The 144,179-nt window shown below is 45.6% G+C and overlaps 1 pseudogene; it reads right to left on the reverse strand.

Moving 5' to 3' along the window:
- Positions 1-23,094: 23,094 nt before the first annotated feature.
- Positions 23,095-93,640, reverse strand: LOC147698409 (2-aminoethanethiol dioxygenase-like; annotated as a pseudogene).
- Positions 93,641-144,179: the final 50,539 nt, after the last annotated feature.

A 144,179-nucleotide genomic window follows, 5' to 3' on the forward strand; every position in this document is an offset into this window, starting at 1 on the left:
CCTGGACAGGTAGCTTGAAGGGACCGTGACTTTTTCCAACTCTCAGTAGATTCATTTAGTGGGAGTGCCCCGTACCTCAACTTTAAAAAGAGCGATCTATCTCTTGGGATTTGAATAAAATCTAAAAAAGTTCAAGCTTCCTAACAGGTTTATGCTCAAGAATTTGATCAGTTAGAGTCCCCCACTTAGAGCCTTGTAAGTCCTCTGCCTGCACCCACTCCCAGTAAATGTTCTTAACAATTTGTTTGAGTGGGGGGATTGGGACATCCAAGATTCGCCCAGCCCCAGGTTTATGACCAACTGTCTCAATTTGGTCAGCCACACGATCTTCTTTGAGCTGTTTAAATTGATAAGTTCATCAAGCACTACTGCATAGTTTGCCAATTCGGGTGTCCTTCACAGGCGCACCCAATACAATAATGGGCGAAGGTGAACTATGTCTTTAATTGAACGTTTGCCCATGTCGTGGAAAAGGGGCTTTAAGGGGGTTGAAGGTGGGAGGGAAACTAGCTCTCTCAAGAACTTGTTCTCGGCTCTGACCAAGTCTGTGGTATTCTCGAACCCCCAAAGTTCTGAGCCATAAACTGCAGAGGCCAGTGTCTTCCCTTCATATACCGCAAGAGCCGGGGCTATTGGTCTACTAATAGAGGCCCGCTGGTCTCTTAAAACTGCTCCCGACACTCTTTTGTGGTTAAGAAGCATTTTGGCCACATGGGAGTCCCATTTCATTCTGTTGTTGACCCTGACTCCCAAGTAGTCGAATGCCTCCACCACCTCTAACAGGGACCCATTAAGGGTATTATTAATCCTCCTTGATTTTTTTGACCGTAACAGTACCATTCATTTTGTTTTGGAGGTATTGATGGTTAAACCCCGTTCTTCACAGAACAAACTAAACCTGTCCAGCAGTCTCTGAAGACCCGACGGGGATTTGGACATCAGGAGGGTATCATCTGCGAAGAGCAGGGTAGGTGTTTTCTCCCCTGCCAGGGCTGGGGCGTCGGCTGGGTCCTCTCTCAAATGGTCTACCACCCCATTAACAAAGAGAAAGAACAAAGTCGGGACCATCACAAAGCCCTGGCGGACCCCCCTATTCACAGGTACCCTCCCTGTCAGCAGTCCCTGACTCCCCCATCTGATAGTAGCATAACTACCCTCATGAAGTCTCTTAATAAACTCAAGGAGATATTGTGGAAAGCCCATATCCTGTAGCCAAATCTTGACGCGGGGCACCAGGTCGAAGGTAGTTTTCAAATCTATAAAGGCAAGATATAAGCTGCCTTTAATGATGGCCACAGATTTCCAGTATACCGCAAAGAATCTGAAGACCTGGTCCATCGTGCCCACCTTCTGCCTGAATACCGTCTAAAAATGTGTCAAAATATTCCAATCGTCCAACCAGGACCCTATTCTAGAGACAATGATCCTGCCCGCTACCTTCTCTACCACATCGATTAAACCAATCGGCCTGTAGTTGGCAGGGTCCTCTCTGGCGCCTTTCTTGTATATAGTTACAACTTCAGCTCCCTTCCAAGACTCAGGGACAGATTGACCCTGTGCAATCAGATTCATTAGAAGGGCAATAAAGTTGGCCCACAGCATAGGGTCGTGTAGGAGTAAATCTCCCGGCAAGCCATCCGGACCTGCGGCCTAGCCCGGGGCTATGTTCTTAATAGCCAGTTGTACCTCTTGGATTGTGAAGAGATATGCTGGTGCAGAATTCTCTAAAACTGTTTCTATTTGGGCACCTTGCGTTTCCTCACCGCAGTACAATTTTAAAAATTGGGAATGCCATTGCTGCTCAGTTATGTGATTTGGGGTGGGCTCTGCTCCCCTTCTGTTAAGTTTATTTATCAATTCCTAAAATAAGGTTGAATCCTTTGAATGGGCCGCGATTTTGAGCTGCTGCCAATGTTGTTCCTCCCAGTCCCGCTTTGCTAGTTCTAGGGTGTTATAATACTACTTTCTAGCCACCCTTACAGCTGCAGAATCTTTGTTACGGAGGGCTATGGTTATGGCCTTTCTCTTTTTTCTAAGCAAGGCCGTGTACCATAGATTACCACATTTAACTACTATTCTTTTGTGCCCTCTGGACTCCCTAGCAATAAAAAAGAACCCAACTTCGCTATTATGCTGCTGTAGAATTCGCTCAATTGGAAACCCTGCTTGTTACCCTGAGGAGTATTGATCGCTGAGAGTTCTTTACTCTTTAGTTCTACTATCTCACTAATATTAGTTAGTACGTCCTAATGATATGCAACCATATGCCATTTTAATCTGCAATTGCAGTTAGATGGGACTACCTCTTTTGATGTTAATAATGGGGCATTAGATGCTTTTCCAATACTTCCTCATCTGATTTTCATGCATAGAGGATTGTGATCACTATCCTGCGATTGTTTAACCTCCATGTCCACTAAATTCCCCCATAGGCGGGTGTCGAGCAGTATATAATCAATACGCGAGGGGCCACTAAGTCTGTTAAAGGTCATGGCCCCATTTGGGTCAGAGATTGTCCTGCCATTCAGTGCTCGTAGGTTGTATTCTAATGTTAGGGCGTTTATTGTAATCGCCCTAGCTGACCAATTCCTAATTGGCGCCAAACTCAGTGCAGGGATAGACTGTCTTACATCATCTTCATTGATTCCCAAGAGGTCTTCCTCACTTAAGGGTTCGTATGTACAATTTAATTCACCTCCCACAATAATGTTGGACAGGGGGGAAATACCGGCTGGTGCTGTTTCTAGCGATACTATGGTGGCTGAAGTTTGTGTCCCTGGGGTTCCTCTAGCATATACATTGAACAGCTCCACATTATTGCCATTGTGAGGACCTCTAAATGATAAGGGTAAGATGGCATCCGAGGGTGAATTGTGCAAGGTAATAACCCAGTTCAGAGCCACACTGACCCATATATGGAGGCCCCCCGATGGCCGACCCTTCCCCGGGCTTGTCGCCGGAATAAAGTAGGTGGTATACTCAGACTTGTATAAGGGGGTCATGCTCCAAGTCTCCTGGAACATGCAGACCTCGTACTTGTTGATGAAATCATTCCATTCAGGAATTGCCAGTTTCTTTTGGAGACCTGCTATGTTCCAGGAGAGGAGCTGGATCACACTTGGATTTTCTTCCTCTACCCTGAGTGAACCCTGATTATCCAGACCCGTCACTTCCATGCTAGGGGGACTTAGGGTTGCACTGATTGCACGACTCAAGTTCTCGAGCTCAAGTGGACCCTGATTATCCAGACTCGTCACTTCCATGCTAGGGAGACTTGGGGTTGCACTGATTGCGCAAATCAAGTTCTCGAGCTCACCCATATTGTATGTTTCTAACAGGAGATTCGTGTAATTATCCTTGGATAGTCATCTATTCTGTTTATTCCAGAATCATCCTGCTCCCTATCTATAGACCAAAGTGGAAAGCGTCTAATTTGGATATTGGAGTGCTTAGGGGTGCAGGTCCGATACTCTAGGGCCACTAAGTTCTCCGCAATTACTGCGTTGCATAGCTGCACTTCAATACAATCTGTGTGGGAGCTAAACAACGACAATCTTTTTACGCTAATCATGTCATCCCTGATAATTGGTCTGCACCCCCTCACATGTCGGAGCCAATGGATCGCTTTGTTGTGAATAGATTCACTGCTTTCATGACCAACGCCCCTGCTAAGCTTTGGGACCCTGGTCATGTAAACTGTTGCTGGTGAGTTTCTGGGGGCGATGTTGTTTGATGGAATACTCAGGGGATCACCAACACTCTTTCCTTTTTTGCCCAGGGTCGTGGAGCTGGTATCTATTTTACTAGGGTGGGAGTTCTTAATCTTGGCAGATACTCTCAGTGATTTCATAATTTCTGCATAAGAGCTAGGGCTGGGCTGCCCAACGGAGGTATTCCTGCCAAGTGGACTTTGAACCAGAGTTCCTTTCAATAGAGACCCCCCTCCTGACTTAAGGCTAATGAGTGGAGTTTCCCTTATATTGGTTGCTTTAGCCGGTGTAGGTAATATTAGGGATTGGGGGTCTTTTACCCTATGCACTTCCCCTTTCTGAGTTAGCTCCTTCAGCGTTTATTTTATGAAGTCCAATTCCCTCTCCAGATTTTCCATTTTATTCAAAAGTATCCTGTTAGAGTGCAGGCATTTAGAGCATGCCACAGGACCATCACAACTTAGCTCTAGTTCCCTGTTGCCTTGGGCTAAGACATCAATTAGATCCCCTGATTCCCCTTCTAGGACAGCAAATCTATTGGAACATTTAATACCTTTCTCACATGGTGCCTCATACGAGACCCCTTGGTTTAAGTTCTCTAATGTCTTGATAGGGGAGTTAGTCACATTTGGTAACTCTATGGGACCTGTCTCAGTGGGTCCTTCAAGGGAACTATGAACTTCACAGATAGGGGGGGTGGATGGAGGTTTCCTATTAAAAATTGTAGGGATCACTTTCCTTCGATGCTGCTTTGAAACCTCGGTGAGGGGGTCAGAATTTTCTGCGACATTATTCCTAGGGTTCCCCACTAAAACCTCCTCGTATTCACTAACAATGGCTTCAATTCTTGTGAGGACGCAGTTAGTGGCCACATGTGGAACCTTTTTTGCCGTTTCCCCTTTTTTTGCATATGCGGATAGTACTCCCACCTCCATAGACTTCCTTTTACCCAATTTTATCAGCAGAATTACAAAATCAGTCGCTCCTGTGCGACTTAGGACGCTGGGGGATACAGTTTATAAAAACAATCCAACACAAAGGGACAGTGGCCACGATTTTAGTGGCTGCAAACCCCTTCCAGATCCCCACAGTACCTTTACACCTTTAGTCCTTATATGTCGCTGCAGGAGGGCCGGGCCGACTTTAAAGGCCTCCGGCGCTCTCCTGATGACGTGCAGCACAAGCGCCTCACGCAGCCCCCTGGGAGATGTAGGCACTGGGGCTGCGGGCGCAGAGACACGGGACCCAATGCAGGGAGAAGCAAATGAGGGACCTCTTATAGCCGTTCCCATCAAGGCGGTAACTGGTGGCAGCAGGTAGAATCAAGCGCTGCTTGCAGAGCGCGTCCCGCGTTGCAGGAGGGCCGGGCCGACTTTAAAGGCCTCCGGCGCCCTCATGATGAAATGCAACACAAGCGCCTCTCGCAGCCCCCTGGGAGATGTAGGCACGGGGCTGTGGGCGCAGAGACACGGGACCCGATGCAGGGAGCAGGGAGAAGCAAATGAGGGACCTCTTGTAGCCGTTCCCCTCACGGCGGTAACTGGTGGCAGCAGGTAGAATCAAGCGCTGCTTGCAGAGCGCGTCCATAAGCAACTCAAGTTTGTGACTGCCCTGAGGAGAGCGCCTTCACCAAAATAGTGTACACCTTCCCAGTTTGCTCCCAGCTCGACTGTTTTAAGGTTGCTGTGGCACAAACAGGAAAAGTGTGCCCTTATCATAATATGTGCCCAGATAAGGTTTCAACCACCTTTAAAAACTCTAGCATTGCCTAGACTAAAGTAGTTCAATTTCCAGTGTGTCTTACATGGCTCAACTTGTGGAGCTTTTTGTGACTCAGCAATTGCAAATCTTTATGTTGAGCTGTGATCTTTTAAATCATTTCCAAGCAGGTTTCAGACTTGGCAGAAGCAAAAAACAGTTTTATGAGCTTAAACACTTGAATTGAACCTTGTAGTGGATGTAGGTGGTGTTCCTATTGTTATTTCTTAAGTATCTCAGTGTCCATTGACACCATGGATAACAGGATCCTGCTTAGCCTCCCAACTGTCGTAGGGTACGGAGGACAAACCGTCCTCCTTTCTGAGCCACACTTCCCGGCATGTGGTAGTTCATCCTTTCTGTTTAGACCATGGACCATTCCTTGTGGAGTCTCACAAACATCATTTCTTAGCACTCTCCAGTTTGACAGCCTGTTATCTGAGTTAAAATCTATCTATGTTTTGTATGCCAGTAAGATAGAGAAACCTATTTATGGTTAGTGGGGCTGGACATTTGTTCGACAGTTCCATGGACAAAAGAAAATTGGCACTTCCCCTGAACCTATTGCCGCACTGCTCCTATTCTCCACTTTTCCCAATCCTCTTTACCTTGTGTTTGGAAAATAACACTTTAGCCCACTCAGAGACAGCAGATATGCCCTGCTCAGATCATTCCAAATGCTGCACTGGCCATCATCTGTTTTTTAAGTAGAAGGTATGGGCGAGATTTAGATGTGGAGGAAGGGTTGCTCCATCACAACGGTGACGGATATCCCATCCGCCGAAATATAAATGCTAATATATCTAATGGGATTTATATTTCGGTGGCTGGGATATCCATCATCATTGTGACTGGGTAACCTGCAGGCGTAGGCGCCGCTTGATACACTGACAGCGAGGCCACTCCACCTGACTGCTACATACTCCACTAACCAGGCCGGCGACCGGCGAAATACCATGGCCCAAAGGAGCTGACCCACTCTAAGTCCGAGTACATTTGCGCATGCACACCTCTGATCTCCTGATGTACTGTAACAATATCGACAAATACCACATCGATTAGAGGTGTCTCCCACTAACACCGTGCAAGTGGGACAGACTTTAAGTGGTGAAGTTGCGATAGGAACATTGGGACATACTGATACGAAATGTTTTGTTTAGTTTGCCGATTTCATGGCTCAGTTCTAGCAAAAATGAAAAAATAAGACGTCATTTCTGGACCTTTTCTTTTTCTGATTCGAAGAAATGTGACTATATTATCTGTGTCCTAGTGCACCAGGGACACAAGGGGCGCAATGACACACCCTCTTATGCTGACCTGCACCCTCACGATTCACCGTTCATTTGCAGCCGGCCCGCAGGGTTGTAGGCTTTGCTATATGTACTGCACCCTTGAACTTTAATAAACGTCTTCAAAAAAAAAAAAAAATCATTGTGACTGGGTAACCCATCCGCCAACATCTAAATCAGGCCCTATGTCTCCTATTTTAGAAAATGTGGTGGCTTGATTTGAACAGATATTTGCTTTAAATTCTTTGGGCATGTAGCATAATTTCCTTTTCACATTTCTTTTTTTTTTTAATTGTTTTTATTTAAATTTTCAATCAAAACAAAAATGTCAGTCATTGACTGGGAGGAGAATAATTGTATAGAGACCATTCTATTTCCATATACATTAGCATTATCTAGGAGACAAGGGTGCAAAAACACATTCAATAAATCACATCTCCTCCTATATCCCCTCCCCGCCCTTTGCGATGGCTGTTTCCTGTGTCCTTTTCACATTTTTATACAAATCTAAGTTTTGATAGGATGAGTATGAAGATACGTTTGCTTGTCAATTTTTTGTAAGATTCTGAATTTCTGAATAACCTGTTGGTAGTCCCAACTGCGAGGGTAAAGAGTAACAAGCATTTACAATGCAACGGTTTCGCCTTTGGAAAAATTAGAGCTATTGGCAATGTAAATGACAATGCCATTTATTTATCTGTTTTCAAAACCAACACATAAATACAAATTTTGTCATTTACAATGCCAATAGGTCAAACTTTTCCAAAGGCGAAACCGTTGCATTGTAAATGCTTGTTCAATTAGGCGGCTTGTACTGTCTGGTGGGCTCGGTGTACACATAAGGTGCAAATCCCTCTAGATATTTGCAACCAGTCCAAAATATCCCTCCTGCTCGTGGTGTCCAGAACCTCTGGGGACACATAAGCAAACGTTTGGGCATTGAAAGCACAAATAAAACAGCAGCACCACTAAAAAACCCATCTCCGGGCCAAGGAGCCTGGAATTCTGAGAGCACGAGAGGCTGTGTGACTCCCAACTCTTTAATTGCAGAAGTTGCTGCAGAGAGTGCCTGCACACAGCGCCTCAATGCGCACTAAGGCACAGCACGCTGGGCAGTGGAGACTCATGCATTAAGGTTGATTTCAATAATACAGCGGCAACAGGCAGGTCTTGTTTTATAAGGTCCTCCTTACTGACTTGTAGTTTCACAATGCTGTAAATATCAGATATTAATAGTTAATTAAGTTATACACCTACTTACAGCAATCCTTTTGGATTTGTGATAGATTAGGTTTGCTCTTCACAGGAATAAAACTGGCTAGCTGTAGCTTGCACACAGAATTCCACCTGTGTACTATGCAGGCAGCCGTGGAGTCTACATTCTGCCAGTATACCGTATAGATCTGCAATATCCATAGCTTCAGATCCCTGTGTCTTACAGGCGGTCGCGGGGTACACCCTTCCACCAGCACACTGTGAAGTTGTGTTGTATACACAGCGTCAGCTCCATGTCGTGTGCAGGCAGCCCTGGGTATACCACCCATCAGTGTACTGCATAGTTGTGCAGTATGCCCAATGCCAGCTCAGGTAGCCGTGCGGTGTACCACACACCAGTATCCTGGATAGTTGCACAGGATACACAGCATCACCTTCCCGCCACTTGCATGCAGTCGAGGAGTATACCGCCCACCAGTATATTGTACATTTGTGCAGCATACACAGCACCAGCTCCCCGCCACCTGCAGGCAGCCGTGGAGTATACCTTCCGCCAGTATACTGTATAGTTGTGCAGTATGGATAGTGTCTGCTCCCTGCCACTTGCAGGCAGCCGTGGAGTATACCTTCCGCCAGTATACTGTATAGTTGTGCAGTATGGATAGTGTCTGCTCCCTGCCACCTGCAGGAAGCCGTGAAGTATACCTTCTGCCAGTATACTGTATAGTTGTGCAGTATGCATAGTGTCTGCTCCCTGCAGGCCGCTGTGGAGTCACATAATCCCAAAAAGATGTATTTGTGCCTTGTCAAGCTGCAGGAATTACAGAGCCGAGGTTTTTGATCCGTGTTTTTCTTTTTTAACCAAAGAAACACTAGATAATGTTTTTGTTTCTATAACAGCCATCACAGGTTCGGTCTCTGCTCTTTGGCACAGCTAATGCGGCTTTCCAGCATATGTAAACAAAAAGTGCTATATCTCATACGTTTATGCGAGATAGGGCGGCCACTGGAACCCACAGGCCGGAAATGCTAAATATCAATGTATGATTTAAAATCATCAGTAATGTATCAATCATCATTCGGAATCGTGTGAAGGAGCTTGGCCCAGTGCAAACCATCGTCCCCAAAACTCACACTGAGTATATTAATGCTGCGCCTTGCAAAAATGAAATATTGAATGTTTGTGTCGATGGATGATGGTGTTAAAAGACATCGGCTCCTAAACTGAGGTATGTGTACATTTAAACTCACTTTTCCTGTGAGTCCACACCCAACATTGTTACGGTGTACAAAAATGTTAAAATGCAATACATTCTGGTACAAGATATTGAACTGTTTTGCTCAAATGTTAAAAAAGTGGCGTAGCTCTCTCCCCTCCCAGTTGAACGACTCGGTATAAATGCTCTCGTAAACACTGCGTCGAACTTCACATGGGTATTTTGCATGCACCGTCAATACCAAACAATGTTATGTTACCTACACCTGGGGGACTCAGGCTTAAAATAGACAGAGAGACCCACTTAGAGCGCCGGGTGGACAATGCAGAGAGCAGTTCCTGCGGTAGAGAGAGCCTCACACCGTTCAGGGGATCCGTGCCGCTGCAGCAGCCGTGTGCACCCTGCGTGCGGAGCCACGCAACACCCGAGCAACACAGCACTCACCGTGGGCGGAGGCGCGGGGCTGCAGCTGTCCTACTCGGCAACACCTGCCCGGCAACGTCCTCCGCTTCTTCCGGGGCTCCCTCCAGGCAGGCCACGGGAGCCCCGCGTGGGCCGCCATACTTCTTGTGGGCCGCCGTCTTCCTTCTTCCCCTGGGCGGCGGGGGGGCGGGCACTTCCGGACGGCCGGCCGCGCTAGGATTGGCCGGCCGGCCGGCTGGCTGAAGAAACCTCGGAGAGGACGAGGGGGGCGGGCGGGAGAGGACGAGGGGGGCGGGAAAGGTCACGGACGTCGGGAGGGGGGCGGGAGAGGACTAGGGAGGCGGGAGAGGGGCAGCTAGGAACAAATAAGGAGACCCGAGCAGCAAGGGAGGTGCCGGCAATGCCGGAACAGACTCGGGGGCGTTCCGGGCGTCGCGTGACGTCGGCAAAAGCCAAAGAATCTCGGGAACGCCCCCGTGTCTGGTCCGGCATTGACGGACGCCTCTCTGTTCCAATGGCTAGCCTCCATTTATGGAGCTAGCCAATGAAGCAGAGAGGCGTGTTCAAGTCACCCATACTAGAAACTACAGATTTCTCTGGAGGAGGAGCCTACGGCTCCGCCCCCCAGCGAAACCTAAAAACGGGTTGTGAATTCATTTTAACCTCGTGAGCAGACAGTGCACTCTGTTAGGAGGTGTGAGAAGATATTTAATCTTCTCAGGTGAACTCCTACATTTGTAGTGGGAAAGTTACAACACCACTCTACAAAGCTGCCATAGTTTGAACGGGATGGAGACCTTCTTCTCAGCATCACCTCTATACATCAAAGCAAACAGTGCCAACCCTTTCTATCAGGACAACGTTCCTTATAATGGAGCAGTGTGAGCTCTAATAATTGACTCACGTAGTATCCAAACTGCTCAATGTGACTGAGAAGCTTTTTATCAGATAATGTCAGACCAATTTAGATGAGATTATTAATTAATGGAAGAGTTCTAGAACTTTAACTATTGTATTATCCTTTTAATTCTGCAATATTTGAACTTCTTAGCAAGGGTGCTATGCGTACAAGAGTGATATAGTGATACAATTTGCAGTCCTGGCAGAGTCCAATATCTGAATGAGTGTGGTGAGTTGACTTATCTTGTGCTCTCCAGAGAAGGTACAGACAATGCAGAGGCAGCTTTAGTACACATTTTCTCACACTTCAAATATTTATAGTACTGGTACAATCTGGCCAAGCTTTTCTCACTAAAAGGGCAGGTACAGTACAGAGAGCGGCAGTGCTTCATTTAGAAATTGCAAGTACAACACAAGCATCAACATAATGAATTTTACTCAAAGATTGATGTACACAGTTCATCATGGCCTGCTCCTTTCTATAAACTTGCCTTGTAAATGTGACTTAATGCTTTATAATTGAAAAACGAGAAATACTAGAATTCTCAGGCATGAGCTGCCTTGAGAAGTATGTAGCATTTGCAAGCCATAGTGCAGGCAACAGTTACACTAATGGAATATGTCAAATATCTTCTTTCTCCCTGTCAGAGGAGGTTATTTCATCCTGTCTCATGTCTTTGCATTGTAGTGCCTGCAGTTTTATTTTTCCATTAAACTGTAAGTGTGCAAGTGTCATAAAGCAAAGAAAGACTACAATACAAATACGACTTGTGTGGCATGACTAAACATATGGGTGCATTCAGAACTTATATATGCAGGGTGTTCCTTCTCATAAACAGACTAAATCAAATTATAGCTTTCATAAAATATAAAATGTGAAAAAACAGCATTACTTTGAGGTCAGTTTATTTGTCTCTCTGGATAGAGTCGCTTATTACCAGCGATCCGAGGTGTGAGAACCTTGTGATAGTAGATTACTCACAGCCAGTCTCATTAACTCAAACAGTAACCTAAGTAACTAGTAACTGCTGCCCCAGCCTTGGATTCCCAAGCACAACTCCCACATGCACCACACGAAATAAAGAAAGCTCATAAAAATGTTGATCACTTGTCAAACTTCAAGTAAAAGTGTTTCGCCTGCCACCCACCTTGCAACAGACTGCAAGACCACATTGGTTTGAGGGTCGATTTGTCTTGAGAAAATGTGAGGCCAACTAGAAGGGTAATCAATCGCTTACATTTCAAAGGGAAACAAAAACTCTTATGGGTGGTATCTTAAATAGTAGCGATTTTTGTACCTGCAGCTTTGTGTGGTGCCTTTCTGTGCCAGGCGCCCTTGGTCAGCCACCATGTACACCTGTGTGCAAACTCCAGATGTCAGATCTAAAACAGTCCTCAACTGTGTCCAGTAATAAGGCATTTGGGCGTCTGACTTGATGAAGATCTCTCCTCCAGCCCAAAAATTCCACTGCCATCTCCACATTCTAAAAGGCATGCTGTCTTTTCTACTGGAAGAAAAACATTGTTTGGTATCAAAAGCAACGGCGGTGCCCAGGTTAGACTATTCTAACAGCCTTTACTTTCAACTCTGCAAGTCCACACTGCACAACGTTCAGAGACTAGTGAAAGCAGCTAAAGGCTATTTATTTATATTGATAATTTTGGTCACATATTACTGGTACTTACTTTCTTGATCTAAACGTTATTTCTTTTCTGTAGTGCCCAAGAATGCCTAGGTATGGATCTAGATTTCCTGAGTAATATATTTTGAATCTGTTTTAAATATTGTAGCCAGAATACAGAATATTGAATACTAAAAAATACTAAAATATTATGAAAATCAGTGTGAATATATATATGTATGTATATATATATATATATATATATATATGCAGTTCCACTTCCTTCGCGTTTGCCGGGACACCAGAACAGCGGTGCAATCCAGGGGCAAAGGTTACCCTGTAACAGATTCGGGCTCACAGCGCGTAGTCAGCACGGCTACGCAAATGCACTCTCCCCGACAGAGAAAAGATCACTCCCAATCCTTTGTGTGCAGTTTCAAATTTTCTTTTAACCATCATGTGCAGCATCGTTCATATTCACGATGCTGCACATGATGGATTAAAAGAAAATTTGAAACTGCACAGAAAGGATTGGGAGTGATCTTTTCTCTGTCGGGGAGAGTGCATTTGCGTAGCCGTGCTGACTACGCGCTGTGAGCCCGAATATATATATATATATATATATATATATATATATATATATATATATATATATATATATATATATATATATATATATATATATATATATATATATATATATATATATATAAAAAACCTACTGGCGGTCGCCGGTTGAGGAATGTGCCTGAAAATTTCCGAAAATTTCCCTCGCGGCGCCGCGGTCCCTCCCTGAAAGTTTGGGGGGGATTTGTCAAGCGGGGGCAGAGATAAAAGGGGGGTCCCAAAACGTGTTTTCCCATGTTAATTTCCATAGGGCGGTCGACCTCACTTTTAGCCCGAACGGCTGAATGGATTTCCACAAAACCTGGCAAAATTGTAGGGACTGGTAGCCCGATGTGCCTTTGCTATGTCTCAAGAAATGTGCTCCACTGTATTTTGAGTATTTTAGGATAAAAAAATATATATATCTATGGCCGCGCTCCGGTACGCGCACCGGGGCGCTAACCAGCGCGCTACGCGAGTTCGCGCGCGGAAAGCTGATTGGCTCTCGGGTGTCTGTCAACATTCCAAACAGTCCGCAGCAGCCGCCATCTTGTGTCTCGGTAGGATAGAGACACAAGAGGTGGCAAAAACAAAGGGGGAAATGACCATGAGGGGACAGAGTAGACCCCCCTTGACCCCCTAGGTTTGATGTGGGGGCTATGAAAGGGCCCCACGGGTCAAAAAACATTTTTTAATGTTTTTTTTATTTGCGCGGGGGAGCGCCCGGTACGCGCACCGCGGAGCGTACCGGGAAGCGTCCCATGGGAAAAAAAGAATGATAGAGTTTTTAAAAAATTTAGCCTTTTTTTAAAAATTGGAGGTAGTTCTAAAAAGAACTGTTTTTTTCTTCTTTTTGTTGTATTTTTTTTAATGTTTTTTGAACATTTTGTACTTTTTTTGGCTTTTATGAACTATTTTATATTTTTTTGTTATTTTTATGGGGAGAAACAAAAAACAGGGAATTGAAAATGGCTCAACTGGAGCAAAAAAAAATTAGGAAAAAATTAGGGTTTTTCGGGGCAATTGTGGTTGTCACCAGCAAGGAGGATGAGCTTTATGCTCTGTTCACCATAGGAGATGGTCTTACCACAAAAAATGCATGTGATTCTGAATTCCCCAAACCGTGGTTGGATGCAAGGGATCGTCTCCCTTGTCTCTGGTCCCGATGGAGTGGGTTGCTTTCTTTTGGAGGTGGTGGTTGAAGATTGGGGAGGGTTACTGGCCAGTTCTCTCACCTTTGCGGCAGCATAGTTGTTCGGATGCTTGCGCTGCATGTGTCTAATCATGGTATTATTGCCAAATGAATATTTTTTGTTTGGGTTCCCCCTTGAAAGTTCCATGCCACAGATTTGGCAAGTCACCTTGGGCGTATTGACTTTCTTCTTGCCCTCTGGGATAGAAAAAAACTCCCATACAATGTGCTGCCTTGGCTTGTATGGGGTATTGTCTTCTGGCAGCCACCTTCTCCCCTCCTCCTCCTCCTTCTCCTCCTCCTCCTCTTCTTGACCACCAATGTAATGTTGTGGTGGTCCTCTTGGTGGTGGTGGTGGTGGTGGTGGTGCAGATGCTCCAGCTGCTGCTGCTACTGTAGCCATTTTAAAGTACAAAATATTTCTGTTAGATCTCCAAACAGGTCTTCCTCAGTCAAAGGACAAAGTCAGAATAAGGAAAAAAGATGGGGTCTTTCATCATTTGGAAAAAAAACTGTCCTGAACCAATGAAAAGTGTTATTTTCAGGTCACATGACCTGGGCTTTCATCATTTAGAAACCAAAACTGTTCTGCACCAATAAAAAGTGTTTTTTTTAGGTCACATGACCCGACGCGCTTACGCTACGCGGGGGCGCGCCACGGGGCACGTCGCGTAAGCGCGTCAGATGATTACGTTGCGCGATCGTATTCGCTCGAGTATTTCCGGGTGCGCTTACGCCGTGCGTATCACGCGGACGCGGCTACGCGATACGTCATGATGTTTTCGTTTGTGGCAATAGCGCTAACAGGACGCTCACCGGTGCGCGACCCGGGGCGCTCCGAAAAAATGCGCTTTCCAGTGCGCACACCTGGGCGCGCACCGGGAGCGCATCAGGGCAAAATTTTTTTACAAAAATAGTATTATAGAAATATACAATATAGGATTCATTATAAAAAATATTACATTTCATAGGTTTGAGGCCCTATATATAGTTAGGAATTTGCTATTAAAAAACCTATGAAATTCACTGAAAAAAACCTATGTTTCACACCAGTTATAGTTAGGAATTAGCATTTAAAAAAACGATTAAATTCAATGAAAAAACCATAGGTTTCACACCAGTTATAGTTAGCTGGAAATTTTACTGACATAAAACCATAGAAATTTCAACGTTATAGTTAGTTGGACTCACTATAACAAGCGTGCCTGCAATGCACTGCTGATGACGTCACATATTACATCACTCATGACATCATAAATCGCAGAATACGCGTATGGAACGCGTACCCTGCTGATCCCTCCCGGGGCTTGAGGTGATTTGTGTGCAAACATGCCCTGTTAAGTTGGGGAATTAATTCCTCTTCAATCCAGCGGTCCCCTAGGGGCCAACTAGTCCAACAGATACCTCCGGTAAGCGCCACAGAGCTGCGTTACAGAGTGTTGTAAAAAGGGGGCATGCCCTCTGAACACCTCTCTGCAACCTAAAACGCGCCACAGGGCGTGTTTGCACACATGTCAACTCAGGCCCCACCCCCTTCCTTCACTATTGAGCACAATATTCCTCTAAAATCAGTGGAATTACGAATTCTGATTTACTCACCTGTTATCAGGAGAGACCTCAGTGCTGCATCTTTCAGCCCACTACTGATCCTGAAAAGTAATTCTAATCGTAGTTACTGTAACTTGAATTTCCTTCCATAGGCTAACATTGACTGGTTTCACTTGGAAATTCTTCTAAGTATGGAGTTTTGGAACGTTAGAAAATTCTTCTAAAATCAGCCGAACTACGAATTTTAATTTACTCACCTGTTATCAGGAGAGACCTCAGTGCTGCATCTTTCAGCTCACTACTGATCCTGAAAAGTAATTCTTACCATACTTACAGTAACTTGAATTTCCTTCTATAGGCTAACATTGACTCGTTTCACTTGGAAATTCTTGTGTGTGTGTAGTTTTGGAACTTTAAAAAAATCCTCTAAAATCAGCCGAACTACAAATTCCGATTTACTCACCTGTTATCAGAAGAGACCTCTCTGCTGCATCTTTCAGCCCACTACTGATCCTGAAAAGTAATTCTAATCGTAGTTACTGTAACTTGAATTTCCTTCCGTAGGCTAATATTGACTGGTTTCACTTGGAAATTCTTCTAAGTGTTGAGTTTTGGAACTTAAAAAAATTTCTCTAAAATCAGCCGAACTACGTATTCTGATTTACTCACCTGTTATCAGGAGAGACCTCAGTGCTGCATCTTTCAGCTCACTACTGATCCTGAAAAGTAATTCTTACCATACTTACAGTAACTTGAATTTCCTTCCATAGGCTAACATTGACTCGTTTCACTTGGAAATTCTTGTGTGCGTGTAGTTTTGGAACTTTAAAAAAATCCTCTAAAATCAGCCGAACTACGAATTCCGATTTACTCACCTGTTATCAGGAGAGACCTCAGTGCTGCATCTTTCAGCCCACTACTGATCCTGAAAAGTAATTCTAATCGTAGTTACAGTAAATTGAATTTCCTTCGATAGTCTAACATTGACTGGTTTCACTTGGAAATTCTTCTAAGTGTGGAATTTTGGAACTTTAAAAAATTCCTCTAAAATCAGCCGAACTACGAATTCCGATGTACTCACCTGATATCAGGAGATACCTCAGTGCTGCATCTTTCAGCTCACTAGTGATCCTGAAAAGTAATACTTACAGTAACTTGAATTTCCTTCCGTAGGCTAACATTGACTGCTTTCACTAGGAAATTCTTCTAAGTGTGGAGTTTTGGAACTTTAAAAAATTCCTTTAAAATCAGATGAACTACGAATTCCGATTTACTCACCTGTTATCAGGAGAGACCTCAGTGCTGCATCTTTCAGCTCACTACTGTCCCTGATAAGTAATTTTAACTATACTTACCAGTAACTTGAATTTCCTTCCATAGGATATCATTGCCTGCTATATAAAATATATATAAAATAAAAAAATATAAAATAAAAAAATATTACAATTTCAATATTTTTAAAAACTTTTTTCATTTACAATACAAATATGTAATGTAATTTAAAAAATTAAATATATAAAAATAAATACTTTAAAACAATGTAGTAAATCAGTATAGAAAAAGATAACAATTAATACATTTAAAAATTATCATTTACAAAACCTTTGAAATTCACAGAAAAAACCATAGGTTTTAGCCACGTTATAGTTAGGAATTAGCATTTAAAAGACCTTAGAAATTCACTGAAAAAAACATAGGTTTCAGCCACGTTATAGTTAGGAATTAGCATTTAAAAAACCTTAGAAATTCACTGAAAAAACCATAGGTTTCACACGTGTTATAGTTAGCTGGACATTTCACTCATACAAAACCATTCCCCCGTTATAGTTAGTTCAGCTAACTATAACTCGCGCGCCCGCAATGCACTGCTGATGATGTCACATATTACATCACTCATGACATGGTCAGTGACATCACTGATGACATCACTGATTACATCTCAAATGACATCACTGATGACATCACTGATGACATCATCCTTGTGAAAGAGTGGCAGACCTCCTCTCAGCGTAATATAACCTTTGATACACACATTAAAAAATAGAAGCAAAAATTTCAAAAAAATTGAGATACCAATACCAGTTACAACAACCTATTCAGTAATTCCACCATCTACATACACATACACTCATTCACCAACAGTTGTATATAGTCACTCATACATGTACTCACTCATCATACGTACGTATATATACACACAAACACACACCAGGTATATATGTGCATGTATATGTGATATGGAGTCCCTATGGGATACTAGCCATAAACGTTGAGGCCGCTATTTTTGTCTCAAGAGTGCACATTATTTGTTTCCAGCCTCAAATTATATTCAGCAGTCTCATGTTGCATTCTCCCCATAATGATCATCATGTATATATGTGTTAGCATAATCGGGCAGTGAACAGGTTATATTTCCTGGCATGTATAAAAGGGAAAAGGTTACGGATTTAACCTGAAAGTTATTTCAAGCCACATTATTTCAATTTCAATGAATGTTGTCTCTCTCAACGGTACAAGTGTTACACGCAGCACGTTTTACATTATTGCATTTTATTTGTTTTGCATTTCCCGAGGGGGTTTGCTCCATACAGTGGATTTTATTTTTCCTAGTATCTCAGTTTTTAAAATATAAGTAGGCAATACTCTCCTTATGCATTATAGAGGCTTGGACATATCATGAAGAACTATGTGGTCAATATTGCACTATGCATTCAATTAGCATTTATGCTTAAGTGACTGCATTGTTCACTTATTATTCATAGTGCTTTGTATGTTATGGTATCTTCCTAATGTTCCAATTTCGATTGAGATGTGTTTTAGGTGTATTATTGCACATCGAATTAACCTCTTCTATATCCATGAAATTTATTTTATGTCTATTACTGGCATGGGATATATATTTCGCAATGTTAATGGCGCTTGCCAGATCGAGAAAGGCCGCTGTGACAGCCGAAATGCGTCTCTTCAGTCGTGGGGTCAAGGGAGGCCCGATGAAATAAAAGAAGCTTTTACCTTCCAGCCCTTGTGTGCATGCCTTCTTCAAGTGTGGAGTAGGAGTTGGTTTGGATATATATATATATAATAATAATAATAATAGGGAAGCTTGTAAAGTGCATGGTTACGCTGAAAGCGTGTCCCCGCGCTAAGACTGAAAATACCTCCAAACAGAAGTAAGGAGAGAGCTCTATTATCTTGCAAACAGGTAAGTTTTTAGGTTCTTCCTTAAAAAATGTAATGTATATAGATACATTACATTTTTTTCAGTGAAAAAAACAAAGGTTACAGGGAAGTTATAGCGAGGTCAAATTTCACATGCACAAAACTATAAAAATTCAGTAGTTATAGCTACCTGAGTTAACTATAACTTAAACCCCGCAATGCACTGCTTATGACCTCACATATTACATCACTGATAAGATGGTCAGTGAAATGACATCACTTGCCACATCATTTTGCAAAGTAAACGTACATTTACTATAAGTAAGAAGAAGACACAGGTGAGAGACGTACAGCACAGAGCTTAATGTTACTTTATCAACTACTACATTCACTTATCACCTAAGAGACAGTTCTCAGTCGATAGTCCTGTCTTTTCTGAATTGCTACTCTAAACATTATTGACCAAAGTAATATGTCTAATCATATAGGCTAGTCTATTGCAAACTACAACAACACAATTTATTAACTTGGAAAGAAGTTTTACTGCAAAATTTCAGATTTACACAAGCCACTACAACATACAACCAGTAGAGAGGTCTTAACGACAGGCCACTGTGTCACAAACCACAAGTCAAGTTATTCTTCATCCTGGACAAAAGTGTGAGCAGAGAAGTGAGTTTATTGTAAATGTATACTACACTGAGCCATCAGCCTAGAGAAAGGTCTTAGTGAACAGATGAATGTATTGCAATCAACTACTACAATACTTCATCACAAGAAGAGAGGTCTAAGGAAACTGGTCAGTATGTCATAAAACAGAACTATGCTGAGCCATCACTATGGAGTGAAGTCTATATGAACAGCTTAGACTGTCGTAAAGCACTACCGTAAACATACATTAGCATGGGACATATATCAATGTAGAGGCTAGTTTACTGATAAATAGTATACCCATATTAAAAACAGGATAATAGATCAGATAACATATGTTAGCCATTGTATGGATGTCGGCCAAGTGTTACAAATCTGCGGCCCATAAAATTTGATATAGTAAACATTGAATGTTAATTAACCCAATATAGGTTATTTAGCCTAAAGTCTAATGAACAGAATTTGGCTACCCAGATGTTTTGTGTGGCATGTTGAAATGAGGATTAATGTACAAGGCCCTGGAACTTTTGCAATATTTTTTAATCAATAGGCCAGGGGCTCGTTGCTGTGTAGTGACTTGTAATGTACCCTTCTTCAAGACCTTATTTATGAATATTCTTCCCATTAGCATCACAGGCCTATAATGAATTATGAAGAGGGCAGTTCCTGTCTTTGCAAAGCTAGGCAGGGTGGCCACTGAACAGCAGAAGACTGCATACATGCCAATAGACCGAATTCAGGCGGGAGACTTCTGATTTTTTAAGTCAAACATGGCTTTATTTTGACTGTCCCCTACCTGAAATGGCTGCTGCTTCAATGGAAGCCATCTAGGGAAATACATTCCCCCAATATTATTTTTAAATACTCCACTTTGCTCTTTTAGTGAGGCAGGGAAGTGTTCTAATAACACAGCCTCAGAAGGCAACAGCTGCCTATTCCACTGTTTAACAGGGTTCCCCCAATCACAAATCTGGGATAACTTTAATGTATAATGAGGCACTGGTTTCTGCTGGAAAACAAAGCATGTACTGGGCACCAGCAATAACATCTGGACTTAATTTAGCGCTAACATATATATTATACACCTGCTAATTGCTGTGCCATCTTTGTATTCCTTACTTAGTATGAGTGGTTAGCCTTATTTTAATTTTGTGGTCCGTGCCTGCTGCCATAAGATGCACTATAAATAAACAATGGTCCGTGGACAATTTCTTCTCAATACCACAATTAGTTAGTACTTAGTTACCAAGTAAGCATTTTTTGAGTATCAACGTCTACTCCAAATCAATGAATGCACCAATCCAAAATAAGCAACAGCATACATATAAATCGAGGGCAATTTATTCATTCATTGCCACTAGAAATTTCAATTGACTGACAATACATAGAAGTCATAATAGTTGCCCACAAGAGGAGCGTGCAAAAATAAAAAGGAGTTAATTAGGTGGTGTTGAGTGATGAAGAAAAGAAAAGAAATTCAAGGAAAAATGACATAAAAGTAATTTCATAAACATTTGAAACAAGACAGTGCGGATCTGCAATTATCCGTCCTGCTCTACCTGGCCATGAATACAATTTATTCTATAATGATCATAGTTTTTCAATAAAAGCAAGATTTATATGTTTAAGGATGATGTTGCACATGAACATAAAGCAGAGAACATGTAGGTCCAGGTTTTTTATCAAGGGCGTCAACGTTTCAACTTGACTTAGGGTCTAACGGTAATTTATGCCTGGGCCATGCGAGTCTTCTTCAGGACTATAAACCAAAGGGCAACCAAATCTTTGTAGATGACCCCTCAAGAAGGAGGTGGTACATATATTATGAATCCATGTTCCCATCAATGATATTGCCTCCTTGCCTTCATCATGGTGATCATACTCATAGGATTTTTGGTGACTAGAAGTCCTCAGTCCTTTCTAGTGGATAGTGTCTGATTAAATTAATGGCATGGTTAGCGGGGGTTTCTCACATCCAAAAATGGTGACGTTTTAAGATTTAATAGCGCGGTGGTCCTATCAGTATCAGGCCACGTGTTACAAATCATTCCGGCCGGTAAGCTGGGTTTCTGAGAGTTCGTCCCTGTTTGTAACACCATATTGTATTTTACCCAGGTCCAGGACCAATTGGGTCACCCCATTGTATTAATGGTTGCCATAAGATGCACAGCAGAACTCCTCTTAAAAAGGAAACACAAACCTATAGAGTAGCAGTCTTACCTTTTGTTATCATTTAATGAAACACGCATTAGAAATGGAATAGGTCTAGCATTTTTTTGAATTAGAGCTATTGGCATAGCTCAACAGCTACCAGACAGAAATTGCCACTTTGCAGGTACCGAACAGATCATTTCTCTGTTAAACTGCCAGAAAGCCAAAAACAATGTTGATAGCGTACAAAATAAAAAGGCAGATCAGGATGACCAGGAGAAACGGAGCATGTATTGGGATGGCTAACGCAAGGAAACAATTGATGAAATCACCTGGGCGTGACCCAAGCACCCAAAGGTGAGAGAATCAGACCCAATGTACCAATAATAAACCTGTATTTCCAAATTGCACAACAACGAACAAATGGCAATTCATGGGCATGCCAAAAGCCAATAGAAGATAACAGGTCTTGCAGCAGCACATGTGTGCTGCCTAGGCTTGACATAAAAAGGTAGATGCAGTAGCTGTGAACAGCTGGGATTGCAAATCTTCCCACCACCCTCCAACCCCCACGCTGGGTTAAAAAAACGGTGACAGAATTGGCATATTTATTAGTGCTCCTCAAGTTCTTTCCTCGCCACTCCCCCTCTTGTGAAATAAACTCACCTCTCATGGCAGCACCACTTCCGAGGTCAAGCTTCAGGATCCGCTCTTGATAATTTGGGTGTCGTGTTTACTTGTTTTATGCTCAGTTTATGACTTTTTCTCTTTTTTTGCATTTTTATATAGCGCAAACTCGACCCAAAGGACTTGGAGTGCTTTACATGAGCATCAGTTACCTTGTGCAAGGGCATATTCATTGTGGTGTAGGCTCGGGGAGATTAACTGATTTTCCCAGAATCACAGGATGTTGAAGCAATGCCACGACTCAAACTGTATTCCCCATTTTTAAAGTCGGCAACTCTGGCGTTACGGCACATCCTCCCCCAAGTTCATATGCCAGCCACAGATCTCCGATGTTTGACAGCTATTCATGCTTTCGTTTTCACACTAAGTGCTGCTATTAAACATGAGCCACATATTTGCAACATAAAGCAAAGTATCTTATTTGAGGAATGTTTCTATAAATTGCTCTGGATGAGAGGCATGGGAGCTTTATGAGCACTGCTGCAAGGCTGGTGCAATGGGTGCAGTTGTTAATTTTGAAACCCTGATTGCTGCTTGTGAATGTTTTATTATTAACATCAAAAATCAAGTGCATTAATAAAGCAAATTAAAGACACAGCTGAGGCAGCTGCAGAGTTAAAACTTTACTATTTTGGGGACATCTAAGTCATGGAACAGACCTTTTTACTACATTAACTGGTGACTTTCTTGTAAGAGCAATAATTCATAAACAAGTCAGTTCTGGGTCACACATCCGGCTTCGAAGAGTAATGAGGAGCTACATCCTCCATTCTAACTTTCTAAATCTAAGTTGGTCTATGGTGGGTGGATGGGGCCCTCCGATGGTTCAGTGTATTTGTGCAGTGAGGTCTTGGTGCACAGATCTGTCAATGTACAAGATATCCCAGTCATGCAGGGCTGCACCCCATTGCACTCCTGGGTGGCTGACACGGTTCTGACTATGGTGCTCATGGCTCACCAATTATCTCAGAGCATCACACTCGGCCCCGGGTAAGGTTCTCAACCACACCAGAAGTCAGCCGTCTGGGGGACCTCCAGGGGCCACACCTGACTATTCTCACCCTCCTCGTCCTTCCCATTTTGGGCGTGGGGCTCAGTGGAAGCTCGCTGCAGCAGCTGGTTGTAGTGACAGTCGCGTCGGTCTTTCGGGTTGTAAGGTGGCGCTAGAATGTCAAGTAAAGCAGCAAGCCGGTCCACCGTGCTGATCTGGTGCAGGTTGTCCCAATTCGGGCTGAGCTGGCAGGGAGAGCTGGTGGGGCCAAATTGGTGGAATGATCCGCACAGGACTCGGTGCAGCGCATCCCTCTGGAAGGACTGCAGGGGCAGTTTGAATGGTGGGGACATTGTGGTCATGAGTACCTCCTACAGCTGGTCAAAGCTAAGGATGGTGAATGTGGCATAGAGCACCTTGATCATGCTGTGCATGCTCGATGGTCATTCCAGCGGGATGCACCCCTGACCGCTGTGCAACAGGAAGACACCCATGCTGAAGCTCTCTGTGTCGCAGGTGTGAATGTAGGTGACGGCAGGCTTCGCAGCACGGCCTTTGGTGTACCACCATTGTGTGATCTGCAGGTCCTCAACCCGCAACTGGCTCACCAGGTTTTTGAGCTGGTTCAGGTTGTTGTAGAAGGTCTTGCTTCAAACACAATGAGATGATGGACGGAGCGCTGAACTTTTCAGACACTTCAAGCCCAGTCACAGACCTGAGTTGAATCCATTATCGTTCTTTAGCTCACTTCGCCATCCCAGTTCAGACCCATCCCTATGCAAATCTGTCTAGACCCTGTTCCTCATGGGATCAGTCCAGTCCGCAGGTCTTCCCTGGACCAGAAACAAGCATCCTGGCACCGGTTTCAGGGTAACGCCCCTCATAAGCCAGGCCAGCTTGAATCCAGTGGCTAAGTGAGCAAGGGACCCATGTCTGGGCATACCCTGCCAACTTAGGGCGAACAAAGCACACACAATGAGATGATGGACGGAGCGCTGAACTTTTCAGACACACACCCCCAGTCACAGATCTGGGTTGAATCTATCATCGTTCTTTTGCTGACTTCGCCACCACAGTTCAGATCCAGCCTGTGAGGGTGAGGCTCAGGCACCAGAGAAGGAGAGCTGGGCCTGTTGTGCAATCTTCTGGATGAGGGAGAACATGTTATCCCATGGCATCTTCCTCGATCCCCTATGAGTTAGCACAGACCTGAACTTGCACAGCCTTACAATTGAGTATGCCGAGGTTAAGCTAAGACATTGCAGGCACAGTCTAAATTCCGCACCTAATTTTTTCATCAAAAATCATTTACATTTTTTGGGCTCTGACTAGAAACAAATCTATATTAAATATGTGGCACAGTAAATGTTTCTCTACTCACAGTGCACGGCAGACTGGTGTGAGCAGCAGGGGCAGCCAGGGTCGGGACGGGCGGGCGGGGCACGGGCTGCTGGGGAATGTCAGGACAGGCAGGGGTAGGGGAAGCCAGCATTTCAGGTTTGCGTGCTCTCCCGCCCCGGCCCCCGCCCGCCACAACATTGTCCGGGACACAGACAATGTCGTGGCGGGCGGGGGCCGGGTCGGGAGTGCACGCAAACCTGAAATGCAGCCCCCAGCCCCCTTCTACCCCAGGCAACGCTGGGGCGGGCTGCTAGTTCTACATATATTTATAGTAAACTGAAAAGGTCTTGACTAATGCCAAGCCTAGAAAGTTTTCTCTTAAACACTCCTGTAAACCATCAAATGTTTTATATATATACCTCGTTTGAATGGAGCAACAGCAAGGATGCAAATGTTCATGCAAATATATAATTTCCAGTAAAATTGCATTCTTGGATTCTGCCCTAAGTGTAAATGTTTCTGTGAACCCTTCATGCCATTTAGATATTCCTCTTTCGAGTTAATAGATGCCCCTTATCAAGCTGAAAACATCTGTTAGTACGCAACGAGCTGCAAGCCTCATGCAGCAGGTAAACAGTGAGAGTATGTTGTTTATCAGTCCACAAAATAAATATGTACTATTCTGTATAATTGCACCAGAATAGACCAGTGGCAATGTTCTGCTCTAGATGAGTTAATTAGAATTCCAAGAAACGTTCCATAGGCACATAAATACTGGGAGATATTTAGCGTTTCCTTGAGCTGATAGTTCTGAGTAGGGCGAAGTCCCAGTAGGCACTTGTTTTGTCTATCACTTAGGTAGGAAATATTGAAACCCTCTGCTCAAAGCCTTAAGTAGAATGAAAAAGGTGGGGGAATGTGGGTCTCTAAAACGTAAGTCGTAGAAAGGAAATGTAAGAAAGTGAATTATTAATTGGGGTGGATGAAAGTCTCCCACAGGTAATACAGTCACTAACCTGTTACATCGAAGAATTTAAGAATTCAAACCTGAGTAGCTCAACCCCTAGTAGCTGTAGCACTGAGCAGACATGTTTGTTAAGGAAATTGAGAGGGACCCCTTATAACCCAGGGGATTGGAGTACTTTAACCAGTATGACAAAAAATATCCCTTGGATGTCGTACTAATATTCACATACTCATGTACATGCCTTCAAATATAAACATTAGACTGTATGGGTTCCAAAACTATCAACACTCATATTACGAAATTACAAAAAGCTATTTTTATTTTCTTAAAAAAGAGAGAAGCAGATATTTATGCACAAATACACATTTGATTAAAACATATGGAACTGGTAAATCATGGTCCCAAAACACATTCACATAAATGACATAATTGCAATACAACTAAAAAACAATTCATTGGCACAAGAAAATGAGTTAAAAAAACTAGGTAAAAAAGCAATTGTAAACTTTTTACACAAAATTCCATTCAATTATAGACAGAATAAAAATTCACATTGGGGGAGAGACAGACAAGAGACATCAACTTTTAGTCATTACAGTTACACATCAGAGAGCCTGCTTATCTTTCATCTAAACCTAGGCCCAATGTCTTCTAGACTTCCAGGTCAGATGGGTTCTCTCGATTGTGTATTATCATGCGTCGACGCGTTTCGATGGCTATTTAATGGTATGCTGCCATCTTTCTCAAGACTTCATAATTAGTCTCTCCTATATTCTAGGCACTGGATGGTTACCACTGTTAAAATTGATACCTTATTTTGATAAACGGGGTTCTTCGAATCCGTCTTTCTTTATACTTCGTTTGTTGTAGAGACTGCTGTTCCTACAGGCTGCTTATCCACTCATATTGGTATAATCCTCCTAGAGAAAAACTTCTCTGGCGGACTCTAGTTCTGTTGGGCTCGGTAGCTCCAGTTAGTTGGCGACCTCCCTGTTTATTTCTTGTGGACAGGAGGTAGACCTCACGGTGGGTAGTGGTAATAATATCCGGTTTCTTACAAGTAAAATCGGTGCGCTTTAGTTTGCCTTTATCTTGCCCGGCTATTTGCGGTACAGCAGCGTTCCACTCCCTTCTCTTGCTAGCGGTTCCACTCAGGCGGCTCGGCGTCGGTAAAAAAATGTTGAATCTACTGAGCAGACAGGCTTAAGAAAATGTGTAAAGCATTAAGAAGTACCAGAATAGTTAAAAAGACAAAGACAGAACAGAATAAAAAATACTGCTCCAATTTATATAGCTAAGGATGTATGTAGTAAGACAAATGAAAAAATACAATAGGGGAAGTAGATTTATAGATTTTTAAAGATTTGAGTGAAAATAGTGCTGAAATGCACAAGGCACCAAAAACAGTCAATGGTCGCAGTAGAGCAGGACCTAGGGGTGATTTGAGGCCGACCACAATGGAGCATGGTTCATCTACATCAAGTATAAATTGATAAAATATTTGTAAACACCTACAGTGTTCTACCCATTTAGGATTTTTACAATTCTCCAGACTGGCAGACCTCAGCTCTGCATGATGATATTCAACCAACCGCAAATCAATCAGCAACTAAAGTGGGAAGATGAGCTATGTGAACAGCTTTCAGGTGCCAAATGGTTGATAGCACATATATCTATTTAATCACTGTCACGTGAAAATAGGTTTAAACTCTGCTATTACATACAACTCTCAGAATTGTTCATGCTATGGAACCACCATATAATCTGGAACCCATCAGATATGGTTTGTCTAATGCAGATTTCTAGCACATGTGGTGATATGGTACGGAGATGACACATTTTTGGTAGAAAGTGGTGGCACATGTGGCAGAATTCTTTTAATTATGGTTGCTGAAAATCATACAATTTTGCCTACTGGGATTACTACCAAGAATAAGAAGCTTCTCAACAAATTAAATTCTTGATGTTAAGACTTGTGCCGGCTTTAGGTTTTATAGCTATGATGTGGAACAGCTGACTAAACATTGCTTAAAGGATGCACAAATGTGGGGCAAGGTACACAAAGTTTGTTACTTTGCCTTTCTCAGAGTTGACGTCTGTCCATCAAACTATGACAACGTTTTTTTAAAAACCATCTTGTTAAAGTGCAAGTTTGTTATTTGAAAACAAAAAACTAATGACCCCCTGACTGGGGGAGTAATTTCCTGGGCGGGAGGCGCATTATACGTTAGCTTCTATACCTCACCACCAAGTTTTGCCTGGTGGTGACAGATAGGAAATAATGAGATATCACCGTCCTCCCCAATTAGGGGCTAGTGTAATGTCCATCCTCCAACGGCCATTCCCTTGGGTTGTCAGCGGAAGCTGTCCATTGACAGAGGCAATGGTGGCTCTGTTGACTGAAAGCTTTCAGTCTTCCCTACCCTAATAGGGCAGGCAGACAGTCACTTTAGCAGACAGTGTACACCATGGCGTTTGTGTTTGTAATTATGGCAAACTGCATAAGATTATGTGGAATTACAAGAGGAGCGTAACCCTGCATTTACCGCTATTTTCCTAGAGTAACATGTACCCTAACAGTCAAAGTGAATCTTACACTAAGACAACATCGCTAAATACAACAGAACAGAAACAGCAGCAGCCGTTCGCGTTCTGCTCCTGTGCTCTTGGATAGGCATTGTAACCCCAAATGACTCCAAATTATGCGAATGGGTGTAATCACTCAATTTTCTGTATTTTTGCATCACAAGAGTAACCTAAAATTCCAGAATTTACTCTGGTGAAATAAAAAATTTACCAGGCCTACTGATACCCAAGCAAAGTGGTAAAGGTCCAGAGAACATTCGAAGATTTTTCGCTGTCTGACATGTTTGAGATGCACAGCAAGGTACCATGAGGAAACCTCGATTAAGGCTGTTGTTAGATGTAAAATCTTTCGAGCAATGACATTATGGTCCAGAGGCACTCAAGAGTTTGTATCTAAGGCAATGTATGAGGAAGGTAATCAGGGCCTGCGAAACTGGCATTTACACTATAAATTGGTATGATTACCAGAATCAAACTCATGCTGAAACAGACATGCATACTAATTGCCCCTTTCTGCAGAGAGTTGACTCTCTAGAAAAAATGCAAAGACAGGACACTAGGGATAGAATTAAACCAGACATGAAAAACGACTCCTACCAGAATTTTTTTATCTTCAACCAGAAGCTGGAAGAATACTTCAAATGGATAGATTTGGAAAAAAAGCTGCAATGGGGCAGCTGCAGTTTTTTTTAACAACTTAGGGGTATATTATCAAGGGCATTATCGCCGCTTTAGCAGGACTTTTTCCTGCTAGAGCGGCGATAGTTTTATCGCCCTATTAGCTAACTGTCACTAACAGCAGTTAGCGACAGCTTTTAGGCGATAGGGACGGGTTTGGGGCCCGCTTTGCATGTAAGCGATATTTATCGCTAATGACATGCAAAGTGGCGTACCCAACCTGTTAGCGACTGAAAGCAGTCGCTAACATCGCTATCGCCTATTATCAACGCAGGCGAAGGGATAAAAAAAATTGAGCTAAGCGCAAATATCGCCAAAACCTAACACCTGCTCAGACCACTCTTAACCTGTATATCCAATGGGAAGTGGATATTCAGGTTAAGATCCTATTGGCGATGATGCATGAATATCGCTGGATTTCCAGCGATATTCACGCATGGAGCCGCTATTACCGGATATTTTATCGCATTTGAGATAAACGTAGCTAATAGCAAGTTATCTCGGCAATAAAATCTGGCGATGCGCAGCGATAAATAAATAATCGCTAAGCTCATTTAGCGATAATTATCGCTATTTGTTGCTAATGTGCCCCTAAATCTCTTAGCACCACTCCCTTTCGAAAGACCACCTAAGAACGGTCTTTATATCTGTCAATTCCATGGCTGAATCTGAAGTCATCTGGTCATCCGTGTAAGATCAACACAACTTGTCAAACGATCCATTCAGAATAAAGAAAAGATGCCATGTATACATTAAACAGACTGGAGGACAGAAGAGAAACTTATGAGACCCCAAAGAGTAAGCTGACCGCGGATCGCTATGCGTTAATTTTACAGTATCCATAAAGATCTGAATTAGTATTGCATTGAATACCTAATATCCATCAATTGGTGTTGGACAGGCCACATGAAGGGCCGCTCTTCCCGGCTCAACCAGGCCCGAGCCCGGTCACGCAAGTACCACACACCACCATTGCACGTCCTCCGTCCCCTCAGGGACCCCTGCCCTCGAGCATGTCAACCTCGTGGGTCCGATCCACTGCCAGCCTACGCGCCCATCCTGGGGCGCCATCTTGGACACTCCACCACGTGGCCACCTGGCCCCCGGCCGAACTCAACCACGGGCCTGGCCAGGCCTCAGACATCCCGGCACCACCATCCACCCAGGAGGCGAGCGGGCTACTTGGCAAGTCAATAGGAGAAAGAGGTGTCAATGGCTCTCCCCCGCCAAGTGCCGCTCGCCCATCGCCTCCCCGGGCACCGGCTCCACCCCCCTGCTGGGTGTCTGGGCCCCCTCATCCCGGACCTCCCGACCTCCAAGTGCGAAGGTCCGGACATCAAAGCACTCCAGCCCTATAACTGGGGCAGCTCCGGAGCAGGAAGGCAGTTGTATCTTGGAGTCGAGAGACGTAAAGAGGAACTCATCCTGGACGGACTACTGGCGCTGCCGTAGCTCTGTCCTGTGCACCATCGTCCTGCCTGTTGGCGCTGCCACAGCCGTCGTAACCTTCATCCTTCATCGTCGTCGGGATCTGCTGGCGTGGCCGCGGACCGTTGTAACCATCATCTTTCACCGGGACCTGCAGGCTCCGCCGCGGACCGTCATCCTTCCTTCGTCCATCTCGGGACCTGCTTGGCTCCTCCACGGCCCGATCATCTAGAACGCCGAGCTCGAGGATTGAGAGCTATTTTGTACTCATTGGTAACTAAAGACTGTCCCGCTACCCCTTTCCTCAACCAAAGACTAGACTCGAGGGGACCCCTGAGTCCAGACCTCCTTGTATCATACCATCGTAACCTAAGAATTGCATATAAAGTCTCGTTAACCTTCAGTCTTGTGTGGTGTCCGTCTGTGGGGGGGAAGTTACTTGTCTGTACAGTCGTTGGAGACGGCTCTCCCTGGAGACCTCTCCCCGTAATCTCGGCCGACCCTCCCGGTCCGTCTAACATTGGTGGCCAGCGGCGCGATCCGAATCACCGCATAACGTACAGAGAGTAGCTCACCCCACAACGAACCACAATGACAACTAAAGAAAGCGGATCAACTGAAAAGTTCCAAATGGAAAAACTAGAGGAGTACAGCCATCGTGAACTAAAGCAGTTCTGCATCGAACTAGGTATCGCTACCACCGGACTAAGCACCAAGGACGATTTTAAGCATGCCCTAGAATCTTGGGCAGAGACCAGGGATGCCGAAGCCCCTGAGCAAAGCACCGCGAAAAAAACCAACACGGCCCCTGAAGAGCAAAGAACCGGTCTCTCGCAAGACGAGATCCAAGAAAGAGAAAAAACCCGACTACACGAGCTAGAAATGGCCCGACTCAAAATGGACATAGAACTCAAGTTAGCCGAACAAAAAATCAACTTAGAGCACCTACGTCTCCGAGAAGAGAGAGAGGAGAAACAGAGACAAAGGGAGCTCGAGGAAAAGAAACTGGCGTACGAGCACGAACGGAACCTAGCCGAGATCAACCTGCGCAAGCAAAATAAAGAGTTAGGGGTGCCCGAGAGACCACACACCCCAGGGACCACGGAGAAAAAAGTACACATCCCCAAGGATGTTGTCCGAGAATATTTCCGAGAGGACGACATCCAGCAATGGTTTAAGGCCTATGAAATCGCTATGACTGCGCACCGGATCGATAGGAACGATTGGGGAGCCGGCCTATGGGGCAGATTCCTCAATGAGGGCCGCGATACCCTGTTACAGCTCCCGGACCACCAGATGACCTCCTACGACCATATGAAAGCGGCCCTCCTCACCCGCTATGGCCTCACGCCCGAGATGTACCGTCAGAGGTTCCGAGACTGCACACGCATCCCGGGCACCACTTGGGTGGACTATGTAACGTACTTTAGCCGAGCTTTCGAAGGCTGGATCAGAGGAAACAACGTCACGACCTACGAGCAGCTGTTCAATCTGATGGTATGGGAGCATCTGTCCAACAATTGCTTCATTGAACTACGCCAACACCTCCTCGACAGCAAGTTAACCGATCCCCGGCAGCTCGCAGCCGAAGCTGACCGGTGGGAGATCACCAGAGTGGGCCGGAATGGGTCCTACGAGCAGAACAGGAACAACAATGGTCACCACCGACCCAGAGGAGGAGGAGGGGGCCAAGGACGAGGAAGAGACAACACCCCGGCCGCCCCCGCTACCAGCACCACCCCCCCGGCCAACCGGGGCAGCACCCCGGCGCGACCAGGGTACAGAGCCAATGTCACGTGTCACCGATGCCAACGGGTCGGCCACTATGCAAACGACCCAAGCTGCCCGCAGTATCAGAGTCCAAAACCCCGCCAAGTGGCCGCCGTGGCCCTAGGGGAAGAACAGATCTCCGAGGAACAAGAAACAGACGAGCAAGAGTATCAAGAGTGGGAGCCAGCCGCCATGACTCTCGCGTGCTTAGGGGGAAGAGACATGGTCCCGCGGGTCCCCCTACCCGCTAACACCCAGAAGTACAGCCAATGGGTGAGCATCAATGGACAACGGGCCGAAGCCCTTCGTGACACCGGGGCCAGTGTGACAGCCGTCCGCTGTCACCTGGTGACCCCAGAACAATATCTACCGAACATTCTCTGCCCTGTGCGATCAGCCGACAACTCGGAAAGTCTGTGTCGGATGGCCTGCGTCCCCTTTGAGTGGGGAGGGGTCTCCGGCATGTTGAAGGTGACGGTCCGAGACGACGCCCCCGTGGACTGCCTCCTCGGAAATGACCTGGAGAGCTCCCCGTGGGCAGCCGTGGAGCGAAAAGAGCACTTGGGGATGTTGGGCGTCCCGGACTGGGCGTGCGTCACCACCCGGTCCATGGCCGCCCGTGCCAACCATCCCCCGGAAGAACCAGAATGGCCGGCGCCACCGCCTCCGGTCGCCCCAGCCGAGACCACCGACCATGACACCCCCCTCGAACCTGCTCAACCTTCCGACCTCGCTAACCTTGACCAGTGGGCCCAAGAGGGGGGGCCCACACAAGAACAATTTCGCCAGGAACAGAAGACCTGTCCCTCCCTCGAGGGACTCCGCCAGCAAGCGCTCGCCCAAAGCGCAGGGGATACCTCCGGAACTCATTGGGTCTACTGGGACAATGATCTGTTGTACAGCGAGCAAAGAATCGCCGAGCTGGGGGCCAACCGAGTACTAGTAGTGCCCCTCCGCTTTAGAGACTTCCTGCTAAACCTGGCCCACGATGTCCCCCTGGCAGGGCACCTGGGACAAGATAAAACCTACAGTCGCCTAGTGACCCACTTCTTCTGGCCCAAAATGAGAAACGATGTGCACCAGCATTGCCGATCTTGCCCCACGTGCCAAGCCAGTGGGAAGAGCGGCCGCAAACTAAAGGCCCCCTTGCAACCTTTTCCAGTAGTCACGATCCCATTTGAGAGGGTCGGAATAGACATTGTGGGACCCCTGGACCCGCGTACAAAACAAGGCCATCGCTTCATTCTGGTGCTAGTGGACCACGCCACCCGCTACCCTGAGGCTGTTCCTCTCCGGACCGTGACAGCCCCAGTGGTCGGCCGGGCCCTGATGGGGATCTTCTCCCGTGTGGGGTTCCCCCGAGAGGTCGTCAGCGACCGAGGCACGAACTTTATCTCTAAATACATGAAATCCCTCTGGCAACAGTGTGGGGTCACCTACCGATTCACGACCCCTTATCACCCCCAAGGGAACGGACTTGTTGAGCGGTTCAACCGCACGCTAAAAGGGATGATCGGGGGATTGGAAGAGCCCCTCCGTCGCCAGTGGGATGTGCTGCTGCCGTGCCTCCTCTTCGCTTACCGAGAGGTCCCACAGAAATCCCTAGGCTTCAGCCCATTTGAACTGCTATACGGGCACCCAGTGCGGGGGCCGCTCAGCCTGATCAAAGAAGGCTGGGAGATGCCTCCGGCCAAGAACCCTCCAGATGTCTTCCGGTACCTCCTCACCCTCCGAAACCAGTCCCGGCGGTTCAGAGACCTAGCAAAAGCCAACCTAGAGGCCAGTCAAGAGGACATGAAAAAATGGTATGACCAGAACGCCTCATCCATCGAATTCGAACCAGGGCAACAAGTATGGGTAATGTCCCCCACGGAGCCATGCGCTCTCCAAGACAAATGGACAGGGCCCTTCAAGGTAATCGAGCGCAAGGGACCTGCCACCTATCTGATCGATATGGAGTCCTCCCGGAACCCACTCCGAGTCCTCCACACCAACAGACTGAAACCCCACTTTGCACGAACAGAGCTCAGCCTACTGATGGCCACAGACAATGGGGTTGAAGACGACTCCGAGCCTCTCCCTGACCTCCTGCGGACCCAGGAGCAAGACGGCTCCGTAGATGGGGTCCGACTCTCGGAGACCCTCACCAGAGAACAACGCAAAGAGTGCCAAGCCCTCCTGTCACAGTTCGCCAGTCTGTTCTCCCTCACCCCAGGTGTCACTTCCTGGTGTGTGCACGATGTGGACACCGGAGACAGCCCTCCCATCCGCCACCGGGCCTACCGCGTACCTGATCGGGTACGGGCCTGCATCCAGGCGGAGGTGGCCAAGATGCTCACGCTCGGGGTCATCGAGCCCTCAGACAGTCCATGGGCCAGCCCGGTCGTACTGGTCCCCAAAGCAGCCGCCCCCGGAACCACACCAGAACTCCGGTTCTGCGTCGACTACCGGGGCCTGAATGAAGTCACCAGAACAGACGCACATCCCATCCCCCGGGCAGATGAACTGGTCGACCGAATGGGAGCTGCCCGCTACCTCAGCATCTTCGACCTGACAGCAGGTTATTGGCAGATCAGCCTCACACCCCGAGCACAAGAACGTTCTGCCTTCTCCACCCCCGATGGCCACTACCATTTTACGGTCATGCCCTTCGGCATGAAGAATGCCCCAGCGACTTTCCAACGGCTCGTCAATCAGGTCCTGGCAGGGCTCGAAGGATTCAGCGCCGCCTACCTAGACGACATCGCTGTGTACAGCCACCATTGGACCGAGCACCTCCACCACCTCCGAGCAGTGCTGCAAGCCCTTCAGCGAGCTGGCCTCACGGTCAAGGCCAGCAAGTGTCAAATTGGACAAGGGTCTGTGACCTACCTCGGACACCAGGTGGGAAGCGGTCTAGTGGCCCCTTTACAGTTGAAAATTGCCGCCATCCAGAACTGGCAGCCCCCTATCACCCAAACCGAAGTACGAGCCTTCCTGGGCCTCACGGGCTATTACCGAAGGTTCGTGAAAGACTATGGTACCATAGTGGGGCCTCTCACAGAACTCACGTCAAAGAATCAGCCCAAGAAAGTGAACTGGACCCCAGAGTGTCAAACGGCATTCGAACAGTTGAAGGCCGCCATGTGTTCCGCTCCTGTGCTCCAGGCCCCAGACTACAGCCGGGAGTTCGTCGTACAGACGGACGCCTCCGACCAGGGCATTGGGGCGGTCCTGTCTCAAGTGAACACCGAAGGCCTTGATCAACCGGTGGCCTTCATCAGCCGGAGACTCCTACCACGGGAGCAACGCTGGAGCACCATAGAGAGGGAAGCCTTCGCTGTGGTATGGGCCCTCAAGAAGCTCCGGCCCTACCTTTTTGGCACCCACTTTCGGGTGCAGACCGACCACCGACCCCTGCAGTGGCTGATGCATATGCGGGGGGAAAACCCAAAGTTGCTACGCTGGTCCATCTCCTTGCAAGGTATGGACTTCACAGTCGAACACCGACCTGGGCCAGATCACGCCAACGCGGATGGCCTGTCCCGGTTTTTCCGCCTCGACGAGGAGAGTCCCCAAGAGGATGGGTAACTCTCCCCGCCTTCAGCTGGGGGGGACGCATGTTGGACAGGCCACATGAAGGGCCGCTCTTCCCGGCTCAACCAGGCCCGAGCCCGGTCACGCAAGTACCACACACCACCATTGCACGTCCTCCGTCCCCTCAGGGACCCCTGCCCTCGAGCATGTCAACCTCGTGGGTCCGATCCACTGCCAGCCTACGCGCCCATCCTGGGGCGCCATCTTGGACACTCCACCACGTGGCCACCTGGCCCCCGGCCGAACTCAACCACGGGCCTGGCCAGGCCTCAGACATCCCGGCACCACCATCCACCCAGGAGGCGAGCGGGCTACTTGGCAAGTCAATAGGAGAAAGAGGTGTCAATGGCTCTCCCCCGCCAAGTGCCGCTCGCCCATCGCCTCCCCGGGCACCGGCTCCACCCCCCTGCTGGGTGTCTGGGCCCCCTCATCCCGGACCTCCCGACCTCCAAGTGCGAAGGTCCGGACATCAAAGCACTCCAGCCCTATAACTGGGGCAGCTCCGGAGCAGGAAGGCAGTTGTATCTTGGAGTCGAGAGACGTAAAGAGGAACTCATCCTGGACGGACTACTGGCGCTGCCGTAGCTCTGTCCTGTGCACCATCGTCCTGCCTGTTGGCGCTGCCACAGCCGTCGTAACCTTCATCCTTCATCGTCGTCGGGATCTGCTGGCGTGGCCGCGGACCGTTGTAACCATCATCTTTCACCGGGACCTGCAGGCTCCGCCGCGGACCGTCATCCTTCCTTCGTCCATCTCGGGACCTGCTTGGCTCCTCCACGGCCCGATCATCTAGAACGCCGAGCTCGAGGATTGAGAGCTATTTTGTACTCATTGGTAACTAAAGACTGTCCCGCTACCCCTTTCCTCAACCAAAGACTAGACTCGAGGGGACCCCTGAGTCCAGACCTCCTTGTATCATACCATCGTAACCTAAGAATTGCATATAAAGTCTCGTTAACCTTCAGTCTTGTGTGGTGTCCGTCTGTGGGGGGGAAGTTACTTGTCTGTACAGTCGTTGGAGACGGCTCTCCCTGGAGACCTCTCCCCGTAATCTCGGCCGACCCTCCCGGTCCGTCTAACATTGGTGGCAGCGGTGGGATTCGAACCCACGCCTCCTTATCATAGGCTTCTGCGAGATCTTGCGTCATTAACATACACAGGTTCCTCAGATTTTCCATTTGCAGCACCTCCTCTGAGGCCACACCAAAGTGGTCTCTTTCCCATTAAAAGGTTTAGAGTAAGGCCTAAGTGGGCCTGCATTTCGAACATCAATGTTTTCCCAAAAAGTATAAAGAGAAACATGGTACAAATAAATATTCCAAAAGTTCAAGAGACAGATGGATCAAGAAATTAATATTTATCAAAAGCTTTCACGTTCCAAATGCACAGAATAATGTTTTACAACCTTATTTGGAAGAGTCCTTGTAGCTGTATGTTATAGGATGGGCCAGCTCCTCTGTATAGTTTCTAGCCCTTCGCTCTTTATGTACTCACTTGGATCTGAGTTAGGTTAAGCTGTCTTAAAAATTCCGGCTTTCCTGTCTTTCTATTGACCTTTTACCTCCAATAACATTGATTCTTCTACTACTTTACATCTGCCTTACACATTATCATGACCTCCCAAACAATCCGTCCTAGGCTTGACCATACTTTAGCTCTAATTTGTTCTCACTTTCTCTCTTCTTTGCGCCCATTCCCCATCCTGCCCCTTTCTCAGCTTATTGCCTCATCATCATTAGCCCTGCTCCCAACTACACCGCAGTGGGTGGCCAAGCTCCACTGCATAACTTCCAATCACTACTGTGAACAGTCTCTGTCTGTTTGGCTCCTGGACCTGGCAGCAGGCCAGCCCCTGCACTCTTTCCCCAAGCAAGACCCGACCCCCACTGCTAACAGCTTGTGTAGCCGGGGTTCACTGCAAGGCCTGTTCTGCATTCAGACTCTGCACCCAACTCTCTGTATGTTGTCAATGTGGGCAGCCGTCGCCTACTACACATGCATTATTTGGCTGTGCACATCCTTTCTTTCCTAGTTTATTTTTAATGGGGAAAAATGTAATTCATATGTTTTATTTTTGTAGTGGAAATTCATAATGTTAGTCAAAATCGCTATTTTCAAAACAAATGGAACCCTTTTCTACTCACAAAATGGTGGCCACCTCCATGGGTATGGAAAATGTTTTCGCCGGCGCAAAATTCACAATATTGATTTTCATTTAAAAAAATTCAAGATGGCTGAAAAAAATAAATCAACTTAGTCAGCCAATCACTTTTGATAAAAACTGCACAATTATATATAAGCTATAAAAAAAAATTACCTATCGCCACCGCATCTCTCCAGTCTCTCCTCCGCATCAGGACTCGGCTGGAACAGGAACCAGCAAGCACCCAGGCTCTCCTGACCAATCACAACGCTGCAATTCAACATTGTGATTGGTCTGACCATCATGGCTTGGCACTCAGCCAGGTAATGGGTGCCTGGCCATGTTCTCCACGCAGGCTGTAATGCAGCCTGCATGGAGAACAATTAAAGTGCGCATGAATGTTTGGCCGACCGGAGAGGGCCAGCCAAGCATTCATGAGCATTTGGAGTGGACAAACCACTCCTACTCTGCCCTGCTCTGAGAGCAGAGCAGCCCCACCCGCCATGGCCAAAAAGCAGCTGGAACAAATAAAATGATAATAACATTCAGTTATCATTTTAATTTTCCTTTAGTTACACTGCTTAAAAGCAGTGGGGCGACGGTTTCTAGGTCCATCCCTTTGACCAGGCAGCCAAGGTGTGCGCACTCCGCCCCCTTATTTGGCTTTTTAGGTCTTGCCTACGCAGCACGCATGCGCTGCATAGGAAAAATACCTATAGAAATCGCTTCAGCTTTTCAGCCAAAAACGTGCTTGCATTGCATTGCTTTCAATGGCAATGCGTGCACGTTTGGCGATTCTCTTGTGGGAGCGAGCTTGGCAACATATGATCGCTCACTCCCGCAAGGGAATCACTGTTTGTTCTCTCGCACTTCTCCCACCCCTCCCAGTTGTAAGCCCAGTACTGTTTCACTTTCGCAGCCGCGGGCCGTGTTTGTGTTTCAGCGCTTGTTCGAAGTGCAGTCGTTTAAGCTTTACAGGGATGTCATTCATGTGCGTGCCGAAGGAGCGAACCACGAGTAAGTGCGAGGTTTCCCGAGTCTTCCGGCCCTTGACTGCCCGGGGCTCAGACTCCTGAGTTGCCCTGAGACCCGATTAGGCAAATAGGTCTTGATGTCCCGGATCACTGGCAGCTTCACCACTGAGTGCTCGGAGTGCCCACTCTACGTAGCTGCTGGAACATGACAACTTGTGTCTCTTTCCGCCTTTGACAGCAGCAGGCCTGCAGCACCATTTCCCATTTACACGCCGAGGATGAGTTATAGTGGGTGAGTACATATATGTGAGTACAGAGCTGTATATGAGCGTGGGGGTCCAGATTGTGAAATGTGACTTTGGATGTATGGGCGTTCAAAGAGCTTATCTGCTCTACCAGTGAGGGCTGTGCTGTCTGCGGGCCGCCTAGAAGCAGTACGGTACTTTACTTTTCTGAAATCTGAGATTTTTAGAATGACGTCATAATTACAGCAGTATTCTAAATCAAGCCGAGTGCACTCAGAAAGGGTTGCGGGTATATTCAATCTTGTAAAAAGTCTATCAATGTTTTGTTGAAAAATGATTGTTGATACTACATACAACACACTGATACTGAAAACATGTTTTTGTCTTACATGTGCATAGTGTGTGTACAGCATACAATTGAAAGAGACACCAAATACTGTAGAAGAACAGATAGTACATACAAGCGAGAGGAGAGGTACTTGGCATTTTTACTGCTGTTTTAAACAAGCATTAGCCTAGCCAATAGGTCTTGCCTTTGGGACCCTATAAGTGCTTAGCCATGCAACAGTTAATGTTGTTGCATCAAGGATATTGTGCTGCATAACTAAACACGTATAAAGTCCCAAAGGAAAGACCTATTGGCTATGCCAATGCTTGCTTTCTTTTTGATCTAATGCTGTGACCTAGCCCTGCATTATGAAATGGTTGCAGCAAAATAAATATTTATCTTACAGTAGCCAATATTAGGGCCACTGCACATGTCGGGAACTTTTGATCCATTAGGGAAGACAAGAGAAAAGGCTCCTTTGTCTAATGGGATTCCTTTATTATTTTGAATTTCTAGTATAGCAGAGGAGCTCCGGATCTCAGAAGCCTAAAATAACAAAAGTGTTAACCGTTTAAATACTGCTCAGCAATGTTTCTAAATGCTTCTATCACAAAGCATTTTACATTAAAAATTAAATTCACAGTAGTAAAGGCAGCCTTACACTGCATTTAGATTATGAATAACAAGGTAAGTCATATGGTCTGCATCGTGCACTAAAACACCCCAGTACACAATGTGTGTGCCATTATTGATGAAAAGTAAAGACTATCTGATTACAGGGGGTACTGTAAAATGATGTGACCTTCAATGCTGTATGTGTGCTTGCATGCCATTAATCTATGAATACCTCTAGCGAGTATGTGACGTTGCAATACGATCAAAATGATCGCGCGACGTTACATCACAGTTTTTACAACGCAAGTCGTTACAACGACTTGCGGTGGAGGGCGCTGAACTTAGGAATAGTATGATTTACTATTCCAACACCAGTCTACGTACAGTAGGGAAGGTGTTGGAATAGTAAATCATACTATTCCTTAGGTTAGAGCACCATCCAGCGCAAGTCATTGTAACGACTTGCATTGTCATACCCGCAATGTAAAGGCATTGCAATGCAATGCCCGCGTGATAATGAATGTCTCCCCCTCTAGCTGACCTTGTTTTCGCTTTCCCAATTGTTTTCCCAGTATCAGTGATAGTAGTGTGACCCCTTCAAGTCACCCTTTCAAGTGGTCCCATGAGGCAGCTGTCTACGGTGGCCTAAATGTAGTACAGGCCCTGGAAGAACAAATAATGCCTCTGATCATCATGAAATTGTGTTCAGCCTCTTGCAGGTCATGTCAGTGTTTCTCAGTACACGGCTCAAGGTGGCGCGACTGGTGCCACCGCACAGGGTGCTGACTTCAGGAGACGCCTAGTTTGCAAGTTTATTTTGGTATTAAAAGTACCTGCTGCTGCATTCCTTGCCTCCAGCAAAATGCAGGAAACAATAAAACTTTCTAGATAATTCTGGTGATTAATGTTCTTCCTGAAGAGAGCTTGGAGTTTTGTCTAGTTGAGGTTTTCACTGATTATAAAATAGCACAGAAGGTTCATATGCCTGCTGCAATGAACGTGTACAATGCTGATCACAAAGTACATATATTGTAAATATGTCAGTGGGTTGCTACTTTTCTAAAATACATCCTTTAGAAACCTGAAGTTTATAAAATAAAATCCTAATTTAGAATAGTGGATTATTAACTGTCATCAAAGAACTGTATGCACGCTGCTTAGTATAGATTAGAGCATAGATTAATATTGCAAAAGGGGTTCATTTGGGTAGAAATTGATTCTCATTATTAAAGAGAACCCCCAACTACAGTGTTCCTTCTTCAATTCTGAGTTTTTGATTCTCCAGACCTAGCACTCAAACTATACTGCATACCAGTAAGGATGAAATGTCACTCCTACACCTTGTAGCCCTCTGGCATGTGTAACATTCCCTATATGCTGATATACACACTTATGATTGATTGTCTCTGTGTAATGTGTGCTCTGACACCTTACACGAGATAAAAATGACGCTATATAACTAATTAAATGCGACTGAAAGAGAGAGAGAGTGGTTTTTGAGACTTGAGGGCAGTAACGGTCGGTGGTGGGAGTGCTGCCAGGCGGTGACGTGGTGTGGGGGCGGGGCAGGGTGGGGGGGGGGGGTAGTAAACTACAGAATGCGGCCAAATGCAGGTAAGTAAACATATAAATAAATAAAACATTTTTTTTGCGTGCACTACATCGAAATTGGCGATGCAGTGGGCGCACCAAAATTCGTTTTATTTATTTATATGTTTACTTACCTGCATTTGGCCGTATTCCGTAGTTTACTACCCCCACCCCAAGTCACCGCCCGGCAGCACTTCCACCACCGACCGCTACTGCTTGAGAGGCACTGTTAAAAGGTGGTGGTTAGGGAGTCCGTGGTGGAGGTAGCACCAGCTCCGCATGGATGGACTAGTGTCAACTGTCAACAAACACTGTTGCAATGGGCACCATCAGTGCTAAAGCTGGACCTAAGTTTACAGAATGGATGTTATTATGTGTGATTTAAGGAATATTAAAGAAGCAGTCCTAAAATAGCTGAGATTGCCTGTGGAACATGCAAAAGCTTTAAAAACTGATTTCTGCAGGAGCCGTCGGCATGGTGCCAGGAGCTTGACAAGCCTAAATGTTGTAACATTCAGCTGAGCCAGAAACCATTGTCAGAGATCGAGGAACCGAGGGATTATTTTACCTAGTAATTTCGCCTTGGGTGTGATTATCTCTTAACACCCTCCTCCCTCCTGATTATAAAGTCTGGATCTCCAGAGGATGAAAACTAGGTGGTGAATTAGAATGATAGTTTGTTCTAGGTTTTGCACAGCTGCCTAAATTGATCATACAAAACTGCACTTGAGCAGATGCCAGCAGGCTTCACTAGTTACATCTTTTGTTTAATTAAATAAGAGGTTTGTTGTGTGTCTTTTTCTTTGAGGCCACTGAAGGCTAGTCACATCATGTGTGTCTAACCTTTCTATGGTAAGGCAGCTCTTTGTAAATCAGACAGAAGCAGCAGTCAGTAGTGTAGGCAAGGGTGCTGTGGGCCTGAGTGCGAGCAAGGACACAGGCCTCTCTCTCACCACTGGTTGGGCAGTACATTATTGTGCTATTCAGGGTTCAGTGGACCTCTCAAGCTTCTGGGCCCTAGTGCATCTGCAGCACCATTTATACTACACCCCTGGCAGCTAAACTTGGTCCGCTCCGACTCTTGGTTCTGATTCTGAGTTTGTCAGAATTTTCCGATCCATGCACACTCCCGGTTTGCTCAGAGGGCGGAACTCTGAGTTTGGTAGTATTTGCCACACCTGTTATTTATGGGGTACCTCACCCAGAAACCTGTGGAAATATAACTGGAAAACCATAAAGAATTTACCTAAATTTGCAGATTTTGGTGCCCTAAGCACACATGAGCATAACTTCAGTGGGAGTGTTAGGGGTGTAGCACCCCCTGATACATGTTTTATATAGTAATTAGTTGGATACAGGTGCTTTCGGTTGGGTATGGTGAGGTGGGTATTGGATTTCACTTGGGATTTGTACATGCACACACAGGCCATTACATATGCACATACTCGTCTCTATTTTGAAGATTCTTTAAACTGTTGGTTATTTTACAACATATTGTCCTTGAAGTAACACTAAGAATTCACATTGCTAACTCCACCCACTGCCCCTTAAGCCCCCTCATGCTCTGCTTTTCAAAAAAGTGCATTTTATCTAGGGCCAGCTTTAGTGCTGGTGGCGAATCTTTTTGGCCCCCGCCCCAGACCTCCTTGGATTCCTGAACTACCCAGGGCTTAATTTGAGCTCAGCACCGGCACCTAATTATTAGGGCCGGGTCTACAGTGAGTCACGCTCTTTAAGTGCACCGTCAGTAATTACCACCCAGCAAATGTGCCCCATCTCTCCATAGCCTGTCTGTCACATACATTTTATTTATTCTAAAGCGTTGGTAAAGGCTGGTTTTCCTTATCCACTTAGCTATCCACATAAAATACGTTTTTTTTTCTTTTCAGCAGGCCTATTAACCCCTCTGTGCTACTTTATGGCGAGTCAAAACTGCCACTAGACAAAACATTGGTCTTCGCGCCCCCTAGTCATACAGGCCAAGCTACAGCCCCTCGAAAAAGCACGAACGCCTACATGTTCATCCAAAAAGACATTTAGATGGTATTTTCTTCTCCAGATATTTTCCAAAACTAAGGGTATCAAAATAAATGGGTGCAAAAAACAGCCCCCTCCGTGCATCAAACTCTGAATCGGGCCCTTCTTCCGTTCTTTATTGCCATAACCGGCAGGCAGCGGAAACCAGCTCCCTCCGAAGAGCAATCTATGAATTATGGTAAACAAACGAAACCGCAGCATTCATGCCTTTGTGATATGTCTATTTGTGACATGCGTAATGAGAGTTCTTGAAGCAACTGGCGCTGGCTTGCCTCGAAGACTGAACAGCGCTTCTGTGTTCCTGAGTGTAAAAGAAATAGACGAGCGGACGTGATGAAATGTGAATCCCACCGGCGCCGTCTCTGTGTCTTCCGTCTGCGCGTTTGTTTTTAAGGGCTCCCCTCAGACTCTTCTTTTTGCTCATTCTGTGGTGTTTCCATTTGTCACTGTCTTTCCCTGAACTGTCAGGGCAAACATTAGGCTCGACTGAAAGACCTTCAGTGTACTAGTATAGCAGCAAAGCGCATTACCTTTTGGAAGTTTCTTGATCATGTTCTGTACTATCGATCACTTTGTGCCCCAGATTGCTTTACTCGCAGTCCAGCAATCTACAGGGTTAGTGTAGGCCCCAATGCAAGGTTTGGGAATGACCCCCCTGGCTGCTGTTTGCATTGTAAAATACAGCAACAATCAGGGGTCGGTGGGCCCCCCCAGGCCCTGGACCCCGGTGCCACTGCACCTGCTGCATCAATGGAAACTATGGCCCTAAACAGGGTTTCCTGAAGTTTCTTCCATAGCGCGCAACCTCTAAAACCACTAAGTGCTGTCTGCAGGCACTGTAAAACTTTTGTGGGGCCTCAGTGAAAACCTTCCCAGGGCTCATAATGTCCTGAGCATCGGTTTTGAAGTAAAACATTACCCGTAGGGAAAAAGTAAACATCATCTGGCACCATCTAAATGTTTTAGCTGTCAGCTGCTTCACCACTAATAAACTGCCTGCTCTGAAATCTATAACTGGATTTTGCGGCACCTGTGCATGGATCAGAGAAGTGTGGGCTGGTGATACTGACTGCCAACTCTGTCAATAAGTGTGGTGTAGAGGACTGATAGATTGCCTTTCATATGTGTAGAAATGTATTTTTTATTGTATTTATTTATTAGATTTATATAGTGCGGACTTTGCTCAAAGGCATTGGAGCACTTCACCGGAGTGCAAGAAGTAAGTTCTGGTTAACAACAAACATCATAAAAACAATTGTTTCGCACCAAAAAAAACAGAGAACAAACAGTTTATTTCATCAGGGACATAAAAGGATAAAAATTGCTTAACTAACCATTACAGTGAGAGCAGAGAGACCAAATATTTTGCAACAGGCAGAACAGGTCAAGTCAGCATAGAAAATGCTCACTTAACCTCATTTTAATCAGTGTCTTTCCAATAGGAGTCCTTTGAGTTCCCCTTTGAATGTGAGCAGAAAGAGGCTGTGCGTACAAGTGATGGAAGGGAGTTCCAAAGCCTTGATACACTACAAGAGAATGTCTGTCTCTTGCAGCATTCTTGCCTAAAAGTTGAGGGTTCAAGTAGGAGGGGCTTCGGCCTTTCTTGTCCCTGATTGAGTTCCATAGACTTTCAATTTTCCAACTAGGTAGGAGGAAGTGGTGTTGTGGAGGGCTTTGTGAAAAAATGCATGTAGAGTTACATTTGAATCTTGCATTAATGGGGAGGCATTTAACAAAACATAAACAGGAGAGAAGAGGTACATTTTCTTGTGATCTGTCACATAGCAATATGGAGCTCTGCTTTCTGAGGAGCTAAATGCACTTTAAGGAGATCACAGAGGACCGAGTACCGTAATCTAGTCTGAAAAAACCTGCCTGGTGTCCCAGAGCAGTCTTAGCTGGTGGTGTGCTCTTTCAGCCAAGGCTGAGATCTGCCTCTGGAGGTCTGCAAAGTTGCCATGGGAAAAGACCAATGACTTCGCAATCTCCACAAAGGCCAGTAAGTACTTCAGGATGAGGTGAGTAGGGAATAGAACTGGGGCGGATAGGATAGGGCCGAGATTAGATTGGTGCAGTTTTATAAGGGGAGAAGATAGCATGGAAAGTTGTGGGATAATTGTTCAGGGGAGTATTAGTGGGAGAGTCAGGAAGAACACGTGCTGGAGGAATGAGTTAAAAACTTAAGGTGTAAACAATGAGGAGTATAGGTAAAAGTATGCAGTTGGCTGGGCAGGTATTAGGGTAGTTGTGAGGAGGAAGGGGACATTCTTAATGTGAGAGGGAGCCAAAGAGGGTCGAGTTAGTGTTGGGCAGATTGGGAACATGGAGGAGTGATCCATCGGGAGGATCAGCCAACACATCGCAAAGAAGCCTGCTCCGGACAGTTTCTGTGACCTTTCTGGTCTGCCCTTGTTACTTTCTCCACCAGTAGACTGGACAAACTGAAAGAGCATTTTGAGGTATTTTTTTGTTTTTGTGTCTAGCAGGAAAGCATAGAAATAAAGACAGATGTTCAAATAAGTAAATGCAATTTATTTAAAGCAATGATGAAGAAGCCAGCAAGTTCACTGACACCGAGGTGAACATGTGGCATGAACGAATAGTGTAACCACCTCGAGTAATAGTAAATAAAGACAATTAGAAAACGGTATGTCTTTAACGCAGCCATAAAGCCTGTTAATTGCAATGTTTTCCATAGTCCATTAGGAAATAACACAGGATCAAGTGGAGTATTTCCCAGCCTCCAACGTTTAACTGAAATAACTAATTCCTTGCATTTTGTCAGGATTAAGCAAGGTGCCCAGGATTAGAGGACTGATACCAGAAGATCAGTGTGCTGTACTCCTTTAACCCCTTCACTGCCGCGGCTATTCTGCCGCAGTGCTAAGGGGGCGGGGCGGTAATGCGGCGGGCGCATGCTGGTGACGGATCCGCTCCGTCACCAGCGTCAGTTGCGCTGTGCTTATGATGGAGCGGTTCCGTCATGGCCCCGCCCGCTCAATGGAACGCTCAGCGCAGGCGCGGAATGCGCGCCGCGCAGGAGCGTCGGGCGGGCCATGACGGAACCGCTCCGTCATTAGCACAGCGCTACCGCAGCTGATGACGGAGCAGTTCCGCCATCAGCAGGGTCGGGGTTAAGGTTGTGGCAGACGGAACTTTGGCAGCTTTGAATGCCGTGAGCATTAGGCAAGCCTGGGACTTAAGTTCTGGGTCATGACACTACAGCAGAACTATTTAAACAAAATGAAACCTTAAGGAGTGTGGGAGAGGATGTGGCCTAATCGCTGGGGCGGTGGACCTAAAATCTGGAGAAGAGGGCTCGAGTCTCAGCAACGACGCTCAGCATCGTGTGAATCTGGGCAAATCACGCAATCGCCTATTGCCTAGCAAAAATGAATGCGTCCTCATGTAACGCAACTGGTGCTCATGTAAAGCGCTCTGAAATCTTCGTCAAGTTCACGGTATATAAAAATCAGGGAAAAAACATGAAGGTGCGTTTCAACTCCCCATGTTGCAATGGTATTATGCTTGCCTTATATGTTGTTTACTGTTTTCATTCCACACCTTTTTATTTTTCCACTTGGTAGTTCGCCGATTACCTCAACTTCAGTCTGTTCTGCTGACCTTGTTGTTTGGTTGACTTTTTGGTGTTGTCCTATTGCTGTGTTTTTTCCTCTTCCCTTCTTTTCTCAGAAGAGTTCTGATCCATCACCTGGATCTCATACTTACTGGCTTCTTTCCTGTTTTGATTCAGTTCACTGTGGCCAGCCATTCCAAAGCCAGTGAGTATACTTATATATTATTCTATCATTCTATCATTGTGACTGTTTTGTGTCTTTCACCAGCACTAAAACCCTGTGTGTGCTCTCTCTTTTTAGTGACTCATTCTGTTGGAGAAGAGCGTTAGTGTATAACCATGCTGGGACTAGAGACATAACTCCTGAGAGAGCACTGCGAGAGAAGGCCTGGGCATGCTGTGTGTTCTTCTGTCTCTCTCAGTCCCATTTCCCTTTCCCTTCGGTGTCTGGCTTTGTCTAGTATGTGTCCTTTGCTACTGGTGACGCTGGGATTCCCACCTAGATTTTTTACCTTATCACTCCGAGGAATCCCCAGGTCCAAAGATCTCTTTAGTCTGCTTGGAAGTGTGAAGGAAGTTCTTAAATTTAATACTCATTTGCAAAATTTCCAAAATCAATACATTTTAGTCTGAAGGACCACTGACTCTAAGGAAAAATTTAAGAATTTATTACAAAGCCAAAAATAACTGGACATACAAGCACCTCAGCAAGAGGTTCAAGAAATAAACTGGCATATACAAACATAATCCAACGCAAGAGTCTCAGACGACTCAGAATAAAAAGCAAAGTCAATTCTAGAAGCATTAGACACTGCAATCACTGTGTCCACTGGAACTCTCGACTGCATCTGTTCCAATGAAAAGAAAAGATTAGTCTGTCCCTACACTAACTCTAAAATGACATCCCTACTTAACATACCTCCCAGGCAAGAGAAAAATGTGTCAGCTGTGAAGGCTCCCTAAGAAGCACATTCACTTTTTCCAAGTAAGTAGCCTAAACTACCGAGCTCGTTCTAAGATGCTCCTTAATTTCTCCTGCCTAGTCCAAACTAAGACCCATGTCCAACTGCACATCCAATTGGACTGCCTTAGACAGGACTCAGTCTAAACCCAACTGACCCTATCCCTAGCTTCACTAAGACCAAACTAACTCCCCACCCTCGGGGCACTTTCCCTAACACAAAATCCCCAAAACAAGGGGCACGCCCAGTGCACTCCTCCTTCAGCAGGTACAGCCTCTCGTACTTTTCCAGTGTTGAACCTTCTTCTTCCAAAAACCGTTGCTGTGTCCTTGGTTCCCAGGCACCTTCTCCGCCAAATGTTGCAAATGCACCTGCCAGCACATTCCCTTCGTCTTCACTCCTAACTTCTAAACAATGGCTCATTCGACCTAACAAGCTCAATGGCCTTGCACCTGCAAGAGAAATGCATGTGAACAATCCCTCTGCATGCTCTAAGTTACAATTCGAAATTCAACTGCAAACATAAGCTTTTCTCAAGATGCATTTCCCAGACCAACATTTCTAGTCATGCTAAGAAAACCACAATTAGGCCTTTGCTAGCGTTTCTTCTCTCAGGCCTTTACTCTTTTAAATGCATTTCTAATATGACAACATAAGCATTTCATTAATAAATCCTAACATTACTCTCTATGTTAACAAACATTATTCTCATGTTAAAACATTATATTTTGCATTGGGCAATCTATACGTGCAACTCTAATATGGCACGTTTAATCTCGAGGCATATTACATACACAGAGCAATTAATCCTAAAGCACTTAAACAATATTTCTCTTGGTTAAGCACTAAATTGAGCAATAAATGATATGAACATGATTCTATATACTGCAACACTCTCGATTAGTCCTACAATTCTAAAACCAAACATTAGTAGGGTCCTCTAAATATGCGGGTGCTGACTACGGGCGGTTATGATGCACCCCTACAATTTTTCAAACAACATGGTGCTCTATCACTACAGACAGAGCCACATTCAGGGCAGTGAGGTGAATTGTTGTCAGAACGTATTGGATAACACCTGCAAAAACCTGCCCCGTGTATCAGTGAAACTCTCTAGCATTCTAACCATAGCAGGCCAACAGTACAGTCCATATCTTTGTGGTGGAAGTACTTCTCAAATCCACTCTTGAGCTAAAGAAATAGTTTGGCTTCTTTTTGTCAGCTCTTGAAACTACACCACCATGCCTGTGTGGCTGTTAATGGCACCCAGTACGTATTTCAGAGCAAGCTAGAGCCTTGTCCTTGATAGTAGTGCAAAGTTTCTCTTGATCCACCAGTGTTCTGAAAGGAACATCTATTGAATTCCACTCCCATTCACACATTGACTCAGCACAATTCACAATCCCTCTGCACTAGCTCCCTCTGTAACAACACACTCATTCCAAGAATTTTTTTTTTAATGCAGGTGCTGTCCCTATCAGAATTTCACTGGAATTCAGGCCAGGAACTCTAATGCTGTCCCAACTCCTTCCCCTTTCAGTTAAATAGGATCCCTGATGAATTGCAGAGTCTGTAGTGACTGTATGTGGAAAATAGGGAACTGAGGAAGAGAGAAAGAAAGATTCCATACGTGTCTTTGGCCTACTGACCTTATGAGCACAGGCTGGTAGAAGGCATGCAACAAGGACCCTAGTTTAGCAATTTCCTGACTGGTAAACCTATAATCATGTAACCAAGGTACCATTATTCTAAATATATTGGTTCACAATAGACTATGGGTCTGATTCACAAAGCTAAACCTACACTTTTGTGTAATTTTACAATTTTTTGGTATTCACAAACTGCAAGTTTAACTTTACTGTTAAACCTGCCAGCCTTGGTGTCATTTCCCCCCTAACATTTTGGCTTCAACCCTCCTGTATTGATGACTTTGTTTTTGGTGGTTTTATGACTTGCAATTAATGGATCGCAGGGAATCATCTCAACATCTTCAAAGCCTTGAAAAACCCCTAGTGTGTTTTGTTATGGCTACTGTTTGATGGCCAGTATCGAAATGAAGGAAATAACTTAACTATATGGAAGGAGACAGGTTTTAGTAACATGAGGCTCTCTTTTTATACATGTATCCCTAGGTCATCAAATAGTTAAATGGTTCCAAACAATGTAATATAGGATTAGCCACACCCCTCTCTGGACCCTGAGTGTTTTAGGAGTTGAGATATTTTAATGGATTTTATATCAATTTTGAATGTATTATAAAGGGAATTTTGTGTGTATTTAAATATCTAGTATATTTTTAATTATGTATTATTAAAATGTTTAAGAATCTGGGAATTAGTGTATCTCTTTACACTATGGTGATATATGCTTCTCTTAAACTATGATGATATATGCACTTTTAAGCAACAGGTATATTGCGAATAATGTTTATATTGATCGATTCTGCAAGTAACCACTGCTAACCAGTGCTAATCTGCTTGTGCTCTCTACTTAAAACATGGTAAAATTTGCTTACATTCATTTGGCCCATTTACATTCTTGTAAGTCCTTATAAAGGGTTACTCCATGTACTCAGGACCTGTAAATTAAATTCTATTTAGTGGGCCTGCCGTACTGATTGTGCAACCCAACCAGTAGCCATTTAAACATGTCTAAAGTCTGCCCTTGCAGCCTGTGTGTGCAGTTTTAAACTGCAATTTCATCCAGACAATATAAACCTTCCTTTTTAATACATATAAGTAACCGGTAGGGTAGTCCCTGAACAGCCAGAGGGCAGGGTGTAGTGTATTTAAAAAGTTGGACATGTACTTTTAACTTTTACATGTCCTGCTAGTGAAAAGCTCTTACAATCGTTTTTTGCTATTACAAGGCCTACCTCGCCTATAGGATTACATTGGAGTTAGCTTATCACATCGAATAAGCTGTAACTTCCGATTGGAAGTAAGTAAACAGGTCGAGTTTGATTTCTAAAGAATTGCAATACAAAGCCCTCTTTAATTGTAAAGTCACACTTTTAATCCCAATTCTGAAAATGGCACTTTTAGAAAATTGGCATTGTCTTGTCCTAACCTTTTGGTGCCTGCAGGCCGATCCGGGATCACATGACCAGGTATAGCTGGTAATTGGTCTGTGCGTATTGCTCACCGACAGTGAGGCAAAGGGAAGATAGGTGTTGGTGGAATGGCCCATTCTGAGTTAACGAGTGGGAGAAGCTGTCACTTACCACACTTGCACATCACAAAGGCTCTGCCTGAGCACTTTTACAAAGGGGCTGTCACTAGTCTGTTTTGACCCCAGTTAAGCTGGGACCAGTGCAGAGATGAAGGGGATGCCTGACACCTAAGTGGGATAGAAACCTCTGGAAGCTTCTCTTTCTTCAAAGGAGGCAGCTAGTATAAATAATGGACCTCAGACACCATCTCTTCGCTACACTTCTGGACCTGTGAATACTCTGCCAAGAAGAAAGACTGCTGTACTGCTGAAAGGACTTCCACTCTGCTGGACTGATACCCTCTTGCCTTGTTAAAAAGGACTGGACCTGCCTCTTTTGAACCCAGGACCCTAGAGAGACTTCAAGGGCTAGATGACTGGCCTCCTGCCTAAAGCCTCAGGGACAGGAGGCTCCAACAACCTTGAGCCCAGCACCTGGACTTAAGGTTCAGTGAGTCCTCCACTGCCAAGTGGAGGTGCCACCTTGTCCTGGATCGATCCTTGGAAGTGGGCTGTAGGTGCTCTGCCAGCCCATCTATGGATCCAGTAATACCAATGCATCTCCTTTGCTGCATACCACAATCCTGAGCAGAACCGATGCATGGCCTCTGTTGCAAGGGTTCTCCCATCACAAGGACTCCTCATTGATCTCGCAGCCTGCATCGGAACTGCCGTTGTGTGAAGAGCTTTACCGATGCAGGCCCTCTTTTCCCAAATCTCTTGTCAATAGCAGCCTCAACGACGATGCATGGTCTTGCATCAGAGCCTTGTAGCTCTTCAGAACCAATGCATTTCCTTGACTAGGCAACGCATCCTCAACATTAGGCTTCGCATTATAAGCCCTCATCGACAGAATCCTCGACGATGATGCAGAATCTTGCATTGCAGCTCTGCAGCTCCTGGGAACTGACCCATCTTCGAGGCAGGACCTCGCAATGTTCCACAACCAGGATTTGATGTACACTTGTTCAGCGGACCTGAATAAGTTTCTCCTGTCGGTCTGCATTCCATCGCAGTCGGCCTGAAATTGTGATTTTTTCTCGTTCCGGCACAACCAGATATCTACAGTTGGCACCTTGTATTTTTTGGTGCGATATTTACTGACATCTTTAAACCTGCATATCTCCGGTTTTACCTATTGGGTTTTTTGTTGTTTTGGACTTCTAAATGTACACTACTTTTCTTAATTGATGTGGTATGTTTGTCTGTTGTGTTTACACTTTATTAAAGTTTGAATTGCTACATAAATACTTTACATATTGCTTCTAAATGAAGCCTGACTGCTCTGAGCTAAGCTGCCAGAGTGATGAGCACAGTTTAATTAGGGGTTTGCTTGTGCCTCACTATGATAAGGATTTTGCTGCCTGAGTATAGTTTCACCCCCCTAAAACTGTTATCCCAACTACTCACATTTACTACTAGTAATTTTATGACTGTGAAGAGTCCGCAATCGAGGCAGTTTTGAATAGCTAAGTGAACTGTGGGGGCGGAGTCTGGAATGTAAACACAGCAGGAGCTGCCGATCACCCGACATGCTCCTCCCCGATCAGCCAAGATAACGTCAAGAAACATCTGGTTCTGAAGAGAAACAAGCCTTGTAGCCTGAAGCTCTTCTGTAATATTTTTCATAATCTCAGTAGTGATATTTATGACATTTTCCACTATCCTGGACAATCGTCTTATTTCCCTACTATTGAATATTAGTCCCCAGAAAGGGACCAATCCCTTTGTAAAATCCGTAAACTGTTGTAAGGAAGTATCAGTTTGATCAACCTCAGTCATTCCGAGCTGTCTTCGCTGTCTATTGGAAACCATTTTTGTGTTATGAAGTTGATGAGTTTTGTGATAATCTAATGGCGCTATGTTTACCGGAGGGTACAGGAAAGATAGGTAACATTGTCCTGCCCATCCCCGTGGTAACCAGGTGTAAGCATTTTCCTCGCATACAAAATACACATTCGGTGGTGTCAACAGTGGTGGAAAGCTAAAAATGTTCATTCTACATGTATAATTACAAATACTATTCCCAACTTGCACATGCCCAATTCCCCGGACACAGAAAGCAGAGGAGGTATTCAAGATAGGGACTGGCATAATGCGTTCACTATTGACATTCCTGGTGACAAACTGCTGGAAATACTGAGAATGATTAAAATTAGCAAAATCATAAAGTTCATCTTTCAACCAAGTACTGTTTTCATTAGTAGTATACAAATTCATACAAGCATCTGGGTCCAATGATCCCTCTCCCCCATTTCCCGCTGGATCGAATCCCTGGTGTGTTTCAATGTAAGCTAGAATCATATTATAATCTTTTTCTGAATATTGTTTGGGGTTTTCCACATAATGGTTGTACATGGCAGAGAACATTTGGAACCATGCTTCACAGCTACCTAAGTATGAAAAGGGCAGGGAGAGAAATAAGTCGTGTTTATGCATAACTGATGGTAAAAGTCCACAAACCCAATAATCGGTCATATTAGTAGTACTATGGGTTTGGTGGAGCATTTCTACGAACACATTCTTAGCATAAGTCTGGCGATGTCTTTCCTTATGCGGTGCTAAGATGAACATCAAGGGCTCAGGCGGGGCAATGGTAGAGGGCATCATCGCTTGCATTGGATATCTATACTCCAAATATACGAATATACTCATAGAAATGGCTAATATAATTTATTACTAACACAAAGGCTAATTTTACACGCATAGTCCAGGCAGAAAATATCGGCTCATAAAATGGCAAATATTGTGGTGCAAAAGGACGTTCTTCTTCAGGTACAATGCGACCAAAAGGGTACATTCCTAACTAAAAGTCCAAAGCTAAACTCAGGCACAGCAGTCCCTCCTGCCAGTGGGGTTCTTCTCCCTGTGTCCGTCTAGAGCAGGGGTCTCCAAACCGGTCCTGGAGGGCCGGATCCATTCCAGATTTTTGGGATATCCCCATTGAAATACATGTAGTAATTTTAAAAATCTGGCATGGATCCGGCCCTCCAGGACCGGTTTGGAGACCCCTGGTCTAGAGTCTCACAGGCAGACTCCTATCGTTCATCTCGAGAAAGCAAAACGTTGTTGTCAAGGAAATCCAATGTACAACCTGGCCGTTTACACGTGACTCTCTTTCTTTCTGAACAGAGCACAAGACAAAAGTTCCAGCTCTCAACTAGTTCAGTCCACTGTCTCGCTCAGTACCTCAGACTCGAAATCTAGCAAACCAGGCTCATTCAAGTCTTTCCTTATCTCCTAGCCGTGGCGTCTGAGGTACCATGTTGTCTTCCTGGCCGTAGGTTCTAACGTACATGACCCGGAAGTGCATGATCAGAGAACAGCAAAGAAGGTACGTTTCCTTCATCGGAGCCCCTGCTTACTGGAATATCGGTGACAGGATGAAGGGCAATTGCGGATTCACCTGGGGCCGCTTCGCCCGATCCCGTCATTCCTTCTTCTTGCCTTTGCTCTATTTCACAGGCGTCGGAAAAAGGAACGAATGCAGTGGATCTCTCAATTTCCTGGGTCAAAATTCCATCCGGATGCTGCTGATCATGAGGGAGCGGGAGTGGTAACGTGTTTCCAATGTTTCTTCCCCTCCACTTTTACAGCCATCTGCGTGGCAAGAAGGATTTGATATGGCTTGGACCACCTCGGAGCCAGGCTATTGTCTCGTTTGTACGTCTTGACCAGCACCCACTGGCCAGGTTCCAATCAATGTCCAGGACCCTCTGGCCGTGGCTGCAGTACAGATGCTACCTGCTGATGAATAGAATGGAGGTCCTTAGTCAAAGTATACAGGTAATCAATTAACATAGGATATTCAACATCGGTAAAGGACCGTGGTCTGGGCACTCCCCATACATTAGCAGGTCGCCCAGAAATTACCTCATAAGGAGAGAGACCAGAGCGTGAATGAGGGGTAACTCGTAATGACATGAGGACCAGAGGCAAGGTATCGGGCCACTTCAAACCAGTACTTTCCTGAATCTTAGCCATCTTTAGTATCAGAATCCCATTATACTTTTCCACTAACCCTGCCGATGAGGGGGTCGAGCTGCGTGAAATTTCTTTCGTATCTGCAGTCCGTCACAGATATGTCTAACTAGAGCCCCATGGAAATGCCCCCCGTTATCTGATCAAATCAAACGGGCAGCCTGTATCTAGGGATAAATTCCTTGATGAGAACTTTTGCTGTAGCCAAAGCAGTGTTCTCCTTAGTTGGGTAAGCCTCAACCCATTTACTAAAGGCACAAACCACTACCAGAACATATTTAAAGTTGTTGACACGCTATATGTGGATGTAATCCATCTGGAGTACTTCAAACGGTAAAACAGGAGGTGCAAAATTCCCCGTCAAAACACTTTCTCCCTTTCCCGGATTATGTTGTAAACAGAGCAGACAATATTGCATCAAATGGACAGCCGTCCTTTGAATGTTGGGGTTATTCCATACTGGGTCCAACAAAGCACAAATACCTTTAGCTCCAATATGAGCTGGACCATGGGCCATAGTTACGAAGGCCTGTACCAAAGCATTGGGTAACAGCCATCTTTGTCTTTCCGTCAAATCAACCCAACAGTTGTTTTCATCCAACCTTCCCACTTCCTGCTCCCACCGCACCAATTCAACTGGAGTGGCTTCCTCCTGTATTTCTTTCACACTCTCTATGGTATTATTGAATAGATCAGATTCTTCCACCCATCTTGCAGAAGAGGTTACAAACATAGCCGATAGTGTGGACTGAGCCGTCTGCTTAGCAACTTGAACGGCAAAGGCATTCCCCTCCCCCACTTCGTTTACCACCGCCTTATGGGCACTGCATTTTATTATGCCTAGTTGCTTGGGTAAGGTTAAGGCAGTGAGGAAACCCCTCTCCCTCCACAGCCGCCCAAAGCTATGGGCCACGCCGAAGGCGTATTGGCTGTCTAGATGTTAACCTCGAGTCCCTCATTTAATTCACAGGCTCGTAATAATGCCACCAGTTCGGCAGCCTGGGCTGATCGATAGGGAACTCGAGAAGTCTTGACTACCGTTTTCAGTGTGGTAATTGCATATGCAGCTGTTGTTGTGCCATCTGCTAACTTGAAATGAAATTAAATGAAAATAGATTTCTTAAGCGCATGGCTGCCCAAGAGCGTCCCAGCGCTGATACACACCGCTAGCTTCCAAGATCCTCAGACAACGGACTCATACTCCTCGTGGGAAAAGGAATGTCTTTAAAGATTTCCGAAACTTCTGGAGACAGGGTTCCAGGCGGAGAGCGGCAGGAAGATCATTCCAGGTCTTGGCAACATTCACAGAGAACCTCCTGCCTCCTGAGCGTGCTCTCCTTACACTGGGGATGGTCAGTAAATTGCTCCCGTCAGAGCGGAGGGAACGCGAGGACTTGTAGGGGCATATAAGGTCCCTGAGGATAGGGGGGCCCATTCCCTGGAGAGACTTAAAGGCGATGGAAAGGGCCTTAAATTTAACTCTCTCCCGGATGGGGAGCCAATGGAGTGCTCTGAGAGCGGGCTTGGCCGAAGTTCTTTTCGCCGTGCCGGTCAGTACTCTGGCCGCCGCATTTTGTACTCGCTGAAGGGTGTTAATGGCTGATTCAGGGGCACCGAGCAGCAAGGCGTTGCTGTAGTCCAACCTTGACAGTATTAGCCCCTGGATCAAAAGTTTCCTAGAGCTGAAGGGAAGAAGAGGCAACACCTTCTGGACAGAGCGTAACAAACCATAGCAGATCCCTGCCACTTTCTTAGTTTGTACTCTGAACGTCAGGTCGGGCTCCAGCCATACCCCCAAGCTCTTAATCTCATTCTTGGGTTGGGGCGCCTCACCCAGACAGGGGGGCCACATGGTTTTGGGAAGGGAGGTGGAAAGGTTACCCAACATCATAAGTTCCGTTTTGGACCCGTTGAGTTTCAGCCGTGATTCTGTCATCCAAGCCATGATACCTGTCAAACAGCACCTGAATCTTTCTGCCACATTTTCATGGTGGGATAGCGAGACGACAATCTGGGTGTCGTCCACATAGGTCACTATTTTCACCCCGAAAGGTGAAACCACATCCTCCAGTGGGGCCATATAGATATTAAAAAGCGTCGGGCTCAACGAGGAGCCCTGCGGGACTCCATACTGGAGGGGGATCGACTCGGAAAGGTTCGTGCCATCACAGACCTGGTAGGACCGACCATTCAGAAAGGAAGTCATCCAGCTTAAAGCCTGGCCAGATATTCCCACCCTAGTAAGGCGCTGAATAAGGATACCATGGTTGACGGTATCAAAAGCCGCGCTGAGGTCAAGGAGGACCACAGCTGCGGAGCCTCCTGCGTCGAGAATGCGTCTGGCTTCCTCCACTACTGCAATCAGGGCAGAGTCAGTACCCTGCCCAGGGCGAAAGAAGACCCGTCCGCATATAATTCCCCTTGGGGGTCAGATAGAGGAATGTCAGTAAGGTCAATCCTCCCCTTCGTTTCTTCCTCAGTTCGAAATATGCAATCATGTACATCATTGTAGTTTCATTTGAAGGGAGAGGTAGTAATGTGGCAGGGTTTAACGTGGCACATCGCATAATCGTAATACGTGGAGCAAATAGAGTCAATTCATAACCAGTGAGGCGTGCGCTTGTAAGATGCTGTGTTTTGGTTTTATTTAGCAATGCATCCACAGCATGTGGCACCATCACTGTAAGACTAGACAGCTAGGAAGCGCTCTGGCAACATTATCCAATGTGGCCGAGAAGTAAGCGCAAGGTCTTTGCTTACCACCAAATCCTTGCGTTAACACTGAAAGCGAGCAACCGTCGACCTCATGCACGTACAGTACAAAGGGTTTACAGTAATCAGGAGTACCCAAGACGGGTGTAGAACAAAGAGCAGATTTCAAAGAATCAAAAGAATGTTGACTCTCCTCAGTTTAAGGAAGAGGTTCATGCACATCTTTAGTGGTTAAATGTAACAAAGGTTTAGCAAGGAGAGAAAAATTAGGTATCCATTGGCGACAGTAGGAAGTGATGCAAAGAAAAGCACAAACTTCACGTTGGGTGCAAGGGACAGACATGTTAGAAATAGTAGTAATTCGTTCAGGAGTCAAACGCCTACCCTTCTTCGACAGTAGATGACCTAAGTAGGTCACCTCCTGTCGAAAGTATTGAAACTTAGACAGGGACACCTTATTGCCTCTCGCTGCCAGATGGTGCAATAATTTAACAGTGGTATCCTTACAACCCTCCTCAGTGTCGGACGATATCAACAGGTCATCCACATATTGCAAGAGCACCTTACCTGTGGGTAAAACTAAATCATCCAACAGGGTCTTAAGGGCCTGACTATAGATGCTCAGACTTTAAGTATAGCCTTGAGGTGCACAACAGAATCTAAAGCTTCGGCCAGATAACGAGAAGCAGAAGATCTGCCGGCTATCTGGATGAATCGGGATGCTGAAGAAGGCATTCTTCGGGTCAATGACCGAAAAATATTGGGCAGTTGGTGGGATCATCGTGAGTATAGTGGTGATATCAGTCACTACAGGGTACTGTGGCACTACAATCTTATTAACCTCCCGCAGGTTTATCACAAAACGATATGCATCAATATTCCCAGGGGATCCAGAATCAGAGCATTTCTTCCAAATCGGGAGAAAAGGACTGTTACAAATATTGGCAGCTGTTTCCTCGACCACCCCTTTATCAATTAAGTTCTGAATAATTGAGAGCAAGGCTCATTCGTCAGGGGGCCAAATTTTGTACTGTGGTATACGTGGCAATCAGGTTTCAGTGTAATATGGACGGGAGGGATGTCTAATTTTGCCGCATCCGCATCCTCTGTTGCCCATAATCTATTAGGAATGGCATCAAACTAAGGCGGAAGAGGTTCATTTTTGGCAAAGCACTGTTTCATATTATCAGTGTGGGCCTGTATCGTTAAGTAAACACCATCGGGGGAACAACAGATTTTCGCATTCAATTTCTTCAACATATCCAAACCTAAAAGGTTCTCACCAAAATGTGAGGTCAACAAAAAGGGGGAATCAATAGTAGCAGGACCAACAGTGAATGGAAGGGGTTTAGAGATGGGGCTTACCACCGGAACTCCTGAAAATCCCACTGATACATTATTTTGCCCGGACAGAGCCGCCCCTGGGACCAATGATCGAGCAACAGAACTATTCATTGCTCCTGTGTCAATTAGAAAATTCTCGGAAGTCCCCATCAATTTCCCTTTCATATAGGGTCCTTGTTGATTGACTGGGATCGAAACTTGGCCCCACTCTGTCCCTGGCTGTCCTATGGATGAACATATCCATCCTGTTCACCAAATGCGCAATCCTCATTAAAGTATTGCCACCTTGAGGGTTATCAAAGTGGTTCAGTTCAGGCTTGCCTTGAGCAACTTCTTCCCTACGCATATCGCTCCGGTCTGGGCCACCTCGCCCACGTCCCCGTCCCCGAACAGCTCTGTTCTGGGCAAGCAGTAACGGACACTGAGCTCTCCAATGTCCTTCCTGTTTGCAATAAGCACACTGATTTATCCCCAACGGCAGGGCCGCGCCTGCACTCCGTCCTGTCCCCACCCCTCGAGATACTGGCCCTCTCCCTCCTCCTTGTCCTCGAATGACTTGCTGAAGCAATACTCGGGTCTTAAGATCCTTGGCCTTTTTCTCCACTTTATCCTTGCTCTCATTTTCCCTATGCTCATAGTATTGGGCCATACTTAATATCACGGAGGGAGTAGAGGTAGTCCAGGTACTCTCAGCGGCTTGCAGCCGAGCAGAAATTTCAGGTATCAAGTTGGTCACAAAAAGGTTTACAAACAACCGGACCCCGCCTTCCGTGGCTAGGTCCTGCCCGCTAAAATCGATGAAAGTACCCTCAAACCGAGTGAAGAAATCAGAAACACTTTTGTCTTTCTTCTGTTTACAAGCCGTCAATTTATCCCAATCAACTTTACGTGGGGGAATCAGTGTGTGTATGTAGGCAATTATTTTTGCGGAGAGGGATGTAATTTCATCTCTGGGCTTGTCCCCAGGTTTGCAGTCACAGTCCTAGTCTTTCAACTGATTCCTAGTTCCCCCTAGTTCCGCTGCGTGATCGGTATCATGAGCCTGTCGCCATATATCTACAGGAACCAGTAATGCGAAAAACAGTTCGACATCCGCTAAGGTCATTACAGCCGATGATGCAACTTCAGTTAGTTCCTTATAGTAAGCGGTGCGGTTCTTACGAGGGTCAGGCAGTTGTGATTTTAAAGCAAGGACCTTGCTTTGTTTTCATGGTGTATATACCCATTGTTCCTGAAACCGTGCATCTACTCGAGCTCTTGTAACTTGATTGTTATCATCACATGCTTCAGGCACTTCAGGGTGAAAAATAGGATGCACTTCCCTCATGGGATGTTGAAAATCCCAGTTGGGACATTTCACGAACATTCTGCCCCGGTATTTCACCAGGGTTTCTACGTTTTTGTACACTTCCACCGGACTTAGATCGAACTTATGAGCTCGGTCCAAGATGTCATACAATATTTGAGGGGCTAATCCATCCTGAAAGCATCGTTCCCATGCGTCAATAAGGTAATGGGACATTTGATGCAAAGCATGTTGCTGCATAACCGGTTCGAAGTCCCTTATAGTACTCCACAGATCGGCCACTGTATATACATCCTTCTGCATCCGTTTAACTGCCTGTTCTGCTATAGCCTCCTTCTCACTATAGCCCAAAGAGGCTCTCATAAATAGTCACCTAGCGTTCATTCCACCTGGATCCCCCAGTGGAGTACGCTCCCTCTCTTCAGGGGTTGTACCAGCTGATTGAGATGTCCATATGGGACTCGGGGGTGCCAGAACTATACGGGAAGTTCCCGGGGGTTGCCGTGTGTCAGGGATAAGAGTAGCCGTGTCTCTCAATGAGGTAGGGATGGCACGAGTAGTACTTAGGGGGGTGAGAGACACGTCCGCTTCCGGGGCGGAGGCTAAAGAGGCAGTAGCCGGATGAAGAGGCACAGTGGGGTATATGTGCTGAGGAGCATACGCTGGAGGAAGCCGAACATTCAATAGATCCTCTATCTTATCTTCCGCTTCGTTTCGAGTCACATAACTCTTGTCTACCTGTAACCTGAACTGTCTATTAAACACTCAATATTTTGCTCGGTCTGATTTTTATCACGAGCAATGGCTTTCTGAGTTACAGTCTGTCCTTGTTTTATCTCTATTCATTTCTCTGCCCTGATACGTCTCCGCTTTGCTTCCTTCTGCCATGAGTTAAGAGTATCGAACATGGCTTGTCTGCTGCGTTTAGCAAACAGCAGGTCTTGCAAATACTGGATCTTTTTCTCATCAAAAGATCCTGTCAGCGGCCACTGTAGTTCTACATTATCTTTGGTGTACTTATTCTATAAGGTATTAGCCCCTTCGATGCTGATGACGAGCTCAGCTCATCATCAGCCACGGTGGTCGTGTGCGGATGACGAGCTGAGCTCGTCATCTAACGCGGCTTTTAGAAAAAAGCCGCGTAGCGCAAAAATAACCGCTGCAGCGATGCGGTTAAAAAGGAGTGGGCCAATCCCATGCTTACAATACATATCATGACTGGGACTTCCCTCTGGAAGGGCTTTTTGGCTTTTGTCCAGTCTCGTACCTCTCCGGCAAATACAGCCGAAGCATAACTTACTAAAACACGGCATCGCCCCTCCTCTAGAATCTAACTACTTCTAGCTGGAAAGGAAAAGGTTATTTACAATACTGCGGTACAAAAGGGGGTGGTGATGAACGGAGCATCTGAATCAATCAAACACTCACACCCAGTCAAAAGATCTGGGTTTAATCCATCACCGTTCATTAGCCCACTCTGCCACCCCAGTTCAGACATGGCTATATGCAAATCAGTCTGACCCTGTGCCTCATGGGAACAGTCCAGCCCGAACTGCCAAGCCAAGTCTTCCCTGGACCGGAAACAAGCTTCCGAGGCCCGGTTTCTGGCATTCCAGCCGTCTTCATCCCGGCTTGCTTGAATCCAGTGGCAAGTGAGCAAGGGACTTACGTCTGAGCATACCCTGCCACACTTATGGCGGCCAAAAGCAGTACAAAAGGGGGTGGTGATGGACGGAGCATCTGAATCAATCAAACACTCACACCCAGTCAAAAGATCTGGGTTTAATCCATCACCGTTCTTTAGCCCACTCTGCCACCCCAGTTCAGACATGGCTATATGCAAATCAGTCTGACCCTGTGCGTCATGGGAACAGTCCAGCCCGAACTGCCAAGCCATGTCTTCCCTGGACCGGAAACAAACTTCCGAGGACCGGTTTCTGGCATTCCAGCTGTCTTCATCCCGGCTTGCTTGAATCCATTGGCAAGGGGAGCAAGGGACTCACGTCTGAGCATACCCTGCCACACTTATGGCGGCCAAAAGCGGTACAAAAGGGAGTTGTGATGGACGGAGCATCTGAATCAATCAAACACTCACACCCAGTCAAAAGATCTGGGTTTAATCCATCACCGTTCTTTAGCCCACTCTGCCACCCCAGTTCAGACATGGCTATATGCAAATCAGTCTGACCCTGTGCCTCATGGGAACAGTCCAGCCCGAACTGCCAAGCCATGTCTTCTCTGGACCGGAAACAAGCTTCCGAGGACCGGTTTCTGTCATTACAGCCGTCTTCAGCCCGGCTTGCTTGAATCCAGTGGCAAAGTGAGCAAGGGACTCATGTGTTTTGCTTTATTTACAACACTCTCATACACATGGCCATGTTTACAATCAAATTCAATTACACACAAATAGATCGCCCACAACCTTTACATCGACATAAAAGACAAACAAACTTATATCAGACAGAAGGTGGAGCCTGTCGACTCCCACCTATGGAGAACTCTTTCCAATATTTCCAAAACAAAAAGACCCAAAATCAAGCATCAGAATCAAACAGTCTTGTCCTTAGACTGTCTAGAGATAGCCACACAGGTTTCTTCAAACCACAGACCGACCTACGGACCATCCGGCAACCTTCATGGTTTACCTCCCGGACTATTCAGGCTGAGCCCGCTTTTTCAAGCGCCGCTCCAGATCTGTCCGAGGGCTACCCAATCTCAGCTGTCAGCCTTTCCGACAGCAGACCGGCCGGGTGAAGAACTTCCTTCACAAGTTACACCAAGGCGTCTGGTCCCCATCTCTATCACTCTATATTCCAAGACAGGAGCATCTGCCCGTGCAGTCTCAATACTGCCCCGTCAGACCCCCTTCTGAGTTCCCAGTGGCCTGAAACCACCAAATTCCAAATTTGAATCCAAAGGATATCCAACATGAGACTACACAAATCACTCACCTGGTGCACTCAGGTTTGATTGCAAGCTTCTCCACTGCCAACTCCTATAGACCAACGTGGTCTATTCCCGGGTTACACCCGTAGGACTCCGGTGTGAGGTCACTAGCAGCTGGGACTCTCTCGATCGGGAGAGCGGAGCAACCCCCAAACTTTCTGGTCAAGCCTCCCCCGATCAAGATCACCCTTCCCAATGTCGCATTCCTTTCTGATTACAGAGGGACGACCCCAACGCGGAGTCCCGGCGGAGTCGCCAACTGAAGTACCAAATATTTATTACAGCCCTATGGAGCTATACTTACAAATAGCCCTAATACCAATTACCAATAATCAGTCAGTTGGCAGTGTAGAAGGTCCAATTGTTTATTATACAAACAACTCTGCCAGAGGAGCCTCTCGCGACCTAACCCCTCCAGGACCGCCGAGAAGACTGCTGGCACATTATCAACAGATCACATATATACTGTTACATTTCGAGACCGTTACCTAAAAAGGAAAAATACAAGTTGGTACAGATTGGTGCAAAGGAAAGACCATATATGGCACACAAAGCATCCTTAGTTTAGCTCAGTTTGTTATAGCAAGGTCGAGAAGGGTGACTCCTTTCTGCCAGCTCTAGGAGAGTCTGCACAGCACCTCCTGGAATGTGCTTAACCAGCCTATCCCCACCTACAACCTTGACAGGCCTAAAGTGCAGAAGCAGCAACTTGTCACATTTGTCAGAATTTTTCACAGGAGAACGGCTCTTACTAAGTGTAATGGTAGGTTTCCACCAAGGCTGCAAGCAGACTAGGCCCTAAAATGGCGTTCGTCGGATCAAACTGGGGGGCATATTACCAAGCAATAGCGATAATTATCACTATTGCTTGGTTAGCGAGAAAAAATTATCGCCGAGCTGCGACGATTTTTATCGCAGATAAAACTTGGTATTGCCAATAATGCATGAATATTGCTGAAAAATCAGCGATATTCAGGCATTAACGAGCTAATGCTCTTAGCCATGTTATCCACCTCCCATTGGATAACATGGCTAAGAACTGCTCAGGGCAGGTGTTAGCTTTTGGAGATATTCGCCCTTAGCACGAATATCTCCAAAAGTTGGTAATAAGAGATAGCGATGTTAGCGACTGTTTCCAGTCGCTGACATCTTGGCACGCCCACTTTGCATGTCATTCGTGATAAATTTTTCTGACATGCAAAGTGGGGCCCAAGATGGTCGCTATCTCCTACTAGCTATTGCTAACTGGTTAGCGACAGCTAGATAATAGGGAGATAATTTTATCTCCGCTATCTTGGCTTTTAAAGACAAAAAAGCGGAGATAAATCCATTGATAATATGCCCCTATATTTCTTGTGATAAGACGAAAAACGAAATAAGGCGTACATTAATCCCTAAAATATTACATATCTGAGCTTATTATTACTCGAACACCTACCCTAATCTAATAGGTACATCACGCTAATTTCTAATGCAATTATGTGTTTTACTAGGCCTAATTCAGATTTTGCTTCTTCAAGTGGGGAAGGCATCCGTATTTCCATTATTGGGCTGCCTGAGAGACTGGAATTGGGAAACTGTAACTTAATGACACTGTCAAGGAGGTAATCACTTTTTGTCAGGTTGTCTCCATCTCTTCCTGCATTTTAGTAGTGGCCTGATCTATGGCTTATAACGGGTTACCATCCGAATTCTTGGAGTATATGTTCCAGGGAAACTGTCAGGATTTCACTGGAATTCAGGCCAGGGACTGTAAAAAATCCAGAATCTGGAGTGACTATGTAGGGAAAAGAAAGGAAGGGAGATAGTGAGAAAGAAACACTGCATAAACCTCTTACCTAAATGTCCTTGGGAGCATGACCTTGTGGACGTTTTCTGGCAAAATTGCAGGGAGAGCAAACTTTGCAAACTATGCGACCAGAGGAGAGAACCCATTAACCATTTCTGCTAGGCAAGGTGTAACACTGTGATTGGTGGTTATATTTTCCCACCTTTTACTGACCCAGAAGTCTCCGGAACCTACTGGCTCCTTTCAAAATCTTCTGTTTTTTACAGGATGTTCTGCCTCTTTCTACCTTATCCCTGAAGTGCTGATCAGTGTTACCCTGTGAATCTACCTTCCTTCGTCTCTCCAGCTTCCATTGGGTCATCTGCCACAGTCTATAAGGCCAGCCAATAGCACCCTGTATCATGGAGTCTGAGAAATCTGGTTGTGTCCTTGCAGCACTGTACGTGATCCCCAGAGGGCGTGACCTCCAGGAATCCTGACATTTAGGGGAGCAGCCTAATGACTCTTCCCTTTAACATGCGTGAAAATTCTCATACTTGGTGTCCTCCCTTTCCCTCATAGTGAGTCATGTGCTTAGAGGCATTCATGGTGTCGTACACATATGTTGACTGGATGACAAACATGGTACATAACGAGTGGTGTCCTATAAAGGACTTCACAAAAAGAGGCTCAACTACAAGTCATCTTTCTCCTTCCCTGTGGGTGATGACCCTTAGCTGTGCCCAGGAATGCCTGAAAATGTCTTATAAGCTAGGGCAATATATTCCTACTACAATGCAAGCCAGTTTCTACCTTCCACTGCACACAGCTACTAGTAGACCTTGGCCAAGAGTGTCGAGTTTTGGTCAGAATATCATGCACAAAGTTTCATCAACCAGTGTGAGCCACTAGTCTACCTTTCCTAAAAGATTGGGATGATGCACTCTGTCTTCATTGAAGGAGTGTTGAAAATTTGACGAAAGCTTGAGTTTTGGTCGGCTCTTATGTCTGCTTAGTACCACTAAGGAGGATTAATGCTGACACAATCTGGTCAGAAGTTGTACTTCAACTGAACTCCTGAAGGATAATGTGTGCACCAGCACAGAAAGGCGTTTATCAGTTGTTAAACTCAAGAGGACAAACACCAAGGCAAAGTTGACAGAAACCTATATAGAACTCATCCCAAGACAGACAGTGGCTCAGGAGCCACAAGAACTATGGAACCAAGCTGAAAATGCCTAAGTGCATCCTCCATGGTTAGGAGGTTAATGTCCTGCAGATCATGATATCAAGACAAGAATTCATCTACCTGTTTCCAGCCCTAGACAGACATAAAGGGTTGAATTTGGCTCTCCTAATTCCAAAGTTATTTGAAATATTTTTCTAGCCTTTGCACTTCTTTCAGATATAGGAGCATTTGTGTTTGAGCCTTTAGGTCAAGTGGATGGATGCTCCAGTTCCCTTAATACCCCGCTTAACATAACATTAGGGGCCAGATGTAGGTCGCCAATTACCGGTCGGTATCGGCCGATTTCGGCTGTTACCGACCAGTAATTGGTTTTTGACATGTAGGGGCCATTATTTTACAGAATCTGTAAATTTACTGATTCGGTAAATTTACCGATTCTGTAAAATACCGAATCGGTAATTTTACCGATTTGGTAAAACCCAGATGTAGGTAGCACTGTTGACAGTGCTACAGGCCTTCAGAATTCAGTATCTTACCACCCAATCCAAAATACCAAATTCAGGTGTACATGCACATCTGTTCATATACACCTGTGCCATGTGACACACAGACATGCCCTTAGGGCATGTCTGTGTGTCACATGGCACACAAGCCTGTACTTGGGGTGTTAGAGGGTGTCAAAGTGACACCCCTTGCACCCTTGCAGGATTCGGTATTTACCGATTCGGTACATACCGAATCGGTATTTCCCATTGATTCCTATGGGCTTCAAGTCCCATAGGAATCAATGGGCAATACCGATTCGGTATTTACCGAATCAGTAAATACCGAATCATACAGATTCGGTAATTCTCAAATTAGAATTACCTACATTTTCCCCCTTCTGATTTACTGACTCTTAAATACCGAATCGGTATGATTCGGTATTTAAGAGTCAGTAAATTGGAATTACCTACATCTGGCCCTTTGAGTTCTAATAGTGGTTTTGAGGTATAAGGCCATGATATTTGATACCCGTGTGGGATATACACCAGGGGCAAGCAGTCTCCCTCAAATGAACTGAGATCTTTACAATGGTTTCTAACTGAACGCCCCATTTTTTATATCAAGTACTAAACTCAAAGTGGCATAATTAATTTACGGCCAAGGCATTATAAAAAAGTTTCCTTTGGCACCCTAAAACCCTTCATCTTAACTGTGGATGTGCCTCTTGATCATTTTGGCTGGTGAATCTTTAAGTTACTTGGGTATTTGGATATTGTATTGATACTCAAACGCAATATGGCCGAGATACCCGCCACCCCCTCTCAACACAATCCCCAAAAGGAGGGAAACCGGAAACAGTTCTTTGAAGTTTTTGGAAGTGGGAGGGAGTGACCCTCCCGGCCGTATTTATTAAAACAAAAATTAAAAACATTAAACGTTTCATGTTATGTACAATTTCATTACCACATTGCGATGTTTGGCTAACCTTAACAGATTCTCTAATACAGAGGTTCTCCTAGCCGAACTAACATCCTACAAAAACATTCTCTTGAAATATTGAAATTGTACATCCTAACGTTTAAGGGCCAACGGCAAGGTCATAACCGGTGTCAAGATCCCTAACCAGACTTACCCCTCCCACTTGGGAGGGGCGACAGCACGGAGGCGTACCTCAAGTGCAACTACTACCAATTTCCCTTGACTTGACGGGGGCACCTAAGAACTCGACGCCAGTTAAAGGTCGTTCGAAGACTCGTGTGAGGTATCTAGAAGGTATCGTAGACCTCCCCCCAACCCCACACAACTTACCGCATCTGCCGTCGCAGATGTCACTGGCCCCGGGAAATTCCCCAGGAGGGGGCTGTAACCCCTCCTACAAAGGAAGGGGCCTTGACCGCCTTTCCTTTACTTCCGGCGACCCATCCTTAGAAGGGACCGCCTCCTCATTGAGGGGCCAATGGCCACCTCTCCCGAGCGCTCCCATCCGTGTTGGGTGACGCCCACTCATAGGGATCTTCCAATTAGTGCTCACCGATCATGACCTTACCGCCTACCAAAATAAATACGACAATGCTAACAAAACCTACAAATACATTGGCCACTATGACCGAAAGAGCATGCTTAAAATTCAACACTATATCCGAATCTCTTTAATCGCAAAACCTACACAAAATAGACCATTCTTTATTATATTCAACATCAACATGATACTATCACAACCTGTAAACGAAACAGAAACAGAATTATTGATCAACTTTATTACAAACAACTGGCTGTCTTCAGGGGCTGGTGGGTGGGTCAAAATTGGCTCTTCGTTCTGTCTCGAGCTCACGTGCAGCGAGGAGGTGCAGCTTCAGAGCACAAGAACAAGAGGATGTCTTCTGGTCTTGCGTCCCTTTTTATCCGTCTTCAGGGCGGGCGTAAACCCGCCCCTGCCTGCCCCGAGGGCGTGGCTGGCTGCGTCAGTGTCTAGGCCAGCCCACTCTAGGGCGGGAAAAAGCGCGCCCCGGCTACGCCGCTTCGGGCATACCAGCCGAGACGCGCCTCCCGCCCAAAAATGGCTTCCCGGGAGGATCGAGGCACTCCGCGATACGTTCGGGGGGACCGAGTGGTCGCCCCTTTCCATATGGCCGAGATACCCGCCACCCCCTCTCAACACAATCCCCAAAAGGAGGGAAACCGGAAACAGTTCTTTGAAGTTTTTGGAAGTGGGAGGGAGTGACCCTCCCGGCCGTATTTATTAAAACAAAAATTAAAAACATTAAACGTTTCATGTTATGTACAATTTCATTACCACATTGCGATGTTTGGCTAACCTTAACAGATTCTCTAATACAGAGGTTCTCCTAGCCGAACTAACATCCTACAAAAACATTCTCTTGAAATATTGAAATTGTACATCCTAACGTTTAAGGGCCAACGGCAAGGTCATAACCGGTGTCAAGATCCCTAACCAGACTTACCCCTCCCACTTGGGAGGGGCGACAGCACGGAGGCGTACCTCAAGTGCAACTACTACCAATTTCCCTTGACTTGACGGGGGCACCTAAAAACTCGACGCCAGTTAAAGGTCGTTCGAAGACTCGTGTGAGGTATCTAGAAGGTATCGTAGACCTCCCCCCAACCCCACACAACTTACCGCATCTGCCGTCGCAGATGTCACTGGCCCCGGGAAATTCCCCAGGAGGGGGCTGTAACCCCTCCTACAAAGGAAGGGGCCTTGACCGCCTTTCCTTTACTTCCGGCGACCCATCCTTAGAAGGGACCGCCTCCCCATTGAGGGGCCAATGGCCACCTCTCCCGAGCGCTCCCATCCGTGTTGGGTGACGCCCACTCATAGGGATCTTCCAATTAGTGCTCACCGATCATGACCTTACCGCCACAGGCCGGATAGTTGACCGGCTATCCGGACCCCCCACAAAACTCCTACCTAAAGGTCATGTTTCAACGTTTTTAACCATGCTAAGAAGTCTCCTATGAGTAACTCATTTCCCACCCGAGACAAATGCACACCATCCCCCAAATACATACTGTCATCATTGATACAACCATGCGAGATAGAATGCAATGTCTTGGAACGGAACAACCTACTCACTTTGTTATTAAGTTTTCTAACAGAATGGTTCAAAGCAGGAATCGAGATAGCCCCCCGCCACACTTTTCGTGGGATCATATGAGACCACGCAATTATGCACCCCGGAACTTTCCTCGCCAACCAACTTACAGTGGAAAGCATTGCCTCTAGGAGAAGTCGTCTACCGGTGGTGACCAAATCATTGCCCCCTAAATGTACTATGACTATAGACGGCGGTGACCTCGTCCGCCCTAACAAACCCTCAAAGAATGCTTGAAACTGGTCAATACAGAGACCGCCTCTTCCGTAGAAGGACACCCTGTACCCGTATTCCCCAGCTACGTGAATCATGTCACCTGCTTCGAATACGTCTGCGGCACGCCTCACGTATGAGTGGCCCACGACCCACACCTCTTTTCTCACAGCCGGTGATGTCTGACCGCTGGCCCGGTGTTGAGTCGACTGCATAGTCCGCCCCGCCTCGTAGGCTTGCGCAACTGAAAACCAAACAAAAGACAAGAAGCGTGAGTATATTATTACAGCTTCACAACATGTGCAACCGCACATATCTCTTATAACAATTGGAGGACCAACGCCCCACTCGTTTTACTTGTTCAACATTAAGACCCCTGGCTGTAGCTTCAGTGGCAGCCCCTATCCGAAAGGAATGGGTCCCGAACTCGCCCGGGTCCAAGCCCGCTGCGGCAATTGACATCGCAAGCACCCGCTGAAACTGAAATTTCGTCAGTGGGGTGGCGTCCGCGTGTCTCAACAATGTCCCTCCCCATGATGCCACCCTTCGTGCTAGGTAATCTTCTAAACACTTTACCGGACACATGGAGGACCCGGGAATCCTGCGAATGATTATGCAGTCACCCATCCCATCTTGATCGGTCTTGGACCTGACAAAGGAGACAGTCATCGTCTCACCCCTGATCTGAACGTGTTCCTGGCACAAACCCCCCACCACATCCTGTTTGTTCCTCGCCACCAGCTCACTTATCCTCATCGCCCCGTGAAATGCAAGCGTAAAAGCAGCTCGGAACAAAAACGTCTCGAACTGAGACGAGCATGTGGCAGGGAGTGTGGCCAGCAACTGGGACAACCTATCCAGACCTATCGGGCGCCTCTCATCTACTCTGCGACCCTCAAGGCGTTGCCACCCACGCAGCGCTTTCTGTACCACGAAAGACGCTGTCGGGTCCTGGATATTATGAGCCCTGGCAACAAAGGAAATGGCAGCACGATGCCTCTGGGCCGTAGCCACCGACTTCCCAGCCCTACGCAAGTACATCAGAAAATGTACTACCCATTCCTCATGGCCCCAAAGCCCCTCTCTCTCAGTCCCCAAAAAGTATAAATAGGCCCGAAACGCCCCTTCATATGCCTTCCTCGTCCTTGGTGCTAGACTCTCTCCCACGAGGTGACGAAGTTCGGGGCACCGAGAGACCAGAGAGCTTCGGGAAAGGGTGCCGGCTCTGGGTCCGCTGAGGGAAGGAAACCCGAGAAAGCCTGCATTTGAAAACGAGACAGTGCATCAGCCGCCTGATTCATCACCCCTGGGACATGTTTTGCTCTGAATATCACGTTCAGTTGCATACACAGTAAGACAATTTCTTTGAGCAGCCTTAAAATCAGTTTACAACGTGCTGCCTGACTATTGATGCATTCTACAACGGTCATATTGTCAGACCAAAATATGACAGAATGATCTTTGAACCCTTCGGGCCAGGTTCTGAGGGCCACCAAAATGGGAAACAGTTCAAGGAAAGCAATATTACTCGTCAGCCCCTCTTCATGCCACCATGTGGGCCACCTTTGTGCCGACCATTTTTTGCCGAAGATGGCGCCAAAGCCCATGCTTCCCGCTGAATCTGTCCATAGACCAAGCTCTTCAGAGGACACGGCTGGTTTGTTCCAGACGACTCGACCATTGAAGTCCGCCAAAAATGCTAACCAAATACGCATGTCCTGGCGGACCTCAGCCGATAGTCTCGTGCGATGATGACCCTCCTTTAGGCCAACCATCGCTTGGGCAATTGAACGGGAAAAGGGGCGGGCCATTGGGATCACCCTCAGGGCAAAATTCAACTTCCCCACCAATTGCTGCAATTGATGCAGCATAACTTTAGATGCATTTATACATACTTGCAGGGCTGCCCTGAATTTCGACACTTTGGCAGCTGGTAAACGAAAACAACCCTCACTAGAGTCCAACTCGATCCCCAGAAACTCGAGGCAAGTCGTGGGACCCACAGTTTTACCTGGTGCCAATGGCACGCCAAATTGACCCATTAACACACAAAATTCAGCCAAGGCCCGGCCGCATTCGTGATCCCCGGCGGCCCCAAGGAACAGAAAGTCATCAAGGTAATGCATTACATTTCGGAAACCCGTTTTCTTCATGAAGACCCATTGTAGAAAACTACTGAATTTCTCGAAATATGCACAAGATATAGAGCACCCCATCGGCATACACCTATCCATGTAATACGAACCTTGAAACATGAATCCCAGAAGACGCTGGTCGTCTGGGTGTACCGGGAGCAATCGGAACGCTGACTCGATATCTGATTTCGCCATCAGCGTCCCGGGCCCCAGGCGATTCAAAATGGCTACGGCTTCATCAAATGATGCGTACCGCACCGAACATACCTCTGGATCAATTGCATCGTTTACAGAAAGACCATGCGGAGCTGACAAATTATGAATCAATCGAAACTCACCTGGGTCCTTCTTGGGGACCACCCCTAAAGGAGAACAGACAAAATTCTGTACCGGGGGTACACTAAACGGGCCGGCGACCCGACCTCGGATAACCTCTTTCCGGATCTTATCCTGCACTACGGTCGTATGCTGCAAGACGGAAAGTTGATTTTTGCACGTCCCGACACCCTGAAAGTCCCCCACCGGGATGCGGAAACCATATGAAAAACCGTTCCGCAGCACCCCAGCAGAAGTACGATCTGGGTATTCACTGAGCCAGGGAATCATCGCCAAGGTATCAATCGGGGTTGGTAAAGGCGCCCCTCGGACTACATTAGACCTGTTTGGCGCCTCCTCTACCCCCATTCTCACCCGTTCCGGCTCTGCACGAGGACTCAGGATGGGGCGACCCGCAACCACTACATTCGTGCTTGAACTTACACGATCCCTGGGGCCTAGTACATTTACCTTTGTTGAAATTGAAGCAGAAACCCCTTTTCCCTGTATTGCCGGCAGGTCTCGAGTAATCGTCGGTACCCGTACCTGACCGAAAGGGCGTCCCCGCATATTGGCGGGAGGACTCGCCAACATTGCTCCCCACCAACGGCATTTTCAACATTCCTGACTCTTTCATTTTATCCCATGTCAAAGAATCATAACAGTCCCAGGTTAAACTTTTGTTATGCTCCTTCGCCTTCCTGAAGAGGTTATCATAACAGAACCAATGGTTACCTTGGTGCGATGTCGAGTACCCCATAATTCGTGACTGATAGATTGGAAACTCAGGAAGCAACTCAGGCCTACGTTCCCCCAAAATTGACGTAAAAATTCCCCATGCATTGCCCCAATTGCTAATATTCTCATTCACTTTAAAGGCGGCCATTTTTGCGCGCCAAACACTCGGATGCATTAGATCCTTCTGACCCTTAACATGCTCCACCTCATAATGATCGACAAGCAAGGAGAAAATGTTCACATACTCCCCCGCCCAAATCTTTTCCTTTATTGCCAAAGGAACATGTTGCCCCAATTTTTCTCTACGAGAGGGTGCTGACTCATCCCTCGCGATCGGCAATGGCCGCTTACCTGCACCGGACGCTGCTTCCGCCACTTGCGGCTTGTCTATCACTGCAGCCGGCGCGGGCACCTTGGCTGCATCTCGTTTCTCACGCAACTGTTTCATCAGCGCCTGTGCCTCGGCAGCCGTGGCGCCCTCGCTACTGTCGCCCAACCACGCTGCTAGCTGTGCCGCCAGCTCGGGAGGCATATCCTCAGTGGATGTCGGGGTGACCACGACGGGAATCGGATTCCCCTCCACCGGTACCGGGGTTGGCGCCTCGAGCGGGGTACAGGGAACCGGGACGTCTCCCCCGGCTGGTCCCCTTCTTGGCCTCTTGGCTTTTCCTCCAGGAGCTGCTCCAGCCGATGGACGCCCCGATCCCCCCTCCCCGTCTCGCTCCGCCACCCGCTTCTTTAGTTCGGACATCTCCTTCATGAGGACCCGAACCATCTGGTCAGTCGTCATTCTCTTCGCGCCTTTCTTGGGCATCTTTCCGACAAAGTATCTGGAAGACAAAAAGAAAGATCAAAACGCTCAAAATTGGCTCTTCGTTCTGTCTCGAGCTCACGTGCAGCGAGGAGGTGCAGCTTCAGAGCACAAGAACAAGAGGATGTCTTCTGGTCTTGCGTCCCTTTTTATCCGTCTTCAGGGCGGGCGTAAACCCGCCCCTGCCTGCCCCGAGGGCGTGGCTGGCTGCGTCAGTGTCTAGGCCAGCCCACTCTAGGGCGGGAAAAAGCGCGCCCCGGCTACGCCGCTTCGGGCATACCAGCCGAGACGCGCCTCCCGCCCAAAAATGGCTTCCCGGGGGGATCGAGGCACTCCGCCATACGTTCGGGGGGACCGAGTGGTCGCCCCTTTCCATGAGTTTTTCAGGCATGCACTAAAGGATGATGCAAATCTAGGGAAGACGAAAACAATTATGTTTGTGCCAATATTTTGTTCTTTAAAATTATAAAAGTATTAGACCTTTTCGCATATATTGTTCTTCATTATTGTAAATTCTCTACGTTTCAAATCCTCTACCACCATGACTTGAATGTGTGACCTGCTAGCAAAAGAGGTACAAGCTTGTAAAGAGAGACACATGGTTATCCAATCGGAGTACAGTAATGCCCGAGGAGCTGGTAATCAGTCTTAACAATGCACTATACAAATACTGCAAAGAAAATATCAATATTTTGAGCAGTGGAAAATGTGGCACCTGAGACATAAAATTCAATTGTGATTATACATCCTCTACAAGGGACAATTTACATCAACATACTACAGTGAAAGGGGGGCATATAGTCAATAAAAATGTTAAAATACTAAAATATCTGTGCATAAACAATATATTTTTGGTAGGATAGAAATCTGAATAATGTTGGAGGAGTAGACAGACTTCTGAAGGTAGTATACACCAGCTGCAAAAAAGTTGATTATATTTGCTTCTCTTAGAGCACCCTTCAACATCATAGATACATATCATCATCACCACCACCACCACCACCACACAGTGAAAAAGGAGGTCTACCCAGCGGCGGCTCTTCCTCTATGGCGGAGCAGCTTCCCCCCTGCCAGCAGCCTCAAACATGAAAAATAAAACGATAACAAGTCAGGTTTATTATCGTTGTTTTTTTCTAACAGCAGAGTTTTAGAGGAGGGGCCGAGTGTGGGGGGTGAGGGGGGCAGGCACGAGGGGCACTGGTATCAGTGTGTTTGACAGTTTAGCCGGCCCTCTCAGGCCGGCCAAACCATGTGCGAACTGAAGCTGTCTCCAACCTAAGCTACAGCCAGGTTGAAGACAGCAGGGGCACTCTCCCAGTCTAACTGGGAGTGCAAATTCATGGCACTCAGGCTAATCCTGGCGCTGCTTTCATGCTGCCACCAGCGTCAGGTAGCATGAGATAAGTGTCAGATAGCAAAAGAGCAGCGTCTTCAAGCATGAGAGCAGCGTCAGAATTGACCAGATGAAGAGAATAGCTTAGAAGAGGACGATGCAGTGATCCGGTGATGCGACAGATATGTTTTTTTTTTGTTTATTTGTGTCGTCCCCCCCTTTCCCCGCCCCCCCCCCCGGCCACCTCCCCTCCCCCGCACCCTGCCACCCTTCCAAGATTCGGCCGCCACTGGGTCTACCAGTCAGCTCCTAACCTCACTTGGGGCCTCATTTATGACTTTTTGCCGTAGGGAAGCGCAGCAGGCCTTCCTGCTGCGCTTCCCTATGGCAAAAGAAAAGGGCAGAAATGCGCCGTATCTATAAGATACGGCGCATTCCTGTCCTTTTCCCCTGCGCCAGAGCACAATGGGCTCCCTGCGCCAGCGCAGGCACCCTTGCACAATGGTGCAAGGGTGCCTGCGTTGCGGGGAAGATTATTTTTGTACAGGAAGGGAAACCTTTCTGTACAAAAATAATCACAAGAGGCTTTTCCTTTTTCTATGTGTGCTGTAGAATGCAGCACACATAGAAAAAGGAAATACGAGGAGAAATAAAGACATTTCTCCCTGCTGCGCCTCCCTTACGCCTCCCCTGGGGAGGCGTAAGCTTTTGGCACTGCTTCAGAGTTACGATTTCTCGTAAATCTGGGGCAGTGTCAAAAGGCCATGGATGTTGCTGGGAACGCCCCCAGCAACACCCATTGCAAGCCCCTTTAACGCAGAACACTGCGTTAAAGGGACTGATATTTATCAGGCAGCAGTACGCCACAAAAACTGGCGTACTGCTGCCTGATAAATACCACGCAGGCTTCTGCGCCACGGAACTTCATGAAAAGTGAAGTTCCGATGGCGCAAGGGGCCTCATAAATGAGGCCCTAGGAAAGCATTTGGCCAGGCTAGGAGCCATCAACGGCATACTATGTGGAGCATTGAGGCAAAAATACCCTAACCCAGAGACAAAAGGGCATGATATGCACATAAATAGAATAGCCAATTGTACTTTGCTTTATTTACTCTTGACAACATGTTTTTATTTTTTTTTCTATGTATTGACACCTCCTTATATCCTAATAAAATTATTTTGAACTGAATAAATAGAATAGCCAATAAGGATACAAAGGCGTTATTTTTTCGCGAAATTGGGTTTTTGTTTGTTCCCCAGGGGATATGTGGTACATCCTGAATACATTAATTTGGCGTTTCTCCTAGAGAAAGGCAATCTCAACTTTTTTTTGAATGTATACCCATACTATTTTTAAGTTTTCCATGACTTTTAATAAGTTGCAATGTTTTTCCTTAGAGAAACATGGCCCATATTTTTCCTTTGTCTGTTCACTTTTTAACGAATACACACTACCAAATGTACTATAAATAAGTTTATTTTATTTTAATTGTTGAAAATGTGTTCGGATTCATAGTGCAGTGAGTGAACTCTCCTACTTAATTAGGATTGTTCAATTTAATTTGCTAGAAAAAGTACCTCGAATCAACATTTTGCACATCATTTCTCAAGAAAACAAAGCAGGTCTTTTTCATCTACTACTAATGGAGACATAAAACAAGTAAATAGGTTGATATTTTTATTCCAGAAAAACAACTGAATTACCCTTCAGACTCTTTTTCAAGAATGATCATAAAAAATCACTTTGTGAGGACGAATTTCCATCATGAGCATAGCAGGACAAAGGTGTAATTATTTTCGCAGCTTTATGAAATGTCAAGTTATGAATTTTGCTGGTGAAAACAACATTTCGCACTGCCCCATAACTTATTTGTCCATTTGGTTTAACAAAAGAGTGAACACAGAGAGCGTATTTACGAAACTGATGCTTTATGTCTGCAGTGGGTAGGTTGCGCATTACAGAAAGGCATGGTGTACTCATTCATCACAAAGCGAAGGAGGCATGCGTTTAAAATTGCAGAATTCATGCCTCATTATCATTAGCAAGGCAAGAACCCATGTGTGCATCCTACCCCAAGCAACCGAAGGCAGGAATGTAGGCCTGCAAGCCACAGCAGATCTCCATTCTTGCTTCACATTAGCAGAATGCCAGGGACAAGCTGTGTCTCTTAAAGCTACAATGATTGCATAAATGAGGCATAACACAAATGGACAGTGGGCGATCATGCAGCGTCCCCCTGACTGGTGTCTACAACCCGGATAGTTACCGGCAAGTCACACTCATGAGGAACGAATGGACAGCATCTCAAAGGGGCGGAGCTGCCATTGGTGAAGTAGCACAAAGACCCAGAGACCCAAGGGGCCCTTTAAACCCTGATAATTGTTGAATTGAACTGCCCTAATAGCCAGTGGTGTGGGAAGGGGGGGGGGGGGGGGGTGCTGTGGGTACAGGCCGACCCAGGTGTCATCACTGAGGGGGATGTGAAAAAATAGCTAAAATATGTGTGTTTTAAACACATATTTTTGCCATTTTGACAAGCCGGGGGTCACAAGTGTCATCACTGAGGGGGGTGTGACAAAATAGGAAAAATATTTGCGTTTTAAATACATATTTTTGCCATTTTGTCAAGCCGGGGGTGACAAGAAATGTTCTGCACCGGGTACCACCTGACCTTGCTAAGCCACTGCTAATAGCAGTCAAAAGGGTAATTTTCCTTGCTTGCACCACAGCTCAGGGCATTCTTGTTACATATACTGCTGGCACCTCCATTGATATGTAGCTAATATATAATATACAACCTTGGGATTTGCTAGGAAGTGGGAGGCACACTTCTTCACGCCCCCTCTTCCCTGCGAATCGCAAGGAGTCTTAACGTGGACATTGCAGTTTTCAAACCCATTTGTGAATGACTTTGTCCCTGTAGTACACTGTGGGTTTTTTCAGTTACAAATCCTGCAGTTTTCCACACTGCAGGATTGGCGCAAAATGCAATATTAAATTAGGCCACTCACATTATCTGTACTATATACCGTTTATTATTGCACGAGATGTGCAACACTAAGAAGTATTTTATGGCGTGAACCAAGCCACAAGTGCTCAACCCACCAAATATACCCAAATCTGTGAGAACAGTTTAGTCAGTACGGGAGTCAGTGAGTGCACGGGGCACGTGTGTGTATAATATGTTAAATGGAAAATGAAAATTATAGAGAAAATATAAATGCATTATTACTGAAGTGGAAGAATATGCTCTGTCTAAGTCTGTTTTTTAACAGGTGCACACTACTTCTTTCATTCACAAGATGTCGGTTTTGTAAAGAGAATTTACTCACCTTGGGGCATATTATCAAGAACATCGTTAAAATTATCGCTGCTTTAGCGGCAGGAAACTGCTGCTAAAGCGGCAATAATGGGCTTGATAATACGCCCTTGTGAATGCCCATAGAAGCCCATGTTCACACCAGAACCTGGGCTTCTATGGGACTTCACAAGGGCATATTATCAAGCTCATTATCGCCACTTTAGCAGCAGTTTCCTGCAGCTAAAGCGGCGATAATTTTCACGCCGTTCTTGATAATATGCCCCTAGTGCTTTTTGTGAGAAGATATCTTCATCTCTGGGAGAGGGGTGACCTTCCAGTGCTTGTACGGTAGTCATTGCTTTCAAGCTTTTGCAGGTAATCTGGCGCATGACTATGCAAGACTTTGTGCACAAGGAGTTTCAACTCAAGGTTGAATTGATTTTTTGTTTACAACATGCATAACCTAGGGCTTCATGACAGATTTACAGTTGTGGGGTGTGATGGAATCTTAGTCAAAGGTCTTAAGGGACTCTCTGGAACGCTGTTCCAGAACCCAACCACTTGTATACCAAAGGTACCGCCTTCAGAATAGGCCTTCTGATGACAGAACATTTCCATGAGGTGGTTACTCTCCAAGCATATTGAATATTTGGCTAACATTTCTGAATAATTTCAATTTGAAAGCTAGCTCACTCTCATCAGTCACCTTGTGTACAATAATAAAAGACTTGAACTTAAGTCATTGCCAAATTGGCAACCAATGTAGCTTTGCAAGCACTGAGATGATATGTTCAGTAACAAGTGTGTCCAACCTTTGCCAGTGGTCAGCTTGCCACTCGACCTTCGTTTGCCATAGAAGGAAAAATAGGACTATATTGAAGGCAAGGTAGCCTTGAGCATACCAAGCCTTTCGCTTCTAGGAAGTGGAAATGAGAGAAAGACTCCCGCTCCAGGCAGTTCTAATGAGGAGCTGCCAGGAGGAAAATGCGAACAGAAGGGGTAGGGAGAAAAAGTAAAAGGGTGGCTGGCTGGTAGACTTGTGGGTATTGACTAGAAACACACAGGAAAAGAGGGGGTGAGAAAAGAGGGATGGGGAAGAAGGAACGCCGGAGGGTCATGGGATGACAAGGAGCATATACGAAAAGGGAGACATGAGTGGGTAGCAGGGGACGACAATGACCACGCAGGGAAGCGGGAGTGATGAAAGTGTGTGGGGGCGGTGAAACACAAGAAGGTGGCATGGTGTGATGAGGAGTACACAGGCAATGAGGAATGAGGGGATGAGCAGCACATGTTAAAGAGGCAGGAGTGTGAGAAGGTGGCAGGTGAGAAGAGGTGATGAGGAGCACCCAACAGAAGGAGAGAAGGGTGGGTGTTAACAGGGTGAGACACATAAGGGAGAGCCAGCAGAAGCAGACAGAGAGGGCAATATGTTTAAAGTATGCCTTCATCCAGTTCAATGCAAGAAGTGGAGTGAAGGAAGAAGCATACATTCAAGCAGTCAATACCATTGGATGTATGACATTACAACGCATGCTTTTACCATGCATGCTTTTACATCGCAAGTTTTACAACGCATGCCTTTACAACGCATAGTGTTGAGGGGTGCTGGATAGTGAATAGTTTAATTTACTATTCCAACTCCAATCCCCGTGGATAGTAGGGAAGGTGTTGGATAGTAAATTAAATCTATTCCCTATCCTAGAGATCCCCCCACCGCAATGCGTTGTAATGGTTTGCGTTGTAAAAGTTGCGAGGTAAAGGCACTGCGTGGTAAAAGTTGCGTTGTAAAGGATGTTTCCCATACCATTAGGTGGTAGATGAATACTGCACTAGAGTGAGCGAGTGGGTGTAAGGGGCAGACCCAAAGCCCATAATTTGAATACTATTAGCAAAAGTTCATTTTGACAGCTCCACTCTTAAACGTCAAACCTAACAAATAGATTCTGCAACACAGCCTCCCCTGGATGTGAATTCATCCCTAAAGTGGAAGAAAATGTTGGTGCCCGCCTGACATTCTTTTGAATGGGCTTTCCTGCAGGGCACACCATTTTCCATCTACTGCTGACACTGTTCTGAATGGGCCACTGGGCTTGCCAATTGCCAATGCAGTGCCCTCCTCTGTCAATCACCAACATGGCACCAGAGGCATATTGCCAGGTCTGGAGCAAAAATAATACTGTTTGGTTTATATTGTGTTTGTTCTCTAACTAGGCTGAGTGTGAAAACAGGCATGGCGGACCAGATAAAATACCTCAGCAGGCTAGAGGTTGGCCCCAGTGCCATGTGTTGGATGCCGCTCGTAGGCAGTAACTGTACCTGGAGAGCTTGTCCCTGCACCGGAGTGCGCTGCTATCGTAGGAGAAGGAGACCAGGGACTCGGGACTGCGAGGTCCAGCGGGCCTTGCAACAACATCATCGGCCGCAGCTGGGGCCTATTCCCGAGTCCGCCCACTGACCCTTCATCACGCCTCGCGCCCCCGCTTTGCGGGAGCCGCTCGTAGGCAGTAACTGTACCTGGAGAGCTTGTCCCTGCACCGGAGTGCGCTGCTATTGTAGGAGGAGGAGACCAGGGACTCGGGACTGCGAGGTCCAGCGGGCCTTGCAACAACATCATCAGCCGCAGCTGGGGCCTCTTCCCGAGCCCGCCCACTGACCCTTCATCACGCCTCGCGGCCCCCGCTTCGCGGAAGCCGCTCGTAGGCAGTAACTGTACCTGGAGAGCTTGTCCCTGCACCGGAGTGCGCTGCTATCGTAGGAGAAGGAGACCAGGGACTCGGGACTGCGAGGTCCAGTGGGCCTTGCAACAACATCATTGGCCGCAGCAGGGGCCTCTTCCCGAGCCCGCCCACTGACCCTTCATCACGCCTCGCGGCCCCCGCTTCGCGGGAGCCGCTCGTAGGCATTAACCGTACCTGGAGAGCTTGTCCCTGCACCGGAGTGCGCTGCTACCGTAGGAGGAGGAGACCAGGGACTCGGGACTGCGAGGTCCAGCGAGCCTTGCAACAACATCATTGGCCGCAGCTGGAGCCTCTTCCCGAGCCTGCCCACTGACCCTTCATCACGCCTCGCGGCCCCCGCTTCACGGGAGCCGCTCGTAGGCAGTAACTGTACCTGGAGAGCTTGTCCCTGCACCGGAGTGCGCTGCTATTGTAGGAAGAGGAGACCAGGGACTCGGGACTGCGAGGTCCAGCGAGCCTTGCAACAACATCATTGGCCGCAGCTGGGGCCTCTTCCTGAGCCTGCCCACTGACCCTTCATCACGCCTCGCGGCCCCCGCTCGCTTCGCGGGAGCCGCTCGTAGGCAGTAACTGTACCTGGAGAGCTTATCCCTGCACCGGAGTGCGCTGCTATCGTAGGAGGAGGAGACCAGGGACTCGGGACTGCGAGGTCCAGCGGGCCTTGCAACAACATCATCGGCCGCAGCTGGGGCCTCTTCCCGAACCCGCCCATTGGCTATTTGAACCAAGGTCTTCACAGGCACGTGGGACGCGCGCGGGCGGCGCCGGGCGAAGCCCGGGCCAGGGGCGGGCCGTTTGTGCCCGTTAGAGACCGTTAGAGACTGTTATAGACTGGGCTGGGCCACCCCCTAAATAGCACGATCGCTTAGCTTTACCTCAAAAATCCTAGATATTCTCCCCCTACTGTCCTATACCAACCCTCAGGTTCTGCCTGTATATCCACACGTCCACCCTCTTTTTTTAAAGTGAGACAGTATTTAAATGTCCATCATGTCTACACCAGGAAGTAGAACCAAACTGCTGCTAAGGATGGGCAAATTACAGGTCCTATTGATAATTTTATCACTAGAGCGAACACTTTTATAGATCAAAGTTTCTCCCTGATAGAACGTAGAGTGTCCCAAGATTTAGCAAATGCAAAAAGGGCCTTAATGGGACATCTGGCGGATGCATGAACGCCGGATCAACGTAGGGACCCTGGACCGAGTGAAGCCTGTGGCCAAAGGCATAGCCTACCAACCATGGTTGATCTATCGGTCTCACAGCTTATCGATTCACAACTATCCCTGGTCTTAGAAAAGACCCCATATCGAGTGATCCAAACTACCCCGAGGAAATAAGACAGTCAAGAAGGAGGAGGGAGGGTGCAATGAGAAAGAAAAAACCTACAGCCCCAAACAACCAAAAATCTAAAAAATCACATAAGGTTCCTAACAAGACAGGAGAGACCCGAACCCTTACCCCACCAAGGGGAGACCAGGAAATTTGTAACGTGATTGTTCACCAAACACTACATGACACCCCGGCACCCATTACTGGGGAAATCATAACTGACCTCCCATTAGGTAAGGAGTCAGACGACAACTCTGATTCCAATGCCCAGCTATTAATTAAAATTGGAGACCTTTTTAAACAACTATTCAAACCACTAAAAATGAGACCGGGACAAATAGAAAAAGCATTAGCTGATTTGACAACTTCTGTAAAAACTAAAACAAATCAGGGGGTACAAAAGACAGCGGGAGGTAAGCAGCCACCTGCAACCTCCACTGTTCAAAATAAACAGCCTATCCCCCCAGTAGCCAAACCAGCCCAACCGATAGTGACCAAAAAAAAGACATTAGAAAATACTCTAAGTAATACCCCGATTAACACCACTAACACTAATTCGGTACACAATAACACTGGCCCAAAAACACCAGCTACACAGTCAAACAGAGGGTGGGATAGAGGACCCCCTGATGGAAGATTTTCTGTTAACCTCCCACCGGAGGCTAGTCCTTTCATAGTCGTAATGACCGGCGTACCAGAATTGGGAGATCAAACTAATGAAGCAACCTGGTCACTAAAGAATAAGGTCCAACATTGGCTAAGCACAAATCACCCACCTCCTCCCTATTGCTCAACCAAGATCCTAATGGTAAGAAGAGCCCCCTGGGTAGGGCTTGGCAAAAAAACGATACAGGGTGATTGTGTCCTTATCACCTTTGATGATCCTAGACTGGTTGACCACATTTATTCATGGGACCACCTGACCTCAACTGGCGCTATAGGAACAAAGCGCCTTTCCTTCTTCTACCCCCTGAGACATCGTAATGGTTATCATTACGATGGACCTTGGCACACAGTAGGCCCTCGACATCGGGGTAGAGAAAGGGACGACTGGGGAGGACCATATCATAGGGATCCCTATAGAGAACCACTACCTTGGGAGGGCTGGAGCGGCATCCCAATGACGAATAGATATAGTGGCCTTGAGTTAGTTGATTGACCATCACAGGTTGAAAACCACCCCAGCCCCCAAAAAAGGGAATCAGAGGGTAATACTGGACCACAAATAACTCAAACATCAAGTAGGGATCCCCAAACTTTGAGTGTTGTGTCTTGCAACATTGCCGGTCCCCGTCCCAAGATTGAGGACGGCACCGCCATAAGTTTCCTAGACAGTCACCAAATTGTATGTCTCCAGGAGACATGGTCACCAACGGAACTACACCTTCTGGGTTTTAGGACGTTCTTTTCTCCAGCCTTGGCTGGGAGCATGGGCAGAGCAAAGGGGGGGACTAACTATTTATATAGCGAATACCATACAACAAATAAAAATAACCACTCTTGAACTGGATGCAAATTTCCAGCTTCTCTCCCTTTCCCTACCCAAAAATGAGACTGTCCTACTCATTAACTTCTATAACAACTTGGAGGAAGGAGAATTTTTGAGAGTAATATTAAATCTAAATGAAAAACTCTCTAATTTTAGACAGACAAAAGGAGGGAAAGGTGTTGTCTTCTTTTTATGGGGAGGGGATTTCAATTTGCATCCCTGTCCTTACTTTAGTAAAAACTGTAGTGAAATGGTTAATGAGCTGGATATCTCCCTTACTCATTTTTGTCATACTAAATCGGGCATAGCTATGAATGACCTTTTGTCAGACCTGGGACTTAAAATAGCCAACAACCTAAACCCAAAAACAAGAAAGCTAGAACCAACATATGTAAGCGATCACTCTGCTATCAGGATAGAACTCAACTTACCACATCAACAATCCCTTGAGTCAATGATAGCTAAAGCTCTGAACCAGAATAACCTACAACTGGCTCAGGTAAATGGTTATACTTTAAAACGGGGGAAGATAAACCCTGGGCAAATCAACGAAGAGGTGATTAAAGCAGCATACCCTCATATCATAAAATGCCTTGATCTAATCATGACAGAGCAGGAAGTCATAAGCAACTTCTCTAAAATTCTAACTGTCATCAAGGGCCTCCTAACAAAAAAATCAAAGGCAGAAACTTCAAATAAGAGAGGTTGGTTTAATCATAGCTGCACCTCGGCACATACCAAGCTTAAAGTAGCCCTGAATAATGAAAATAGAGACCCACAGCTAATTGCCAGACTCAGAAAAGAACATCTGTCTGCCCGAAAGCAGAGAAAGGCCGAATTAAAGCAGGCCTTGTGGGACGAACTACATAAAAGTGCCCTACACAAAAACAGCGAGGCCTTCTGGCGAGTAGTAAAATCCCCCTTCTTAGCTGACGATAACCTCCCAAAAATAGAAGTGGCCATAGAAGAAGCATAGGTTTCTCACTTTTCAAAAATTTTTAAGAAACAAACGCTTCTTGAAAGTGAAGAAATAACTCATCCAGCTGTCGTTTACCCCATTTCAATAGAATTCGACATTTCCGAAATCCTCACGGCCCTAAACTTAAGTAAAAATGGAAAAGCTCCAGGCCCCGATGGAGTCCCGGTGGACATCTTTAAATACAATACGGACCTCTGGGCCCCCATATTGACCAGGGTGTGTGCGGCAGCCGCAAAAAAAGGGGCTCCTGGAATCTTGGACCAAGTCTGTTACGGTCCCGATCTTTAAAAAAGGAGACCGCCAGGAGCCTACCTGCTACCGCCCCATCTCACTGTTGGACTCAGTGGGTAAGGTAGCCGGTAGGGTCATCCTTGAGCGTCTCCAACAATGGGCAGAGGATAGGGGGGTACTGTCCGATTTACAATTCGGCTTCCGGGAGGGATTTGGTACAGTGGAGCAGGCTTTAAACCTGTCAATAATTGTGGGAAAATATATTCATGCAAAAAAAGACAAACTCTATATGGTGTATGTGGACCTGTCCGCAGCCTTTGACTGCGTGTCCCATTCAAAATTATGGTTAGTCTTGTCTCAAATGGGTGTGGACCCCTCACTTTTAGACTTTTTAAGGGAACTATACTCCAAGGCTTCCGCAAGAGTACGTTACGGCGTCAGGGGCGAGTTGACTGCATCTTTTGGAGTAGAGCGTGGAGTCTAGCAGGGATGTGTCTTGGCCCCCTTCTTATTCTCCTTATATACAAACATGCTGGAGACGGAGCTTCTGAGGGGGGCTCAAGACCTACCCCAAGTAAAACAACGCCAGATTCCCGCTCTGCTCTATGCAGACGACACCGTCATCCTGGCCCGTACCCCACGTTAGTTACAAAAAGCGTTAACCAGGTACGCGGATTTCATGGGCACCCTTGACCTCCAAATTAATATTAAGAAGACCTTTGTAATGGTGGCAGGCAAAGGGAAAAAAAGGGTTTAGGGACATATCCCTCAATAACCAAAACCTCGAACTGACGTCCCAGTATCCCTACTTAGGCATCACAATAGATGATAAATTGAATTGGAAAGCGGCAGCTGAGTCTAGAAAGCATTCCTTTAAGCGGGCAATAGTTGCTCTGATGTCCTTTTCACAAAAATTGGGCAAACTGTCGCCTGTGGAACTATTGAAAATTTATAACGCGAAATGCCAGACAGTAGCTCTGTATGGGGCTGGGGTTTGGGGGCACGTCGACGTCAGCGCTCTACAGTTGGCAGAAAACTCCTTTTTAAGATTTCTTCTGGTGGCACCAAGGCGAATCTCCACATATGCATCCCACATTGAATTAGGCATACCCCACATTGAGGACCTGGCCAAAATCCAACCTTTGCTATTATGGCGGCGTATATGGACCTCAGATAAAAACATGTTAACTAAAGGGATTGTGGGGGATTCAATGGCATTAGATTATTCGGGAAAAATAAAATGGCTCACCTACATCAGATACTTTCTTACGGATCTAGGCCTGGAGGATTATTACATAACACCAGAAAAGATCTGTGAGATATCCAAGAAGGAGTTGAAAGAAATGGCCCTGAGCCACTTAGATGGACTAAGACTCACAAGCGAAATAGGGAAACCTTCTGTCCACCATGCAATCATGGTCTATTTTGTTCCTACAAATCAGCCTTACCTAACGCTTAAAATTGGCATTTTTGATCGCTTATTACTAACCAGATTCAGATTAAATCTTTTCCATCGGTTAGTAGCCTTCCCCATGAGAAACACCTGGGAACAAACGTTAGGACACTGTCCTTGCGATGATACATCTGTACAGACTACTATACATACAGTGTTGTTCTGTAAGTACTATCATGTTCATCGCAAAATTTGGTTGGTACCATTGCTGAAATCGTGGGACTTAAGACGGTGTCGCCCTGCCATGCGCCGCCTTCAATTTTTGGATTCTGAAGTTACTTGTTATCACATGGTTAACTATTTAAAATGTATTTTTAAACATAAAAATAATCTGTGAGAAAATTGCTTACAACAAAATGAATTGTATCTAATGTAAAACGAACTGAACTATTTTTAAGCATTCTTTCTCAAACTTTTATTGTAAAATTGTATTGCAAATACTGTATTCTTTCTCTATTTTATGGTATAATGTGTACAAAAATGCTTTTATGGATTTCTATCATGAAATACCGAATAAAGAAATTTAATAATAATGTGTTGGACACATTTAAAGCTACAACGTTTTGCTAATGCCAAGATCGATGGTCTAAGAGACAGATCTTCATAATCCAATAGCCCATGTCCCAAAACACTGGCAAAAGTTGGGAGCGGGTACCTAATTATTCATGGATAACATCAGGGCATTACTTGCAAGCACCACTGTTTTGTTTCATTTAATTGTTTATAATTATTATGTATCTAATCTGTTACTGATAAAAGTGGTATGTTTCTAATGTGGGAGCAGCTGTTGGGTCTTTTGGGCAATATGGATTACAATTGGTTGCAGAGGCAACATTCTGCCAACCAGTATAGTCACATGGCCCATAGGGACATTATCTTTTTATACTAACTTGGCATGAGCCCGTTGCTGCTTTCCTGCTGCTTTGCACATGTTACTACACGTTTTTATTTTTTGCAATAATTTCACGGACTGCTTTCACATAAGAACTCATCCCTGTGTTCACTCTCTGCATGTTCCTGGGATTTTGATTGAACATTATGTGCAAGGTCGAACAACAATGCCCCTTGTTATTTTGTTCTGGCCAGTCCTTAGCCCTTAGACAGAATATACTGATGCAGCTGTTGTTGGACAGCGTACTTTTTTGTGGGCCGCAAAATAGGTGACACACACTTGGAGAGGGAACTTTCCAGGAGAAGAGAACCTATGATGTAGATCTACCATCTATAGGCTAAGGTATGGGGGTCTGCTGACAAAGCCCATTGATCTTCTATTATATAACAATACTTCTTCTTAGCAAGGGGAGGGAGGTTAGGCACTAAAGTCCTTTCTCCATTGTCTTTTTATGATGACATCTCCCTATATGATTTATGGACTGATTGCTATGCTGACAATATTTGTACTATGCATATTCCTGCTTGTTGTTAGGGCACGTTAGATAAAATAAATATTTGAAACTGTTTCGTTTCTCCGTCAGATCTTATTGTGGATGCGTACAAGAGAGTGAGTCAAAGGGTGTCTTGTTACCACGATTCCTAAGAGATCTGGGAGTGTTGCATTCTGGGGTGTCTAATCATTGGTTTCTCTGTGAGTGAGTAGGAGAGCAAGTGAGACACTATACCTAGTTGGTCCTGGGTTTGTGGGTACTAAGCTGGTAGGAGGACTTAGTCCCTAAACACCAAGGTCCCATTTCCTGTGCATAGTTCTGTATTTGTGCAGAATCCCTGCAACAGTACTGGTAATCAGTTTGGCATGTGGGCTAAAATATCCACTGATAATGATAGGGTTTAGTGCTGCCCATTTTGAAACATCACATGGAAGTGACATGGTGTCGGAGACAAAGCATGCTTCGCAGGGATCCCCAATAGTTGTGCTGTAGCAGGATACAAACATAATACTCCACAAGAGGCAGTGATGCTCAAATGAGGCTGCCTTTACGAATATATGGCTGCCGAGTGGCATCTGCCTGCAATGAAGCAAAATGGTGCCACGTCTACGGGACTCACTCAATTGGTGAAAAGACACCAACTACTCAAACAGCAAAGTGTATCTTGCGTAATGAGAGGGGCGACCACACTGAAATTTGGAGGCCAAAATAGTAATGCATGTTACCAGTTAGTACACCATTTGGAGGGATGAATTATGAATAGTGTGCCTATTTTTAGGAATACTTTTTAGGCCAGCAGTGCATGGCACCATCAAGACAGTCGTCAGATGCAGCAATGAGCCACTTACAGCAGAAGCCAAAGGTGGTTTACTCTGCAGTGTGTGATAAAGATGAGGGTCCTCTCTCTTAAGCCTCAAATGGGCCTACTGGCAAAGGCCTTTTGGAACATGGATTGTAAAGTAGTACTCCTGTAGTTGTTTTACCACTCTTACCCACCTTTGTGAATTGGCCCCAAAAACACTTAAAATCTAAATATTCATGTACAATTAATACAAAAAGAAAAGACTTGGGCCTTGTGCACATGTAAGAGAATTTAATAAAGAGCTGAAGTGTACTATTCCCGGTGCGAAGAAATAATTTTGTGTATCAGCCCAAATTTTATGAATCATTCAGAAATAACGTTCATCATCAGTGAGATTGGAATTTATTTCCTAAGTATATTTATATCAGCTCTCTGCCATACTATTTAAACATTGCAGCTCTACCCAACCGCTTAACAATCCTCTTCTCTTCCAGATTGTGATGTTTCAAGAAAGATAACAGCACGAGCTCTGGCCCTGCCTGCCCTGGAAAGTCAAGGAAATCTCCCAGAATCTCCCCGCAAACAAAAATCAATCCGTTTCCACCAGGATGAGGTGAGGCATAATTTAAAGTGAAGAAGACTAAAGTACATGATTTAGCAGGCAAAGCATTCTCATTACTTTGGAGTGATGTTGACAAACTATAAACAGACATCAACTTCTGTCATTTAAAGTGAACCTAGATCAGACATATGGCAGTTACCCATTTGCGAGCTTAAAAGCTGCAGCATACATTTTAGAGCAGATTCCTAAAGCCTTTTATATTCCTAAGTAAAACTTTAATGGGTAAAAGTTCCTTTCATGCAATCAGGATCTGTGCAAATCTGTGTCTCAGCTTCCACTTAAGGCAGCAGAAAATGCACAAGATCTGTGTGCCTTTCAGATTGCCACTCAAATGTTGGCAACACCCAGAAAGCTGTAACTTTGTCGCGATTCCTTGTAGAACTCGAGGTTCTACACTCTGTAAACTACCTGCAGCCATGGGATTAGCATGTTAGATATATCAGGCTGCACCAATGAAGGCTACGCGCCTGAGATATGTTTGTGAATAAGGAATTAAAAGGCCCTGTGCACCCAGGGAACACATGAGAAGTTAGTGGTAAAGCATATTTCTGCAAGAGCGAAACTTTACATAATGGTGATTCTGTCAGTTTTGCGAATCTCAAATTGGTTGTAAATATACATAAACAGTGAGTGTAGAGCCAATACTCGATCTCAAATCCGTATTGCTGTTGATTTCAGATTGACTGCGCTACTTGTACGTACTTCATTGTTTTATTACGAGTCAGTAAATCTTTGTGGACAGCAGGATATTCTGCAAACACGCTGCCCTGCCTTATAGTCACAGACATATTTTGACTTTAGGACCGTGCCCTATTTCTGCTACCAATTTTAAAGCCTTGAGAAAGCCCCAGGCATGCCTTCGTAAAGGGGAGAAACAAGTGTTGGATGTTTCTGTGCTTTGCTCTGGAAGAATTATTCTGGACCATCAGAACAACAACAATAAATAGAAAATTCTTGATTACTTTGGACCTATTTATCCATTTTGGAAATACAACAAAGCAAGTTAATTGAGTTATCCAGCTCTTTCCTTCACCCAGTTCAACCACTCCAGAGCATGTACTAGTGTGGGTGACATGCTCTGGTAGTGAATTACAGCCATTTTCGTTGTTTCACAATTGAAAAGCTATCTTGCCCATAGGCTATACTGGGGAGTGCTGTGCATAATGTTTACCTGCATATCTTACCATAGGAGCAAGATAGAAAATTAAAGTCTAATATCCCTGTACTCAGACTTTAATAACAATCTTTTCGGAAGAATGTTTTTTAAATCCTGTGTTTGAAAACAGCACTTAGAAAGTGGCTGTTTTCTTCTCTGACCTTTCTGTGTGCCTTGGCCTGTTTGTGAATTGACTGTCTGGTTTGTGAGTGACAGGGGCTGGGGTGGCTCCAGGAGGCTGAGCGATTCATCCCTAGGCTAAATAGCTCCATCTGCATCTTGAGTGGTGGGAGGGGATAGCACCTGGGCCTGAATAGGGCTGCGCCTGCCTTCCACAATACTGGCTCCACCTCCTGCTGGGCGGCTGACGACCTTGCCCTCTCTCTCAAAGGAAAGAAGAAGTCAAGTAAACAAAGTGCCCCAGGACTGACCATAACCGGTTCTGACTAAGCCAAGGCCTCTCTGCCCTCAGAGAACAAAGGGAATATTGGTATAAAAAGGGCTACCCAGACTTCAGAAAATTAGATCATCCTGGAATCAAGAAGGAAACTCTGCCAAGGAGAGAGCTGGAAGACTGAAGAAGAAGGACTGACCTGCTTTAAGGCTGACCTGCAGTTGCTTTGCTACCAAGGAGAGGGGAAGGACTTTGCTGTTGATGTGTCACCTTGCTTGAAGAGATCTTCAAGGGCCTGAGAAGAGCTGGCCTCCTGTTAAGAAGTCCCAGGCACAAAAGGACTTCACCCCCAGCTTCCCCCTGAACTCTGATGAGTGACTTCTGCCCTTCCTAGAGTGCTTGATCCATTTGTGGGGCCTCTGGAAGTTGTTGCCTGCTGTTTGAGGAGCTGGACAAGAAGAAAAGAAGATCTACAATTTGCACGCAACGCTCGCTTGCGGAGCGCATGGTCGACAGTGCAAAAAAATCCCCTTCGCCGTGAAGATCGGCGCAGCGCCTGTTGCCTCTGCAAGAACCGACGCATCGTTCGCTTGCGGAGTGCACTGCCCCCTGCGGGAAAATTCCTGTCGCTGCGAGTATCGTCGCAGAGCCTGTTGTCGCTGTGAGAAATCATCGCACCTCTTGGTTGCGGACCGCATCCCGTCGCTGCGTACATCGCCGTAGAGTCAACGCATTGAGGGGCCATGAGAGAAGATCGGCGCCTTACCCGCGCATCACCGCCACACCGAAGATCGTTGCCGTCCTGAAGATCGTCGCATTGTGCCTTTACGAGACGCTTCTACCGGAGAAACCTGCGCCTCGGCAATCCATACAAGGTATTGCATCCCTCCCCATACAGACCGGATTCTTCGCAATACACCCGCTGTGTGCAGCGGGGCTGTCGCTTCCCCTCCAAGGGTCTCAGGAGTGACGCATTGCTTGTTTTTCAATGCTGCAGTTGCCGCTACAAACTTTTGTCTACTTTGGACTAAAAAGTGACGCAACTCTGGATTATTTTGGTGCAACCCTTTGAACTCTTTTTAAAGACTTATTTTGGAACAGTGTATGTTGGATATTTGTCATTTTGGTCTTGTGTAGTTTAGATAAAGATACTTTATTTTTCTATATTGGTGTGGAGTCCATTTGTGGTGTTTTCACTGTGTTACTGTGAGTGTTGGTACAAATACTTTACACATTGCCTTTGATAAGCCTGTCAGCTCGTGCCAAGCTACCAAAGGGGTGAGCAGGGGTTATCCAACGAGTGTACCCCCTTGTCCTGACTAGAAGCAAGGGTCCCTATTTGGGCATTGGTACCTACCTCTGCCAACTAGAGACCCCCAGATTTAACAATAGCCTAGGTGTCCTGGGCCCTGATGCAAGCAAGAAAAAAGGCGCCACAGTCTTGGTGTTAAATTAAAGATATAATTGGGGTGCTGTGGGCAAATCACACACTTAGATCTCGGTGTCACTGCACTTGCTGCACTAATGATGGCTTCCCCCCTGCTTACGTGTCTCAAAGTTCCCAACTCAACCTGTCATTCCCTATTCGTATCTCCAATTTAGAGGGTTAAAACATTCACCAAATTTGCTGTTGTGTAATTACGCAATATTTTGGTAAAATTACATGACATTACATGTAAGTATGCACAATGCAAATCTGTCGTTAGTGCTATTTTTATAGCAAAATGCATACTCTTTGTCAATTTCAGTAACAAGGGTGCATTTTGTTCTCAAAAATAGCGCGAATATCACTATTGCTGCGAACAATAACCTCTTGTATTCTGGTTGTTCTCATTCATCCCACATTCCTGTGATATAGTTTTGCTGTGAATAGTGGCATCATTACATGGAATGATGTAATTGCGTAATTTCTGTAATTGTATGTAGCAAGCATAACGTGAAGTTCACAAAATACACACATTTTACTGACATAATTTAAATTTCCTCCATGCCTAATCTTTCCCCTTTCTCACCTCATTCCCCCCTTTCACACTTCCCTCCCTTCCCCCTTTATCTGTCTCCCTCTTCTTCCTCTTCAGTCTCTCAATCTTCCTTATCTTCTTTTCCCCTTCTCTCACAACATTTTTATTTCTGGCCCCTTTCTTTTCCGCTTTCCTTGTCCCTTTGCTTGCCCTTACCTTGTGTCACTTTCTCTTGCATCCTTAAATACTTCTTCCATTCTGTTCCATGTTTTCTTGTATCCCTTTCCTCTCCTACATTTCTCCCTTATCTTCTACTACCACCATATTCCCGTCTCCACCCAAAGAGGAAACACAAAGGCAGGCCCAGGCAGACTGTATTTGAACAATTCAGAAAGTAAGCAGCTGGCGCAGGGCAGACTGTGCCCCTCCCACCACGTGGCCCTGGTGGCACTGCACCAACTGCACCATTGATGGCTAAGCCTCTGCTCTAATTCCAGGTTGGCTGACTAAAACTGTAAATAAACAACAAACATAACAGGAGTAATTATTACCAAGCAGATAATATTGTAAAGCGGTTAATAATATCCATAACTATTACTAATCAGCCTCACAGCATTTTAGAAAAGTTTGTGTTAAGAAATTAATGTAAAAGAGAGCAAGTCAGTTCAGGCTGTCTTCAAGGGAATATTGCCAAATCGAATCTGGTAGTGTTTGGTCGACAAATATGTAAAAAGGGAAAATGCTATATGAATCAAGAAGAGATTGTAAAAGCATCGTCGTATAAGCATTTGGGGAGGTGGTTTTAGGATCGATCAAGCTGTCTAATATATTTGACTTCACAAAGCTCCAGGCAAATTATCTGGTATTTGCTCTGACACATCCTGCAAGGAAACTACCAAGGACATCTGTATCGCCGCTTGTGGGCGTTATAAAAATGAAATTTACACCCTTGTTAATATATGAATCTGCGGTTCTTCCGGCTAATGCAATGATGTGGTTGGAACTAGCCCAATGCAATTTGTTTAGAAGGCTGTTTAAATGTCCCTCTTCTGCATCACAGGCTCAGTTCCGCCTGGAATTGTGCCTGGTTAAGCAGGCAGTGGGGCAGCTGTCTCCCAGACTGAGCTTCCAGCACCGCTGTAAAAAATGTTAAATTGGGTACTTTAAAATCTTGTTTGGTGTGCAAATACTTAGAATGTGAGCAATAATACAAAGAAAAGTCACTTTAACACAGTCATAAATATTAGAAATTCATGAAGCTTGGGAAAACTCACATTCTCTAATCCAATTTAAAACTGTTTAAAAAAAAACAATTATGTGAAACATCGTATGAATTTGACTGTAAAACCCACACACCACTAACGTGTGTGGGCTTAGTTTTGAGTTCATACATTTAGTGCACATTATATGTATGGGGACAATTTGGGCTGTTTGAGCTAGACGAACTTCAATAACAATGAATAAACAAGAGGCTAAATAGGGGCTTCAGGTTTTGTGGATACAGATTTTAAAGTTTAGCACAGATATTGCTTTTCCAAACTTTCCAGAAGAACTGAGGGCCTCATGTATGTGTTTTTGCCTTTGGGCAGCGCAGCATGCCTTGCGGCTGAGCTGCCCTATGGACGAGACACACAAATGATGGACGGAATGCTGAACAAATCAAGACATTCACCCCCAGTCAAGAGATCTGGGTTAAATCCATCATTCTTTTGCTCATCATGCCACCCCAGTTCAGACATGGCCATATGCAAATCAGCTCTGAACCTGTGCCTCTTGGGAACAGTCCAGCTCGAACTGCCAAGCCAGGTCCTCCCTGAACCGGAAACAAGCATCCTAGGACCGGTTTCGGCCCTATGGCAAAAGAAAAGGACAGGAATGTGCCATATGTATTAGATACGTTGCATTCCTGTCCTTTTTTCCCTGCGCAAGGGGCTTCGGAATGTAGCACACATAGAAAGAGGTAAACCGAAGAGAAATAAAGATATTTCTCCTCGTTTTGTCACCCTTATGCCTCCCCTGAGGAGGTGTAAGTTTTTGGCACTGCCTCAGACTTACGATTTCTCGTATATCTGTGGCAGTCAAAAAGCCATGGATGTTGCCATGGAACGCCCCCCAGCAACACCCATTGTACACCCCTTTCACACAGTTTTCTGCGTGAAAGGAGCTCATATTTATAAAGCCATGAAAAGCTATGTAACGTAGCTTTACGTGGCCTTATAAATATGCCAGTGGCACATTGAGCCACCAGAACATCAAAAAAGTGACGTTCCTGTGGCGCAAAAGTCAATCTTTTGTTAAAACCATAGTTTCTGCACTTGGGAGTTAGAAAGTATTGATGCTGTAAGCCATAATTTTAATAGCAGAGACATGCAACCAGCCAGGGGTCTAGTAAAATATTTGAAAGTGGTAGCTTAAGAGTGCAGCTAATGTATATTGATTCTAATTTTTCTAAAAGTTGTGTGTCTGACAGATTGTGCTTCTATATTATGTACTCATGTCTGGCACGCACTATTTGCTTGTTGGGCCTCATCAACTTTAGTCATTTCTGTATCATTTTGTCTACATGCCCCCTTAACACGCTTTGGTTTTAGTGTGTAGGTCTAGTCAGAGAATTACTTTTTTCATTTCAAAGTGGATTCTGAATTTGGCTGTCACCTCGTTTAAATTTATAGGCTATTTATAATTTTTATCTCGATTCACAACAGTCTTCCACTTTGTTTATATATTATTTGTATGGTATTTGCAATGATTTTGATCAACTAGGCAATAAAGTTTATTTAGTCGGATGTTTCCTAATGATGTGAAGGGAGGGTTTGTTTTTAATATCAAGCGCAAGAGTGTTCCACGTAGAGGCTGCAAAACCATAGCAAGAATGCTTATGAGCAACAGAGGTTCTCTTAGTCCAACTAAGATGCAGACTATGGGGGATGTTTACAATGAAATGGCACCGCATGGCGCCACAAGCAATTTTCCTACACCGAGCTGCATCATTTAAAAAATGCAGAGCTGCACCATATTTACAGGAATACGGCGCACCCCTGTGCTCTCCTCTGCACCAGTGCTAAAAAAGCAGTTGTGTGCCAATGCAGTCACCCTTACACCCTGGTGCAAGGGTGCCTGCTTTGCAGGGGGGGTTATGTTTGAGCAGGAAGGGACACCTTCCAGTACAAAAACAATCATTAATGGCGTTTTCTCCTTGTATGTGCTGCAGAATGCAGCAGACATAGAAAGAGCAAAAAACGAGGAGAAATAAAAGTATTTCTCTGCATTTAGCCCTTTGACGCCTCCCCTCGAAAGGCATTTGTTTTTGGCGCTGCATCAGATTTGCTAATCCTTGTAAATCTGGAGCAGTGTCAAAAAGCAATGGGTGTTGCATGGGAACACCTACAGCAACACCCATGACATGCCACTTTAGCTAAGAATACTGCGTGAAAGAGGGCCATATTTACAAAAATGTGTAAAGCTACCTTAAGTGGTTTACTATGACTTTGTAAATATGAGCCAGAACAAATGGCGCTAGGAGCTTGTAAATAGGCCCTTTTATTGGAGAAATATGGTGTAGTTTCTTAGACAAGGTAGTATACCATAGTCTTAATTCTGGCTGACAAGAGAAATCAAAGCTGATCCCACTGAATGAGCGTGATGTGGTTTGTAACCAGTCTACCCACGGAATGTAAGATTGCCTTGAGCCGAGTGAGATAAGACTGTGTGGCACCTGCTATGAGCCTTTTAATAAAAAGCGCTTGTACCACAGTTATTGAGTGAATAGAAGAAGAAAGCAGTGAACTTAACTACCTGAATTCTTTGAAGAAAGAGCATAAATCTAGCGTTTGAGGAAAAAACTCACAATTTAACAAAGGAAGAGAGTGACGGCATTACGCTCTCCTTCATGCGGACTTTCATAAGGGAGGTGGATTTTGAGCCTGTTGTTGGAGGACTGCTTTTTTTGTTCAAATATAAGACATTTTCAGGCACCCATGTCTTGTGTTTTTTAGACATGAATTGAGAGTGAGTATATCCCTAAAATTATACGTTTATGTGTATATCTGTGTTCCACCAGCATATTGGTGAATGGAGAAACCTTTGTCCTTAAAGATCAAACTCAGAGGTTTTATTTACAGATTGAACATAGTGGAAGCTATGATCTAACCCTGCAAGACACCACAAGTTATTGCTGTTCCTTAGATGAACCTCCCTATCATCCTCAACTTTAAGGCAGTTGGCAATAAACAAGGAAATCCAACAAGGAAAGATTGGGCACTCATTGATAGTTGGCTAAAAGTCCCAAGTCAATATTTGTTTTTTTGGAATATGAGATTTGGACAGTTTTAATAAGTTTGAGATTTTCCTGTCATTATGATGAATTTTTTTAATGTTATGTTATGTTACCAGTATTTATACAGCGCACATACACCAAGTCGGTGCCTTGGCTCTTGGGTAAAAGAAGCATAACATACCTCTCACAGCTTTAGTCATAAGCTTGAATGAGGAGCCATGTTTTCAAGAGTTACCTGAAAATGTAGCTGGGGTAAATCTAATCTCGAAAGGGGGGAGTTCCAGATGCGGGGAGCAAGTACAGAACATCTGGAACCACCCAATTGTTTTCTTTTTGAATGTGGGAATTGTAAGGAGATTCATATGAGTGGATCTAGGGTTACAATTGGGAGTATATTTTTTGATTCTGGCTGATATAAAGGCTGGGCTTCTGCCGTAGAGGGATTTTTTTTAATGGATGCAGCCAGTCTTAAAAAGGGTTCGCTTTTCTACCCTGAGCCAATTTAGTTTTCTCATCAGGGGGTAAAGTGGCCGTGTCTGGGCTGTTTGTAGATTATCCTGTCAGCCTGGTTTTTTTTAATGGTTGATAATTGATTTAGAGATGTAGAAGCTATCTTCTATGATGTTAGGTGCTAAACAGTCCATGCATTAATTCATGGACTTGAGTGTTCATATGATGGAAGACAGATTATTTCTGTTTATGGAAAGAAAGAATCCTAATGATTTTGGGGTTCTCAGACAGATAGACACTCGATGGTGCAACAGTTCTGATATAGTTTAAAGCAAAAATAACTTTGTTAGAAAAGTAGGTCAGGAATTGTTTTTTAGAGACTGAAGAAGGAAGACTACCGTCAATGTGTGGGGTTGCACTAGAAAGGAGGTATCAAAAAAGTGATAATTCAGGATTAAAAAGGATAAAAAGACACAACAGTCTGTCTTGGATTTAGTTCACTCTAACAGAGCAATTTACTAATTTGTAATCTCTTGTTATGCTTTTTAGTTTAGTGAAAGAGAATTACACCTTCATTGTGCATTGGCTGAGTAGGAGGACGCAAATGATTTACAAGGGTGAGGAAGGACTTGAGCTCATTATAAGATTACAGTCTCAAAGGAAGATGTTTTTAATTGATGCTATTTGGCTAGAGAGGACATATTTTGCCTACTGTTTGGCTAAGATGGTTTTTAGTTATGGTGGGTGATAAATGGTGTGCAGGTAGAATGTATTGGATGGAGTTGGCATGCTAGATATTTTAAGGCTTTTCAAAGGGAGTGGTCATTGACAATTCACAACTCAGTGTTGCTGTGTGTGATCCTACCACCTTACTTCAGTTGCCTGTCTTCACAAATGATTTTAGACATGATGTACCAGCAAATTCACAATTGATTAGGAAGGTACGTTTGTCGGGATTCTGTGATGCACAGAAAGTTCGGACTGTGGTCAGTAAAAAGGGTGGAAAATTCATGTTGGCGTGTTTTGACAAATCTGGCATTGTGGAGCCTGCATTTTAAAAAATAGCTGGTATTTGGGGAAGTGCGTTTTCAATAATAGTGATACCTATTGTCAGGATCCATCAGACTGTCAACCGCTTTCCGCACTCCAGAAGTAGTGGGGAACTAATCAGGGTGAACCCTAGGGCGTTAGGTGTATTTCACTCACTTACATCCTATCTAGGAAAACTGCCTGCCGGGTGATGGCTCCTAGCAGGTTCTCAACACATGCCTCTGACCCTTTGGCTCGTCCCTTCTTTCACTCCCTGTGTTCCCTGAGGAAGAAAAGTGAACTTATATTTCTTTAATTCTCTGTGGTGGTGTTTTCCTTATCTTTGTTTCCCAGGCCACGCCAGAGCTCGACTCAGCAACCTCCATGACTCAGCAGTCTCCGTGACTCAACAAAGCCTCCGTGACTCAGCAACCTCCATGATTTAGCAGCCCCCATGACTTAGCAACCTCCATGACTCAGCAGCCTCCATGACTCAACAAACCTCCATGACTCAGCAGCCTCTGTGACTCAGCAACCTCCATGACTCAGCAACCTCTATGACTCAGCAAGTCTCCATGACTCAGCAACCTCCATGACTCAGCAGCCTACATGACTCATCAGCCTGGCAAAAGGTATTTAATCTTCACCCAGGTTCGTCTTCAGTGCTTCGCATTGATGTTCCTGTTGAAGATACTGCAGCGTGACGGCTCTTCTCTGCAGGCGCTGGCCGACGAGTCCAGTTCCATCCTTGTCTAAATCCTTTTCGGGCTACATTTCACTCTTGTGCTCAGTGGAATTCCATTGTTTTGACTCCCGGCTCATGTCTGGTTATCGGGTTGATCTGGAGTAACTGCGAATGAAACTCTTCGCAGTCAGAGACTTCCTGACTTCGTTTCCTATATCACAGTTCCCTCTTGTTGGGGGCGCTAGGTGCCGCATGAGCAAGATGGCCACCCTGGAGTGAGGCTCTGGCAACTCGGTGCATTTATCCTTACCAGATGAAAATAGAGGCGATCGACATGCGGCGCTGAGGTGACTGAAATCCTGTGACTCGATGCAGTGAAAGTGACGCCTCTACTGGGTTGTGCTGCATTGCTGCTGTCGGCAGACCCTGCCCACACCGGTGAGAGTGCCTGCACTGCCCGGACCTGCTGCTGGGCATGGGGTGTTAAGCGTGCGCCATGGTGCCCCCAAGGCCACTAGTCTGGAACAGCGGCAGTGCAGTTTCAAGCGCCTGGAGATGAGGGGTGTGTGAGCCCCTCTCCCATCTCGCGATAGTGCTGCTGTGAACGCCTGCCCTGCAGCAGTGTGCTGTAATGTGACACTTGCCTTTAGCAGTGCTTCTTGGACCTTCTCCTAGGGTTCTGCTTCTGTGTCTTCTGTGCGCGTGGGTTCTGTGGCTGGCATTGGAGGGACTCCTGTGAGCTCTGTCTTTACCAATAAAGACGTGTTTATTACCAAACTGACTCCCGTGTTATCACCACATTTTGGCGACGCTTGCCAGCCACAGGTGGTGAACGGAGTCACAGAGCGGGTTCCGTGAGTATCCTGTGACTGTAACCTAAGAAGTATTGAGAGGGGCCATCAATATCAAATGGAAATCAGCTGTGACTGTGAGAACAGCTGAGTCGAGGTGAGAATTCGGATTGCAGCGGGGGTGCCACGACCGCGTTCAAGGTTGAGGTGAGGAGACAGGGTTAAGCCATGTCCTTGTCGTGAAGATTCTCTACCCGTTTTCAGGGAGAAATTTGAACTTGCGTAACTTGCTACGACCCAGTTCAAGATTTGCTTAATTTTTTTTGCCCCGTGAAAGACAGTACGCTAGTAAGCAGAGGAGGCTTGTGAAGCCTGCGAGTCAGAAGTGTACCCAGCTTTAATGCGTAACGCTTGACAGACGTTGGGAGCAAGTCGAGCTCACGCTGTCATACCAAGTTACAGTTCATTAAGCAGACTGAAACCCATAGCCTAGTGAACGTTGGGAGCGTTGTGTGCCCACATCCACAAGCAAAACTTGGGTATTGAACTAAAGACAGTTCAACATACCTTAAGCCATGCCACTTGTGTTGCTGCCTTGTTTCTTCAGTAAGGATTTGAAATCCCGTGAATTTAACAGAGAAGAAAAATAAGAATAATAAGAGTCTTCTTCCTGTTTGCGTGTTTCATGTTTAGCGCCCCCTGCTGGCCTAATGTGAAGCTGCATTCTAAAATTAGTTAAAAGTAGCTCTTCATTCGTCATTATAGCAGTTACCTTCCAGTATTTTGACAGTTTTTTTAGCATTTTCTTTTTGGTTATACGCTCGTTGTCGTCTCAGAATGATGAGTTACCAGGAAAACGGCAACCGGGAACTATTGGAGGAGGGATACTGCACTGACGATTTTCCGACAACAGGCAGCACCCACCAGATCCGGAACCTGATATAGTATCCCCTCCCGGCTTATAGCTTGATGCACACGGATACCAAGCTTCATCGATAATACCGACTCTTAACGACGATTTGCAAGAACACAAATTTGATTTGCAACTCATCATTCTGAGACGACAACGAGCGTACTACGTTTTATTACTTCCAGCTACGGAAGGAACCACCACACCTGGAACCTCCCTATAATACGGAAGCACTTCTTCCTTTGACCTCTGGAATACCCGTACCTTTTGAAATTCGAATATAATACCTGCACTTCTACGTAATCCGACCATAAAGACACACTGATCGAGACCTTTTAGAACTTTAGGTCTTGTCCTAAGCCCTGAGGAGTCGCAGTGATCTGTTCCCACGTGTCGAAACACGTGTCAGCTGGTTGTGGAACCAATAAAACCTACATCTATTTCATAAGGATACTGAACTGTATAGCAATTGTCTTAATTGGGCTCTACATCTAAAAATGTTTGTGTAACCTTGCCGACTTTATGGTTATATTGTGAATTGTGTGTGCGAAGGCAGTGCAGCTTTACACTGAGATAACATGTTGCCCCAGAACCACTGATCCATACGCCCGCTGGGGCGAAGCATTACCAGCCACGGACCAGATGAATGACATTCTGGGTAAATAAGACAAATTGAGCTGATTACCCTCACCCTCTTAGAAATTGTTCCTAGCATCCTGATAACTCTTTGAGGGTGAGGTTTGTAAGTGCATGACCCTAGAAGTTTCCCCTGAGGGCGTATCGCTGTTGCGTCACACTGCACTGTTATGTGCTACTTGTTAGCGGGATATTTGGGAGCAGGGGTGGGGGGTGGGGTAGAGACGTTTGGCATGATTGGGATGCTTCAGTGGGAGGGGGAGATTAGGGGTTTGTTTTAATGTTCAATGTTATAAATAGGATACAGCAAGACGGACAGGCATATAGATTTTATACTATCTACTTTACATATCATACAGGAATATGCAGTTGTCTACTACACACCAATGGAGTAAATGGCTGACATGACAGGTCACCAGAGCTTACGAATCCTCACTTGGAATGTCCGGGCGCTGGGAGACCCACGGAAATGCTGCCAGATATTGGCGTACCTAGACCGTCATCAGATCCATATTGCCTTGCTCCAAGAAACACACACTAACCCGCTCCACCCTACCACTTTACCTAATAAATGGGCAGATCACAGTATAATTTCATCGTACTCCTCCTATGCAAGGGCCACAACTATACTTATTAAAAGATGTTTTCCTTTTGCCTTAGCTGGTTCCCTTGTAGATCAAAATGGGAGGTACTTAATTGTAAGGTACGGATTCAGTCATTATAGTAAGCTGCTATGGCCCGATTGTTGACACTCCTGAATATTTTACCACGCTATGGGGGAGGATAGTGAAAATAAGCTCTACCCACATAATATGGGGATAAGATTTTAACGTAGTCCGAAATCCAGCAGTAGATAGGTCCAACCCTGCACCAAATCACTACAATAGACCATATGAAGTCCTACAGGGAATCAAGTCGGACATCAGCCTACTCGATGCCTGGCGTCACTTTCATCCCCTTGTACGGGAAGGGCACACATTACACCACACAAGCCGCATCCTGGGTATGTATAGATTATTTCCTACTGTCCCGTAGTCTGGGACCTTGGATAAAAGGGGTCGTACACCTGCCAAGAACATATTCGGATCACTCCCCTGTCAAACTCACACTTGCTCCCACCCGCTGGTACAATATACCACGTAGTAACTGGAGATTACAACCCCTAACATTGTTAGACGCTGTATTCCATAGGGAATTGGGAGAAGAAATCCAAGATTTCTTTCAAAGAAATAGAGGCTCTGTGGATAGTGAAGAAACACTATGGGGGCATTCGAGGTAACATTTCAAGGCTTTTGTATCTCAAAGAGCCCAGGGTTACTCCACGACATACAGGGCATACTACGGAAATTGGAAGTGGAACTAGGGACTCTAGAGACGTAAATAGCTGCAGGGGGTGATAATGAAACTCAGCATACATTTTGTGAAAAACATTCGGAATATATCGCTAGTGCTGATCATGAGAACAAATTTAGGGGGAAATACTGGGTGGCCCACAGGTATGGAGAGGGTGAGAGACCTGGGAATGCCTTAGCTGAAACAATACGATGCCCAAGATTTTCAAATTATGTGCTGGAGATTTATGAGCCTGGAGCGGTGAAACAACGTGACACTACTGACATACTTACTACCTTTACTACTCACTACTCCACACTGTACACTACGCAACAGAGGGACCATTTTGAACTAGATAGCTTCCTGGGTTGGCTAGGTGACTCACAAAGGGACTTCCCAAGTGCCCCTTTCGAACTCGAGGAGATTCGGGTAGCTATCATGCGGATGAAGTCCGGAAAGGCTCCTGGCTTGGACGCACTGCCTGCTGAATTTGACAAAACATATTTAGGCTTGATGGCCCGATACTAAAAGAGATCTATGAAGATTCACTCAAAACTGGCACACTTTCCCCCTCTATGAGAGAAGCACTTATTGCCTCCTTACTCAAACCTGGAAAGTCACTGATACATTGTGATTCATACAGACCATTATCTCTTATCAATTGCAATACGAAAATCTTGGCTAAGGTTATTGCAAATCGGCTTGCCCTGCTCATGTAAAAGCTTGTCCTCCCTGACCAGTCGGGATTCGTGCCAGGTAGAGCTACCACACACAATCTTCGTACCCTCTTCTCAATTCTACAAAATGTCGCTCCTGAACTGCAGCTGGCGGCAGTTTTCTTAGATGCACTAAGGTATTCGACTCGGCTGAATGGGACTATCTTCTCGGAGTATTACAGCGAATGGGCTTTTCTCCTCTATTCCTCTACTGGTTATGACTGTTAAATCAGCTTCCAACAGCAAAAGTTTTAACTAATGACCATCAGTCCGCTACGTTCCCCATATCCCGAGGTACGTGGCAGGGGTGCTTGCTTTCCCCACTGCTCTCTGCCCTCGCAATCAAACACTTGGCGTCTAAGCTGCGGCAGCACCACTAGGATAAAACACTGCGTTGCAATCTAAGGCAGATCCTCATTTTTTTATATGCGGACGACATCATTCTTTATGTAAGAGATCTACAATATAATCTTAACCCACTCCTGCAGGAATTTATCGTATTTGGGAAGTTGTCCGGAATCCATATAGATTGGGTGAAGTCACAAATCTTTTCCCTCGCGCCTGCAGCATCTCGGTTTCCCCTGAACTTCCCACAGGAGTGGTATCACACCGATCTACGATATCTGGGGATTAAAATTTGGGGAGGTAGGGAGGAGCTGATGCGCCTCAACTATGGTACAGCCATTGATCTTATTGCAGGATGTGTCACTCGCTGGATCTCATTGCCTCTATCTCTAGCAGGATGAGCCGCACTGGTCAAAATGGTGCTCCCGCAATTACTGTACCTATTCTTAAATATCCCATATACCCCTGGTCGGAACTTACTTAAAACACTTAGATCAGAAATGATCAGGCTGATATGGGATGGCAAACAGCCATGCCTACAATGGAGAGTGCTTACGCAGCCTTATGCCCAAGGAGGCTTTGATGTTCCAGACTTTGAGCTATATTATACATGCGCACAAGCCCATTACGCCTTGTATTGGTTCTATCCTCCTAGGTACATGCCAGAGATTGCGGCAGAGCAATGGTTGGCAGACCCCATTCCTCTGGATGGCGTTCTATGCGCAACTGCGCGCTCGTGTGACACTGCGTCCAACACGATAACATGCACAGTTGATGCATCGAATCGCATCATGACCCTCCTTCAGTGCCCTATGCTGTACTCACCGCTGCTTCCACCTTCCTATCATCCCCGCATGCCATTGTTTGAAGAAACAGGGTTCCGTAGACTCTGCGAGCGCACTAAAATTACCACATGAGGTGATCTGCATACCATTTAGTACTATTCACATTATGGCGATCTATATGTGAGGTTGACACTGCTTCTATTTCACCCTAATATGTCCGATGTATATGCCAATGCTTGTACTGTATTATTTAATGTATGGAAAACTAATAAAAATTGCATTTACAGTTTTCTCTTGTTCCCGCTCAGCTTACTTTACGCTACTTTGCCTGGATTTTGGTAATTTTCTCCTTATATCATTTCTGTATTTTCATGCATGGTTCTTGCTGATAGAAGTGTATATTATTATTGCAGTGTTTATAGTTACCCTGTTACGTCTCTGTTTTTTCTCGCTAAAAGAAGGTCTTGGTAATGCTCTCAAGCCTTGGACATATTTCAGCTGAAGGATACAGATTATGTCTTATCTCATGAAAATAAGAATGTATGATGTGCTTATGTGTAATCTTCATTGGCACTATCTTGTGTGAGTGTGTATTTATCTTTGGCGCAATATTGATTGAGCGTGTATTTATTTTCGGCGCCATATGACGTGAGTGCAGTTCTGATTTATTCTAATCATTCTAAGAGACCTCTTTTATTGTGACCCAATGGAGAAGTTTATGGATGATTTATGTAATTGATTACTTGTGTTCTTTTTTATGTCTTTTACTACTGCTGCAGGAGCTGGTCTCCATACTCATTCCTAGCTTTAGAACAGATGTCCCAGATTGTCTGTGACCCAGAGTTTGCTTCTGCACCTGCATGAATGCGCGCCAGTTCTTTCTTTCCTTATTTTAGCTTTTTGTTTTAACTATTTATGTTAGAATATTGATTGTTCCCAAACCACCTTCCCTTGAGATTGTCCAATGAGCACTGGTGTCTCTGGTTCAGTGTTCGTCTGATGGTTTCTGGAAACTGTTGGGGTCCAGCTGCCTCTGCGTGTCCAGCTGAGAGAAGAACGCGTTTCAACGTTCACCTCGCCAGATTAGTTCCTGATAGAATTCGAACCCCCTAAACACAAAAATAAAAAAAACATTCTTGTCCGGCCCAGGCAGCAAGGCGTCGGTTCTTTATACGTTTCGGCTCTTAACGAGCCCTTGAGCATTCTCTGACAGGTAGAGTTGGCATGAGTGAAGAAACAAACCTTGTGGTCACATTTAATAGGGATGTCCCAAAGGTTAGATCGAGTACAGAATGGGGGAGCTGACTCTGGACCTTTACCTCCCTACGGGTGGAACTTATATATTTCATTTTCAGGCATGTCAGCAAATAGCGGTTCTTTTGGCACACCCTGAGTGCTATCAAGGAGATCCTCAGAAATTATATGTTTTTCTAACACAATGTAAATTACATTTTTTATGTAGGCTAGTTGTGTTTCCAACACCCTAGTCTAGAGTAGCCTTCATTCTCTCATATCTATCTGGGGATGCGGCAGCCTGGTCCACAACCCTTGTGGCCAATGATGGTCCTGTGTTATATTCCTTTGAGCTCTTTGAGCAGGATCTCAGGTGCATTTTTGACCCACGAACCTCCACACAGAAAGTTGACAACGAACTACTGGATCTACGCCAAGGTAATAGAGATCTCCTTGCTAAACCTCGCACAATTTAACAGACTGGTGGTAGAGGCCCACTGGCCGGAACACAAGAGAGCATCATTATTCTACAAAGGATTGCATGATGAACTCAAAGATATGCTGGCTCAGGTGGTCGACCGCACTCGAGACTACGATGCACTTATAAACCTGGTTCTTCAATTAGACCATTGGTTGGCGGAACAACGAGGGGAGAAGACACGTGCAGCAACCAGAGTACCCCCATCTTTGCCCCGTACTGATTCCCGACTATTCCTCAATGCGATAAGGGATAGCGGAGAACCCATGCAGATCAGGTCAGTTCGACCTCCCCTTTCCAAGACCGAAGGAGAAAAGACGGCGCGACAACCTTTGCCTGTATTGTGGCCTAAGTGGTAACTTTGTGAAAGACTACACCAAGAAACCTAAGAAAGATTAGAGCACACCAAACTTCAGGAAGAGTACTGTGGCCAACACCAACCAGATTGCCACCAGCCATGTCACTTTTAATGTATCCTTATCTGGTCCCAATTTTCACCTCCAAAGTGTGCTAGTCATGATTGATTCAGGGGCCACAGGAACCTACTGTGATTGGGGATTTGCTTGCACTCACCTAATTCCTGTTACAAGAAAAAAACATTGCAATGCCCAGCCCTCCAGCATTACCCACGACGCCTCCACCCTCCTAGCCCTTAACCCCGGCCGCTCCCCCAACTGCGTCCAAGCCGCTCCCGGACTCACCCACGGACCCTTCTCTTGCAACTCCTGCAAGTTCGATGGCACCAAAACCAGCTCCTCATCCACCAACACCAATCAGAGACCTGACACCAACCACCTAAAATGCATCCTGCTCAACACCCGCTCGGTCCACAGACACGCCATCGACCTCTGGAATCTACTCGACACCATCTCACAGGACGTCGCCTTCCTAACAGAAACATGGATGAATGCCTCTTCAGCCCCAGACATCATCATTGCCATCCCGGAAGAATACAAGATCATCCGTAAGGACCGCATCGAGCAAACAGGAGGAGGCATCGCTATCGTCCATAAGAACTCCATCCGCATCTCAACCAGTTCTGATGCCAACCTGGCCAGCGCCGAACACCTCCACTTCCAGATCCACACCGACCCCAAGACCACACTCAGAGGCACCCTCCTCTACCGACCTCCAGGACCCCGTGCACAATTCAGTGACAACATCACTGACTTTATCACCCCACACGGCCTCCCCTCCGAGGACTACATTCTATTGGGAGACCTCAACTTTCACCTGGAAAAGAACAACGACAGCAGCACCACCACCCTTCTGGACAATCTTGCCAACCTCGGACTCAAACAACTGGTCACTACCCCCACCCACATTGCTGGTCACACACTCGACCCTATATTCACTTCCAGCAAACATGTCTCCTTCAGTCACACCACAGCTCTTCACTGGACTGACCACAGCTGCGTTCACTTCACATACAATAAGACCACAATCCACAACCATCCTCAACCCACCATGCGAAGAAACTGGAACAAAATCACCATCAACCAGATCTCCTCGCTTCTTCAGAACCCTCCTGTCCACTCCTCAAACCCCGACCAAGCAGCCATTAACCTCACCCACTGGATATCCAACAGCGCCGACATCCTAGCACCGTTGAAAAAACGTCAAAGCAAACCAGGCAGCAAAAGCGCCTCCTGGTTCAACGATGATCTTAAGAAATCGAAGAAACACTGTCGCTCCCTCGAGAAGGCCTGGAAAAAAGACCCAAACACCAGCACCAGGGACGCCTTCAAAAACGCCACCCGCATACACCACCAACTAATCCGGTCTGCCAAGAAAGCCGCATTCAAAGACCGTCTAGATAAAAACGCCCACAACAGCAAGGAATTATTCAACATCGTCAAAGAATTTACCAACCCTTCAGCCAACTCCAACGACATCACTCCCTCTCAAGCCCTCTGCGACTCCCTAGCTTCCTTCTTCCACAACAAAATTGCAGACATCCACAACAGCTTCGACAACCAACCCGGAGACCAACCCACCCAACCTTCTACCGCACCCTCACCCCCCTTGAACATCCTCAATGACTGGAACCCCATCTCCACTGAGGACACCATCCGCCTGATGAACTCCATCCACTCAGGATCCCCAACTGACCCATGCCCTCACCACATTTTCAACAAAGCAGACTCCATCATAGCTCCACACCTCCGAGACGTCATCAACTGCTCCCTCTACTCCGCCACCTTCCCGGAAAGCTGGAAACACGCAGAACTCAGCGCCCTTCTGAAAAAACCCACAGCTGACCCCACCGAACTCAAAAACTACCGCCCCATCTCGCTTCTTCTATTCCCGGCCAAAGTCATCGAGAAAGCTGTCAACAACCAACTCGCCTCCTTCCTCGAAACCAACAAATCCCTCGACCCCTCACAGTCCGGCTTCCGAGCCAAACACAGCACTGAGACCGCCCTCATCGCAGCAACAGACGACATTCGAACTCTCCTGGACAATGGAGACACAGTCGCCCTCATCCTCCTCGACCTCTCCGGAGCCTTCGACACAGTCTGCCATAGCACCCTTCTACAGCGCCTCAGAAACATCGGAATACAAGGAAAAGCACTGGAATGGATCACCTCGTTCCTCACCGGAAGAACCCAGAGAGTCCGCCTCCCACCATTCAAGTCAGAGGCCTCTGAAGTCATCTGCGGCGTGCCACAAGGATCGTCACTCAGCCCCACCCTCTTGAACGTATACATGAGCCCCCTTGCGGCCATCGCTCGCCAACACAATCTCAACATCATCTCCTACGCGGATGACACTCAACTGATCCTATCACTCACCAAAGACCCTAACACCGCCAAAACCAACTTACACGAAGGAATGAAAGAAGTAGCAGAGTGGATGAAGCACAGCCGTCTCAAACTGAACTCAGACAAAACAGAAGTCCTCATCCTAGGCACCTCCCCCTCCGCCTGGGATAACTCTTGGTGGCCAGAAGCCCTTGGAAAAGCACCCATCCCGACGGACCACGCACGGAACCTGGGCGACATCTTGGACTCCTCACTCTCAATGACCAGACAAGTCAACGCCGTTTCATCATCTTGCTTCAACATTCTTCGCATGCTCAAAAAAAGATTTCGCTGGATCCCCACCGAAACTAGAAAAACTGTCACCCACGCACTGGTTATGAGCCGACTGGACTACGGAAACACACTGTACGCCGGTACCACCGCAAAACTCCAGAAAAAACTGCAACGCATCCAGAACGCTTCAGCCAGGCTCATACTAGACATCCCGCGTAAAGAACACATCTCTGGTCACCTGAAAAACCTCCACTGGCTCCCCGTAAATAAGAGGATTACCTTCCGCCTCCTAACCCACGCACACAAAGCACTTTACGAACTTGGACCCGAATGCCTCAACACACGACTGTACTTGAGCTCATTATAAGATTACAGTCTCAAAGGAAGATGTTTTTAATTGATGCTATTTGGCTAGAGAGGACATATTTTGCCTACTGTTTGGCTAAGATGGTTTTTAGTTATGGTGGGTGATAAATGGTGTGCAGGTAGAATGTATTGGATGGAGTTGGCATGCTAGATATTTTAAGGCTTTTCAAAGGGAGTGGTCATTGACAATTCACAACTCAGTGTTGCTGTGTGTGATCCTACCACCTTACTTCAGTTGCCTGTCTTCACAAATGATTTTAGACATGATGTACCAGCAAATTCACAATTGATTAGGAAGGTACGTTTGTCGGGATTCTGTGATGCACAGAAAGTTCGGACTGTGGTCAGTAAAAAGGGTGGAAAATTCATGTTGGCGTGTTTTGACAAATCTGGCATTGTGGAGCCTGCATTTTAAAAAATAGCTGGTATTTGGGGAAGTGTGTTTTCAATAATAGTGATACCTATTGTCAGGATCCATCAGACTGTCAACCGCTTTCCGCACTCCAGAAGTAGTGGGGAACTAATCAGGGTGAACCCTAGGGCGTTAGGTGTATTTCACTCACTTACATCCTATCTAGGAAAACTGCCTGCCGGGTGATGGCTCCTAGCAGGTTCTCAACACATGCCTCTGACCCTTTGGCTCGTCCCTTCTTTCACTCCCTGTGTTCCCTGAGGAAGAAAAGCGAACTTATATTTCTTTAATTCTCTGTGGTGGTGTTTTCCTTATCTTTGTTTCCCAGGCCACGCCAGAGCTCGACTCAGCAACCTCCATGACTCAGCAGTCTCCGTGACTCAACAAAGCCTCCGTGACTCAGCAACCTCCATGATTTAGCAGCCCCCATGACTTAGCAACCTCCATGACTCAGCAGCCTCCATGACTCAACAAACCTCCATGACTCAGCAGCCTCTGTGACTCAGCAACCTCCATGACTCAGCAACCTCTATGACTCAGCAAGTCTCCATGACTCAGCAACCTCCATGACTCAGCAGCCTACATGACTCATCAGCCTGGCAAAAGGTATTTAATCTTCACCCAGGTTCGTCTTCAGTGCTTCGCATTGATGTTCCTGTTGAAGATACTGCAGCGTGACGGCTCTTCTCTGCAGGCGCTGGCCGACGAGTCCAGTTCCATCCTTGTCTAAATCCTTTTCGGGCTACATTTCACTCTTGTGCTCAGTGGAATTCCATTGTTTTGACTCCCGGCTCATGTCTGGTTATCGGGTTGATCTGGAGTAACTGCGAATGAAACTCTTCGCAGTCAGAGACTTCCTGACTTCGTTTCCTATATCACAGTTCCCTCTTGTTGGGGGCGCTAGGTGCCGCATGAGCAAGATGGCCACCCTGGAGTGAGGCTCTGGCAACTCGGTGCATTTATCCTTACCAGATGAAAATAGAGGCGATCGACATGCGGCGCTGAGGTGACTGAAATCCTGTGACTCGATGCAGTGAAAGTGACGCCTCTACTGGGTTGTGCTGCATTGCTGCTGTCGGCAGACCCTGCCCACACCGGTGAGAGTGCCTGCACTGCCCGGACCTGCTGCTGGGCATGGGGTGTTAAGCGTGCGCCATGGTGCCCCCAAGGCCACTAGTCTGGAACAGCGGCAGTGCAGTTTCAAGCGCCTGGAGATGAGGGGTGTGTGAGCCCCTCTCCCATCTCGCGATAGTGCTGCTGTGAACGCCTGCCCTGCAGCAGTGTGCTGTAATGTGACACTTGCCTTTAGCAGTGCTTCTTGGACCTTCTCCTAGGGTTCTGCTTCTGTGTCTTCTGTGCGCGTGGGTTCTGTGGCTGGCATTGGAGGGACTCCTGTGAGCTCTGTCTTTACCAATAAAGACGTGTTTATTACCAAACTGACTCCCGTGTTATCACCACATTTTGGCGACGCTTGCCAGCCACAGGTGGTGAACGGAGTCACAGAGCGGGTTCCGTGAGTATCCTGTGACTGTAACCTAAGAAGTATTGAGAGGGGCCATCAATATCAAATGGAAATCAGCTGTGACTGTGAGAACAGCTGAGTCGAGGTGAGAATTCGGATTGCAGCGGGGGTGCCTCGACCGCGTTCAAGGTTGAGGTGAGGAGACAGGGTTAAGCCATGTCCTTGTCGTGAAGATTCTCTACCCGTTTTCAGGGAGAAATTTGAACTCGCGTAACTTGCTACGACCCAGTTCAAGATTTGCTTAATTTTTTTTGCCCCGTGAAAGACAGTACGCTAGTAAGCAGAGGAGGCTTGTGAAGCCTGCGAATCAGAAGTGTACCCAGCTTTAATGCGTAACGCTTGACAGACGTTGGGAGCAAGTCGAGCTCACGCTGTCATACCAAGTTACAGTTCATTAAGCAGACTGAAACCCATAGCCTAGTGAACGTTGGGAGCGTTGTGTGCCCACATCCACAAGCAAAACTTGGGTATTGAACTAAAGACAGTTCAACATACCTTAAGCCATGGCAGACCCCATTCCTCTGGATGGCGTTCTATGCGCAACTGCGCGCTCGTGTGACACTGCGTCCAACACAATAACATGCACAGTTGAGGCATCGAATCGCATCATGACCCTCCTTCAGTGCCCTATGCTGTACTCACCGCTGCTTCCACCTTCCTATCATCCCCGCATGCCATTGTTTGAAGAAACAGGGTTCCGTAGACTCTGCGAGCGCACTAAAATTACCGCATGAGGTGATCTGCATACCATTTAGTACTATTGCACATTATGGCGATCTATATGTGAGGTTGACACTGCTTCTATTTCACCCTAATATGTCCGATGTATATGCCAATGCTTGTACTGTATTATTTAATGTATGGAAAACAAATAAAAATTGCATTTACAGTTTCCTCTTGTTCCCGCTCAGCTTACTTTACGCTACTTTGCCTGGATTTTGGTAATTTCCTCCTTATATCATTTATGTATTTTCATGCATGGTTCTTGCTGATAGAAGTGTATATTATTATTGCAGTGTTTATAGTTACCCTGTTACGTCTCTGTTTTTTCTCGCTAAAAGAAGGTCTTGGTAATGCTCTCAAGCCTTGGACATATTTCAGCTGAAGGATACAGATTATGTCTTATCTCATGAAAATAAGAATGTATGATGTGCTTATGTGTAATCTTCATTGGCACTATCTTGTGTGAGTGTGTATTTATCTTTGGCGCAATATTGATTGAGCGTGTATTTATTTTCGGCGCCATATGACGTGAGTGCAGTTCTGATTTATTCTAATCATTCTAAGAGACCTCTTTTATTGTGACCCAATGGAGAAGTTTATGGATGATTTATGTAATTGATTACTTGTGTTCTTTTTTATGTCTTTTACTACTGCTGCAGGAGCTGGTCTCCATACTCATTCCTAGCTTTAGAACAGATGTCCCAGATTGTCTGTGACCCAGAGTTTGCTTCTGCACCTGCATGAATGCGCGCCAGTTCTTTCTTTCCTTATTTTAGCTTTTTGTTTTAACTATTTATGTTAGATTATTGATTGTTCCCAAACCACCTTCCCTTGAGATTGTCCGATGAGCACTGGTGTCTCTGGTTCAGTGTTCGTCTGATGGTTTCTGGAAACTGTTGGGGTCCAGCTGCCTCTGCGTGTCCAGCTGAGAGAAGAACGCGTTTCAACGTTCACCTCGCCAGATTAGTTCCTGATAGAATTCGAACCCCCTAAACACAAAAATAAAAAAAACATTCTTGTCCGGCCCAGGCAGCAAGGCGTCGGTTCTTTATACGTTTCGGCTCTTAACGAGCCCTTGAGCATTCTCTGACAGGTAGAGTTGGCATGAGTGAAGAAACAAACCTTGTGGTCACATTTAATAGGGATGTCCCAAAGGTTAGATCGAGTACAGAATGGGGGAGCTGACTCTGGACCTTTACCTCCCTACGGGTGGAACTTATATATTTCATTTTCAGGCATGTCAGCAAATAGCGGTTCTTTTGGCACACCCTGAGTGCTATCAAGGAGATCCTCAGAAATTATATGTTTTTCTAACACAATGTAAATTACATTTTTTATGTAGGCTAGTTGTGTTTCCAACACCCTAGTCTAGAGTAGCCTTCATTCTCTCATATCTATCTGGGGATGCGGCAGCCTGGTCCACAACCCTTGTGGCCAATGATGGTCCTGTGTTATATTCCTTTGAGCTCTTTGAGCAGGATCTCAGGTGCATTTTTGACCCACGAACCTCCACACAGAAAGTTGACAACGAACTACTGGATCTACGCCAAGGTAATAGAGATCTCCTTGCTAAACCTCGCACAATTTAACAGACTGGTGGTAGAGGCCCACTGGCCGGAACACAAGAGAGCATCATTATTCTACAAAGGATTGCATGATGAACTCAAAGATATGCTGGCTCAGGTGGTCGACCGCACTCGAGACTACGATGCACTTATAAACCTGGTTCTTCAATTAGACCATTGGTTGACGGAACAACGAGGGGAGAAGACACGTGCAGCAACCAGAGTACCCCCATCTTTGCCCCGTACTGATTCCCGACTATTCCTCAATGCGATAAGGGATAGCGGAGAACCCATGCAGATCAGGTCAGTTCGACCTCCCCTTTCCAAGACCGAAGGAGAAAAGACGGCGCGACAACCTTTGCCTGTATTGTGGCCTAAGTGGTAACTTTGTGAAAGACTACACCAAGAAACCTAAGAAAGATTAGAGCACACCAAACTTCAGGAAGAGTACTGTGGCCAACACCAACCAGATTGCCACCAGCCATGTCACTTTTAATGTATCCTTATCTGGTCCCAATTTTCACCTCCAAAGTGTGCTAGTCATGATTGATTCAGGGGCCACAGGAACCTACTGTGATTGGGGATTTGCTTGCACTCACCTAATTCCTGTTACAAGAAAAAAACATCGCAATGCCCAGCCCTCCAGCATTACCCACGACGCCTCCACCCTCCTAGCCCTTAACCCCGGCCGCTCCCCCAACTGCGTCCAAGCCGCTCCCGGACTCACCCACGGACCCTTCTCTTGCAACTCCTGCAAGTTCGATGGCACCAAAACCAGCTCCTCATCCACCAACACCAATCAGAGACCTGACACCAACCACCTAAAATGCATCCTGCTCAACACCCGCTCGGTCCACAGACACGCCATCGACCTCTGGAATCTACTCGACACCATCTCACAGGACGTCGCCTTCCTAACAGAAACATGGATGAATGCCTCTTCAGCCCCAGACATCATCATTGCCATCCCGGAAGAATACAAGATCATCCGTAAGGACCGCATCGAGCAAACAGGAGGAGGCATCGCTATCGTCCATAAGAACTCCATCCGCATCTCAACCAGTTCTGATGCCAACCTGGCCAGCGCCGAACACCTCCACTTCCAGATCCACACCGACCCCAAGACCACACTCAGAGGCACCCTCCTCTACCGACCTCCAGGACCCCGTGCACAATTCAGTGACAACATCACTGACTTTATCACCCCACACGGCCTCCCCTCCGAGGACTACATTCTATTGGGAGACCTCAACTTTCACCTGGAAGAGACCAACGACAGCAGCACCACCACCCTTCTGGACAATCTTGCCAACCTCGGACTCAAACAACTGGTCACTACCCCCACCCACATTGCTGGTCACACACTCAACCCTATATTCACTTCCAGCAAACATGTCTCCTTCAGTCACACCACAGCTCTTCACTGGACTGACCACAGCTGCGTTCACTTCACATACAATAAGACCACAATCCACAACCATCCTCAACCCACCATGCGAAGAAACTGGAACAAAATCACCATCGACCAGATCTCCTCGCTTCTTCAGAACCCTCCTGTCCACTCCTCAAACCCCGACCAAGCAGCCATTAACCTCACCCAATGGATATCCAACAGCGCCGACATCCTAGCACCGTTGAAAAAACGTCAAAGCAAACCAGGCAGCAAAAACGCCTCCTGGTTCAACGATGATCTTAAGAAATCGAAGAAACACTGTCGCTCCCTCGAGAAGGCCTGGAAAAAAGACCCAAACACCAGCACCAGGGACGCCTTCAAAAACGCCACCCGCATACACCACCAACTAATCCGGTCTGCCAAGAAAGCCGCATTCAAAGACCGTCTAGATAAAAACGCCCACAACAGCAAGGAATTATTCAACATCGTCAAAGAATTTACCAACCCTTCAGCCAACTCCAACGACATCACTCCCTCTCAAGCCCTCTGCGACTCCCTAGCTTCCTTCTTCCACAACAAAATTGCAGACATCCACAACAGCTTCGACAACCAACCCGGAGACCAACCCACCCAACCTTCTACCGCACCCTCACCCCCCTTGAACATCCTCAATGACTGGAACCCCATCTCCACTGAGGACACCATCCGCCTGATGAACTCCATCCACTCAGGATCCCCAACTGACCCATGCCCTCACCACATTTTCAACAAAGCAGACTCCATCATAGCTCCACACCTCCGAGACGTCATCAACTGCTCCCTCTACTCCGCCACCTTCCCGGAAAGCTGGAAACACGCAGAACTCAGCGCCCTTCTGAAAAAACCCACAGCTGACCCCACCGAACTCAAAAACTACCGCCCCATCTCGCTTCTTCCATTCCCGGCCAAAGTCATCGAGAAAGCTGTCAACAACCAACTCGCCTCCTTCCTCGAAACCAACAAATCCCTCGACCCCTCACAGTCCGGCTTCCGAGCCAAACACAGCACTGAGACCGCCCTCATCGCAGCAACAGACGACATTCGAACTCTCCTGGACAATGGAGACACAGTCGCCCTCATCCTCCTCGACCTCTCCGGAGCCTTCGACACAGTCTGCCATAGCACCCTTCTACAGCGCCTCAGAAACATCGGAATACAAGGAAAAGCACTGGAATGGATCACCTCGTTCCTCACCGGAAGAACCCAGAGAGTCCGCCTCCCACCATTCAAGTCAGAGGCCTCTGAAGTCATCTGCGGCGTGCCACAAGGATCGTCACTCAGCCCCACCCTCTTGAACGTATACATGAGCCCCCTTGCGGCCATCGCTCGCCAACACAATCTCAACATCATCTCCTACGCGGATGACACTCAACTGATCCTATCACTCACCAAAGACCCTAACACCGCCAAAACCAACTTACACGAAGGAATGAAAGAAGTAGCCGAGTGGATGAAGCACAGCCGTCTCAAACTGAACTCAGACAAAACAGAAGTCCTCATCCTAGGCACCTCCACCTCCGCCTGGGATAACTCTTGGTGGCCAGAAGCCCTTGGAAAAGCACCCATCCCGACGGACCACGCACGGAACCTGGGCGACATCTTGGACTCCTCACTCTCGATGACCAGACAAGTCAACGCCGTTTCATCATCTTGCTTCAACATTCTTCGCATGCTCAAAAAAAGATTTCGCTGGATCCCCACCGAAACTAGAAAAACTGTCACCCACGCACTGGTTATGAGCCGACTGGACTACGGAAACACACTGTACGCCGGTACCACCGCAAAACTCCAGAAAAAACTGCAACGCATCCAGAACGCTTCAGCCAGGCTCATACTAGACATCCCGCGTAAAGAACACATCTCTGGTCACCTGAAAAACCTCCACTGGCTCCCCGTAAATAAGAGGATTACCTTCCGCCTCCTAACCCACGCACACAAAGCACTTTACGAACTTGGACCCGAATGCCTCAACACACGACTGTACTTCTACACCCCCTCTCGTCAGCTACGATCCTCCAACCAAGCCCTTGCCACTGTTCCTCGCATCAACAAAACCACCATGGGAGGTAGATCCTTCTCCTACCTGGCAGCTAAAACCTGGAACTCACTTCCCACTCACCTTCGCCTTACTCAGAACCACCTAGCATTCAGAAAACAACTTAAAACTTGGATATTCGACATGTAATTCCCCACCCTTCCTCTAGCGCCTTGAGACCCTATGGGTATGTAGCGCGCTATATAAATCTCTTGACTTGACTTGACTTGTGCTGTTGACGGTTCCCAGTTATCCTCTGGGCCCCTTTCTCATAGCACTATCTCCTTGGTCATTGAAAAATCAGAGGGCATAAAGAACAATGCCAACTGGATTTAATGGCTTCCCCCAGTACAGTGTTATTTTAGGCATCCACTGGCTGGTAAAACATAACCCCACCATAGACTGGTGTAAACAGACCTTTCTGTCCAAGTACTGCTCTAGGTTTTGTATAGGTAAAATGTTTGCACCCCATACTACCACCTCTTTATCATCTCAAAAGCAAGTAATTGTCACAACCCTTACTGGTCTGCAAATGAATATCAAGACTTTGCAGATGTTTTTGATGACCAAAAATCAAAAACTCTTTCCCCTCATAAGGAATTTGACTATCAAATTGTCCTAGAACCAGGGGGGCGGGTTCCTTGTAGCCGTATTCACACCTTAACGGAAAAGGAGAACGACTTCTTAAAAATATACCAAGACAAATATCTGGCTAATGGATTTATACACCATTCTAAATCACCGTCCTCCTCTCCCCTTTTCTTTGTCCACAAGAAGGAAGGGGACCTCTGTCCTTGCATCGACTATCGAGCCTTAAACCAGGTGACCATTAAGAACTGATACCCCTTACCACTCATCGCCTCTATGATGGCTCAAGTACAGTCCGCCACCATCTTCACCAAACTGGATTTATGTGGAGCATATCATCTGGTACGGATGAGAAAAGGTGACGAGTGGTGACGAGTGGAAGATGGCCTTTTGCACCAAGTTTGAGCTTTTTGAGTACCAGGTGATACCATTTGGTCTATGCAACGCCCCAGCCGCCTTCCAGCACTTGGTGAACAGCGTTCTACAAGAGTTTTTGGATATTTTTGTGCTACTGTACATTGATGCCAATACTGAGTTTTACTCCAGACCAAACTTTGTTCACCAGGTTAACAACCAATAAATTATTAAACATTTGGATTTAATCCATCAATATTTATTTCTTTTTTAGAAGATTCCAAAAACACAAACACAGTACAAAATGTATTTATAAATATGTGGAAAACAACTACAAATTGTGTAGGAGACAGACGTATACAACATAAATGAACATAAATTATAACGCATTCACACAAGCTCTTACATTACCTGACTCAACTCGTCTTCATATCAAACTATCACACCTTCAAGCTTACAAAACCAAAACAGGTACAAAAGGGGGTGGTGATGGACGTAGCATCTGAATCAATCAAACACTCACACCCAGTCAAAAGATCTGGGTTTAATCCATCACCGTTCTTTAGCCCACTCTGCCACCCCAGTTCAGACATGGCCATATGCAAATCAGTCTGACCCTGTGCCTCATGGGAACAGTCCATCCCGAACTGCCAAGCCATGTCTTCCCTGGACCGGAAACAATCTTTGAGGACCGGTTTCTGGCATTCCAGCCGTCTTCAGCCTGGCTTGCTTGAATCCAGTGGCAAAGTGAGCAAGGGACTCACGTCTGAGCATACCCTGCCACACTTATGGCGGCCAAAAGCGGTACCAAAGGTGGGTGGTGATGTACGGAGCATCTGAATCAATCAAACACTCACACCCAGTCCAAAGATCTGGGTTTAATCCATCACCATTCTTTAGCCCACTCTGCCACCCCAGTTCAGAGATGGCCATATGCAAATCAGTCTGACCCTGTGCCTCATGGGAACAGTCCAGCCCGAACTGCCACGCCATGTTTTCCCTGGACCGGAAACAAGCTTCCGAGGACCGGTTTCTGGCATTCCAGCCGTCTTCAGCCCAGCTTGCTTGAATCCAGTGGCAAATTGAGCAAGGGACTCACGTCTGAGCATACCCTGCCACACTTATGTCAGCCCAAAGCTGTATAATAGGGGGTAGTGATGGACGGAGCATCTGAATCAATCAACCACTCACACCCAGTCAAAAGATCTGGGTTTAATCCATCACCGTTCTTTAGCCCACTCTGCCACCCCAGTTTAGACATGGGCATATGCAAATCAGTCTGACCCTGTGCCTCATGGGAACAGTCCAGCCCGAACTGCCAAGCCATGTCTTCCCTGGACCGGAAACAAGCTTCCGAGGACCTGTTTCTGGCATTCCAGCCGTCTTCACCCCGGCTTGCTTGAATCCAGTGGCAAAGTGAGCAAGGGACTCACTTCTGAGCATACCCTGCCCCGCTTATGGCGGCCAAAAGCGGTACAAAAGGGGGTGGTGATGGACGGAGTATCTGAATCAATCAAACACTCACACCCAGTCAAAAGATCTGGGCTTAATCCATCACCGTTCTTTAGCCCACTCTGCCACCCCAGTTCAGACATGGCCATATGCAAATCAGTCTGACCCTGTGCCTCATGGGAACAGTCCAGCCCAAACTGCCAAGCCATGTCTTCCCTGGACCGGAAACAAGCTTCCGAGGACCGGTTTCTGGCATTCCAGCCGTCTTCAGCCCGGCTTACTTGAATCCAGTGGCAAAGTGAGCAAGGGACTCACGTCTGAGCATACCCTGCCACACTTATGGCAGCCAAAAGCGGTACAAAGGGGGGTGGTGATGGACGGAGCATCTGAATCAATCAAACACTCACACCCAGTCAAAAGATCTGGGCTTAATCCATCACCGTTCTTTATCCCACTCTGCCACCCCAGTTCAGACATGGCCATATGCAAATCAGTCTGACCCTGTGCCTCATGGGAACAGTCCAGCCCGAACTGCCAAGCCATGCTTCCCTGGACCGGAAACAAGCTTCCGAGGACCGGTTTCTGGCATTCCAGCTGTCTTCGTCTCGAGCAGCTCCACATGCACCGATAACCTCCGCCAAGCGACCCAGTGTTGAAGGTAAACCTCCGCTGCATGTGGAACTGTGAATACCCCGTGTCTATTAGGCAATTATACAAGTCAAGAGTCAGGAGATCAGTGGCGAATGCACCGTTGGTTAGTCATTGGACTTTGGAAGGACACGCAGAAAACGATATAAAATGGACTGTGTTGTCCAGATTGCAAATGGATACAAGAGGGGGCGACATGGAGGCTAAACTCAGCCAACGCGAAGCACAGCTTATCCTAAGATTCGACACAGTCACAAATGGACTTAACGAATTCTCAGAGATTCCGCGGGCCGTTTACTAAACCCTGCCACCATCTCTGCAACTATTTTTTGATGGTCCGCTCTCCCTACCTTGAGCGGGGAGCTCGCTTGCAAAACTACCGCGACCAGAATCCCTATCGGAATCATTAGACCTATACAGACCAATAGAACCGCTTGATATTGCCACGTGCTGCAACCCGCCTTACACGGCTCACTCGAGTTACGCGGACCGCACGGATACATTGCGCTGTGGCCCCGTTTATTGAGCTCCTTGAAACTGCTGCAAAAGGTATGTGTGTCTTGAAGTTTAGAAAGATCCCTGGTAACTTTTGCTAGAATACCGAAGCCCCTACCCACTTTTGCACAAATTGAGAATTATTTCTACTTTTTGTAGAAAACGGTGAATCATCCCCGAACTGATCTCTCCATTCGAGCAGCTCCACATGCACCGATAACCTACGCCAAGCGACCCAGTGTTGAAGGTAAACCTCCGCCGCATGTGGAACTGTGAATACCCCGTGTCTATTAGGCAATTATACTAAGTGGCATGTACTTCGGTCCTTTATTTACAGCTCCGTGAACTTTGCTCTCGGCAAGCAGCTGAAGGTACACCTGCTATCCAGTTCACCACAAAGTAAAGGAGACACACTAGCAATTCAGTCTTTTTGCAGGTACTTTTACCGCACCTGGTCACTGCACTTAGAAGGACAAATAGGCACTAACCATTGTGACTAATCTTTAGTTCACTTTGTTTACAGACGCATATCCACTCCGTTTTTCCAAATCAGTTGAATCGACAACTTGGAATACTCAGGTAGGGAGACTCTCTTGCTGGTGGTCGTTTAATGGTGGTCTTCATAACACATTGAATTATGTTGATTGTAAGGGAACTTGTTCTTTCTTCTTTCAGATTCTCTGTTTGGTCCTGATGAGAATCGGACAAAGGGTCAGGTTCGAAACGTGTCGACCTTGTTTGTTGGGCTTATGTCTAAAATATTTGCACGCATCCATGTTTCTGAGTAGCAATGTTTATTAAGTATCTAAGCTAAAAAGAGAAAAATTCATCCTTTCTTTTATTTTGAAAAATTCTTGGATTGAGGCTACAACATATTCCCTTGTTGTTTTGTTTCATGTCTGTTTTGGTTTTGTAAGCTTGAAGGTGTGATAGTTTGATATGAAGACGAGTTGAGTCAGGTAATGTAAGAGCTTGTGTGAATGCGTTATAATTTATGTTCATTTATGTTGTATACGTCTGTCTCCTACACAATTTGTAGTTGTTTTCCACATATTTATAAATACATTTTGTACTGTGTTTGTGTTTTTGGAATCTTCTAAAAAAGAAATAAATATTGATGGATTAAATCCAATTCATGGTTAATAATTCATTGGTTGTTAACCCGGTGAACAAAGTTTGGTCTGGAGTAAAACTCAGTATTGGCATCTTTGTTGTTGATTATTTAAATAGACTCTGCTTTACTGAAGGTGAGTCAAATCCCTTGTGTTGTTCCTGAGGACTGTACATTGATGACATTTCGATTTTTTCGCACTCCCTTTCCGAACATATTGAACATGTGCAAAAAGTATTACAGGCATTAAGCGAAAGCCATCTATTCGCCAAGATGGATAAAATGTGCCTTTCATGTCACTACACTGCACTTTTTGGGCTTTGTTATTTCACCTGAAGATTTGGCTATGGATTCCGCCATGGTACAACCCGTCCTCCAACGGCCGGCACCCAGTTGCGTGAAAGATAGCCAACGCTTTCTTGGCTTCGCCAATTTCCATAGGCGCTTCATCACAGACTTCTCAAAAGTGGTGGTCTCCATCACCACTCTCCTTTGCAAAGGTCAAAAATTCTGGTGGAGCCCAGAAACGGAGCAGGCCTTTCAACATCTCAAAGAGGCCTTTACGTCTGCACCTGATCTTTTGCACCCTGACTCAAACCAACCCTTCTATCTAGAAGCCGATGCCTGGAATATTGCCATAGGTGCTATATTATCTCGAAGACACCCAGAAAGAAGGCAGCTCCACCCAGTGGTGTTTTTCTCCCGAAAACTTGCAGAGGCTGAAACGAATCATACCATCTTCGATAAAGAACTATTGGCTGTCAATGCCACTTTTCAGGAGTAGAGACATTATTTATGGGCACAAAACATCCAGTCACTATGTACACGGACCACAAGAACTTACAGTTCTTAAAATCAGACAAAGGGCTCACGCTCCGGCAATTATGCTGTTCGTTGTTTTTTGCAGATTTCTCCTTCATGGTCACATTTCGACCCGGGCGAAAGAACGGAAATGCTGACGCTCTTTCCCGGCCCACTTCAGAGTCGAAACAACCGAATGAGCCTCCTTTTTTATTGGATAAAACAAACTTTGTGAACAACATCAACATCATAGATGTTTCATGGTTGGAACAAATACAACAAGCCTCTGCTCAGTTTGATCAAGAGAAATGGATAAAGGAACACCCCGACAGAGAAGTGGTAGAGGGTATATTATACCATCAAAAACACTTGTTTCTACCCACACCAGCTCTTCAACACGAAGCCCTGGGGTGGTGTCATGACTCTCCACTTTCTGGTGATCATGAAATCATGAAAACACTTGAATTACTGTAAAGGGATTATTGGTTGCCGAACATGCATTTTGATTGCCATCAGTACATGAAAACATGCAACACTTGTGCTCAAACTAAATCAGAATGACGAAAACCCGCAGGGTTGCTTAATCCTCTTCCAACACCACCATCACCTTGACATTCAATATCTATAGATTTAATAGTTGATCTACCTCAAGACCAAGGAATTACATCGATCGTGGTGGTAGTCGACCTGTTAACGAAAATGTGTCACTGCTTCCCAACTAAAGGGATACCTGATGCCCCCCATCTAGCTAATCTGTTTTTACAACACATAGTATGGCTCTATGGTTTACCATCATGTTTCATTTCCGAGCGTGAACCACAATTTGTTTTGTACTTCTGGGGAGCATTTTGCAAATTACTGAACATTTCGGTGGACCTCTCTTGGAATTTGATGGGCAAACGGAAAGAACCAACCAGGAGATGAAACAATGATTACAAAATTATGTTATCGAACAAGAGCAATGGGTCGATCACCTTTGGTTAGCAGAATTTGGCCTCAACAATGTAGTAAATACATCTAGCAGATTCTCACGTTTCTACGCTCTGTATGAGTATCACCCTAGATCTTCCCCATTACTAACACAGCATGCATTCTCTCCTAAACCTTTAGCTCAAAAAACACGCCTTACAACATCAGGTTCTCGAAGAATTAAAAAAGAACATGCCTAGTGCAAGACTATTGTACAAACAGTACGAAGACAGAAAGCGACATTTAGCTCCTCCTTACCAAGTGGGCCAGCAAGTGTGGTTATCCACCAAACACTGGCTTCATCAGCTCACTTAAAAATTCACCCTACCTTTCATGTGTCCCTTTTAAAACCCACTGATCCAAACACTTGTCAACTCACTCCACCACCTCCAGTAATTGTGGAGGGTCACTTAGAACATGGAGTCAGTTCTATTTTAGATTCTCACCAAACCAGGGGCACTTTAAAATACCTGGTAGCTTGGAAAGGGAATGGCCCACAGGAACGCACCTGGGAGCCAATATCTCATGTCCATGCTCTCTGACTGTTGCGTATATTCCATCAGCATAACCCCAACAAACCCGGCCCTGTCACCAGGCCTCCGAAGGGGGTTACTGTCAGGATCCATCAGACTGCCCACCGCCTTCCGCACTCCAGCAGTGGTGGGGGAACTAATCAGGGTGTACCCCAGGATGATAGGTGCATTTCACTCACTTACATCTTACCTAGGAAAACTGCCTGTCGGGTGGGGGCTTCTAGCAGGTTCTCAACACATGCCTCTCGCCCTCGGCTCGTCCCCTCTTTCACTTCCTGTGTTACATGAGGAAGAAAAACTAACTTATATTTCTTTAATTCTCTGCTCCGGTATGCAGAGGTGTTTTCCTTATCTTTGTTTCCCAGGCCACGCCAGAGTTTGACTCAGCAACTTCCATGACTAAGCAATCTCTGTGACTCAACAAAGCCCCCATGACTCAGCAACCTCCATGACTCAGCAGCCTCCATGACTCAGCAACCTCATTGACTCAGCAGCCTCCATGACTCAGCAGCCTCTGTGACTCAGCAGCCTCCGTGACTCAACCACCTCCATGACTCAGCAACCTCCATGACTCAACAAGTCTCCATGAATCAGCAACCTCTATGACTCAGCAGCCTATATGACTCATCAGCCTGGCAAAAGGTATTTAACCCTAACCCAGGCTCGTCTTCAGTGCTTCGCATTGCGTTTCCTGTTGAAGATCCTGCGGTGTGATGGCTCTTCTCTACAGGCGCTGGTCGGACAAGTCCTCTTCCATCCTTGCTGCTGATACTCGCAGATATGTCTAAATCCTTTTTGGGCTACATTTCACTCTTGAGCAGGATGGGGCAGCTGTCTGACTCCTCCTGGTTACTGCCCCTCGATTTGGTTTCTACTGTGAGCAGTTGTTCCTGGGTCCAGACAGATATTTTTGTTCTGTTTGATGATGATAATTCTGCCTGCAGTACAGCTACCTTAATTTCTGATTCCGGTGGATAATCCTGGTCGAGGGAATTCCCTCTCTGCCGAACGGTGGTGTTACTGCCCATAGGGCATTTGGGTGGTCAACAGTTTCAGCCCCCTTTGTTGGACTGACAGAATTGTTTAGCCTGTGGTTGCTGCTCCTAGTGTTTCCCTTGCAGTTTGTGCCTTAATTTATGTTTTTGGGCTCTTGAGATTGTACAATCTCTTTGGCCGGTGAGGTTGTTATGGCCCGAGTTAGCCTATCTATTTCTTCTTCCTCTTTTGGGGTCACTGTTCCAGCTTTAAAGTATTCTCTCATGTTGGTAAGCTTTTTTTCCTCTCTTTCCTCCTCTGCATTTGACATTTTTAGGTTTGCTCCCTAATTTTTTCCAGGCTTCCTTTCCCTGCATGTTGACCATGTGGGCTATGGTGACCATTGTCTTCTGGTGCACTCTCCTGTTGCCTCTGGGTGTTGCAATGCTGTGTGTTTAAATCCTCAAGGCATTCCTCATGCTATGTTTCTCTAGACTGCTTCAAGGCTTTTCCTGCGATTGCAGCATAGGCTTTTTTATTGGTGTTCAACGATGGATTCTTACTATCTCCTATCCTTCCCCGAGAGAATTTGATCCTTTAACCTTTTGACATCACAGGGCTTTGTAGCGGTGGCTTGGATTCAAGTCTCCTGCTTTTGTAAGTTTATCCACAAGGGTGTAGCTGGTACAACTCAGCTGCATTATTTTTGTTTCTGCTTGGACCCTCTTGATCATACTACTCATATCCGATATCTTGTTGCCAATACTAAACACATGTACTGCCAAAACGTTTCGGAGGGATAGTTGAATATCCATTTTGCATGGCTTTAATTGAAAGTTGTAGAGTGTTTAGTAGGGACGACTATAACAATTCCACTCCCTTTGGAGAATTTTCTGTAGCCACGTTTTTGTTGAATTCTAGCTTGCTACTGTCCTCCTGTGGGATGACTGGGGAGTATTAAGCTACCAAACTTTCCCACTCCTCTGTTGTAAGATATGAAGTGTTTCTCGGTTTGGAGGTTTCCGTTGATTCATTCTCTGCCTCTTCTGTTATTACACTTTTCGCTGGCTCTTTCTCAGACCCCTCTGGGTCATGGTCAGATTGATTATGCTGGTCTGGGTCCTGGTGTACTGTGATGCTCCCCAACAGGTAGCTTCTATCGGTTGCTAGTCTATCTCCTGTTTGAACTGATACGCGAAAATCCCTTATTTGTGGCTGTCTTAGGGCTTGCAGGTCAATATTGATCAGCGAACTAGGTAAGTTAGATATTTCATGTCTGATAGACACATGACTGCTAGATTCTAACCCTATTTCTGCTGTTGTTGGCAACAGAGTTGGCAGGATTATGATCTTTGGCTCAAGCGGATGATCCCGTTTGTCGTGAAGGGCTCTACTTTCAGGACTCTTGCTTTTCCCACGGAGACTTGTAGCCGCAATTCCTGCTTGCGTGGGTATGAGTGTGTTAGAAATGCCCTCTGCCAGTTCCTCGCCTTTGGCGCCACATCCTTGTCCTTGTCCAGCCCCTGTATAAGTACCTCTTCCATCTTGCGTCTTGTCTTACATTTTTTCGCTATCAGAGGCTTCATTGCGTGCTGATGGTGCGGTTCCTGTTGCGACCCCCCCTTCTATTTGTACTACCCCGTCGGGTTCCAGGGGAGTGGGGAGTCCCTTAACATCACTGATTGAAGAGCTGAAGAATGACCCAGCATCCTTCAAAAATGAGACTTTTGCGTAGCTCTTTCGCTGGAAGCCCTTAGTTGCTGTTCTGCACGGGGTGGCGGATTCTGTGTCTACCAGCATCAGATTTTCCAATGTTTTGTAATCACCTGTCTGCTCCCGTGGCAATGGTTTGTTTGTTTCGCTTGGCGCATTGCACCTCTTGTTTCCTTGCCTTCTAACCGGTACCGTGTTGGTTATTTTCCTTTCTTTCTCCGACCTCATTGTGCACCTGTGGGGGTTTGTGTGATTACCCGAGTGATTAGTAGCAATGATTAATTCCGGCCTGGTTTCCCAGTGGGGTGGCCGTTCTAGGTATTCTGGCAGTTCTGGCAGACGAGAGGGATGTTTTCAAGTGTTGAACGCAAGAGTGGAGCTCTTGAGGAAACTCTCCCTAGTGGGAACTCACAGGACCCTTCAAAAACTTCTCTGGACTTGGCTAGTCCGCTTCTGTGGGTGGGCCCGGGCTCTCTCTCTGTGGTGTTGGTGCTGCCCCCCTCCGCACTCTGTAGTAGCTAGGATCGTCCTGGCATTCGCAGACAGAGACTGCTGGGTGGAGCCCGTCACTTTTCCTCCTCTCCTCAGCCAACTTGCCTCAGCTTTCCTTGTCTACTCAGGGGTCAGATAAGCTCTTATTATTATTCTTACTTCGTGTGTGCTTCTCCTTTGAGGTGATCCTGGGTGATCCTGCTTGAAGCGGGTTGTAGATTAGCGCCAGTCACCGAAGTGAGGGTGTTGGCTTTAATCACTAGACAGGGCAAACAGTCTAACTCCTGGCTCCTGAGCCGCCCCCAGTGCAGCCCTCACCTCCCTCAGCCTGCCGCAGCCTGAACACCTCTGGCCGGCGCAAGGCGCAGGAGAGCCTATCTTAGTCTTTCCTTTCCTTTACTTTAGGGGACGCTAAAGTATGCTGGATACGTTTGCTCACCAGGCTCCCCTGCCCTCCTGCTTCTTACTGCACAGTTACCGCTTCAGGAGGGCTCTCTCTCTTCAATGCCCAACAGGACAGGTCCACTCAGGGGGCTAGTAGACTCCAGGGGAACACGTGCACCACTACCCTACTGCCACTTGCCTGCTTACTGCTTGCTTCTTGCGGCTGTGAAGGAGGTTCTTAGGCTCCCTCCTCTGCTCCTGTTGTCATGTTGGCAGACAAGCAGGGAGACCATACAGTATGTCTGCATGCTGCACCTGATCCGAGTCGGGGCGCCTCTACAGACCGCCGAGGATCCCTCTTAGCGGCCACCCTCTAAGGGCGGGCGAGTCTGTTTCTCCTTGCCTCCTCTGCCGCCCCGCCGCTCCATGCACCTCCAGGATCCTGTGTAGCTCAGTTTGGGTGTGGGTGCAGGCGGACCACTCGCGTAGCCGCAAAAATCCCCGGTGAAGCCGGTGCAGTCCTGAGAGAGTTCGCTCCGCTCCCTTGCGCTATCTCCACCCCTACCAAGAAGTCCAGTGTTTGTTTTCCCATATTAAAAGTGATGCACCAGAGACACAAGGGGCTTGTAAATAAGCTCCTGTGTTCTCAATCACATTATCTACACTTATACTGCTGGTTAAATCCTCTTCACCAAGTCGATTGATTACCACCTGCCTTCACTCTAACTGTGGATTAGTCCCACATCGTATTCTCTAATTCATTAACCCTACTTTTCCAGGGGATTAAATCCTCTTCACGGGGTAGAATAATTCTCCATGATTCACTTTGAAAAGTCACTCTTCCCTTAACTTGCTACTGACAATTCAGTTCTTGCAAAACTATCTATGGCATGCCTTTAGTCCTCAATTAGTCTGTGTGACCTTGCATGAGAGTGCAGTTGACGTAAATGAGCTTATTATTGGTGGCAGTATTGGCCCAATTATAGTGAGAGTAAATGGGGTGGTGGATACCCTTGATAGGTATTGAGAGCAAGGAGGAATTTCGCAGCACCAGTGCTTGGTTGTCCAATGAAAATATTGTTAAGAAATGAACTATGAAAGTAGAGTTCACAAATTGGCAAAGGAGAGCTCTGTGTGTTGAGAACAGAAAAACCAAAGTCACCTTAACACCTTCGAACCTTTGGCGTGTGGATGCTGCAGTCTCCTTCAACAGGAAAGGAAACAAGGAAGGAGTGCCAAGACAAGACTATCAGTGTAAATAAAGGAAGAGTAGAGCATAAATATATTGTTCATCTCTATGTGATAGATGTGGTGCTTCAGAATGTTTCAGCCTATAGTTCCAAAGATGTGGGTGCTCAAAGTCATGGCCAGGAGAGAGGTTCCAAAGGACAGCGGAGCATAGGAGCGAAATGTGTTGGCATGCGAGCAGTCTTTGATGCTTGTGAATGCCTAGGAAACAAGTATGGCAATGGTTGAACATTTCATCCCAGAACAAACTTTACTGTCCACCTGTTGAAGCAAGAAGGGCTAGAATACACATGGAACTCTAGAATTTGTACTTGTAAGCAATTCTTGGTCTGAAAGAAAAATTAAAATGTATGGAGAAAAAGTTGGAGAATGTAGCTCCGGGTTACAAATAGCCATATTCTGGCCCCTTGTGCAGAGTCAGACTTGCCTAAAGGCCAATCTGTAAGTGCTAGAATGGAAGGTCTTATACGTGAGTGTATGTGTCAGTTTTGTGACTAAGGGTGGGTTTTATTACCCAATGGGTCAGTTTTTACTGTAATTTGACCTGTAATTACCACTGACATTGCCTGCAGCAAGTACAAATGCATTCAGTATCCCACACCGTGGAAATCATGTGGCTTTACAAGTTCAAAACTGCCCGATTTGCTCTAATTGCCCACTTTTTAGGTTTTTGCTCTGCTAATGGGGTCACTTTTATTTTGGTGCCGGACCACTTTTCAGACCCTGTCTGGCAGTAGAGCCCACAACTCCTCATCTACAGTCATGTAGGCAGGCTGAATAGGACATCGTTCACATAGTCGTCAACTGGTTAATAATTATAGTTTGGCAAACAGAAGTGAAAGCTTAAAATATGGCCACAGCCATACAGATTTGGATACAACTACTGTAAAATGTGAAAACTAGGGTTTCCTGGTGTATGAGACCATTAGAACCAGCAGTGTTTTAAGTTCCTATTTCTCTGGTTTTCAATTACATTAGAAATCAGAGGTCAGACATTTAAACAACAGTGATTCAGATGACTGAAGCACTATTTATTTGTTATGGATTGATATTATTGATGCCAGTGTGTCACCTCTTTTTAATAGGGGTGGGCAGAACTCGTGGAGTTTCACTCTGCGGATTTCCGCGGAGTTACATAAAAACTCAGCAACATTTTGTGGAGTTCCACAAGTGGTGTCGTTTCGGCATGTTATGCTGCTAGAGCTGATTTTTTGTGCCAGGAGCTTGTTCTGCACTGTAAAATCAGAGCTAATGACACTACGTGGCTCATCAGAGGTGTGCTGCTTCTTTCTGCCGCTTCAGTGGATTTTCTACTCAAGCCGCAGCTTTCTAAACTTGAATGGTAGCGGCTTGCAGAGTCCACCCACATTTAGAAGTCATGCTGGGACTCGTCGTAGCGCTCAATTTTTCTCGCTCGCCAACTTAATGTTGGTGTGCTACGTGCGAGAAAAACTCTACCTTGCGGTGGTTAGCAGAGTTTTTCTGGAATTCCGCGCTGTGAAAAACTCCACGAGCTCTGCAAGCGGAGAAGGGTTTACCAACCACCCCTACTTTTTAATTGTTTTTAATTATGTTTTTTTTAAAATTATTAACATTGTAACACTTCCTTACTAACAATTTATTGCAGATACTTTTACAGAGAGATATGTTAGAAACTGCATTTGCCTTTCTTGTTCTATGTTGTAATTCACAAAGCACTTCATGTTACTTCACACCTCCAATATGGCTGGTATTTTCCCTAATGCCCTCATAATGATAGAAACTGCTAGTTATTTTGCCAAGTTGGAATACAACTGACAGATAGGAGTTGCGATTAAGGCCCATTAATTCTGCTCATTTGCCTGTATACGTTGAGTTTGCTGACCACAGTTGTCCACTGTGCATCCTTTTTAAGGGAACCATGACTGTAATATGTGCTAGATTTTCAGATCAACCTCTGATTTTGTACATTACATCCAATAGACGTATTTTATGTAAACCGATCTCAAGTGTATATCCTGAAATTCGACCTGCATGAACACATCATGGTGACATCTGATGTAGAACCTTGAGGGCTTCCAGAATTGATGTATCAATATCATTGTTCCTCTATATTTAGTAGTTTTGGGTCACTTTTTATACAGTTACGGTATTCAGAAATCACAATCCTAATATTTCTCATCTGTTTGATGACAATCACAGCTTGACCTAACATACTGTGCTGCACATTGGAATATGTACATCCTGAATGCACATATAGTACAGTCTGAAGATAATCATTGACCTGTCAACCCCAAAACATCCAACCTGTATCTGAAAGCACTAAGACAGGTCTTCATCGGGACTAAAGAAGAAGTATACCTTATGGAGACAATCTAAAGATTAGAAAAATCAATTTACTTCTACATGGATTGGAAGCCAAGCCAAATAGTCCTCAATGTTTACATCAGGCACTCACCTCATATAAGAGTGAGTGTTCAAAAGATTCTAATGGGTGACCTTAGTAATCTGCTCCCATAACTTTACATCAGTTTACACTGCAGTCTAAATTACCCTGACCTTTCTTTTGTTAAAATGTGTTGAATGTACTTTTCTACTCATGGCTCTTACAATATCAGTGGCCTAGGTATCAACAACTGGAATACCTTACCTCCCAGCTCCTTTATGATATCACCTGTGAATGAAATGAAGAACATCATACCAATGAAGGATCCTACAGCATCCCACATTGTATCTGCTTTTTAAAATGTTGATGTCTAGCCGACACCTTTTGATATTCATCTTGTATATGAGTCTTCTAGGTGTAGAGAAATTACTGTAAGGGACTATGGGGCATATTATCAAGGGGGTTTATCTCCGCTTTTTTGGCTTTAAAAGCCAAGAAAGCGGAGATAAAATTATCTCCCTATTACCTAGCTGCCGCTAACACCAGTTAGTGACAGCTAGTAGGAGATAGCGACCATCTTGGGCCCCACTTTGCATGTCAGTGATATTTATCACTAATGAGATGCAAAGTGGGCGTGCCAAGATGTTAGCGACTGAAAACAGACGCTAACATCGCTATCTCCTATTACCAACTTTTTGAGATATTCGTGCTTAGCGGGAATATCTCCAAAAGCTAACACATGCCCATGAGCAGTTCTTAGCCATGTTATCCAATGGGAGGTGGATAACATGGCTCAGAGCATTAGCCCGCTAATGCATGAATATCGCGGACTTTTCAGCGATATTCATGCTTTGCGGCGATTTGTACCGCATTTGCGTTAAACCTTGGTAATACCAAGGTTTATTTGCGGTAAAAATCGCCGCAGCGCTGCGGGAAATATTTGTCTCTAACCAAGCAATAGCGATAATTATCTCTATTGCTTGGTAATATGCCCCTCGATTTGCCTGATGATCCTGCAAAGCCTTTAATTTGTTTGACTCTTCTTTCCCATTGCAAAAACCATGGTGCTAGATAATCAATTATTTTCACCCCAACAAAACATTGAGTACGGTCCAAGAAGAGAATTTAACCAAAACGCTATCCAAACAAAGAAACTGCCACCTGAGCCATGACAAACATATCTCAATTATAAAAGATGAATTGGTCAGCACCCATGTGACTCAAAAATACACCCTGATACCCTTGAAATATTCTCCAAACATACTTGCCACATCTTTGGCATCACAGAAACCTAGCTTGCATGCAGCTCATTCACTCATATTTATGGAATGTTGCCAGCCGCACTATAAGATCATCTAGGGCAGCGAGGTGAAGCTTTGGCAGTATACAGTACAGAGCTTTCATATAGTGAGGTCCAGAACATGAAACCCCCTCATTCGAGTTTAATATCTACCCCACATTACTGAGTGGAATACACTTTGAATCTTATCCATAGAGTACATAATTCTGCTACTAGGTGGCACCATCTTATTTTTGGATCACCTGGAGAACAAGTCTGCTGCAGACCTAATAGAGAAACTAGAAACATATTCAGGTAAGTTATACATGGCCCAAGTCATGTGGCCAACTGTTTGCTAGTCCTAGTGTTTGCAAAAATCAGTGAAGCATTCCTATTAAACTCCTGAATTTTAAATACTGCCTATGCCCATCCAAGAAGCCCCCTCCTCCACTGTACAAATATAGCAGGACCTTTACAAGACCTTTTCTCATACCATCTAGAAAACAATCACAGTAAATATATTAAATACTTCTTAGAAATTCTCCACATCAGTGTGACAGACAACCTCCAGAGAGCAGCACTGCTCAAGCAAAAAGGAATACTCAGATGTCAGACAAGACCTAGTACAGAAAATAAGCACAGGGGATTTTATAAAGCTGTAAGAAGAAAGGCCTGTTAGAAATTGAGGGCCCAATTCACAGAACTAACTTAAGACAAAATCCAAAACTTACTACCATTTTGGTATTCACAGAAGACACTTACTCATTTTGGTATTCATAGAAGGCACTTACTCATTGATGAGAAAGTACCTTCTGTGAATACCAAAATGAGTAACTTTTTCATTTTGAGTAATTTACTCATTTTGAGTAACTCACTCATTTTGGTATTCACAGAAGGCACTTTCTCATCAATGAATAAGTGCCTTCTGTGAATACCAAAATGAGCAAGTGCCTTCTGTGAATACCAAAATGGTAGTAAGTTTAGGATTTTGTCTTAAGTTAGTTCTGTGAATCAGGCCCTGAGTTACTCGTTGACTGGGGTGTGAGCCCTGGTCAAGCAACAACTACAATCCTAGTCAAGCTAAGTAACAAGAAAACCCCAAATTAACCTTTGCTCAACCCCATTGTAGCTTGGCACAGAACAGTCAGGTTTAATTTAGAGGCAATGTGTAAAGTATTTGGTCAACACTTCAAACAGTAAAACAGTGAAAAATGCCACACAAAAATATCCGACACCATTAAAAGCAACGTTGTCAACACATCTAAAAAAGAAGAAAACATGTTCTGCGAGAATTTAATATAAAGTGCTAGTGCAAAAAAAGGTTCTGGTGCTTTTGCAATCAGTTGTGTACAATTGCTGATTTTTTAAAACGCTGTGGCTGTACTTTCACTAAAAAAAACCTCCACTGACAGCCATTTTCAATAGTACAGTCTGAAGATAATCATTGACATGTCAACCCCAAACATCCAACCTGTATCCGAAAGGACAGGCCTTCATCGGGACTACAGAAGAAGTATACCTTATGGAGACAATCTAAAGATTAGAAAAATCTATTTACTTCTACATGAATTGGAAACCAAGCCAAATATTCCACAATGTTTACATCAGGCACTCACCTTATATGAGAGTGAGAGTGTTCAAAAGGTTCTAATGGGACGGGGTATCCCTCAGCTGCCAACTGTGTGGTAGCTTAATCCTGCCGCTTTTGCAGACTTTCAGCGTCGTCGGTCAAAAAAATCACAGTAGGCTTCGATCCCTTGGCGAGCACCAAATATTGTCTTTGATCCTGCGATGAGTTGGGTGACTGTTGGTACCTTGTGGCTCATGCAGCGTTCAGCCGCTGCACTCTGTTGTGGTCAGTTCTGGGTTGTCTGGTGTCGCTGTGGTCGTGGACTGACTCCTCTGCAAGGGAAGACGGGTGGGCGTGTGTGGAGCAACAAACACATCGCCCTCCCTGCCAGCGCGGTCATTTCACGCAGCACCACTCTTTTGTCTTTGCACAATAAATATGTGCAGACGGGAGAGAAACAAGACCAATATCTGAGAATGCTTTATCCCGATATGACAATTTATTACTCTTTTTAAAAGCTTTCTGTTTCACACGGTCAGTCCGCTGGGACTTGTTTTGTTGTACTTTTACTGATGCGGTTACTCATTGCTGCCTGTCTGTCATTGTCCCCCTTGTGTGATCTTAAAACATTGGTGGGATCCGGACAGGACTCTTACAGAACCCACAATACTGCAGACAATGGACATTTTCCAACTTCTCACAAAAATGCATTGGGCACGACAAATGTAGTGGGGGTTGTGTACGTCGATTGTTTAAAAAAAACTCGGATCGCCGTGGCACCACCCACACGTTATGCTTTGAAAAAAATAAAAAATAAATTATCTCTTTTGTTAGAGAAACCGGGTTTGCATTACTTCGAGGTGGTCTTGCGCGGATTTGGGCCAACATGGTGTAAACTAGATGATGTGCTCGTGGTTGTAGGGTTCCTTCTTTATCAGGTGAGCACCATGTGGTTCGGTGTTTGTGCATGTGCTTCCTTTCTGCAACTTGTAGCAGTGCATTCTAAAGGGTTATCATCACAGCCACTGGGTTTATGCCCAGGCCCCTTAAGGCGTTGCTGGGTGCACCCCAAATCATTCTCCTCCATCTTGTGAGTTGCAGCCTACCTGTGCCCCAGATTGCAGTGAGCATATTCCAGGAAGTGGTAAGGAGACAGACTAGTGCTGTCTCTTCCCAAAACAAAAAGTTGTTTAAAAAACGATTTTCACTTTCTGTGTTTACTGTCTATGCCTGTAGTTGTTACAGTTAAAAATTGCAGTTTTCGCCTGTCTGTAATTGCATATTTTATCACCTGTGTTGTGTTTTAAATTTGTCTTTTTCCCTGCCCTTGATTGCCTCCATTTAGTGTGTTGAATTGTGGGATTTGCAGTCCAACCTCTGTAGTTTGTCCCTCTCATTCCTTGGTGACAATTCTGTTTTCCCACCAAAGTTCTCCTTTGCTCTGTGCTAAGACCTGTATGTTAAAACAGTGCACTCCCAGCCACCATTCTGTGTTCACAAGCCAGTGAAACCAGCCCTCCTGCCTTCCCTCCCCCAACAACAGGGATTTTTCTACATCAGAGGGTGCTTCTGTGAGCTGTTTAAACTGTGTTTTACTTTGGCCTGCGCACTTTGTTTCTTGGCCAGCAGGGGAGTAAAGTTTTATTCAAACAGTATTGTTAGATTTCAAGTTAGTGAGGCCCTTTACCTGCTGAAGTCCAAAGTGTGGATTGAGCCTGACTGTCTCCTAGGAGATTCTGAACAGGAGAAGCAACTGTCCAGCCCCACCCCCAGGCCAGCAGACCATTGGCTATTCAGCTGCCAGGCAATTCTGATCCCTCCTCTCACACCTGCACAGGCCCCTTAAGGCCTTGCTTGGTGCACCCCAAATCATTATCCTCCATCTTGTGAGTTGCAGCCTACCTGTGCCCCAGATTGCAGTGAGCAGAGTCCAGGAAGTGGTAAGGAGACAAACTAGTGCTGTCTCTTCCCAAGACAAAGATTTTTCTACATCAGAGCTGTTTAAACTGTGTTTTATTAGGGCCTGTGCACTTCATTCCCTGGCCAGCAGGGGGAGTAAAGTTTTATTGAAACAGTATTGTTAGATTTCAAGTTAGTGAGGCCCTTTACCTGCTGAAGTCCAAAGTGTGGATTGAGCCTGACTGTCTCCTAGGAGATTCTGAACAGGAGAAGCAGCTTCCAGCTCCCTGGCCAGCAAACCTTGTCTGAGGTCGCTGGGACCTTATATGGTCTGCTAGTGGTTGGTACATATCTACACTGATTGGTGGTTGTACCTGGTATTTCTATTGGATTAGGGTTAATGTCCTCATTGGTTGGGTATTTGAGGGTTCTGATTGGTTTCTGGGTCTGTGATTCAAGCATTGTAGGGTTGGGACTAGGGCTAGGGTTAGGATTTCTATTGGAAGTAGGGACTAGGGCGTCTGGTGTGATTGGTTGCTGGACTAGGTGCGGGACTTAGAGTAGCATTAGGCTTTCTATTGGAAGTAGGGACTAGGGCTACCTGTGCCGTTGGTTGCATGGACTTGTTTTGGGACTACTGGTAGGGCTAGGCCCTTTATTGGACGTAGAGATCAGGGTTTTTAAACTGATTGGGTGCTTTGACTAGGGCTAAGATTGGCTGTAAGGTCCTGGTCTCCTTTTGGCTCCTAGGTTTTAGGGCTAGTGTTGTGATTGGATAGTGTTAGGGCTAGGGTTTCCATTGGCAGAAGGGGTCACCTGATTACTAGGGCTATAAAAAAAGGCCAGGCTTAGGGCGTCTCAGCTCGGGCGTCGAGGACAAGGGCAGAGAGGACAAGGGCAGTTGCCTGTTTGAGCCTGTTAAGGGCAGAGAGGACAAGGGCAGTTGCCTGTTTGAGCCTGTTAAGCGCAGAGAGGACAAGGGCAGTTGCCTGTTTGAGCCTGTTAAGGGCAGAGAGGACAAGGGCAGTTGCCTGTTTGAGCCTGTTAAGTGCAGAGAGGACAAGGGCAGTTGCCTGTTTGAGCCTGTTCGAGACTGGTCGGGACTAGGGCCAGAAATGCTTCCCTTTTTCTCATTTTGTACTGTACGCATTGACCGAGGTCAGGTAGTGTAGATGGATTGCCCCCTTTATACTTAATATTTTTTCTCATTTAGCAATACCCAGCCTACACCATCCACATTCACAAACAGAGCAACACACTCATACCAAATGTACACCACGCACAACACTATCCGCAGATTAATGTACCAGCCTGCACTACAAACCCAACCAAACCACATCTACACACCCTACTATCCCAACTACCACACATATCCACCATCACCTACAAACAGTACACAACTCTATCCTATACCACTAACCAATACACTCATCACTAACACAACAGCAATCAGCACCATACAAAACTACACCCCATTCAGACACACACTCCCTGCTGTAATGACACCTAACACACCACCTTTTATCACTAACAAACGTATAATCATCCTTCCATCAGCTGTCCAACACCCTCCTCTCCCTTCTACCATAATAACACTAACGCACAACACACACACTGCACACCACCACACTTTGTAACTCTTGCAACACATATACTTTCAATGTAATTATGGATCTACATATTTATCACTTTCTTTTAATTTAGCATTTCCAATGCACTACCCTATTTCTCAGCCTATACTTCGCTCAATATATCTTCTAGCCCAACCTTCTGACTCATCTCAAACTTCTTCTTCTACTCCTTTCCAATGCACTACCCTATCTCTCATCCTACACATCTATCAATATATCCTCTACATCCACTCTCTCATTTATCCCAAACCCCATACCACTACTATGATTGCCAAAATAACCCTTTCTAGACTCTCTCCTACTCTACCCCTCCTTGTATCATCTGACACCTCTTTTACTATACCGATCCCCTAAAACAAACCTTTCTAAACTCTTTCCTCTGAATCCTCCACGCCAAAACTCCATTTTACTCATCCAAAAGCCTCCTCCTATTGCTAAGACTTAAAAAAAATAATATATATATATCTTTCACTCTTTTATCCCTCCACTATCCTTTTCAATCGAAATAACCAGACTAACATGTTCACTTCTCATATCCACTACTCAAATTACTTCATTTTTTTTTTACTATACTAATTTTCAACAGTAATCCTTTATGGGTTCCGGAGTGGCGTGCTACTCGCCAGAAAAGCGATTCAACACCCATCAGGGCTAACAAGTGCTATATGAATGCAAATCTTTCTTCCCCTTTTATCCCTTCTCTCTCCAAGTAACTGACTAATATCCACCACTGAAATTACTTCATATTTCACCATATTAATTCACCACTAATCCTTTGTAGCCTTCCTGAATAGCGTGCGTCAACAAGCTCTATATAAATGCAAACCTTTGTCCTCCTCTATCCTTCTGCTATCATTCCAAATCCAAATAACTGACTAACCTATCCACCACTTAAAATGTACTTGCATGTTTCACTATACTAATTCAACACTAATCCTCTATGGGTCCCGGAGTAGCATGCTACTCGCCGAAAAAGCGCTTTGACGCCTCGTCAGGGGTAGTAAGCGCTATATAAATGCAATTACAATACAATACAAACATGTAAGTGGTGCATGCCACATCCTTGAAGTAACATATTCATAAGGGTAAATATTAAACATATCAAAATAAAAAATGGGACTTCAATGAATGCGTCACCAAATCTATATTTAAATGGACTAAATTCAAGGAGAATTACGCACATGGCCAGCAGAAGGAAGCCAGGAGAACTAGAGCCCACACTTCAGGAGCAGAGATGTAATTAGAGGGAACACAAGGGTTGATGCCTAAATATGTCTGAAGCGATGGATCCTTCAGTCCTCTGCAGAATCGGAGTATGACACCCTGGAGTCTGAGATGTGATGGAAAGAAATACCAGAATGTGAAGCTCTGGAAGTGAATACTGCACCTCCCAAATCCTTTGGACATGACCAGGAGGATTGTCAGGAGATCCAGGATGGTAGAAAAAGGGACATTTAAGATGTAATCGTGCAGCTTTGCATGTATTTTCATGTTTATTTACAAGATTTACAAATTATAACTAGAAGCAGCATTTACCACGGAGTGTACTTAAATGTTGAATTAGACGCAGCTGAGCTTTAGAAAAGAAAAGACATGCAAAATTGTGTTTTCTTAGTTATATGTAAATAAAGTGTGTGCTACCTTCCCTGCTACAAATGTTTTTTGTGCAATAGGGTGTGCAGTTTGTAACATGGTGAGTAATGAGCCATGTAATCAGACCTAGCAGAGGTTTTTTAATTTTTTATTTCAAATGTTTATTTAGAACTTCTTTATTATGCTCTAACCGAGCGCCGAGCATATGTAGTAAAATAAATTGAACACATCAAACAATGCATTTATAACTTAAAAGTGAACCTGCCTTGGAGTCTGCTGTAATGAGAAGTGTGGCATCAGACCCGCATGCCTGTGTCAGGCTGAAAGCAGCCGTGGGTGACCATCCCACGGATGCCCTTGAGCTGCCTGCTGACATCAAGCACATGCCTCTCTGCTTGTCGCAAAATAATGTCACCTTTTGCATTGGCGAAGATAGGGTTCTGTGCTCGCATGGCGTGAATGAGAAGGCATATGTGAGAATGTGTGACGAGATTTCTGCTTATGTAGCGTGCAATAAAAGCAATCGGTTTGCATGCATATTGTGAAAATACAATATTACATAGAGAACAGTTGGTACATATATGCCAAACATCACGAACAGCCAAACAACTGTCATACAAAAAACCTCCATACATGGCTAATGTTTGTAAAAAAGGTCAAAGGCCATTAGGTAAAGGGTTAGAGGCTACGGATCCTAGGTCCACAAGGACAGCTCTGGGAATTTGTGTCAGCAGGGCGTGCAATGCTGGCTGCTTTATGTGAGCTGAGGTTGATGTGATGCAAGCTGGTGTTCTGTGGCAGTAGAATTATTAATGCAGAAGTGAAAGACAAGTGCCCCTCTTTCAACAGCTCACCACGTAGCATCCATGCTCCACTTTTGTCTCCACTAGCAAGCAGGCGATATTGGATTATTCCAAAGTGCGAGGAACGTGACCTAAACCAGACGGCATGAGAACCGGGTGATCACTGCATGTAGTGTGCAGGGCCTGCCTGACCACATATTTCTGACTCAGGGTTGAGGGGTAGGTCATCTTGGGTGAATTCAACAACGGAGATGCTAGTTCATTATTATACGTAAATATATATCATGGTGTACATCAACATCATATTTATCAATATTAACACATAGTATCTATATTGATGTTTACATTACTGCATGTGTGCTAGGCTATGAATTCCAATTGTCTTCATCGACGCTGACATTGTAGCTTCAAATACCTTTATTTATAAAGTTTTATATAGCGCCATAGACCCAAGAGGGTTTCAGAGCGCTTTACATTTAGGATCGTTGCGTTAAAAGTTACATCAGATACAAGAGAATAGTAAGGAACAGTACAAGTAAGCAATGTTTCAAGAATTCGTAGGAGGGAAGGGAGGAAGGAGTATTAGCAGGGAGACTAGAAGGAACTGTGCCTAATGTCCGGCTGGGTAGGTGACGGTCAAGGTGGAAACCAGGGCCAACCTCCTCGTTAGCTGTCTAGCAGCTCCACCGGGCATCAGCCATGTTGCTCAAGTCTCAGCATTCAGGAAAACCAGTTTTTAGTTTATTTGATTTGAGAAGGTTATATAGCGCTGGCTAGACCCGGAGCTTTCAAAGCGCTTAACCAGAGTATTGTTGCATTACAAGGTATATCTAAAAAGGTTTATATAGCACTGGCTAGTCCCGGAGGTATCAGAGCGCTATACCAGAGGAACATTGTGTTAAAAATTACATCAGTTACAATAGCGTAGTACGGAACAGTAAACAAACAACGAGGTTGGAGAATGACGAAAGGACTGGAGGTAGGAGCCATAGCAGGGAGATGAGGAAGAACTGTGTCCAATGTCCGGCTGGGTAGGTGATGGTCGAGGGGGAAACCAGGGCCAATCTCCTCATTAGCTGTCTAGCAACTCCACCGGGCATCAGCCATGTTGCTCAGGTCTCAACGTTTGGGAAAAACTGTTTTGAATAGATACATAGGCTACGAGGATACAGGTAACAGAAGGAGGCGGGGGAGGGAGTAAAAACAAACCAGAGAAGGAGCTGGGGCTACCATATAGGCCTATGGGGGATGTGATCAAGGTCTGGTTGGAGTCCGGTGGTAGGGAAAACTGTGACAGCCATCTTGGGGTCAGGCCAGGGATTTTGAACTTGGAGTTAGAAACAGCCGGTACCCATTTTAGTCTTTCGCTTGAGGGAGGCCTCGAGCGGGGACACACCAGCATCTGGATGAGTAGCGCCTTGACCCAATACTATGGGCATAAAGAGATTATGTCCTTATCATTCTTGCCTTATGAGAATTAAATGCTAGTTTCAATGTTTCAAACTGCCTTCACTAGTCAGTAGGTTCTTAATTTACGGTGTCCACTAACTAGAGTTGTGCTTGGGACTCTATAGGAGCAACTAATGATGCAGTAGCTTTGTATTTGTAAATCTCAGTACTCTGCAGCTTGCCTTTTTCCTCGCCATACTTGTGCTATGAAATCTATTGCAATCTCTCTGTATGAATCGTAGAGTAATGCAAATAGACTTAACCCTGCTTTTGTGTATTTTCAAGAGTAGTTGCCTCAATGTGCATTCAGTCTAGCCTACTTGGTATTTTTCTCGTAGGTACTACATGCTTTGCTGGTCTTCATTCTTGAGCTATTGGATGCACCATAGATGGGAAGAGATTCAGCTCAGTTGTTGGTCTAGGTCTTTTTTGTGGCAGTGATATTGGCATCTTTGTAGGATAATAAATCCTACCTAAAATTGTTTCCACACAAGGTACAGTTTTTGTTCTTTGTTACATACTGATATGCATAAAATCTATATTCTCTGCCCTTACTAAGTTTTACAGGATGAGAATATCCTCTCCTTATTCGACATTAGTGGGAACTTTTCATTGTGAGTCATTTAGTAGAGTTTTTAATTTCAGGCTTCCTATTTGTGACTTTGGGACTTAAACACGTGTGTGCAGGGTGTGCAGGGTTGCATAGTTTTTCTCTTAAGGATGTCTGCAATATTCTTATTAGAACAGCCACTCCTACTTCACTTCAGCAGTACGTGTTTGCACTGGGTAGGTCTCCATGCTGAATTATTTCGGGTTGTGGTTATAGCCATCTGTTTTGCTTGACTCCAAGTCCACCATTATTCAATATTCAGTATTAAAATAAGCTTTATTCGGTGCATAAAGAAAAATCACCATAAAAGCACAATATTCAAACAACAACAATATCAATAATAAAAATCACAATTTGTAAAGTGTAAAGATGATAAGACAATATTTCATTAATATGTTTCTATCATAGGGAGCAAATACTTATTTGAAATGAAAATGAAGGATAAATATATAACAATTACAAAAACATTTACAAATATCTCTATATAGTTAATATTCAAGTTACAGACCTAGGTTATGTCATCCATATTCTCATATAATAGTGCTTCCATGTAAATATAATCTTTTCTTTTTCTAATTGCACATGGTATATAGCTAATAACAGAATTAATAATTTTCACATTTCCTAAATTACAAATAAAACGATAAACATTTTTATAATTAAAAAGTCTATTAGATAAAAAATAATTGGTTTTAAGAACAATATCCATATGCCTATGTAAATTTTATAAAAGAGGATAAAGTGCTTAGTTGTTTGTGCAGATCTTTCATCACATGGGCATTTAGGTAATTTGTTGTTCCAATTTTCCATCTTTGGAAAGGATACTAGAAGATGTAATATATCCAATCTTAGCCTTGTTAGGTAAAATCTATGCTGTATATTTTTCACTGATATTAGATATATGGGTAAGCCAGACACAACCACCCGTTCATAATAGGAGACAACACTTCCTTCTAAATTAGCAACTCTCTCTCTCTATCATTTCCTACAAATTTAAGATAACTAGTATTCAAATCCCATTTACTGATCTCTTGAATGGACGAAGGATTCGTTTTGACAAAAACAATTTCACAGC

Source organism: Lissotriton vulgaris, chromosome 8 (assembly GCF_964263255.1).
Source record: "Lissotriton vulgaris chromosome 8, aLisVul1.2, whole genome shotgun sequence".
Classification (NCBI taxonomy): domain Eukaryota; kingdom Metazoa; phylum Chordata; class Amphibia; order Caudata; family Salamandridae; genus Lissotriton; species Lissotriton vulgaris.